Source organism: Eleutherodactylus coqui, chromosome 10 (genome assembly GCF_035609145.1).
Source record: "Eleutherodactylus coqui strain aEleCoq1 chromosome 10, aEleCoq1.hap1, whole genome shotgun sequence".
Classification (NCBI taxonomy): Eukaryota; Metazoa; Chordata; class Amphibia; order Anura; family Eleutherodactylidae; genus Eleutherodactylus; species Eleutherodactylus coqui.
The window spans coordinates 9,243,575-9,357,633 of record NC_089846.1 but is presented as its reverse complement, the minus strand read 5'-3'; the positions used below and the strand labels follow the sequence as shown (position 1 = coordinate 9,357,633).

At 46.6% G+C, this 114,059-nt stretch overlaps 3 protein-coding genes across 4 annotated transcripts; 2 read left to right on the top strand and 1 right to left on the bottom strand.

Moving 5' to 3' along the window:
• Positions 1-6,033: 6,033 nt before the first annotated feature.
• Positions 6,034-46,165, top strand: NUP214 (nucleoporin 214). Of its 2 annotated transcripts, none has more exons than XM_066580206.1 (37): positions 6,034-6,410; positions 6,746-6,941; positions 9,302-9,453; positions 9,546-9,744; positions 9,822-9,892; positions 18,616-18,676; positions 18,776-18,879; positions 18,968-19,074; positions 19,173-19,239; positions 20,989-21,115; positions 21,548-21,709; positions 22,356-23,118; positions 25,566-25,726; positions 25,871-25,965; positions 26,100-26,174; positions 26,259-26,408; positions 27,467-27,625; positions 27,703-27,806; positions 28,384-28,557; positions 28,665-28,750; positions 30,803-30,886; positions 32,238-32,519; positions 32,600-32,758; positions 32,846-32,945; positions 33,143-33,218; positions 33,872-33,956; positions 34,723-34,798; positions 35,768-35,832; positions 37,379-37,576; positions 37,657-39,198; positions 39,296-39,360; positions 40,831-40,987; positions 41,078-41,227; positions 42,184-42,355; positions 45,465-45,628; positions 45,726-45,750; positions 45,946-46,165. In XM_066580206.1, the coding sequence occupies exons 1-37, from the start codon at positions 6,369-6,371 to the stop codon at positions 45,980-45,982; spliced, it is 6,492 nt and encodes a 2,163-aa protein (XP_066436303.1). In that variant the 5' UTR covers positions 6,034-6,368; the 3' UTR covers positions 45,983-46,165. The 2 variants fall into 2 exon arrangements, with proteins under 2 accessions (XP_066436303.1, XP_066436302.1); XM_066580205.1 differs by having other exon boundaries at positions 6,036-6,410; positions 40,828-40,987.
• An 11,375-nt stretch (positions 46,166-57,540) lies between these two features.
• On the bottom strand, positions 57,541-69,908 carry FAM78A (family with sequence similarity 78 member A). The gene is made up of 3 exons (XM_066580203.1): positions 69,162-69,908; positions 67,037-67,533; positions 57,541-59,821 (listed from the first exon to the last, which is right to left on the bottom strand). The coding sequence occupies exons 2-3, from the start codon at positions 67,462-67,464 to the stop codon at positions 59,293-59,295; spliced, it is 957 nt and encodes a 318-aa protein (XP_066436300.1). The 5' UTR covers positions 67,465-67,533; positions 69,162-69,908; the 3' UTR covers positions 57,541-59,292.
• Positions 69,909-78,014: 8,106 nt separating this feature from the next.
• PLPP7 (phospholipid phosphatase 7 (inactive)) lies at positions 78,015-112,776 on the top strand. The gene is made up of 2 exons (XM_066579732.1): positions 78,015-78,611; positions 112,297-112,776. Exons 1-2 carry the CDS (start codon positions 78,164-78,166, stop codon positions 112,659-112,661), a joined length of 813 nt encoding a protein of 270 aa, XP_066435829.1. The 5' UTR covers positions 78,015-78,163; the 3' UTR covers positions 112,662-112,776.
• The last annotated feature ends 1,283 nt before the right edge of the window (positions 112,777-114,059 follow it).

The window sequence follows — 114,059 nt, the reverse complement described above, 5'->3', positions numbered from 1 at the left end:
GGTCCCCCATTAGTGGTCCAAGTAGTAATACTGACCCCCATTAGTAGCCGAAGTCTTAATAGTGACCCTCATAGTAACTCCAGCAGTAACAGTGTCCCCCATAGTGGTCACAGTCATAATAGTGCGCTGATTAGTGATCCCAGTAGTAATAGTGACCCCTATTAGTGGCCCAAGTAGTAATACCGACTAAATTAGTAGCCGGATAGTGACCCTTCTAGTAGCTCCAGTAGTAACAGCGTCCCCAATAGTGGTGGCAGGAATAACAGCGACCCAGTTATTGGCCCCAGTAAAGCAGCCCCCCCCACAGTGGCCCCAGTAGTAATAGCGGCCAGCAGCCCTAGTCTTAGTATTCCCCCCCCCCCCCCCCCCCCGGTGGCTGAGTCATGCCCCGCCCCCTCTATCGTTAGTGGCAGCGTCTATACATTAATCTTCTCCTTCGTCTCCTCGCGTTATTTACCTCGTGTGTCTTCACAATTAACGAGCTCCGATAACAATTAAGCTGCGTGTTAATTACCTTCAGCAGCGGCTCGCAACGATTACAGGCATATTTGTCAAATAGCGTTCCCACGCCCCCGCAAAAACCAATGAGCAGGAAATCGAACAATGACGCGGTAATACACAGCGGCCGCGCCAAAGGAGCTGTTCACACAAGTATAGGAGTCTCAGAAGGGGGCAACTATAATAGTGCCCCCCGTCCGCCCTGCCAACACGAGAAAACGTTACGGGACGCGCAACGGCCAATGTGGCCAGCATGACGGCGCTAAAGGGCACCCAGCCTTACTAGAACCCTCCTATATACAAGAAGGGGACGTTATTGTAAAGGGAAGAGGATTCACCATTCAGGACTCTAAAAAAGCTGGGTGGGAACAATGGCGGCCATATTGGATGGCACCCAGCTTTCCTGCCCAGTTGTGTCCAAAAACCAAACTTCTTTTTCTAGCTCCACTTCACGGCCTGCGCTGTCACTCCACTCTATTGGGTTCTGTAATTGTCCCATCGGCTCTTATACTCCAGTCACATCCAGAGCAGCACCCACAATTCTGTGGCACTCATCAGCACTGTGCACACCCAACACGTGGGAGACATGGAATATTGTGCCTAATGTAAACCCTACATCTCCTGCCATGATTAGGATGGCAGCGCTGTGTGGGCAGTGCAGCGGGACTCGCCACGGATGTATCACTTCTGTTCCATTACATGCCAGTTCCGAGCTGCAATACCTGGCACTGCCACTACACAATGCACAGCGCTGCGCTAGTATGGACTGAAGTCACAGTGGAGCTCAACTGAGTGCTGCTGTCACTTCAATGAGCGGATCATTGGGATCCTGAGCGGCAGACCTCCACCAATCAGCTATTGAGCACAGCTTATCAATACAGTGTAGTCCCCTTTAGGGCGCCCACCCACTGGCGATTTTTTTTTCTTTGCGTTTTGCGTTTTTTCTCAAGAGCAATTAGAATTGAATGTACTCCTGTCCACTGGCGGGTTTTTTTGCGTTGCGTTGCGATTTTTAACATAGGAACTGTCAGTTGCATATGTGTCCTTATTTTTCTCCTAATGCACCCATGAATGTCAATGGAAATTAATGGAAAAGGCGCGAAAAAGCCGCGAAAACGCCGCAAAAAACGCCGCGAAAAACGCACGGACGCACGAAAATCGCAAACGCCAGTGGGTGGGCGCCCTTAAAGGGGAAGTGTCCTCAGAGGACGTCCTCTTGTGGAGATCAAGTTGTAATGCAAAACACTGGGGCAGATTTACTATTCAGAACGCGCCAGAAAACTGTCTTACGCACTTTCCACATTTATGATGCATTTTGGACACTTTTTTCACGCCGTCTAACAGAAGAGGGCGGGGCCTAAATGAAACAATATTGAGCTTATTTACTAATACTGCCTAAAACTTAGACGGTCTTTAAATGCATCAGATGTATCACATTAGCCCCGGTGAGCGGTAAATCTGTCGAATTGTGAGACTGTCTAGTCTTATGTTTAGACGACCTATTAATTGGGTTCGTTTAGGCCAAAAATTACACAAAATTTTGGCACAATTTGCACCAATTTGGTACAATTTAAGTCACACCCCTTTTTCAGACTAGTTGAAAAAATTGTTTGAATGTCTAAAAACACGTAAATGCGGTGCGAGACGGTTCTCTGGCGTAGTCTGCCGCAGGATTGTGAATAAGCCCCCGGCGCCGGAACTCATCCCAACGATTTGGTGCGAATGCTGGTACAAATGAAGCCAGCTGAGGCCGCATGTCCGCGGGCGGATCCAATAATGATGCTATGGAAAGCGCAGCGTCGGCGCCCACAAGTGGAGAATCATAGCGATCTAAATCACGGCATACGGCGATTTGTCGCGTTTTTCCGTGGTGAGCCTGTTAGGCTCACCACTGAGACCTGTCAGCGCTCCTCCCTCGTCTCCCGTGGCGCAATATCGCTGGAGATATGCTGTCACCGCCGTGGACAGGGGGCCTAAGGCTGCCTGTCCACGGCCGTGACGAAATATCGCTAGCGTTATTCCACCGCCGTGGAGGAGAGGAGACCAATGACAGGTCACCATGGTTGTATGAAGTATTACAGTATAGTGACCGCTGCCCCCTGCTGGTTGTATGAAGTATTACAGTATAGTGACCGCTGCCCCCTGCTGGATGTATAAGGTATTACAGTATAGTGACCGCTGCCCCCTGCTGCATGTATGAGATATGGTGACCGCTGCTCCCTGCTGGATGTATGAGGTATCACAGTATAGTGACCACTGCCCCCTGCTGGTTGTATGAGGTATTACAGTATAGTGACCACTGCCCCCTGCTGGTTGTATGAGGTATCACAGTATATATTGACTGCTGCCTCCTGCTGCATGTATGAGGTATCACAGTATAGTGACCGCTACCTCCTGCTGGCTGTATGAGGTTTCAAAGTATAGTGACCGCTGCCCCCTGCTGCATGTATTAGGTATCACAGTATAGTGACCGCTACCTCCTGCTGAGTGTATGAGATATCACAGTATAATCACCGCTGCCCCCTGCTGAATGTATTAGGTATCACAGTATAGTGACCGCTGCCCCCTGCTGGATGTATTAGGTATCACAGTATAGTGACCGCTGCCCCCTGCTGGATGTATGAGGTATCCCAGTATAATCACCGCTGCCCCCTGCTGAATGTTTTAGGTATCAGAGCATAGTGACTGCTGCCTCTTGCTGGATGTATGAGGTATCACAGTATAGTGCCTGCTGCCACCTGCTGGATGTATAAAGTATCACAGTATAGTGACCGCTGCCCCCTGCTGCATTATGAGGTATCACAGTATAGTGACTGCTGCCCCCTGCTGGATGTATGAGGTATCACAGTATAGTGATCGCTGCCCTCTGCTGGATGTATGAAGAATCACAGTATAGAGACCGCTGCCCCCTGCTGGTTGTATGAGGTATCACAGTATAGTGACCTCTGCCCCCTGCTGGATGTATGAAGTATCACAGTATAGTGACCGCTGCCCCCTGCTGCATGTATGAGGTATCACAGTATATTGACCGCCGCCCCCTGCTGCATGTATGAGGCATCACAGTATAGTGACCGCTGCACCCTGCTGCATGTATGAGATATCACAGTATAGTGACCGCTGCCCCCTGCTGGATGTATGAGGTATCACAGTATAGTGACCGCTGCCCCCTGCTGCATGTATGAGATATCACAGTATAGTGACCGCTGCTCCCTGCTGGATGTATGAGGTATCACAGTATAGTGACCGCTGCCCCCTGCTGGTTGTATGAGGTATTACAGAACAGTGACCGCTGCCCCCTGCTGGTTGTATGAGGTATCACAGTATAGTGACTGCTGCCTCCTGCTGGATGTATGAGGTACAATGGTATAGTGACTGCTGCCTCCTGCTGGATGTATGAGGTACAACGGTATAGTGACCACTGCCCCCTGCTGGATGTATGAGATATCACAGTATAGTGACCGCTGCCCCCTGCTGGTTGTATGAGGTATTACAGTATAGTGACCGCTGCCCCCTGCTGGTTGTATGAGGTATCACAGTATAGTGACCGCTACCCCTCTGCTGCATCTATGAGATATCACAGTATAGTGACTGCTGCCACCTGCTGCATGTATGAGGTATTACAGTATAGTGACCGCTGCCCCCTGCTGGATTTATGAGGTACAACGGTACAGTGACCGCTGCCCCTTGCTGGATGTATGAGGTATCACAGTAAAGTGACTGCTGCCCCCTGCTGGATGTATGAAGTATCACAGTATAGTGACCACTGCCCCCTGCTGCATTATGAGGTATCACAGTATATTGACCGCTGCCCCCTGCTGGATGTACAAGGTATCACAGTATAGTGACCACTGCCCCCTGCTGGATGTATGAGGCATCACAGTATAGTGACCGCTGCTCCTTGCTGGATGTATGAGGTATCACAGTATAGTGACCGCTGCCCCCTGCTGGATGTATGAGGTATCACAGTATAGTGACCACTGCCCCCTGCTGGATGTATGAGGCATCACAGTATAGTGACCACTGCCCCCTGCTGCATGTATGAGATATCACAGTATAGTGACCGCTGCCACCTTCTGGATGTATGAGGTATCACAGTATAGTGACCTCTGCCCCCTGCTGCATGTATGAGATATCACAGTATACTGACCGCTACCCCCTGCTGCATGTATGAGATATCACAGTATACTGACCGCTGCCCCCTGCTGGTTATATGATGTATCACAGTATAGTGACTGCTGCCTCTTGCTGGATGTATAAGGTGTCACAGTATAGTGACCACTGCCCCCTGCTGGATGTATGAGGCATCACAGTATAGTGACCCCTGCCTCCTGCTGGATGTATGAGATATCACTGTATAATCACCGCTGCCCCCTGCTGGATGTATGAGGTATCCCAGTATAATCACCACTGCCCACTGCTTGAGATATCACAGTATAGTGACCACTGCCCCCTGCTGGATGTTTGAGATATCACAGTATAGTGACCGCTGCTTGTATGAGGTATCAGAGTATAGTGACTGCTGCCTCTTGCTGGATGTATGAGGTATCACAGTATAATCACCGCTGCCCCCTGCTGAATGTATTAGGTATCAGAGCATAGTGACCGCTGCCCCCTGCTGGATGTTTGAGATATCACAGTATAGTGACCGCTGCCCTCTGCTGGATGTTTGAGGTATCACAGTATAGTGACCGCTGCCCCCTGCTGGATGTATGAGATATCACAGTATAGTGACCACTGCTTGTATGAGGTATCAGAGCATAGTGACCGCTGCCCCCTGCTGGATGTTTGAGGTATCCCAGTATAATCACCACTGCCCACTGCTTGAGATATCACAGTATAGTGACCGCTGCCCCCTGCTGGATGTTTGAGGTATCACAGTATAATCACCGCTGCCCCCTGCTGAATGTATTAGGTATCAGAGCATAGTGACCGCTGCCCCCTGCTGGATGTTTGAGATATCACAGTATAGTGACCGCTGCCCTCTGCTGGATGTTTGAGGTATCACAGTATAGTGACCGCTGCCCCCTGCTGGATGTATGAGATATCACAGTATAGTGACCACTGCTTGTATGAGGTATCAGAGCATAGTGACCGCTGCCCCCTGCTGGATGTTTGAGGTATCCCAGTATAATCACCACTGCCCACTGCTTGAGATATCACAGTATAGTGACCACTGCCCCCTGCTGGATGTATGAGATATCACAGTATAGTGACCGCTGCTTGTATGAGGTATCACAGTATAGTGACTGCTGCCTCTTGCTGGATGTATGAGGTATCACAGTATAATCACCGCTGCCCCCTGCTGAATGTATTAGGTATCAGAGCATAGTGACCGCTGCCCCCTGCTGGATGTTTGAGATATCACAGTATAGTGACCGCTGCCCCCTGCTGGATGTATGAGATATCACAGTATAGTGACCACTGCTTGTATGAGGTATCAGAGCATAGTGACTGCTGCCCCCTGCTAGATGTATGAGATATCACAGTATAGTGACCGCTGCCCCCTGCTGGATGTTTGAGGTATTACAGTAGAGACTGCTGCCTCCTGCTGGATGTATGAGGCATCACAGTATATTGACTATTGTCCGCAGGTCTATGATGAACATTCCTGTATATCTCCCGCTGACCGGTGACATCTTTGCCAGCGCCGCTCTATCACAGCCGGTAATGAACCCGCTGCTTTCCGCCATTTTTCTGGAGTCCAGAGATCTGGATTGGACCGCCCCATAGTGGAAGTTGTGATCACGTGGTACATTAGCCACGCCCTGACAGGCGCACAGTGATGACTCGTAAGCTAGCCACGCCCCCGGTAATGGAGGTGTGAGCGCGTAGTGGTATTTCCGTCCGGCGCCGGTTGGAGCTGTAGACTTATGGAGGATGATACGGACGTCCCCCAGGAGAGGGAAACCAAGGTACCCAGGGGCCCCCGGTTCTTAGGGCCCGCACACGCGGATACGTTGTTGACGGCCACGTGGTTGCTTGAGGTCACGTGCCCAGCCGATATAACGTGTAATATGTGGGGTTCTGGTTCGGCAGTCACGTGACCTGTGATATCCTAAGTTATTACAGTTCACCCCTAGCTCTCTGTATATTACGGTTAGAGAGGGGCGCTTGCTGCTGGCCCAGCGGTGGTGACGGTTGTCCTTGTTTACATCCTGTCCGTCTCACAGCTGCGGCTTCGTCACAGTGTCGTCCAGTTGAGGCGGCTCTCCCGGCTGTTACAGTGTTTCTTTCTTGCTGATTTCAGGACTTTCAGTTCCGGCAGCTCCAGAAGTCTCAGATCTTCGCCTCGCCGCCGGATCTCCCCAAGGAGCGCGCCAGTCTCCTGGCTGTATCTAACAAGTATGGCGTCCTGTTCGCCGGCGGCACGAGCGGCCTGAAGATCTATCGCACTGATGATGTTCTCATCCCAATTAAACCCGGGAACGACCCCAATAACATCGGTAAGTCCGCGGACGAGCAGCGGCGCACAGAACCTTCTAGAAGAAGCTGCAGCCGCGACGGGGAGAGTCGCTGCCCTGCGCTGCCGCCGGCTGTTCAGTACTTACCCCCGTGGTGACATCCGCTGTACGCCGGGCGTCTGTGGGACTAGTATGTGCCGCTCCGTATACCGCGGGGGTCGGCTGTCTGACTCTGACCCCGTATGCCCGGGTATGTGGTGGGAGACGAAACCCACCAGCAGAGAGAAATCGAATTGTGGTTGTTAACCATTTAAGTGCTGTTAAGGCTTCTAAAGGGGTTTTGTGCCCTTTGTTTACCTGATGACCCCTCCCCCCGAGTAGCTGACGGACGGGGGTCTGCCGCTCAGGAGTGCGTCCATCAACTGATCGTCATCAGCGGACGGGGGAGAGCGTGCGGCCGTCTGATTCACTGCCATTGAGATCAGTGGGTGCGCCGCGCCGCTATGCCACTTCCTGCTGCTCTTATGGTCAGAACAGGATGTGACGCACCGACTAGCAGAGGAGCAGGAATAGCGGCGCTCCCAATGATCTCACTGGGGGTGAACCCGACACCCCCACTCTCCCCACTGACGGGGATACCAAGTGGCGGACACCTCTCTCCCACCCCCTCCCCCGTCCATCAACTACTAATGATGGGGACAGGTTGTCAGTTAAAGAGAGGGAAAAAAGCAGAAAACCAACGCGTCTCCTTGCCCCAAAAAGAGCTCACTGGGTGCAGTTTAGTTCACAGATTTAGGACTTCACCCCTTAAGGACCAGGCACGGTAAATGTATGACGCTCGGTCCTGGGCTTTAATTCCAGCCGATAGTAGATAAACGGCGCAGGATTAAAGCCTCTGCTGCTGCAATCAAGCAGGAGCAGGTCGGGTTTTCATCTGTCAGACACAGCCGAGGACCCGGAGGAGAAGCGGTTTTAACCACTTCTGCCTTCTCCTTTCAGGCTACATAACACTCAATGAGCGTTACGTACTAAAGAGTGACAGCGGAAGCTTTTGTTCCACTTTGCGACCCGGCGATTATGTGACCGCCAGGAGCCTGATCACGCTTATAGTGACTGAGGTCACTACAGGGGGATGTTTTCCCTCTAACCGGGGGTCCTATGGATGCCCCCGCTACAGGGGCAAAAGTGTGAAGTTGGAAAAAAAAAAAGTGAATGACCCCCAGACGTCTTAGATGATGATATGGTGGACATAGGTGTTAAACTTACTTTTGTAACTATTTTTTTAAGGAGAACTACAAAATAGAAATATATGCATAAACAGGAAAATGACCCCCAAACCGTCCCCATTTGGGCCCCTGTAATCAGAGACTACACAAATTATATATCAAAATGAAGCCGTTCCTCTTATTTTAGTGTAAATATACTAGTTTTAAAAGTAAACTATAAATTTTACCCCTGAAGCTGCGGTTATATCATATCTTTTGCTCTGGTCGCACCCAAAGCTGCAGTCACACCCGAAACATTCGCCATTGACCTAGGAAGACGCCGCTGTGTATAGAAGAACATGGCTGGTTTTGGCTAACTATGGTTGGCACCAGTTTCCCAGATACCCCTGAGCATGCTCATGTTATTGAGGTAGTATACACCTGATCTACTAGTTGTTTGCCCGTCTCACCTGTAGGGGGCGGGCTCCAAGACAGAAGGGGATTGGGGATGTTATATGCCATGTACTATTTAAGGGTCTGTATTTGTTAAGCTTGAAAAAGACCTTCTGAGGTTTTAATATTTATGAAAGAATAAAACCTTTGGGTTCTCTCGCCCCCCATGTGCTGCCCCCTGCTGTTATTAATAACCGACCCTCAGGATATCCAATCAGCTAATCAATGAGCTCGTTCATCGGCTGATCACATCTCCCCGTGTGAAGGCGGATGAGCTGGCAGCCGTGGTAATACTGTAAGGGCCTGCACACTGGCGATAGGACTTTCTAATGTTAACGCATCGCACAAAAATCACAAGTTTGGGCTTTGCGATTTTTGCGCGATGCGCTTTTAACATTAGAAAGTCCTGCTGACAATTGCGTAAAAAAAAACACGCTGCGATATTGCGATCGCCAGTGTGCAGGGGCCCAAAATGAGAGAACGATCCCATGCAAATTAGTCTTCATAAAGACCTTTTTAATGGATTGCTGATCTCACTGATTGGCGCTCGTTACACGTTTTACAGGACCCCTACTGTGTAGGACCATATTAAATATATTTTTCCACTTTCACCTAAAACAACGCTCTGCAGCCTGTCCAGAGGAACTACAACTCCCAGCATGTCCGGACACTTTTTTGCCCACTGTTAGAGTGACGTCCTATATTCTAGTTACTAGTTTTAATAAAGTCTTTCTTGTTGCGCAGAGGCGGCTCCTCCGGGGATCGAAGTACCGACAAGCCATCCTGTGCACCACGTGGCCCTGAGCTCTGACAACCTCACCCTGTCAGTCTGCACGGCGTCCAGCGACTACGGCTCCTCTGTCTCCTTCTATGACACACGGACTCTTGTCGGCGAGGTACGGTGATCGTCCCTTCATAAGACTCTGTGCTCGGTTTGCAGATCACTATCCACTGATCCGCCTGGTAATGTCCTTGCTCTCTCTTGCAGTCCCGGCAGCCTAAAGAAGCTTTCGCCTCCCAGCTGCTCTCCAGGGAAGCTGGCAGTTTTGTCACAGACCTAAAATGGAACCCTGTCGTGTCCAACATGGTGGCGGTGTGTCTCAGCGACGGCAGCATCTCTGTCTTCCAGGTCACAGACACCATCCAGTTGTATGCCAACTTGCCAACCTCGTTGGGTGTCACATGTGGTGAGTAATCATGAAGCCGCAACCCTTCTGATCCAGAGGTGTGAAAACTTCTAAACTTCTGTGTTCTCTCTCTACAGTGTGCTGGAGCCCCAAGGGGAAGCAACTGGCTGTAGGGAAACAGAACGGTACGGTGGTGCAGTATATCCCAGTAAGTCCTAAACAACATCCTGTATTATCCTCCAGAGCTGCACTCACTGTTCTGCTGGCAGTCACTGTGTACATACATTACGTATCCTGTACTGATCCTGAGTTACATCCTGTATTATACTTCAGAGCTGCACTCACTATTCTGCTGGTGGAGTCACTGTGTACATACATTACTTATCCTGTACTAATCCTGAGTTACATCCTGTATTATACCCCAGAGCTGCACTCACTATTCTGCTGGTGGAGTCACTGTGTACATACATTACTTATCCTGTACTGATCCGGAGTTACATCCTGTATTATACTGCAGAGCTGCACTCACTATTCTGCTGGTGGAGTCACTGTATACATACATTACTTATCCTGTACTGATCCTGAGTTACATCCTGTATTATACCCCAGAGCTGCACTCACTATTCTGCTGGTGGAGTCACTGTGTCCATACATTACTTATCCTGTACTGATCCTGAGTTACATCCTGTATTATACTCCAGAGCTGCACTCACTATTCTGCTGGTGGAGTCACTGTGTACATACATTAATTATCCTGTACTGATCCGGAGTTACATCCTGTATTATACCCCAGAGCTGTACTCACTATTCTGCTGGTGGAGTCACTGTGTACATACATTAATTATCCTGTACTGATCCGGAGTTACATCCTGTATTATACTGCAGAGCTGCACTCACTATTCTGCTGGTGGAGTCACTGTGTACATACATTACTTATCCTGTACTGATCCTGAGTTATATCCTGTAGATCTTTTTTATTATAAAATTAAAAAACATAACAGCAACAAAACAGACCGGCCTCACGGCTCACAGAGACAATAACCAAATACAAATTGTTAATACTAAATACAAAAGTCCGGCTCTCGGTCAACGAAACTTGTCCTTAAATTATAACGAAACGGTCCTTCTGGTCAGGCTAAAAATACCGCACACACACTACACACCATCCAAACCATCACAACCTATAGAATCTGCAACTGAAGAAACATGAAAAAACGGGATACTAAACTAAGGGTTTGGGGGAGGAGACAAAATAAAGCTATATTTACCAATCTAACTCAAGTGATCCAGTCTGACCTAATCCAGACCTGCTTCGGTCCAAATTATAATAAGCTAAGAACAAACCAAAATAAACAGCACATAAATGAGGGGGAAAAAACACATAATAAATCTTATCAATATAACTGCTTTTTTTTTTTTTTTTAAATATATAAATGCACACAAAACTAAAATGAATTCAATTATCCCAACTATTCCTTAGCTAATTCCCCGCCACCACACACCCAGCACTCCACCCATACAGTGCAGCCTGGGGGCCACGCCTGCATCCCAAGTCTGTGCCCAATGTTTCTGTCCAGGACGGGCCAAGCTGCACCGCATTACACGCCTTGCCCGCCGCAGCCTGAGGGCCACGCCCGCACCAACAGTCCGTGCCCAGTGTTCATTGTCCGGGACGTGTCAAGCTACGGCTGAGGCATAAATCGGCCCCCCTCCCCCCAATAAACCCCCACCCAACCTATCTAGAACCCCTAACCCTATATACAAAACAAAACATAACATATCTTATATTACATACCTACAAACCAACACTACATATTAATACCCGAAAGCCTAAGGTTCAGTTACCTGCAGCCGTACGTACTTCATCTTTGACCGAAAACAAAAACTCTACTAGTGTCACACACAGCCCTCCACAAGGACTGGATATGATAAGCCGGGCACCGACCAAAAAGAGAAAAACTATCCCTATAGTTAATCTGTCCCTACAATGTCCCTACTCCTTCCCTAAAACTTACTCCAGAGAAACTGTCCCTACCTCTCCCTATTCTGTCCCTACAAAGACCCTAACAATAAGAAGACTGTCCCTAACGAAATACAAACCCTCTCCATAGGAGAGAGGCCTTAGTCGTGCCCAACCTCTCATAATCCAAAGAGCGCACCTTCACCAGGTCACCCAGGATGTTTCTATTCACCTCATCCACGGGGAGGATTTTCTCTTCCGTCGAGACTAAACACCGTGCATTCCAAATGTGAAACCTGACCACTAGGCTGACTAAGAATAAAGTGCACCGGTCCCTGCCACCAAGGTCCCTGAATGCCCCATAGACCCATTCCGCATACGAGAGGCGTGCCAACCTGGGCCAACCAATGGAGGCTCCCACCCGATTGTATACCTCTGTATTAAAGGGACACTGAAGCAGGAAATGCTCCATGCTTTCCAGCACATCGCTGCACTCCTGGCGGGGACAGCCCCTATCCACCAGCGGCCTGCTCTTCAAGTTGCCCCTTACATACAGTCTCCCGTGGAAACAGCGCCAAGTCAAGTCCCAAAACTTCAAGGGGATCCTGTCAGAATTCAATAAACGTAACCCTCCCTCCAGGTCCCGACTTGGGCAGTCCTTGAGCGCCAGGGGCTTCTGGAAATGGGTCAACAGAACCCTCTTATCGAGGAGTTTCCTCGACAGAGTTCTGATCTCCCACATCCCCAGACCCCACCGACGTATCATCTTCAGAACCACGGTAGCGTAAGCCGGAAGATGCCCGTGCGGCGTGCGAAGATCCTTCACTCGCCCTCCAGTCTCCCATTCCTGGAAGAAAGGCCGAAGCCATCCCCAACAGGAGAATACCCACGGAGGAGCCCTCTCTTGCCAGAGGTTGCCTATATTGATCTTAACAAAGGTGTTTACGAGAAACACCACGGGGTTGACCATAGATAACCCCCCTAGTCTCCTCGTGCGGTACGTGACATCTCTCCTAATTAGGTTCAACCTGTTCCCCCACAACATTAGGAAGAACAGGTTGTAGACCCGGGTCCAGAGAGGCTCTGGCAAAATGCATACGCTGCCCAGGTAGATGAATAAAGGGAGCAGGTATGTTTTGATCAGGTTAACCCTTTCTCGAAGGGTCAAAGACCAACCCTTCCACTGGGCCACCTTCTGAGTGGCACCATCGAGCCTGACCACCCAATTTTGCATGGGGTAATCTCCCCGGCCAAATTTGATGCCGAGAACTTTAGCCGAGTCCTGGGGCACTGGAAGGGTGTCCGGGAGACCAAATGTAGGATCTCCCCTTCCTAACCAGAGACTTTCGCACTTATCCCAGTTGATGCCGGACCCGGATGCTTCCGAGTAGCGATCCACCTCTGACATCACGTACTCTGCCTCCCCCCTCGAGGACACAAAGACGGTGACGTCATCAGCGTACGCTGCCACCCTGAGGGTGGCTTCCGGCACCGTCCGATCCATCCCGACCCCTGCCATAGGCCCACCATCAATCCTCCTAAGGAAGGGATCAATGGCAAACACGTACAGCAAGGGGCTCAGAGGACAACCCTGACGGACGCCAGACCCAACCTCAAATGGGTGACCGACCCAACCGTTCACTAGCGGGAAAGTCTCAGCCCCCGCGTACAATGTCCTGAGCCAATTGACAAACCCCACTGGCAGGCCATATCTCAGAAGAACAGACCAGAGGTACTCGTGATTAACCCGATCAAACGCTTTGGCCTGATCCAAGGACAGCAGGTACCCCTCCCAGTGACCAGCCCTACCCTGCTCCACTGCCTCCCTGACACCTAGAACAGCACTAGAGGTGCTACGGCCTGGAACAGAGCAATGCTGGGCGCCCGAGAGGAGCCGGGGTGCAAACTTGACCAGCCGATTAAACAGCACTTTTGCCAGAACCTTCCTGTCCGTATTGAGAAGCGCTATGGGACGCCAGTTCTCAATACGGCTCGAGTCTTTACCCTTTGACAGAAGGATCAAAGCCGACCTCCTCATTGACTTTGGGAGAGTGTCCGAGGAAAGACACTCATTGAAAACCTCAGTCAAGAGGGGACTCAAGAGGTCCTTAAAGGTTTTATAATACTCGGATGTTAAGCCATCCGGTCCTGGCGATTTTTTGAGCGCAAGCCCATCAATCGCCAGTTTAACTTCCTCTATGTTGATCTCCTCTGTCAAAACATTAAGGGAGAGGTCATCCCCTGGCTCAGGAACAGCTTCAGCCAGGAAAGCCGACATCACATCTCGATCTAGATCCCTCTTTCTCAAAAGGTGCGAGTAGAAGGATCTGATGACTTCCAGAATCCCTGATCTGGACCTGTTCAGAGATCCCGTACCGTCGATCAGTCCAGTGACAACTTTACGATTCACTGACATCTTGCAGTTTCTGTAAGGGTCGGGCGAGTGGTACTTCCCGAAGTCCCTCTCAAAAACCAAAGATGCGTGCCTATTATACTGACACCCTTTGAGCAAAGACTTCACTCTGGAGATCTCCTCGCGGCTACCTCCAGTCGAGACGAGATGTTCGAGTTTCCTCCTCAGGCCCTGATAAAGACGGTACTTACTCAGGCTCCTGAGGCTAGAGAGCTGGCGGAAGAACCTTGCCGCCCTGATCTTGAGCATCTCCCACCACTCTGACTTACTGCTACAAAGATCCAGTAATGGTACCTGGCTCTGCAGAAAATCCTCAAAGGACTGTCTTATCTCTGCTTCCTCCAGGAGTGATGAATTCAGCCTCCATAAGCCTCTACCCATCCGGGGGGTCTCTGCAACATTCAGGGAAAACAAAATCAGACAGTGGTCGGAGAATTCAACCTCAACAGCAGAAACTGGTGAAGAGATGGCTTCCTCCTTCAAATAAAACCTATCTATTCTAGACCTGCACTCGCCTCTATAATAGGTGAAACCCGCGTGGCCTGGGGTGTGCCGGATGTGGACATCCACCAGGCGAGCTTCGCTAGCTATGCTATTAAGTGCGACGCTGTCATAAGTCAGCTTGCCTAGGGAGCCTCCCCTGTCATGGGTCCTTGTGACTGCGTTAAAGTCACCCCCAAAGATCACCTGCCGACTGGTAAAAAGGTACGGCTTGATCCTCATAAAGAGATCCTTGCGGTCCCGCTTGGTTTGGGGACCGTAGATGTTGATTAGCCGAAGCTCTTGTCCCTTCATGAGAACATCCAGGATCAGGCACCTCCCTATTTCTAACTCAATAACCCGTCGGCATTCAACCGCTGCGGTAAAAAGAACCGCCACTCCGCTATATGGCTCGGCCGCAAGAGACCAGTAGGATGGTCCGGACCTCCACTCCCTCTTTGCTTTATGTATAGCTGCTAAATTTGGCAGCCTGGTCTCTTGCAAAAACAAAATGTCGGCTTCAACACGGCCGAGAAAATCAAAGGCCGCAAATCTCGCCATATCTGACTTAATGCTGGCAACGTTAATTGATGCCAGAGTCAACGGAACGGGTGCCGCCATCTTTGATGATTGAGTTAAATGGCTTTCTTCTTCCCACCCCTTTTCACTTCAGGGTCTGAGGAAGACCCCTTGCCACGTTTTTTTGATACCGAAAGGTCCATGGCAAGGGGCTCCTCAACCTCGTCGTCCTTGTCACCGGGCCCCGGGCCAGCCCTCCCCTTGGAGGTTACTGTACGCTCACAAGAGGAAGACTCGGCGCCCCCTGTAGGCCGCACACTTGCTCCAGGATCCTCACCCTCCACCTCCTCCTCTGAAGAGGAGAGAGCTTGGAACCTGTTGGAGAGCTCAACAAGAGGCGAGTTTGGTTTACCTTCCTGCACCTGGGCCAGTATAGGGGAAGTTCTTCTTTCCCGCATTTTTTTCTTTTTTTCCCCGGTGCCCTGCTTTCGCTTTTTCTGTCGCCACTCCTTGCCATCCTCATCCACACTTTCATAGCGGGAGGAATCTGAAGAAGTGGCAGCCTCCTCCCTCTGGATCCTTCTGACCTCCTCATCCAACTCGCCCTCCCCTGGAGCCTCAGCCACACGAGTCGCATCCAGAACAGGTGCCAGCATTGACCCACCTGCCACCTGGGTCTCCACCAGTTCTCTGTTCTTTCTGCGCTTCTCTTGGCGCCTTAGTGCAGCAGCCCCAACATGTTTGTTCTTCACAGGCTCCTGGACTCCTCCGCCTCTGCTGGTCCCTTCCCCTGCAGAGGCAACCTCATGGCTCTCCTCCGTTGGGGCCATGACCGCATTGGCGAAAGAGCGTGGACAGCGGCTGAATGGGTGACCGAGGTCACCACACAGGTGACACCTAATCTCCGCACAAGATGCCGCAAGATGACCTACCTCGCCACACAGAGCGCACTTGATGACATTACAGGCGGCACTCAAATGTGTGGGGTCGCCGCACTTGTGACAGAGCTTCGGTTGCCCCTGGTAGAAGGCCAGAATGCGATCCCTACCGAGGAAAGCCGCGGATGGTATGTGGGCCACCGAGTTCCCTGAACGCTTTAGTTTTACCATGAATGTCCAGGCTCCGGACCAGATGCCGTGCTCATCTCTGTTTTTTTGCGGCATATCCACTACCTCACCGTAGCGACTGAGCCAAGTCATGATGTCATAACAAGAGAGGGACTCATTACGGGTCAGAACGGTCACTCTCTTCACTCCAGTTTGGCGGGTTACCACTTGCGCAGCAAAACCACGCCAGCCGGGCTCGTCCTTCATCAGCTCATAGTTCCCCCAGAAGAGCTCAAGGCCCTCTGGGCGAGCAAAGCTGATGTCGAACTCAGACGAGCCGTAGGGGTGGATAAGGGCATAGATGTCCTGCGCCCTAAAACCCATCCTCAGCAGAAGCTCAACCACTTTGCCCCTCGATGGGCATGCATCACTGCCTCTCCACTGAAGACGAGCCACGTTCCTACGGCCAATGTCCTGCCCGGTTGTCGGCAGGGACCATACGGTCTCCCCCCTTTGCTCTCGGAAGGCTCCAAGTCCATGTCTCTCTACCCAAAGAGACAAGTCCACAACTCTACCTCCTACAGTCATTGAGCTCTCCCCTCTCCTCAAAGCCTCCAGGAGACGCCGCTGTAAGACACCGTCCCCGGAGCCCGAAGACAAGGAGGACGCCTCTCCCCTCCCCCCAGCGGCGACACTGGCATAACTTCTGCCAGATGTTGTCGCCGCTGGAGGGCCAACTGGATCCTGTCCCACCCCCCGACCATCTACTGAAACTATACCTGCTTGATCAGCAGGCAATGAACCTGGGGGTTTGGGGACATTTGGAGGTACAGAAACAACAGCAGCAGTAGCGGGGGTAACAGGGCTACTCACATTCACACCCTTCTCCTGACCAGGACCTGTCTTCTGTTTAGTTAATTTTTCCCCAGAGGGCAGGTCCCCAACCTCAGCAGCCAACAGAGGCTGCAAAACCGTATTCGCCCTGCGCAATTTAGATGGATTTTTTGTTGTTAAAGCTCCGCCCACACCAGCGACTCCGGGATCTGCAGCGGGACATACGGGATGGGTGGGAGGATTGGCCGACCCGACCACCACCCACTGCGGCCCCTCAGCCCCCGACAGGCACTTCAGGGACACAGGGGGGACAGCCAAGCCGCCATCTTTACTTATGCCACCTGGCGCCAAATCGCCTCCCCCTCCCACTGGGTTGCGACTAACAGCGTCAGTGCCTCCGGTCTGGCCACGACCCTTTATTTTAACCTTTTCTGCCTCCTTAACTCCTCCAGTCCCACTACTGGCACAAGCGGGCTTGGAGTTTTGGGTCGCATTAACCCTCTCTTCCCTGGTCCCCTGCACCGGACTCACAACAGAGGCCGGGTCTAGGAGCCCAGGGCTAGCCCCCTGTCCTGACTTTGCAATCAGGCCAGGGTGCTTGGTTACGTAAACGAACCTCTCCTGGATGTAAGCTTGATTCTTCTTTTTCTTTGCCTTTGTCTTTTTACCTCCCGCTGCTGTTTCCGGTGGTAGTTCATCCCCAAAGTGCATAGCCTGCATCCTTGCAGGGGACTCCTGCAGCATGATCTGCTGCAACAACAGCGCCCCCTGTCCGCTGCTGCTGCTCCCGTACTCACTGCCATCCGAGTCATCTGATGATGAGGGCAGGCCGATCTGCTCCGCAGGGATGCTGGTGCCCGTTCCTGGTTGCAGCGAGGACTGCTGCTCAGCAGAGCATGCCGCCCGCCCCTCCAAAGCTTCAGATTCTTCTGTGCTGCTGGGTTGGTATTTACACACAGTTTTTCTGCTGCCAGGGCTCCTGGCTGCCATCTGGGAGAACCGCCTGTCATTAAGCAACTTTTCCCTGAAGGGACCGCTGGTCTCCAGGATCCTCTCCCTTTCCTCCTCATACATTTCAATAGCCTCCTCACAGATTTTAATTTTCTGGCTTATTGCGACCTTTTTACCACGGGAGGCTCGCTCCATGTCACAGCGGGCTGCTTGTAGCTCTCTGCGCTGTTTCACCAGCTCTTTCCCAGCCTCTTCATAATCCCGCATATGTGTGGCGATGCGGGATGCCAGCTCCTCCACAGACTCTCCCTTTTGGCGTTCGCCCCAACTGATAGGCTGTTTTTTAGCACTGACCTGCTTTTCTTTAGCTTGGGATCTTGTCCTCCTGGACTCTGTATCCAACCGGGGAGTCGGGGTGACATTGCTGCTACCCCGACTAGCTCGCTTTCCCTCCTGGGATTCAACCCTCCCTCCCCCCGACCGAAGCCGGAGGGAGGAGGCCAGGGGCTCCATTGTTGCTGGAAGCCCCAGAAACAGCACGCCTTGCTGGGCCAAAACTCTGGAGCTGTGCCTTAGACGACCACACCCTCTGGATCTCAGCAGAACTCACCAGCACACACCCTTCTCCAGAGATGCACTCACTATTCTGCTGGTGGTTTTCCATATGTGGCACTTCTGTCGCTGCCTGCTACTGGGTGGATGAGTAACACTGTGCTTGCATGTTGCAGACCCTGGAGGAGCGGAAGGTGATCCCCTGCCCCTCATTCTACGAATCTGACCCCGTGAAAGGTATGTAATACATCTCTCAGCTGAGGGTCTGTTACAGTTGTATCCAGCGCCCGGACTGATACATTTTGCCTTCACTGTTGCTCATTCGTGTGCTTACAGTGCTGGACATCCTGTGGGTCAGCACATACGTCTTCTCTGTGGTGTACGCAGCGGCTGATGGATCTCTGGAGACGTCCCCCCAACTGGTGATGGTCCTGCTTCCGGTGAGTCTGTGTGATGGGGGTCCTGGACTGGGCTATAGCGCCTCCTGGAGTCCTGATCTAGATATAACCTTATTCTTTTATATCACAGAAGAAGCAAGACAAGCGAGGAGAACGCTTCCTGAACTTCACCGAGACCTGCTACAGCAGCTGCAACGAGCGGCAACACAACTTCTTCATGAATTACATCGAGGACTGGTATGCTGCCCATGTTATACCCCAGAACCCATGCTGCTCAGCTGAGCATCACTCCGGCACAAGGAGTCCTCACAGATAACGCTCTTCTCTTCTCTCAGGGATGTTCTTCTTGGGGCGTCAGCAGCTTCCATAGAAGTCAGTGTCATCGCCAGGCCGCCTGATCAGGTACAGATGTGCAAATTACACACCTCCATAAAGTACTCACAACATGGGTTTGAGGGGTATTTGGCAGCCGATTACCGTAATGCTCCACACTATCCTCCATACAAGTCTAAGCAACTTTGCTAATAGTCCTGATTTAAAACAAAAACAAATCTGCTCTCGTTTTGTGTCTGCAGCTTCTCTACAGATTCAGGTGTTTCCATAGTTACAGACTACAAACCACTCTGTTCACTCTGCTCATGCGGTCACGGGCTGCTCCCCTCTTCCTGCTTACTTGCTGTAAAAGAGTGAAGCTGCCGCGTCTGCAGAGTTGGATTACATAAGTTTGTAGTCTGTTAGTACAGAAACGCATGCAATGTATTTGGAAAGTCTTCAGACCCGCTCACATCTGGCTGGGCCACGCGGAGACATTCACAGAGTTGTCCAAGCCCCTCCTGCATTGTTTTGGCTGGGGTCTTTGTCTTGTTGGAAGGTGACCCTTCTGCCCAGCCTGAGGTCCCTTGAGCTCTGGATCCGGTTGTCATGATCTCTGTACTTTGCTCCATTCAGCTTTCCATCCCCCCTGACTGGTCTCCCCTCCCCCAGCATGATGCTCCACCACCAGGCTTCTCTTTAGGGATGGTATTGGGCCGGTGATGAGCGGCGACTGGTTTCCTCCAGACAGAATGCTTAGAATTGAGACCAAACAGTTCCTTCCATCTTGGTGTCATCAGACCAGAGAATCTTGTTTCTCGCAGTCTGAGAACCTTTAGGGGATTTTTGGTAACTCCAGGCGGCTTCCATGTGTCTTACTGAGGAGGTTTCTCTTTGCCCGCTCTGCTATAAAGCCCAGATTGGTGGAGGCTGCAGGGATGGTTAACCTTCTGCACACAGTATCTTTGGGGCTCAGCCAGAGTGACCATTGGGTTCTTGGTCACCTCTCTTAAAAAGATCCTTCTCTTCCCTGATAACTTAGTGTGATGTCGACGGCTCTAGGAAGAGTGCTGGTTGTTCTTCCATGTAAGAATCATGGAGGCCGCTGGGCTCTTGAAAACTTTCAGTGCACTAGAGATGTTTTTGCAGCTTTCCAGATCTGCGCCTCCACACAATCCTGTCTGTGAGCTCTACAGGCAGTTCTTACCGACTCGTGGCTTGGCTTTGGCTCTGATATGCATTGACCTTATATAGACAGCAGGTGACTCCAATCAAATGTAGAAACATCTCAGAGAAGAGCAAGAGAAATGGGATTGGGGGGGGGGGGGGGGAGAAGAGACCGGGCTCACATGAGCGTATATTTACCACATATTACGTGGGCTCGGTACGCCTGGGTAATAAGCAGTAACTTGCAGGCAAACAATTACATTGCCTTACGCAGTTCCATTCACCGCGTGTTGGAATTGTAATACGAGAGCCCAAAATAGTTCTGTTTGTCACATAGTTATGCGTGATAGAGCCCATTGCTCTCTATGGGTGCATGTATGCCCATACGCAAAGACCCAAAAATACACCTGGTTATGTGCGTGCGCAGTCATGCGCAGTAAAAGTTATGCGGGGCTTCGGCAGCGTTTTACGCTTACGGCCATGTGAGCCCGGCCTAAATTTCAAATGTCATACCAAAGGGTGTGAATACTCATGTCAATGAAAAATGTTAGGTTTTCACTTAAAAAATTGCAAATATTTCTAATTGGTTGGCACAGCAGGTGGAGAGTGCTCCCCCTAGAGGGGCGGCACTGTACTTGCGGTGATGACTCAATGTACCTTTCTCTCTCACAGAGCCTCTGGGAGTTGTGGTTACTAGAAGACTCCAGTCGAGCAGAGCTGCCCGTGACTGATAACAGCGAGGACACGCTGCCCATGGGAGTTGTGATCTCGTATACCAGCCAGCTAAATGTGTTTATCAGTACGTGCCATCTGTCACATGCGGGTAGCCGTGGGGGGTATGATGACGTCTTAGTAGGAGGAGTTCAGTTCGAGGCTACGCTGCTTGCATTCTTAAAAATGCCGGGGTGACATTGGGGAAGGGGGCACCATCAACATGTTGGCCCAGTCACTTGGGGGGGCGCCGATCTAGTCTAGTTAAATAGCCGAGCATCACAGAGTGTTTCAGGAGAGGACTGTTCTGAGATTGCGGGAGGTCACAGTTGAGTTACATAGTGGGAGGAGGAGGGTATCCAGCAGCACAGAGTATTTCAGCAGAGGGGTGAAGGTTACCTGCTGGGCGGAGCGGGTCCTGAGCGGAGGGGCACTATTCTCCTTACCTGCAGTGCCAGGTGACGCCGGCTGCTTTCTTTCCTCTTGCCCCCATTGACTTCTGTCTGTTTTGCTTGTGCAGGTGAGGATAAGATTTTGCCCCCCACTCCGGTGCTCCTGCTGCTCTCCACGGACGGCGTCCTCTGTCCCTTTCACATAATCAACAATTACGCGAAATCTCTCATCGTGAAACCGGAGCAACTCCCCATGGAAGGAGAGCGCCAGATCAAGGCTGCGGGTAGCGGTGTGTTCTCTCTCGCCACTAATCACACACAATAGAGAGGGCCCTGTATGTAAATGTGGCCCCCGAGGGTCTCGCAGGCTGCACCCACAGGGATTGTGTTGTAGCACATGTATTAGTTCTCCATGAGCGGTTGTTACTAGTGATCGCTCTCTGCCCATAGTCAGTGCGGTATTCTATATCCTAGCACGTTAGACCCTGTGATCGCTGGTTTATAGGTGAAGTGGTCTAAGGCTTCTTTCACATATGAAGGATTTGCTGTGAATTTTCCTCAACAGAAAGAAAAGTCTGCATCAAAATTAGCACCATGTGGTGCAAATCTGCACCAGGGGTGACATCTGCAGAAAATCCGCACCAAACCAGCGACGTGCCAACACACCCTGATGCAGCCGCAGGCTATGACTTAGGACTTTGTCCAACACCTGCATCCGCTGAGGGGTTTCCACTTCTGATCTCTACATTTTAACACAATGGAAGCGTTGGATTAGATTGTTTTGCGTCATCGAGATGCGAGTATTAAGGTCCCTTAACTCTGGGGCGGCTGCCGGGTACTGATGCGCCCAACAGTCACCCTGTGTAAAGGGACCTTTTAGTTTCCTTCTGTTGGCACGTGGTAACATAATCATTTGTGTGCTTGTTGTGTTCGCAGCTCCCAGTTTCTCCGCCCCAGGACCTGCCACCGCTGTTGCTAGCCACCCTCAACCTGGCACACTTATGAGTGGTGTTATTAACATGCCCCCTACTGGGCTCCCTGGAAAATTGATTGCTCCAGCCCTCAGCCTCCCGACAAAGCCTCAGGCTCCTGCTTTTACCCTTCCTGCAGTTAGTGTACCTGCAAAACCTCCGACTACTCCAGCTTTCACCCTACCTGCGGCTAGTGGCTCTGCTAAACCTCCAGCCGCCACCGCTGGCCTATCTTTCACCCTGCCTACCGCTAGTGGCTCTGCAAAACCTCCCACGTCTGCGCAGACTTTCAGCTTTTCCTCGGCTAATCTGTCTGGTAAACCTCCGTCTGTTCCTGCTTTCAGCCTGTCTCCCGTTGGTGTCCCCAGTAACACTCCGGCTGCTTCCTTTGGTTTTGGCATGCCTACTTCTTCAAGTTTTTCTTTCACTCCTCAAGACAGTTCTTCATTTGCAGGCAAACTTCAGTCCTCTCCTTTCAGTGTCCCTTCCACTAGCCTTCCTCTGTCCGCACCAGCCAACTCTTCTTCTGCCTTATTTGGTACTTCAGTTGGGACTACAAGCTTTCCCAAGCCAGTTGGCATTCCAGTACCACCTTTCACCTTGGAACCGGCTGGAGGCGCTTTTGAGGCTGCAGTACCAAAGTCAGAAAGCATCAATAGTTCTATCCAAGCTGCAAATTCCAACGTCCAACCAGCGGCATCCTCGGTCAGAGTGAACCTAAAAGACAAGTATGTGCAAAGTACCTCAAAAGCTGTTTGTTGGGCACTGCCAGATGTTTGTAGTATGTGTGGCGGGTAAGGGTCTTGCTCTTGGTACACCGTTGGTGCCAAGAATGATCGAGTTGCCACGTTCAATTTGACTTGAAATGCACAAAGATTTTGCATTGACCCAAGTATTCGCACCCTTTGGTATGACATTTGGAATTTAGCTCTGGTGGCCTAAGATCAAGAGAAATGGGGGTCTCCCCTTTCTCTTGATCTTTGAGATCATTCTACCCCTTGATTAGAGTCATCTACAGTGAATTCAGTTGATCATTTTATAAGACCCCCCCCCCCCTGTCTATACAAGGTCTTACAGCTCACAATACATATCAGAGCCAAAACCAAGAGATGAGTAAAGAACTGCATGTAGAGCTCACAGACGGGATTGTGTGGAGGCGCAGATTTGGGGAAGCTGCAAAAATGTTTCTGCTGCCCTGAAAGTTCCCAAGAGCCCAGCGGCCTCCATAATACTTACATGGAAGAAGTCTGGAACAACCAGGACTCTTCATAGAGCCGCTAAACTAAGGGGGAGAAGAGGCTTGGTAAGAGGTGACTAAGAACCCAACGGTCACTCTTGCTGAGCTCCAAAGATCCAGTGTGCAGATGGGAGAAACTTCCAGAAGGTCATCCAGGACTGCAGCCTTCACCAATCTGGGCTTTAGGGCAGAGCGGCCAGAAAGAAGCCTCCTCAGTAAGACACATGAAAAGCTGCTTGGAGTTACCAAAAAAGAACCTTAAGGACCCTCAGACTGCGAGAAACAAGATTCTCTAGTTTAACGTTTGGGCCTCTAAGCATTCCTTCTGGAGGAAACGAGGCGCCGCTCATCACCTGCCCAATACCATCCCTACAGTGAAGCCTGGTGGTGGAGCATCATGTGGGGGAGGGGAGACCGGTCAGGGGGGATGGAAACCAGGCGCCACTCATCACCTGCCCAATACCATCCCTACAGTGAAGCCTGGTAGCGGTGCATCATGCTGGGGGAGGGGAGACCGGTCAGGGGGAGGGAAAGCTGAATGGAGGAAAGTACAGAGATAATGAAAACATGATCCAGAGCGCCAGAGACCTCAGACTGGGCAGACGGGTCACCTTCCAACAGGACAATGACCCTAAGACCCCGCCAAGACAACACAAGAGGGGCTTCGGGATCTTCAAAGAGTTGTCCCTAAGCGGCCCAGCCAGAGCCCTGACATGAACGTAATCGAAGATTTCTGCAGAGATTTAAAAATGGCGCTTTGTAAACGGCCCCCATCCAATCTGATGGTAGAAAATCCCTAAATCCAGGTGTGCAAACTTGGTGCATCACACCCAAGAAGACCGGAAGCTGTAATCGCTACCAAATGGCTTCAAGTACAGGGTGTGAATACTTATGTCAATGCACAATGTCTTCTGTTTTTAAAAAATGTACAAAGATTCCTCCCATTCTGTTGTCTTTGTCATTACGGGGTACGGAGTGCACAAGGCCACAACGTAATAAAATGTAAGGACGGCCGCACGCTGGCGCGTCCTACCTGCTTTTCTGAAATCTGTGTACTGCGGCTGGTCTGCACGGCAAGCCGTCAGACACGCACAGAATGGTTTTTATTTTTTTTTTTTCCTTTCTAAACCTCTGCTTTTCCTGCGTCCGTGCGGAATCCATGCAAAAATAGAACATGCTGCGTTTCCCCCCCCCCCCCCCCCCCCTTCTCAATAGCATGTTATGGGCGGTATTTGCTGCGGAATTCGGAGATTGACACCCGCTCTGGATTCCACAATGCAAATTCCCCTTTGTGCAGCTGGCCTAAAAAGGAAAAAAAAAAGTGAGGGGTCTGAAGACTCTCCAAATGCATTGTACTTCACTTGTGCAATACTAGGGAAATTTTGAGACTGACCTGTTGTAGGGGATTTGAGGAGTTTAGTGGGAAACCCCTTTAATGCCAACTCCACTGAAGACCTTGATCAGCTATCCACAGTATAAACGTCTGCTTGCTGCGACCTCCCGCACTCCCAAGAATGGCACCCCCAAATACCCTATGTTAATGAAGCAACCATGCGCGTGAGTGATCACTGCACCATTCACTTCCCTGGGATAGAGGGAGATTACGGAGTGCCTCGCTCTCCACCTGTCCCATAGAAGTGAATGGGGAGGTAATCTAGTATGCACATCGCCTCTTCATTTACTGGGATGCCTCATTTTCGGAATCAGTCAGACCTCCAGTATTCAGATGTTTACCCCGTACCCTGGGCATAGGAGATATATTTCTATGGTGGGAATATCTCTTAAACCCTGCACTATCCTAAATCACCTGGAAAGCTGCATTAACCCTTTCACTATCCTAGACCACCAGGGATTTTAATTTGCTGTGGGATTTTCTTCTGCATGTCCTGAATTGCGCAGTCTCTCCAAGTATAACTGGGCTGTTCTTTGTGTGCTCAGATTTGGCGCTGCAGACCCTGCTCAGCCTAAACCAAGCTTTGCCCCAAACGCTGCAGGCTTTTCCTTCACCCCTCCAGCCAAGACTACAACTCCAGCCGCTCCGAGCAGCATTGCCGTACCTGCGCCGTCCCCGGGGACTCCCAGCAGACCGTTTTCTGATGGTAACTATAGCTGCATTGTACCGATGTCTAGCCTGCTGGGATACAAATTACGTGATGTGCCATCTGTTCATACAAGTTATAGCCTATGATTAGTAGTAGTAATGATGGTGTTTTTTGCTCTGATACACTTTTTTGTTTTTTCAGTTGTGCACTCCTCACAAAGCGCTCTGCCAGCCCCAGCAGTAGCCCAGAAGACAGCCCGGGTCTTACCAGGGGTAGCCAAGCCAGGACCACCGCAGGTATCTCTGCTCCTATGTGACTGTCGTGGCTGATAACAGAGATTCATAAACTGTCTGTAGGACAGGTGGACTCTTTCTTCCTAACCTGATAAAAGGGAGCAATCTGGATTCTCATCGTTTTTTATTTCTTGCAGCCGGTACCAAGTGGATCCTTTGACAGACAAGTCGTAGACAGCAAAGATCCTATTCACAACGGGATAAAGGAGGAGGTACACATACGGAAAACCGCTGATTGGCAGCTGTTACTCGCCTCATACTTGCGAAACTAGAACTTTCTTTTTATTTTGGCACAGATCGCTCATTTTCAGAAGGAGTTGGATGACCTGAAGGCGCGGACGGCTAAGGCTTGCTTTACTGTGGGAACGGAAGATGAGATGAGGCAGCTGAGGACGGAGTCTGACAAACTCCATACTTTCCTTCTTCAAATCCAGGACACTACGAAGGTAGCGGCACATAAACGAGCGTCAGCTCTGACCGTGCGGTCTCTGCACATGTCCAGAATCCGGGTAGTGGGGTGTAAATGCCCCTGCAGGTTTCATCCCAATTGCCCCCACTTATATAAGGGTCCTTTTTACATGGGATAATCATTTAGAATGAGTGCTGGTTGGCGCTATCATGCAGCAGAGAATCGGAAGGATGAGGATGAGTGATCGTTAACAGCTGCTCATCCCCATACAGTTGGCGTTCCTCGGCAGCACAGCCCTCTGTTCACATTGGGAGGTGTGCTGCTGACAACCATTTTCATACCCATGTAGAAGATAAAATCAGCTGGCGGACAAGCGTTGGCTCATTTGTCGGCTATTTGGGCTTATTTATACATCCTGAGCAATTAAACGAACGTTCCTGTAAACCTTCGTGCGTGATCATCATCATCATCATCCGTGTAAAAGGCCCTTAAAGAGGCCAATTTACATAATATTTGTCAGACGCTCATGATGGATTTCCTTAGATGAGATAACTAATCATCGTCTCACCGTCAGGCCGCAGCTTTCATTGGGGGGTTCCAGAAGTCCAACCACCGCTGATAAAGTGCTGGTATAGTTAACCATTTAAAGGCGTTTACCAAAATGGACTCTTATCACCTATCTGTAAGATGAGCGATAAAAGTCTGATCCTGGGGGGGGGGGCTCTCGCAGTGTTGATGAGCAGGGAATACCGTCGCCTATCCTCTGTATAGGTGAATGGAGCTCGCATGCTCAGCCGTCGCTCTGTTCAGGCTCCTCCTCAATTCTGGGTGGTGTAATGAGGACTAAAGGTGGAAAGCAGGACCGATGTTACCTTGATCAGTGTGGGTCCCATCGGTGGTACTTCCAGCCATCACCAGTGGATAGGTGATACATGTTAATCCTGGTGCAGACGTCTTAGTAGTCACTAAGTTACGTTTCCAGGTCTCATCTGATCTTTAGCGTTGTGATATTTGCTTAGTCTCTAGGCCATTGCTTGGCTGCAGTGATCCGTCATGTAGCCCACTGACACTTTCTTTTTTTTTTTTTTGCTTTAGTCACTTCATGGAGATATTGGCTCCCTAAAAACCACCGTCCTGGAAGGCTTGGCCAACGCTGAGAATGCGAGAGAACAGAAGGAGCGCTTAAGTGACCCAGTATATCGTCGTCTTTTATATAAGAAGCCGCTGGACCCGAGGAGCGAGGCGCAGATGCAGGTAACGGGGATGTGACCGGGGACTGGTCACAGTAGTGCACCTTCCTACTCATGCACAAAGTTTTTCTCCTTCTGCAGGAGATCCGCAGGCTCCATCAGTACGTGAAGTTTGAAGTTCAAGGTGTGAGTGACGTGCTGGACGTGGAGTGGGACCGCTTTCTGGAGTCGAAGAAAAGGCAAAAGTATGTATTATGTAGCATGTTTATCATCACCAGGACAGATCTGGCAGGATTGTGGTGGCGCTGCAGGGAAATTACACACCTCCTGCTAGTTTCCCTCAGGGGTTTGTTCACACGGTGAGGATTTTGTGAAGTTTTAGGTGCAGGTTCTGCACCAAAATTCAGATACTAATTGCAGATGTCCCGCATCCCATGTGTGTAAATGGGTAAGTTTAGCTCCATTGAACATGGCTAATCCTCGCGTGGAACTGCAGCGCATCTAACTGCACTTCTGCACCAGAATTACAAGCTGTGGTCCTGGAGTAAATGCATGTCACACGTGTGAACGTACCCTTACAATTGAGGTCACCTCCCTTGTATTTCAAGGCTTGAATTCTGCAGCGCAATTCCACAGATTTGGAATCCGCAATGTTTTCCCCCTGTGAGAAGGCGGCCTAACGGCTGATCGCTGTGGGACCCAGCGGCGGGGACACCCTGGGATTATGATGTGGGGACCCTTCTAAGGAGCCCATGAATGGATGGAAGATCCTGACCTTTTGTGGCAACTTTATACAAAGTGCGCTCTGTGTTCTCTTTCCAGGGGATACGCCGTTTCAGACCGTGAGACGCTATTTAATACTCTTGCCAATAACCGGGAGATCATCAACCAACAATGGCAGCGTCTTAACCAGCTGATGGAAAGCCTGTACCAGCTGCGGCTTTACAATTGCACCTCTCAGTGGAGTGTGACCAACGAAGAGTCCATTTGCCACAGGTGAGAGGAGTAACGAGCTGCAGCAAAACCTCTAGCACTCAACCCCCATATCTTCACTAAGGCCAGGAAATCGTATTTGTGCTCATTATGTTTCTGCTACTTTACAGCAACGATGTAGAGGTTGAAAGCCTTCAGGAGACTTTGTCGAAGACTATGATTGATACTACCATCAAACCGGCGCCGAAGCTGCCACGTAAGTGCGAACCAACTCCTTGGCATTGTGTTAGATGGTATTGTCGGGATTGTTTGTTGGCAGGAGTGTTGCCTGTCAATAGAATGTCTTGCATCGTCTTATCCTTGTATATTCAATGATGGTGACTACCACTTAGCGACATGAGAGCTGATGAGCCGGACGCTTGGGTAACTGTATAACACGGAATGTAGAAAAGGCTTCCGGTGTCGCAAGGTCCTTTTTTAGACAAGGCGATTTCTCGGTGTACCGTAATCGTAATGAGCGCAGATCCACTGCTGGTAGGATCATTCATCCCTATAGGCCAACTGTGCATGACAAACGAGCATTCACTCTTGCTTTGATTGGTCTGTGTAAATGGACCTTTACAGTTATCTAAGCAATCAGACTGCCGTTCTCCAGTTGTCTCTTCTGGCAGGAGACATGGCTGCCATTATTATTGGAGCTACACTTTAACCACTTGCATATGCACGGAGGATGTCAGACGCTATTGCATGGAGTAAATTGAGGAGCCAAGCCCACTCCATACACTGCTGACCCCTGGCCACAGCAGCAAGGAACAGAGAAAGCTCTGATCCCGTGGATTTAACCACTTAGATGCTGCCGTCACTGCTGACTGTGGTCTTTAAATGCCTGGAATAGGGGAGGGCTCTCCTGATTGGACCTCTCGCAACGAGCTATTTCACGACAGTCTGCATCCTTGTGAGGACTCCAAAACCTGCCATGGTTCTCATCCTATGACGCCCTGCCTGTGGCTGACATTAAGTGTATTGTACATCTGCGCAATACTTCCACATGTATATACACGAGGTTCACTCCATAATACACGTGTCGGATGCTGGCAGTGGCTGGTGCATTTTAACATTGGCAACAGCAACATGAAAAACGATGCCCATTCCAGACAGCCATGCAGAGCTGTCACACAACGAGTTGCAGACCGTCTCGATCAGCTCACCTGCGGATCATCGTTTCCAAAGCATTACAGCTGATGTTCAGCCCCTTTACACAAGTCCCTGGTTGTGATGAGCTGATCGAGACGCTCCTCGTTTTGTACTGTGATAGCTGTGCCTGGTCGTCCGGAACGTCACTTGTCTTTCATGTTGTCGTTGCCGCTGTTAAATGCGCCACTCGCCACCTCGCCGTGCTAATCTAAGATGGGTGATGAGCCCGGTTGGGGGTCTCACCGATGAGATCTCCACTAATTCTGAGAATGGGGTCCCATGTCTCCCCATACTGCGGCCTTAGTACTCTTGCAGTGAGGAGATTGAATGGAGCGATGTCGAGCGCTCGTACTTCTGCCATCTCCAGCAGGCACACACAGTCAATTTCCATCAGTCCCATTGAAATTATTGGCGTAGTGGCTGTGCGTGCCTGGCCATCCCTCCATTCAATGAGACGTCGCTGTGGCTGGGAGAAGCTTCCCCACAGTGAGAAAAGGGGAAAACGGGACCCCTGTTCTCAGGATTGGTGGTGGTCTCAGCAGTGAGACTCCCCACCAATTGTAAAGTTATTCTCTACCCTGTGGATATGGGTTGCCTTTTAGATTTTGGGATAACCACTAAGGCTGGGATGACACGGGACTGAAATCTCACGGAATGACCGCACGGAAATGCCGTGAGATTTCCGCTGGAGAAATGCAGCTTCAAAACCCACTGCCTTTCGCCGCGGGTTTTGGAGCCGCTTAGTTGCCTGCGTTTCGCTGTGGCCATCTAGCCCCATAGAGCGGAGAGAGGCCGCTGCGGAAACGGGGAAAGAATTGACATGCCGTGTCTTTGAAATCCACGCGGCATGTCAAGTTCAGCGCGGCTTAGCCGCCATGGATCGGCCGCGACGTGTGGACTAGATTTTTGCAAATCTCATCCAATTTGCTGGCTAATCCCGGGATTAAAGTCACAGGCGGAATTTCTGCTCAGAAAGTCTGCACGGAAATTCCGCAGCAATTGCGCCCCGCATGACCCCAGCCTGAGGGGGGACATGTGGTATCTTGGCCACGTGGCTATCCATCAGTGACACACTGAACTCTACTAATGTTCTTCCTATTTTCCTATTTTACAGCCAAGTTGTCGCCTGCAAAGCAGAATCAGCTGAGAAACTTCCTTACTAAGCGGAAGACCCCGCCAGTTCGATCACTTGCTCCAGGTACGGATTTGCTCAGCAGTGGTTCCTTGGCCGGTCCTCTTTACTTTGTAGGTCACTTTTAAGACTGATTTACATGCAACGATTATTGCTAAAAATTCCGTCCAAATGACAGCTTTTGAGCAATAGCCATTGTGTGCAAATGCACGCCCATCCTTTACTTACCATGTGCTCATTGTTCATCGCTGACGGCATACTGTGTTCTCCGTGGGCAGCGCTGATAACATTGTATGCAGCCAGCAGTCCAAGGCAGAACAAAGCAGATTTATTTAGAGAACAGACCACCTGCTGTTCTCTAAATACATGCAAATGAAGCTAGTTAACTACTAATGGGCTAATTAGCCCTTTAATAGCTAATACAAAATGATCGCTCAAAACTGTCAGTTTCTGACTAATTTTGAGCGATCATCTTTGCGTGTAAATGGCGTTTTTGGACCCCTTCAGAAACTGTTATCTAATATTGATGCTGCCTAAAGAAAATTGTGATCAGGAGCTGTAGGATAACAAGCCACGTGTCCTCAATGCTAATAAGTCACCCAGAAACCCCTTAATGATACGGCCCCCCCCCCCCCCCCCCTTTTTTTTTTTTTTTATCTATTTTAAGTATCTCCTCCCCACTTTCAAAAAATCATAACTCTTATTATTTCCATAGACGTGGCAGTATCAGGGCTTGTTTTTTGTGGCTGACAAGTTGTATTCTTCAGGGCTTATTTAGACGATTGTATATCGGCTCGGTTTTCACGCCAAGCCGATATACGGTGTCCTTGTCTGCAGGAGGGGGGTGGAAGAGCCACGAGCAGGAACTGAGCTCCCGCCCCTCGCCACTATTTGCAATGGGAGGGGCGGGACGGGGGCGGCGCTAAGCATCGGGACTTAGATCCGTCCCGTCTCGCCCCCTCCTATTGCAAATAGTGGCAAGACGCAGAGAGGGGGCGGGAGCTCAGTTTCTGCTTTTCTTGGTGATAAAGTGACCAAAAAAGTGCAATTCTGTCTTTTTTAGATGTATTTTTTTTCTGATGATGCTCACCATGTGAGATAATGTGCTTTTTATTTATTTTTGATTCTTTCATTATAAATTTGGGAAGAGGGGGATTGAACGTTTAGTATCTTTTTTTTTTTTTACAATTCTTTTTTTCAACTTGCCTTTTGCGCCACAATCCGTGTTAACGCTGATCGTAAGTGTTGCAGGAGGGTGCCAGCTTTCGGAGACAGCAGGCACCCACCGTGTTTGGAGCAGGATTGGCCCCTGATCCTTCCCCACACAAACTTCGTGCACCCAGGGGATTTTACACCCTTTTAGGGTCAAGGGGTTACTATTGTTCCCACCAAGTAATCGGATTTCCTCTGTATTCAGCCAACCTCTCGCGCTCCTCCTTCCTGAATCCAAGTTACATAGAAGACCTGGACGACGTCAGTTCTTCATCTTCCCTGTCGGAAGCAGCGGATAATCAAGGAAGATTGTCGGAAGCGCAGCAAGGACTAGTTAGGCAGGAGACGCCACCGCCAGACCCATCCGCCGTCCGAGGCGTGCGTCATGCACCGGTAGCGCGCACCGTATCTGTTCAGCCAGGTTTTGGGACTCCAGCTGCTCCATTCGGAAAGGTTCAGCCAAGCTCTGAACTCCTCACCAGCACCCGTAAGTCTCTGTGTAATGCATACCAGCCTGTAACTACTGCAATCCGAGAATTTACTAAGTGCAACCTCCCCTTCCTTTAGCGGCCATTTCTGTGCCGTCGATGAGGGTAATTCCACCTGGAGCCGACAGCACAATGTTGGCCACTAAGACTGTCAAACACGGAGCTCCAACCATACCTGCAACACAAGCGGCTGCAGCCGCCGCCATGAGGAGGCAGCAGATAACCAGTCTAGCGCCAGGTAAGCTGAACCGCCACCATTAATGTTGACAAGTAGGTCTGGCTGTATCACTGATCGGTGTGGCTCTCGCTTTGCTTTCCCCTGCAGCCGCACTTACTGAATCTGCCTTGCAAACTGTACCCAAAGTAGTGAACGTAAAAGAGCTGAAAGGAAACGGGCCTGGACTAAACACGCAGTTAGTCATGGCGTAAGTAGCGATGACCATTTCCGGACAGTTGACCATTTTGGTTGCCATTAGACATCTTGTATAGGGGGTCCCTGCTGACATGCATGTACCTTATGAGATGAGACAACCCCTTTTAATACAATGCTGGAATATAAGTTTCAACCTTGCATGTATTTTTCAGTTGCTTCTTGCACTAATCTCCTGTTTAACCCTTTCAGGCCCACTGCGCTGCAATCAATGACCCCGACTAATAACCAGTCACTGAACAAACCTGCTCCAGCCCAGCCTAAACAGGTACCGGACTGTGAACCTCCCACAGTAAATTCTTTACAGTTGTGTTTCTTTGGTGCCGTAATGTTATCTCTGTGCAGCTAAAAGTGCCGCAGCGCAGGGAATATGTATAAGGTAAGGCAGCAGCACTTCAGCTACGCAGGTCCTTTATTCTCAGGAATGGTTGGGGTCCCAAAGGTTGGACCTTTGCCATTCGTAAAGTCTGGGTTGGTACCAGAACGCACTCAGCCTGAGGATGCACATTCTTTTTGCGAATTGTATCCACTACAATTGACTGACCGCAGGAAGCGGAGTGCTTTCAGTTCTGCCGCCCTGCAGCTTTTCCGTCACGCAGGTAGCGCAATGATGTCATTGCGCCACCTGTCTCATTCCACACAATCCTGGCCTGAAGAAGCCAAGGCAGAGTATGGAGGTGTGCGGGTTTTTTTTTTTGTTTTTGTTTTTTACATTGCATGGGCATGGTGGGGCCTAAATAATAGGTTGAGGAGCCTGTAAATGCCTGAGTGTGCTGTAGAGCCCTTAATTGTCCAAGGTGCGCTGTGGGGTCTTGAAATAGCTGGGGATGTCATGGAACCTTATGAATTGCTCTGGGGGCGCCGTGGGGCCTCTAAATGGCCATTGGTTTTCCTTTCATTACACTTTTATCTTCCACCCAGGTTCCTCCTGTCGGATTGAAAACTGCTCCTGCCCTTTCCAGTTCTCCCCAGCCAGGACCTGTGTTGGCAATCGGCAAAGGAACAGGTTAGTTTTTTCTTACCACCTGGGAAAGCTAATAAAGCTCATGGTGCTTTTGGTGCATTGCTATCTGTTTCTAAGGTGTGCAGCTCCTCTGCAGAGCTATGTGCTACAGACAACATACAGACCCTGCATAGTCTGATCCTGAACCCATCTGTTACTCCACTCCTCTTGTTAATATCCTACAGACAGAAGGTAAGGATGAGTGGAGTAACCATAGCAACATGACTCTTAACTTTGTAGTCATGGAGACTCATTGCTCTGCAGGGGAGCTGTATACATGAAACACCATTTACAAAGTTGCTTCATTTGTTGTTTTGGATGCTTTGGAGCATTAATCTTGCATTAGTACAGCGGGTCCAGAACGTTTCAGACCCCTTCACATTTTTACATTTTGTTATGTTGTGCAAGTTGAGAACCATTTCTAAGTTTTCCCCCTCATTCTGCACTCAGTACCCCGTAATGACAAAGTGACAACAGAATGGTAGAAATCTTTATAAATGTTTCAAAAACGAAAAATGGTAGTTCATGTTTTTTGAAAAAAAAAATATAATTTACGAAGATTTCTACCATTCTGCTGTCACTTTGTCATTCTGGGGTGCTGAGTGCAGAATGATGGCAAATTTTTTTTGTTATGTTGTGGCCTTGTGCAATGTAAAAAAAGGTTTTGGGGTCTGTAGACTTTCTGGACCCTCTGTATATGCACCCTTTAAGGAATTGTAATGCTCTGAAGAATGTCGCTCACTCACGAATCAACTTCTTGTTTTTATAGGACCCGGCGTCTCTCCACCTTCCAGTTTGGCAACCGGTGCCCCTGGCAACAAAGCATTTCCGTTTTCTTCTCCCAGGTGTGTGTATTTGGTTTTGTGCCCTCTGGTTGGGGAGATTGTATCCCTCAACCAATAAACTTTGGGGAAAATGGCTAGAAATAATTGCTGACCGTTGGCACTCAGTGATGGCCAGGGCCAGATCTAGGTTGTGGAGAGGATCCGTTACATATGGTTTTGCATGCAGCTCTGCTGCCGCTTTACTTTTATCTCCTCTTTAAAGGGGTACTCTGCTTTGGACTGGACCTTTTTATATTGCTGGTCACACAGCAGTTACAATTGTCTTTCTAATGGGCCATTTCCATGGGACGATGCAGTGTAAATACACATAAATATCGCTCACTTTTCGCTCACAGGTTTTTAGGCTGACTTTTCAGTCTGCATAAAAACCATGGCTGGCTTCTAGTCCTGTGTAAACGCTCCCCGCTCAGAGCTTCACATAGGCGGTGAAGCGCTGAGCGAGAAGCCAGCGATTCAGCAGGGAAATTTTTTTCTGCGTAAACGCACTGCGCGAGCGCTGACTACCGTGGTGCAGTCGTTTACCCAACTGTCAGCCTGTGTTAAAGGGCCATGACCCATGACTTAAATGCTTTGTCTGAGTTAAGCAAAGCCCCCTCTCCAGGTCCGCCATGCTGTAAGATAACAAGCCGATATTCAGTTCTCCCCGCTCCTCTCCTGCCAGCACTCTGGGTCTCTGGTGACAGGCTGCAGTCACTTACAAACAAGCTGCTGCAACCAATGGCAGCGCTCGGTTATCATCACTGAGCGCTGTCATTGGCTGCAGCAGAAGGTTTACAGGACGTCACTGAGAGCCTGTAAATAAGCACAGCAGAGACCCGGAGCCAGCGGTAGGGGACAAGCATGGAATACGGGAGTATCTGCTTATTTGTTGTACACCACAGGGAACCAGGTGAGAGGGCTTTTCTTTAACTCTGAGAACCCCTTTAATTACATCATATTATAATTGCCTGTGGTCTGTTTGCTTTCTAGTGTTTTCTCTACTGCCACTGCTACCCCGTCAGCTCCTACAGCAACATTTGGAAGCCTCCCACCAGGTAAACTTTGCCAGCACCAATAAAACTTTAAAGGGAGTTTCCTGTTCATGACGTTTATCCCTTATCCACGGTATAGGGGATAAATGTGTGATTGCTGTGGTTCCAACGATTCCTACACCATCACACCAAAATGCTTCACGTGAATGGAGCAATAATGCGCATGCATGACCACTGCTCTATTCACTTCTATGGCATGGAAGAAGATTGCAGAGTGCATCAATCTTTTGCCTGTGTTATGGAAATGAATGCATCTGCGGTCAAGCATGCATGCTGCCACTCCATTTGCATGCTGCCACTCGGGGATGACATTCTTGGGATTGCTGGGGTCCCAGCAGTTGGTCCCCCAACAATCAGATATTTATTTCTTATCCTATGTATAGGAAATAAATATCTCTTGATAAGAAAAGCTCTTTGTACAAAGGTCTGCAGCTGTCCAATAGATTTTTTTTTTTTGTTTGTTTCAATTCCTCATTATTTTCAGCCTCTGCTTACTGTGGGATAATGGAAACATTCATTGATTACATTCAAAGACTAAAAGCTCATTAACATGCAAAGACAATCTTTCGAAAGATTGACAGTTCTAGCGATCATTTTGCATAAAGTACTAATGGGCACTAATGCCCATTAGCACTTTATCAGCTTCATTTGCATGTAAATGAGCCTCCAGCAGCTGTTTGCAAATCCCCAGCATGTTGTCTGGACTTTGCACTCAGCTGCATTGTCTTTGCACAGGCTTCCTCGGGCTGTCAGCTGAATGCTATGCCATCAGCTGCTGCCCTCGAGAGCACAGACCACATGCTGTGTTATTTCTCTCCGGCTGAAGGAAATCCTTTTTCAGCTGAAGAGTGACAGATAGAAGCGTTTACACACAACTATTATTGCTCAAAAGCCATAGTTTGAACGAATTTTGAGTGATAATCGTTGCGTGTAAATGGGGGCTTAACAAACACAGCTTACTCACAAAACTGAAGGTTTGTCAAAATGTATCAGTTTATACACTGCAGCACAAGTCTTGGACTTCAGGACAACAGATAGTACAGCACTGATACATTGTAGCAAACGTTTACTTGAATACGCATAACCATTTGCATGGATCGTTTAAGGCCGCTATTTCTGCATTCGTAGACCTCAGGGTTAATACATTGCTTTTATATCCAAGCCCTCTAAATGCCAACAATGTCCTGTCGGTGGGTTTCTTGCTGCCCTTAACTAACACCGTGGCAGTAATGCTACAAAAGCACTATGCCACGTCGTCTCCTGTCGGCGCTGCTTTTCTTGCGGGGCCACATGGTCAGCCCGTTAATCAGAGATTGACCATTTTTCTATACAGGGAAAGCCAAACAGCATGTGGGGGTTTCCAGCCATCAGACCTGCCAGGCATTGGTGACCTATCTTGCATCTGTCCCTCCTGCCTGTCATTGCTGACTGTGATATATGTAGAATATACAGACATGCATTGTCTCCTGCACTCAGATGGGAAGGTAGTGCATGGAGTTGTTCAGCATCTGTCTGCGCAGTTTATGAAGCTTCTTGCCTTTGATTTCAGGAAAGGATTCAATTCAGCTTTCAAGTCTTATGGCCGGCCCTGGTAACAAGGCCCCTTTTGCCTCTGGATCGGACATTTCCACCCCTTTCTTGTCTTTTATGCCACCGCCTTCATCATCCTCTGTGGACCCCAGCAGTACTGTTAAACCAACCAATTCTCCGGCGCAGGTCGCCCCGTCACCGGCCCCTCTCCTACTCCGTAAGTCTTCCTGTCTGGAGAATCGCACAGTCCTGTATATGATCACTGGTATATTCATTGCTTCTCTTTTGATATTTCAGCCAAGGATACTACCCAGCCAGCAAACTTTATGAGCGGAGGAGGAATTAAGCAGCAATTTGTCTCTCCGCCCAACATGCCAGCTTCCTTCGTGTCTGTTATGCCTCCATCTTTTTCCCCAGCTGATAACTCCCCTAGTGCCAAACCAGCTTCAGCGCCGATACCCGTTGCCACATCCGCACCCTCTGGTACTTCCCCTGCAGGTGAGACTCTTGGAAGCTTCTCTGGACTAAGAGTTGGTCAAGTCGAGGATGCATCCAAGGCCGCCCCATTGGCACCTCAAGTTAAAGTGCAGGGTGTTGGCTCCTTAGTCAGTTCTTCAAAGCCTGGAGATTCAGCTTCAACGACGGGCACATCTTCACCCATACTGTTTAATGCCCCAGCATTGGCTGGGATATTTAACCCAGGTGCCAAGTCAAGCTTCACTTCGCCGGCACCAGCTGGCGCTCCATCTTCGTCCATTCAGCCACCAGCAGCATTTGGTTTCTTTCCTCCTATAACTTCAGCCCCGACAACTGCAGCTTCTCTCCCCGTGACTTCCTCTGCAGTCGCTCCTGGATTGTTTGCTTCAGATGCTAAACAGCTGGCAGTACCAGAAAAATCCGATCCTGACTCAACTTCTTCACAGTTGCAAGCACTTTTGGCTCATCCGAGTGATGGGAGTAAAGAACCAGCACCTAGCCCAGTAGTCAGCGGTACTGTGTCCGCACTCCCGGTTGCTCCCTCTACCATTGCTACATCTCCACCGGCTGCAGAAACTAAGACTTTGACTGCCCCAATAACCACACTTTCAGCCACCATAAACTTGGGTCAGAATGCAGCCACCACTTCAACACCCGCAGTGGTTAGCCCTCTAGCATCTCCTGCAAACACAAGTTTATCTTCTCAGACTCCAGTATTGGTCAGTACAACGACGTCAGGACCCCCCAGCACACAAGTCTCCTCAGGTGGAGGACCCACCGCTCCAGGTTCCGCTTTTGTCCAGCCGCCAGCAGCTGCTTCTGCAGCACCAGCCGCTGCCTCAGTGTTTGGTCAGACTCCAGGCGCTAGCTCAGGTCCTCTTCTGTTTGGTCAGCAGAGTAGCGGCTCCACCAGCACTTCTGGGTCTACCGCCCCGACCTCTGCTTTTGGCTCATCAGGATTTGCGGTGACGGAACAGAGTGGAGGCTTTGGACAGCCGGCATTTGGTCAGACGGGGTCTTTCTGGAAAGCATCTCCGGGTTCTGCCAACAACTTTTCCTTCAAACCATCGAGCTTTGGGTCACCGCCGGTCTTCGGCCAGACTCCTGCCTCTACTGCTGACGCTAGTAGCGGTGGCGGAGGGCTGTTTGGGAGCTTGGTGAACACTAGCAGCGCAGGCACATTCTCCTTCGGACAGCAGTCCAGCAGTACGTCCACGGCCGAAGGAGGCCTCTTTGGTCAGAGCACTGCTCCGGTCTTTGGACAGAGCTCCTCCACCTTCGGTCCTCCAGCCTTTGGCAGTGCAAGCTCCTCGGCTACGACCACAACGTCACCTTCAGTGTTTGGCTTTGGGCAGTCTGCAGGTAAATGCTTACTACACACATTTGCTCTACCTTGTCTACTTAGGGGGACATTAATTGTGCTTTCCTGTTTTGTTTTGTTTTGTTTTCTGCTTGGCAGGATTTTCATCTGGCAACTCTGGATCTGTATTTGGCCAGTCGCAGAACGCCGGTGTCTTTGGGCAGGTACAGATGACTATACATACTGTATGATATCTGGGTGACATTTCAGTCTGACTGTGGAATTGCTTGTCCAGCAATAGCACTTCCACAGTCAGACTGATGAAGAGGACTCTGGTGAACAGCACCGAGCGACTAAACCCCTTATTAACCAGTCCAGGACCGCTGAACGAAAATTTGAATAAAAAAGTGATCAAAAAGATCCACAACAAAATGGTGGTAATCTACAGCTCATTTCCCAAAAATGGTCAAACCCTCAAAAAACTAAACCCACCAAGAATGCAATTGCAGTTTGTTTGTTTTTTCAATTTTCCCCATTTAAACCTCTTTAAATTCCCCCTCCCCATGTCGGTGGAAAAATTAAAACGTTATGGCTCTTGGAAGGCAGGGACAAAAAAGAGCCGGCCTCTAATAGGTGATGCAAACAAGTTAGAGTCGGAAAGTATGTCCGGCCAACTGCATGCAGAGCCAGCTACAGGAACCAGGAGTCAGGTGAATACAAGGCCCGTGCCGGTCAGATACAGGTAGGGCGCTATTAGACGAATGCCGTTAACGCTAGTGATTTGCAGTCAATTGCTGGACTGAACCGAGACTTGCAGGTTCAGCCCAGCAACTATCAGCAAGAATACAAGTGCTAGCGGCAACCATTAACGCTCGTATAATAGCGCCCGTCTAAATCACAAGAGGATATCAAACAAGCACGGGATTACAGAACGCACACCACAGTAACAGGCCATGGGTGCAGTGCGGAGCTGGTACATGTAGCGTGCCCTGCACTCCCATTGGGCACACTTGCCCCTCCTCTTGCTTGGTTCACTTGACCCAGTCTTGTCATTGGCCAATCAGCCAGGCTTCTGGATTTGCTGAAGGGTCAGGTGGCCATGTGTTACCAGATTTTAACTTGCCAGGGAACCTCGCCAATGTCGCCATGCGCCTCCAAGAGCGGTGGGCAACAACATACCCCACTGTATCGCAGGCGGGTAGGAGTGTTACAGTGGCTGTATTCCTGGAGGCATTGAAATGTGCCCGCAAGGGCCGAATCTGCCAGTTTGCAATGGTTCTGCTCAGGTTAAAGAGGGGGGGGGGACCCCAGTGCGGAGCTCCCCTCTATGACCTCCATATACCTCCCGTGATTTCAGTGGGACCAGTGGCCACCCCACAAGGCACGGAGCGATGTAATGTCTGGTACAAGGCAGGCTGCACGCTATATTGGCCTTCCTCCCCAGTAGAGAGGGTCTGGTATACTTGTGTCGTCTGCTGGAAATATCCTTGCCCAAAGAACCTGTCGGTCCCTGTCAATCAGTCCGTTGGTGGTGGTTCATCCGTAAATGTATCCCTTATGGATGGATGTCATGACGGTGGTGTGAACGGAGCCCGATTCTCACCCATCTTTGGATATACCAGCTCCAGATACGTAACTGATTCCATGATGAGCGTTCTTGAAAGTGACTAACGTGCTTGTGTTGCATCCAGCAGTCCCCGGCGGCCTCTGGTAGCCTGTTTGGCGCAAGCAGCGGTGGTAGCGGCAGCGGAGGCTTCTTCAGTGGCCTTGGAGGGAAACCTAGTCAAGAAGCTGCTAACAAGAATCCCTTTAGTTCAGCTGGTGCAGCGTTTGGCGCCGCAGGCCCCACCAGTAAGTTCCTGTCCCAATCTCCGCACCCCACCGCTGTGGACGGACGAGGTCTTTTGGGCGCTGTTCTGACTTTTCCGTTTTATCCCGCAGCCACCAGCAGCCTCTTCGGTAACAGTGGGGCAAAGTCATTTGGCTTTGGCAGCAACGGGACGTTTGGTGAGCAGAAGTCTAGCGGAACGTTCAGCGCTGGTGGAAGCGTGGCCGCCCAGGGATTCAGCTTTAGCAGTCCCAACAAAACAGGTAATGGAAGCAGCAATTCTGGCATCGGGAATGTGTATATATTATAATGACCCTCACCGGGCGGGATAAATATTGTCACTTTGGGAGATCGGACATTACGGATGCAGCGATACCAAATATGTACCGTACCTGCGGTGTTGGAACCTCCACTTCTATCCTGGTTCTGACCCGGATTACATGGTATGGACTTTGTGCTCATGATGTCGTCTCAGGGGGCGGCTGTTGAGCCCATCTTGATAACTATGCCAGCCTCCTGAGATGTCACAAGTGCAGTGAAGGTTCATACCGCATGACCCCCGAGTCAGAACCAGGACCGAGGTCAAGTTTCCAACACTGCTAGACCTGGGAAGGATTTCCTCTCCCTAGATGGATAACCCCTTTAATTTGCTCTTCAGGCTCCTCCCCTCAGTCTGTGGTTTATTGTATCATCCTACTAGTCTCCACCCCTTTACTCAGGCTCCTCCCCTTAGTCTATGTGGGTTCGTTCAGCTCACTGCAGTTCTCCGGGCTGCTCACTTATAGTCTCTGTCGTTTAGGCTTGTTCACATCAGTGTCAGAGGATCCCTTTGATGAGAGCGCGCTGAACGTAACGCATTCTAGTCAATGGGTTGCATTTGGGTCCAACATACGTTGGATGCGCCACTTTCGCTTTTCTCATTGGTCGGAGTATAAACCACAGGGGGTGTCATGTAAGTGCGAACAAAGCCTTATTTCAGCTTAATGCAGGGCTCGAGGCTCCTCCCTGTTACTCGGGTATATCCGGGTCTGATAGCGCCTGCGCTCGCTGCATTCAGGTCCCGGGTCAGTATAATGTGTGTATACGGTACCCCGCACTCTGTATCACCCGTGTTCTGCTGCTGATGTTCTTTGCCTGCCATGACCTGCATGTGATGTTATTCCCTTGTCTCTCCCCTCTCTTTTTTTTGTTTTTCTCTTCTTGCCCCTGTTTTGCTCAGGTGGGTTCGGCGCTGCTCCGGTGTTCGGCAGCCCTCCAACCTTTGGGGGATCCCCTGGTTTTGGAGGGTCGCCAACATTCGGCACAGCCCCAGCCTTTTCAGGCCCTCTGGGCTCGACTAGTGGCAAAGTGTTCGGGGAAGGTACGGCGGCCGCGAACACTGGAGGCTTCGGGTAAGAACAATTTATTTATTTTAATTCACTTTTATTAAAGCTACATAACTAAGTGCGCCGCCATACAGCGTTCCGCAGCGAGGAAAACCATAGTGATGCCAGCCATAGAGAGGGCACAGCGTGGGGTCACAATTCTGTTGCCAGTTGTTTTGGTATAGTATTAGTGTTCCCTGCAGTCCTATGTAACACATGGTGTACACTATCCTCACGTGGTACCACTTCTACCTGCAGTCCCATGTAACGGCACGAATGACACATACAGGGAATTCATAAACAGGTTTGCGACAGAATTCTGGCGTTAAAAAAAAAAAAAAAAGAGAGAAAAAAAAAATCACAAGTCTCACTTGTGCAAACATTTCTGAATTTTCAGCTTTTTACACCGCCCTCACCACTTGTGTAACGGCAGCCCCAAGGATTGTGTCTTCTATTATCTTTGGCGCATCTTACTCTCTAGTAACTCGTCTAAGACTGGCATGTAACGCCACAGATGGCACTTGGTATATGTTCACCTCACGTGGTACCACTTCTACCTGCAGTCCTATGTAACACCACAGATGACACTTGGTCTTGGTTCTCACGTGGTACCACTTCTACCTGCAGTCCTATGTAACACCACAGATGACACTTGGTCTAGGTTCTCACGTGGTACCAATTCTACCTGCAGTCCTATGTAATATTACAGGTAATGCAGTGATATCATCTCAGCTTCTGCCCAATGACCTACTTGGCTCTGCTACATGTTATCAGCCTCACTTTGTGGGTGTTGTCCGAATAATAAAGCTGGCGGCCGGGATCTGAGATGACTTTAATCCTAGCCGATGAACCCCTTAGGCCTCCTTCCCACGAGCGTGACGGGCTCCGCAGCGTAATATTCCGCTGTGAAGCCCGTCACGGCGCCCCCCAGAGCCCCTATACTTACCTGCGGGAGATAGCGTGAAATCGCTTCCCCGCCCACCACCGCCGCGTCACCGCTCGTCACCGCTCGTCACCGCCCACCGCTCTCGCGTCACCAGCCGTGTCACGTGACGCGGCCGGACCGCGTCATTTGGCGTCATATGACGCTCGGCGGTGGGCGGGAAAGCGTTTTTTCACGCTATCTCCCGCTGGTTACAGCGGGAGATAGCGTGAACGGACGGCTTCCATTGACTGCAATGGAAGCCGTCAGTGCGTACAGCCCGTCCTCACCCGCAGAAAATAGAGCATGCTGCGGGTGAGGACGGGAGAAATCGCGGTGCGTAATTCCGCGGTGGAATTACGCATCGTGAGCATGGAGCTATTAGGTTCAATAGAACCTAATAGCTGCGTGCAACGCAGCGGATTTTCGCCGCGAATTACGCGGCGGAAATCCGTTCGTGGGAAGGAGGCCTTAGATGCAGGCAGTGCTGACCACGGCATCTAAGTAGATGGGCAGGGGACGCCCTCCGTCGCCCCATCAGCATCCCTGTGATGCATTTGTTGGGCTTCTAAGTTGTCCTGCCACCAACCAGCCTTCCCGCGGCGCCGCGGACCGAACAACTAAAACTGTTCAGGTCTGGGAATGCAGCGACACAAAACAAGTCCTTATCGAGTGAAAGGCGGCGATGTAATAAGGAAAAACCTGACTCACTCCTTAATGGGAAGCTGTCGTCTGTGTATTTTTACTAATTACAGCCAGATTGGGAAACCTCGTCCACTTTCCTAATCAGTTTTTACTTTGATTGTAGCTTTTTATTATTTTCTTATTGTTCTGTACATGACTATGGGGGGGAGGGGGGGGCGGCCATCTTGCCTAAACTGCAGTTAACAGCTGACTTCTGGACCATAGATATAATGGACAGAAGGGGACCCATTAACTACTATGGGGGATGTTGTGGGCATGCTCTGTGACCTTTGCAGAGAGGGGGAGGAGGTGAGCTTGTAACTATCACTTACAGACTCATATGGTGGAATGTGGGCATGCTGTGTAATCTGTGTAGGGAAGGGGAGGAGATGAGCTGTAACATCCCCTACAGACTTCTATGGGAGTGTATTGTGAGCATATTCAGTTACCTGTGCAGGGAGGGGAAGAGGTGGGCCGTGACATCACCCATTTTGAACCATGGACCCTGTGTTATCTATATACAAGTGTCCTCTCTGTGATGATAATGAGTTGAGTGGTGAGAAGTTTCCTCTACAGAACAGGAAATGTCAGACTATTAAGCTTTGTGGTCAGTGTGCAGGGAAGAGGTGAGCTGTGATCATCACCTATACACATCTGTAGTAGTGTTGTGGGTATACTGTGACCTGTGCAGGGAGGGGAGGAGGGAAGCTGTGACTATCCCCTATTGTGAACAGTGGAGCCTGTGTTACCTGTATATAGGTTGCACACTGCATGTAATGATGATGAAATGACTGCTGAGAAGTTTTCTCTACAGAACAGGAAGTGTCAGACTAGTATTAGACCTAGTGGTCAGTGCGAGTACTGCAGGACTTTAGGGGAGTGAATTTTTTTTTTTAAACTGTAGATGATAACATTGAAACAAAAACCACTAACAATTAATGTAATGATTTCTACAAGATACTTTTCTGATGACACTTTCCCTTTAAATACCAAGCTAGACTGCATCCTCATGGAGTTAAAGGGAACCTGTCAGCACCTTTGAGCCCCATAAACTACCTCGTGGAGTTTAAAGGTGAGGGGACGGGAGGTCCGGTGAGCTGCTGTATATCGTCACCCGCTCCCCTGTTCCAGTGCTGTGCGTGCGCTCTCCCGTCGACCTCTATGAAGCGTCACACTGTGCGCACGTGCTGACTTCACAGCGCTGGAACGGAGGACCAGGTGAGTATGGAACTCGGCTCCATGTGCCCCCTGTTCACGCATCTTTTATTTGAGCCCCCTAACACAGTTTTTGGGGCTCAAAGGTGCTGACAGGTTCCATTGACATAGTCTGGCGCCTGTCTTTATAGTCTTCCATTATATATTTATTTCTTCCATGTATCAGGGCAGACGGGCCTCACTCCACATAGAGCTCCCTCTGCTGGTCACCTGGAAGCCGCGGTGCCGATAGTTGATGACACGGCTGCCGACTGCTGTAATATGGTTGAATTGGTCACCATTTATTCTCTTGTCTAACTCTCCTCCCATTTCCAGCTTTGGCAGCGGCGGTGGCGGCGCCTCCACATTTGGCAGTTTGGTCAACCAGAGCGCTCCCTCCTTCGGTTCCCTATCCCAGCAGGGTCCTGGCTTTGGCGGCCAGAATAGCGGCTTTGTATTTGGTTCTGGCAACAGTGGAGCCCCATCAGGAAGCAGCGGCGGTACGTCCTCCATCATGCTGGCATAGGACCTGCGGTCTGTACCTCTTATCACTGGCTGATGGTAACCGCTGACCCTTTTTCTTTTTTTGCCTTGCAGGTTTCGCATTTGGAGGTACAAACCAGTAAGTATTCCCAGATGTCGGCATATATACGTTTCTGACCAGCGTTTGCTCGGACTGCGGCAGTCGCACCGGTTATACCAGTCTTGGGGTGTGGAGGGCTTCGTTACGGAGCAGTGTGTTCGGCCGGAGACGCTTTTTTATGTTTACAGGCTGTCGCGCCTGCTTTTTTTCACCCCCGTGTTTGCTTTTTCGCAGGTCTTCGTCAGCGTTCGGGGGAGGCTGGAGGGGCTGAGAGAAGGAAAGACGCACAAGAGGAAGATGACTCATTTCCTTTGCCTTCTGCTTTTACTTGCAATTTCAACAGCGCTCTACCTCCTATAGGATGTTACGTTCCACCTATAGTGAGCAACTCCACCCCTCTTTTTACTGATACGTTCACAGTGTCCATCAATAAATGTTTTTTTCCCTTTTGGAATTGTCTTGTTCAAGTTTTACTTCTTGTCACTGCCACACCTTCATAATAAAGGGGCTGTACCATCTCACCCTTGAAGAACCCTTTAAGACTGATACACCCCCCCTGCTCCCCCCAATATGGCATTTTCTAAGGTTTATCCTGACTTAGAGTGAGAGATACTCGGGTCAGTATATAACCGTACACAGATCACCACCTAGTGGTGGCCGCAGGAAGCGGAGAATAAAGGCCCCTTTACACGCAACACTTACAGTTTAGTTCCTTGTTGGATCTTGCGAAACGGAATGATGATCGTTCCGTGTAAACCCCGCCAGCGACTGAGTGACGAATGATTATTTGTTCAACTTATCATTCTTCACTAAGTTTCTACAGGCATAAAAATCAAACAATCTGCTTGTGTGAACAGATGAATGACCGCCTGCCTACTGTGAATGGAGGTGGGCAGCCGGAAGTGATCTCTGGGCCACTGAACGATCATCGCTGGAACAACTGTTGGGCACTTAAAGGGGTTGTCCCGCGCCGAAATGGGTTTTTTTTTTTTTTTTTTAACCACCCCCCCCCCCCCCACCCCACCCCCCCGTTCGGCGCGAGACAACCCCGATGCAGGGGTTAAAAAAACAAACCGCTCGGCGCTTACCTGAATCCCGGCGGTCCGGCGTCTTCATACTTACCTGCTGAAGATGGCCGCCGGGGTCTGCTCCCTCTGTGGACCGCAGCTCTTCTGTGCGGTCCATTGCCGATTCCAGCCTCCTGATTGGCTGGAATCGGCACGTGACGGGGCGGAGCTACATGGAGCCGGCATTCTGCACGAGCGGCTCCATTGAAGAGAGCAGAAGACCCGGACTGCGCAAGCGCGGCTAATTTGGCCATCGGAGGGTGAAAATTAGTCGGCTCCATGGGAACGAGGACGCCAGCAACGGAGCAGGTAAGTAAAAAACTTTTTATAACTTCTGTATGGCTCATAATTAATGCACGATGTGCATTAATATGGCCATACAGAAGTGTATAGACCCACTTGCTGCCGCGGGACAACCCCTTTAACTACCTGACAATCATCCCATCTAAAGGACCCCTTGATGAACCCTTTGGAATTACCCTAATAGCTGCATTGGTGACTGATGCATTGTGGTCTGATTGTATCTAAGTCACAGTAAGGGCTCATGCCAATTACCGTATGTTCACCACATATTACGCGTACATCGCACGGACGCATGATATGCGGTCAATGAACTTTCGTTGATACATATAAACACTGCATATTGATCTGCATGAGAGATGGATTGCAGCATGCTCTATTTCTCTGCGTACCACACAGCATCAACATTTGTACAGGCTGCGTATGAAACGCTGTCCATATGCAATACATCGTGTATTGGCAGCATTTTCATATGCATTCCTGCTCTGAAACAGTGGAGAAATAAAAAATAAAAAAATTTGCACTGCGCATGTCCATGTGATACGCTGGCATGCACCGTGCATACGCGGCCTCTGCTGACAGTCCCGGTGTTCACTGACGCTTTCGTGGGCATGAGCCCTTTTAGGCTGCATTCCCACGAACGTATATTGGCTCGGTTTTCACGCCGAGCCAATATACGTCCTCCTCATCTGCGGGGGGGGGGGGGGGGGGGGATGGAAGAGCCAGGAGCAGGAACTAGTGCAGAGGGGGCGGGAGCTCAGTTCCTGCTCCTGGCTCTTTCATTTTGTTTTGGAATGACCAAGTGAGAGACTGGACCTTAACCATACAGAGATGCTGGAGAGGGCTGTGCATGCAAGGCATCCCAGAAATACTGATGAACATTTGCAGAGAGGAATGGGCAAGAATTCATTCTCAACGTTGGGCAAATCTTAATTGCAGCTACAGGAAATGTTTGGTGGAGGGAAGTGCTAATAAAAAGGGATCTACAGCTTATGAAAAGCAAGAGCTGACGTCTTCTCGCTGCACTGGAGATGATTACTTAATAAAGGACCAACAGTACAGCTGTGTGTGTAACTGTGACTTGGATACAATCGTACCACATTAGTCATCAGTGCAGGTAGCCCGGGAGTCCCAAAGGGTTCACTTCCTTTTTTTTTTTTTCAATGACGATTACCCCTATGGACAGGAATAGAGCGACTATATATACTACCGCCCCTATATACTACAACACTGCGCATTGCTGAATTAACAGAAGATGCCAGCCTAGACTGGTATTTTGAGCCCACTGGGTGCTGCTACAGAATCCTCATGTTTCAGCTGGCAGGTGCTTTATGACCTTCTAGCAGCACACTGTACAGTATAGAACATGCAGACGGCACATTATAGGATCTGTTATTCCGCTAGTTACACATCGCCTACTTCTACGTCATCTCCCGGCCGCTGTGTGACTGCAGGGGTGATTTATCTTTAACCCTTTCAGCAACATAAAGTTCTTTTTTTTTTTTTTTTTTATGCCCCAAACTACCCCCTTTTTTACCTAGCTGCAGTCATGCCCTGTCATCTGAGGCCTAGATCACTGTCCACCAGCAACTGGGGCTAGCTACTATCAGCATTGGTGTGTGTTGCCTAATTGTATCGGCCTTGGCTGCACATTGTCATTTTTGCTCTAGTCTGTATATCACAAGGCCATTTGCTTTGCAGTTGACTGCACTCTACTATTCCCTGTTGGACTAAGGGAAAACAGATTAATCAACGCTTCCCTTCCATCCTGCAGCAGCACAACCATGGGGATTTAGCAAGAAGTCGCCCTTTAGGGTACATGGCAGAACTAGGAACTGACTGCCCAAGAGCCGATCGCAACATCCTTGTGCGTCTCTCATAGTGAATTTAGAAAAGTAGCCATAAACAACCACCTACCTCGTCCACAGAGGACAGCAAAAATACTGGGGGACGGGCTTTACATCCTTCTTACAGGGTTAGGGGACTCTAGGTAATCGATTTAATTGGATTCATTAAAAACTCCATCTGTCCAAAATGTATATGAAGGCAGAATTAACCCCATGGTTGTGCTGCTGCAGGATGTAAGGGAAGGTGCAGGTTTGTTTTTTTTGTTTTTTTCAGAAAACCATGTTTTCCTAATCCTGAACAACCCCTGAGAATGTTATACTCCACCCCCTTGTGTGAAGCTGTACTACCGTATTGATCTATTCTCACGACTAATACTTGATCAGCAGGGGGCACCGCTTAGATCCCCATTAATTAGCTGCTCACTATGCCTGCTGTGATTGGTGAGGTCTCTGTCCATGTTGCAGTGGCCCGGGTTAGTAGTGCAGGTGCCGTTCCCATTGACTTCAGCGCATTACACCTGTCCACAGGTACTACAATCTCAAAGCTACTACCAGTAGCTACAATAAGGCCTTTTTACATGAGCGTTTTTATTGTGGCCATTTTGCCGCAAATCGCGACCATCTGAAGCTTTAGATTCCAATGCATCCACTCAGATGGGCGATTTTTCTAGCGCATAAAATCGTCTAGACGGAAAAAATAGCGCATACGATATGCATTGCGGCCGGCAGCTTTTATGCGTGGCCGGAAAAGATAGGACTTGTTCTATCTTTTGGCGGAATACGTAGCTAGTTCCTATAGCCTCCCATGGGAGCCTATGAGAGCAGTCAGAAAAGGGGAGGGGGAGGGAGTTTAGCAGTGGGTCACATTGCTAAAGTCCCTCCTGCCCTTGCCGGCAGCTCCCATAGGCTAGGAAGAGAGTGGAGGGAAATTATCATGGAAAGTGCTGCTAAAGTCCCTCCCCCTCCCTTTGCCAACAGCTCCCATAGGCTTCTATGGGAGCTTCTATTGCCGCGATCATCCTGCAAAGGGAGCATTGCTAGAGTCTATCCCCCCGGCTGATGGAATTCCAGGCTGTGGTGTATATACACTGCACCCTAGCTGTCTGAATGGGCGAGAAAACAGGAGATTTAGCCGCGATTTGGTCTGCTGTCTCCCGTTTGCGTGATTTTTTTCAGCCGTGATGCGGGTGGACGAAAGTCGCAATTCCCATGTGAAAGAGCCCTAAAACAACTGCAATACCAGACAGAACCCACAGACAGGTGTGGCGCTGTTTCTGGAAGAAAGCAGCCATGTTTTTCTAATTCAGTACAATCCCTGCCGTGCTGTACCCCCTCGTCATCCACACTGTATCTGGTTTGCCTGGAGTGTGCCTTTTAACCGCACCATGACCGCCGAACGGCTATAACCCTCCTGTGGCCCTGATGTGTGTATGGAGCGGGCGTAGGAGCGGAGTCCACTTCATACCCGGCGACTATCGGCTGCTGCTTATAGCTGACTGCCGAGATTAGAGCGAACAGTTTAGGTGCCGCGGTCAAAGCTGGCCACATGTCTAACCAGTCAGTGGAGGGTAGGGATCCGGTTCCGCACCCCATACAATGGGATCAGAGGGTGCCCGGGGTAGACATGATGGGCTACATCGAAAATCATTATACAAATTCCAATAAAAGTGTACAAAAATGAAATAATGAAAAATAAAAATATTATTAGTTAGGAATAGGGATGAGCGAGTATACTCGCTCGAGTAATGTGCCTTAGCCGAGTATCTCCCCGCTCGTCCCTGAAGATTCGGGGGCCGCCGCGGCTGACAGGTGAGTCGCGGGGGGAAGCGGGCGGGAGATAGGGAGAGAGAGATCTCCCCTCCGTTCCTCCCCGCTCTCCCCCGCAGCTCCCCGCCCCGTGCCGCCCCCGAATCTTTAAGGACGAGCGGGGAGATACTTGGCTAAGGCACATTACTCGAGCGAGTATACTCGCTCATCCCTAGTTAGGAAGAATGGAAAAAATTTTTAATTAAAACTAAGCAATTAAAAAAACCACGTATTTGGTGTCGCCGTGCACGTAAACGTTGGAACGATTTATCACAATATTGATCCTGCACAGGGAAAGCTGTGAAAAAAATTAGGATGGAACGTCAGAAGTGTGTTTTTTTTTTTTCCATTTTGAATCCTGCCTCCCAAAAAAATTTGAATAAACAGTAATCAAAAAGAGGCCAAAATGGTAGTAATAAAAACTACAGCTTACCCTGTAAAAAAACAAGGCCTCGCTCAGCGACGAAAAAAATAACCGTTAGAGGACTCAGAGTATGGTGATGGAACAAAAAATGTACTTTTTAAAAATAGAAAAACAACCTGAAACAGATGGAGGAGTTATACGCCAAAGATGAGATGAGGTATTCTACATTCTATAACACCTGGGCAGTATGGATACAGTCCCGGGCATCACCCGGACTGGAGGCATGGCTGCGTGATGGCTGTGCGGCACTTTAATCAGAAGGGATAGTCTCACTGTGAGAGTCAAGATAACGAGAAAAGTCGGCACAACTGAAACGAACAACGGGGTGATTTCGGAATCACGGGACACGGACAAGACAGACCACTACAACTCCCTGCTCCTTCCCATCTTCATCTACCTGTCCTATCCTCCTCCACCTTCCTCCTCTTATCACCCCCCCAAAACCGTCAGGAGACAGTGACAGTGACTCGTCCCTGACAGACATGTAAACAGTATTGTTGTTGAACTGTACTTTACATTGCGGGTAATAAAATACCTTTGAACCATAAAAATAGAAAAACATTGAAAAAAAACCCATAAAATTTGGTCATTTTTACTGCACTGTGAACGCTGTAAAGACTAAACCCACCAAAAATCGCGCAACTGTATTTTTCTTTTCTCCTCACTTAAAAATGTTTGTAAGTTTTTCTGTATATTATGCGGTAGGTTAAATGGTTCCATTAAAAAATACAATTCATCGCGCAGAGAAAAGCCCTCCGGGCGCGGCCAATGCAAAAATGAAAAAATTTTTAAATCTATGGCCTTTGGAAGGCGGGGATGAAAAAACAAAAATAAAAGCGTTATAAACCTCTGGTACAAAAGCGGTTAATAAAACACCTAAGCGCCTACTGCTTGGCATGGAAGGAGTTAATACCCAGCGACGCCTCCGCTGCCATGGAAATGTGTGTCATCGCGGCCCGCTGATGAGAAGTTGCGAGCCTCCCGCTCGATATCTCTTTATTAGCGCTGTCCTCGGATTACTTATCGGCTTTAATCAGTGCGGACTGTGCTGCAGGACAAGGACGGGTACAATGCCCTTGCAGCGGCATCTGGGCTGCGCCGTTATTATCATGCAGGGGGGGACGCTCTGTGTCTGCACGGCTCTCGGCAGCTGCGTAATTCCCTGCACTGGCACTACAGTATGAGCCGTCCGTGCGGCCCGCGAGCTCAAAATCTGCACCCAAGGTATTTACGGGACCATTAAAATCAACCCGATCCGTCGCAGAAATGTTAAATCAGTTTGCGATATTCAGCACGCCATCCTAGATCGCGGCATTTTCTGACGGTGACGGCCGCACAAATTTCTTTAGCGTGATGGCGAAAGTTGGAAGTTTTTTCCATAATGCTTATTCGCACAGGCTTATGTCATTTCAGTCCGTGAAAAACAAACCGACTTCACTGCGTGTTGCACGCGTTTTTGTCGCGTATGCACATTATTTTTTTACATCCGTGTACCATCACTTTTTCACGTGTGCAAAAAAAATGCAAGAAGGCTTAAATGATGTCACTTTTTTGGTTTCACGGTCTCCTGGCAACATGCGTAAAAAATACTGCGCCCATGCATGTAGCATTCGTGTTTGCTGTGGTTTTTTCACACTCCCATAGACTTTCATGGGCTATTTTGCTCCGCGAATATGGACCAAGTAGGACATCCCGTGTTTTGCTTTTTTAGCGCAAACCATCGGTCCGCATAAATGATGCACGTCTGAATACGCCAATTTATATTAATAGGTTCATGTGCGAACGGGCCCATAAGCACGAGTCGTACATGAAGCGCAAATCTTGAATGCAGGACGCCATCTTCCAGCTCTACCCCATGCGCTATAAAACTTGCCCTCCTACTAAAGTCGTGTTTTCCCGTCCGCGGCTGATAATGAGGTTGTGATACCAGCATCTGCACAACACGAAACCGCTCCATCTGCCAGGGACTCGCTTCCTTATTTTTGGTCACGTGATTCTACTGACGTTCATTTAACTATTTTTTTTTTTCATTTCTTGCGCAAGTTCTCAGCCGCAGGTGCGGAAAAATGCAAAGACAGGGAAAAATCTCATCGCTGGGGTCATCGGAGTGGCCATGGACTTCTTAAAGGGGCAGAGCAGCATTTCTTTGATAGGCGAATGCCAAATCCCTTTCACTAGAGGCATCGATGAGGCACAAGGCTCCAAGGGCCTCACTGTAGTGTAATGCCCTACCCGGCTTATAAATGCCTCCTTGTGCAGGTAACATAATGGGTCAGAAGTGTACGCATCCCCCCGGCCCCCCAGTGTGACCAACTCTGAAGCCGGGCGCTGGTATCTGTGACATCGGGCGAGCAGTGCCAGGCTGCCACCCCGAATATAAATAGTCTTTCTAATTTTGTGGTTGGTTGGTAACAGAAGTATCTGCACCCAGGGGGCCGCGCCGCCAACACCGGACCGCACAATGTCCTTGAATCTTCAACATAGGAGAACCCATAGCACTATGAGGACGATTAGATACAGCATCTGAGCAGGCAGTATCACACATAATAGGATTAGATACACAGCTCAGCAGACTATCACACATAGTAGGATTAGATACAGCATCTCAGCAGACAGTATCACACATGGTAGCATTAGATACAGCAGCTCAGCAGACAGTATCACACGAGAGGCTTAGATACAGCAGCTCAGCAGACAGTATCACATGATAGGATTAGATACACGGATCAGCAGACAGTATCACACATGATAGGATTAGATTCAGCAGCTAGTATCACACAAGATAGGATTAGATACACGGCTCAGCAGACAGTATCACACCTGATAGGTTTAGATACAGCAGCTCAGCAGGCAGTATCACACAGGATAGGATTAGATACAGCAGCTCATCAGGCGGTATCACACATCATAGGATTAGATACATGCCTCAGCAGACTATCACACATGGTAGGATTAGATACACAGCTCAGCAGACAGTATCACACATGATAGGATTAGATGCAGCAGCTCATCAGGCGGTATCACACATCATAGGGTTAGATACATGCCTCAGCAGACTATCACACATGGTAGGATTAGATACACAGCTCAGCAGACAGTATCACACATGATAGGATTAGATACAGCAGCTCAGCAGACAGTATCACACATGGTAGGATTAGATACAGCAGCTCAGCAGGCAGTATCACACATGGTAGGATTAGATACAGCAGCTCAGCAGACAGTATCACACATGATAGGCTTAGATTCAGCAGACAGTATCACACATGATAGAATTAGATACATGGCTCAGCAGACAGTATCACACATGTTAGGATTAGATACAGCACCTCAGCAGACAGCATCACACATGGTAGGATTGGATGCTCAGCAGACAGTATCACACATGATAGGATTAGATACACAGCTCAGCAGACAGTATCACACATGATAGGATTAGATACAGAAGCTCAGCAGGCAGTCTCACAGATGATAGGATTAGCTACATCATCAGGCAGTATCTAATCCTGTCATGTATGATACTGTCTGCTGAGTTGATGTATCTAATCCTATTATGTATGATACTGTCTGCTGATGTATCTAATTCCGTCATGTGTGATACATCAGCAGACAATATCACACATGAAAGGCTTAGATTCAGTAACTTTCCATGAGGATGGTTTAGAGGCGAGAGGGCTACATGTATAAAAGTGCAGACATGTAATGTTGATTTTACCCAAATCAACCAATCAGATCGCTCCTTGCATTTCTAAGAAGAGCCGGAAAAATCCTAACTGGAATCTGATTGGTTGCTACGGTAGGAGCCTTCAGAGCTGCAATCTTATTCAGCCAACCTTTTAATTCACAGCAACCAATCAGAGCTCTTCTTATATATTCCAATGGTAGATTAGTAAATGAAAGCTGACGTTTGATTGGTTGCTACGTGCGGTATGGCCTTCATTGGTTACCAGAGAAATGCTGCACCGATGGAGTGTCCGCTTGTGCTGGAAAAGTGGCAGATTACAGTTACGGCCGCAGGGGTAAGATTGCAACAAATCTCATCCAAGTTTTCTTGCAGATTTTCCCCGTTGAGGTCACTAGCAAAGTCAAAATCTGCAAGAAAACCGAATTCTTGCAGATTCTACTGCGGATTAACTGCAGAGGCGCAGCAGAACGCGAACGTGTGGGTTTCCAAACCGTTGCTGGGGTTTTTGCCTTTGTAGCATAAATCTACATGAAGATTCGCAGTGACAATTCTGCACTATTCGGTGTGGATTCGCTTTTGGCGTAAGGGGATACGTTATTTTATGAGAGTCTGATTCTCCATTGTAGACTACAAGCTGCCTTAAAGGGACAGTAATCCCCTGAAGCATCCAACTTGTCTCCCCTCCTCTCCTTAAGGTCGCCTGCAGTCGGGCAGATTTCAATATCAGATTCCGCAGCAAGTACCGCCCATAGCATGCCATGCAAAAGTGATTCTTCATGCACACAAGCGGAAACCAATTGCGGTTTCCGCTCCTGGATGATAAATCGCAGCATGCTCTATTTTCCCGCGGTGTCCGCATGGATGGCTTCCATTGAAGTCAACGGAAACCGTCCGACCCGCGACCTGTCTGCAATTGACATTGTGGACGGGCCGCGGATTCTGCGAGAAAAGCAGGAGTTTTAAAAAAATCTGTACTGTGCATGTCCGACGGCGAGCCGTGCGGGCCATCCGCAGCACAGAAAGAAGAAAAAGCAGGTACGTGCGGACGCCGCTGCTGCCAGGGCCGGATTCAGCTGCAGGATCCTATGCCTAATATCAGACCAATCTCTTACTGGGAGGTCGGCATCTGGCATAAGTCTTACTGACGGACGCTTCCACCTCTCAACAACGAACTGAACCCATTACGTCGGAAATATCTGCGCAGATCAGCGGCCGCACCCCCAAAAGTCAACAATTACCCAATTGTATTCAATTGGGTGCAATTGCCAATATGCCATTTCCACTCTGAAGCCCTTAGAGCAGAGGGCCGCATCCTGTGGCTTTGCAGCTATTAGGATACTACTGTCAGGGCATGCTGGGAGTTGTAGTACCCCAACACGTGGGGAGCCGTAGGCCTGCCTTACGCTATGTGCACATGGCAGATTTTTCAGGGGATCCACATGTGGATATAACCGTTTTCAATGGAACAAATCGGCATGGAAGGTTCCCGAGCCGGAATCCCCAGCAAGCAGTGCCGTCACCTCTTTAGTTTCTGCACGCGGAATTTCTGTTACAGTCAATGGCAAATTTTTAGGATGCAGAATTGGCGCAGATTTGGCTTCAAATCAGCGGCAAAATCCACTGTGTGAACAAGGCCTTAGAGTCAAGAAGGCAAACCCAGCAAGTGCAGTCCATTCCATAGAGATCATCCGCAGACTACAAACTGTCATTTAAAGGGACAGTACACGTAGAAATAAAAACCTGGCAGTAAGGCACACACACGTATTTGGGTCCGCGTTCTGTCCATGGAATTCACGGACTCATTATGGCCTATGGAGCTATAGACACTGCCGTTTTTTCATGCAGGCCCCAAAAAACTCATCATGTCTAATTCTTGGACTAGAAATAAGATATGCAAATGCAGGTGAATGTGTGGGCCGTCCGTGTATCAGAAAGCCCATGGACAGGTGTCCGCGTGGGACCCAAACCTCTCACACACAGCAAGCGTGCGCCCGGCCCAAAGCAGTGATTCATCCATTTCTCAACGGTCCTGTTTTCATAGGGTTTGTGTGGCGAAATAGACCACAAATGGGAGTGGCTTATGCAAATATAACCCAAAGTGGGGCATTGTGGGTTGTTTTTGTGGGTGTTCCTGAGCAGACTAGAAAGGGGATAAAACTTTCCAGCCTCTGTTGTGGTCTGACTGGGAGGGGGCAGGGCTTATGTAAAGGGGTGGAGTTTTAGTTAACATATCTCTGTACAAGGTGAATTAGGGGAGGAGCCTGTTGCAGATACCTACCTAGATTGGTTTGGTATTAGACATAAGGAGAGGTGGGGAGACAAGCTGCAGGCTTCAGTGGATTACTGGTGGCTGGGTATATTTGACGCTTACTGTCCCTTTAAGGTGGCCTGCAATGGAGAATCAGATTCTGATCATTTAATGTTTCTGGGAAAGCTGGGTGACAACCGAGATGACTGCTAATATATCCCCTGTATGGTTGTCATTAAACTTCTCCTGGTTATTAGGCTGATTGGACGTTCATGGGTGTGGGAGAGATGTGTGACAGTCCCTATACAAGCTACATGTTGGTTTGACCCAGCTTTCCCAGAAGCAGATATGAGTAACATCTTGACAAAAGACTGTAGGATTGTTGCGGTTGTCCATTTTGTGTGGTGACACTTTCCTACACACCGTATAATAATCGGGAGACCTCCTCCGGGTGACGTCTCGTCTGTTTCTTAACATGTTTTTATTTGTACCATAGTTCTCATTTTTTAAGAAAAGAAAAAGCAGCTGCATTGATGAAGGGACATGGAGGCAAAGCCCTGCAATGCTCCCCGTCCCCCTACTATCTACAGACTAGATTACCCCTGAGTTTTGCCTATTAAGAACATTCCTGCATCAACAAAGCCCGACTAATACCGCAGCTTCACTAAAGCCCAGCTTAGAGCCCCGGTTCAGTAAACAGCACCTCATACCATAGCTTCACTAAAGCCAGCCTCATATCTCTGCTTCAGTAAAAGCCCACCTAATACTGCAACTACAATAAAGCCCACCTCATACCATGGATTCACTAAGCCCGCCTCATACCGCAGCATCAATAATGCCTACCTCATACCTCAACTTCACTAAAGCCCACCGCATACAGTGGCTTCAGTAAAGCTTGCCTCAGATATCAACTTCAGTAAAGCTCACCTCATACTGTGGTTTCAAAAAAGCCCATCTCATACAGTGGGTTCAGTAAAGCTTGCCTCATACCACAGCTTCAATAAAGCCCACCTCATACTTCAACTTCACTAAAACCCACCATATACAGTGGCTTTAGTAAATCCCACCTCAGTCAGTGGCTTCAGTAAAGCCTGCCTCATACTGTGACTTCAATAAAGCCCACCTCATACCGTGACTTCAATAAAGCCCACCTCATACCGTGGCTTCAATAAAGTCCACTTCATACCGTGGCTTCAATAAAGCCCACCTCATACCGTGGCTTCAATAAAGCCCACTTCATACCGTGGCTTCAATAAAGCCCACCTCATACCGTGGCTTCAATAAAGCCCACTTCATACCGTGGCTTCAATAAAGCCCACCTCATACCGTGGCTTCAATAAAGCCCACTTCATACCGTGGCTTCAATAAAGCCCACCTCATACCGTGGCTTCAATAAAGCCCACTTCATACCGTGGCTTCAATAAAGCCCACCTCATACCGTGGCTTCAATAAAGCCCACCTCATACCGTGGCTTCAATAAAGCCCACCTCATACCGTGGCTTCAATAAAGCCCACCTCATACCGTGGCTTCAATAAAGCCCACCTCATACCGTGGCTTCAGTAGAGTCTACCCCAAAGCATCAGCTTTAAAAAATTCTATCTTCACTAACGTTCACCTCATACTGCTGCTACAATAAGATCTAAAGCTTCAATAACGTCTACTTCATACCTTAGCTACACTAAAGCCTACTCCAATACCTGAGGTTCAAAGTCTACTCCCCTACCTCAGCTTCCATAAAGTCTACTCCAAAGTCCTCCATTTTTATCAAAGGCAACAAACAAACATAGTGCCTCTTTAGGGGTATAGGGGTGTTGAGGATCTTTTGGCAACTTTTTGACAATGAGAAGAACATTCGTGGAGATCAAAGTGAAGAAAAAGTCATAAATAACACACAATGAAAAGTACGAATCTCCAGCGAACGTCTCGAACTTCATGCGTCATGGACATGAGATAGGAGCAGCGCAGCGGGCAGACCGGGACGATCAAAGCTGGTTGAGGGTCTACAGAAGTCACCCATAAAAACCACTTTCAATGTCTACATCGGTGGTGTGGTAACATCATTCTGTCCCATACAAAGATCTGTCAGCATAAAATGACACAGTGACGCCCCAAGATCTGACCGAAATGACAGCAGGACCTCCGACGATGTTTTTGGTTGTTACATTATTGTCTTTATTAGCAGCAGTAGCCTGGTTTGCTGGGTTCACCGGCGTTTTGGGGGGATCACGACCACGGCTGGTTTGTTCTTGGGCCTCCACATCAGCACCTGTGCATCATTGGCATTCGGCTTCACAAGCGCACTCGGAGGAATTGGCTCGTTTTTGTCGAGGACTTGTGGCTGTTCCTGTGCAAAAGGTTCCTGTAGTTTGGCGCGTTGTCCCAACGGTAAGGTCGGCTTGATCTCAATCTCCAGTTTCATCCTCCACTTGATGGTGTGCAGAATAACAAGGTCATCGCTGGCCATGTTGATGGCCACCAGCCAAGTGGTAAAGCTTTGGTCCCTATGGATGCCAGTCAACATAGGCACATTGGAATCGCTAACAGGCACTGCCCACGTCACACTTGGGTAGAAGTTATCATTCATACTGACAGTAAACTTGGTGTCCCGCTTGGTGGGGCCAGTAACAGTGCAGGTCTCGGTGGTATTGCCGTACCAGGGATAGTTGACACCGTCTGAATCACTGATGGCAGGGATTTTACCATTCACGAGGTCCGGAAGTTCCCAACTAGACCTGAAGACGAGAACAGAAAACAGATTTGCATATGAGGAGACGTGAATCGGAGAGGGTCTTATATCTATATTGATACATTTTGCAATGTTCTAATGCACTTTGGGGGGAGGAAACATCAAGGGTTTAGTGACATAAAAAAGTCTCAAATTTTTGCTTTCTTATCCAAAAACAGAAGTGGGGCCTAAAAGGGAGGCGAAGCAAAAAGGAAAATCTGCTACTTCTCAATTTTGGCTAAAAAAAAAGTACAAAAACCCCTGTCAAAAATAGTTCACATTAAAGAAAAACTGCAACAGAAAGATAAAAACCGACCCGATATGGTCTTATGGCACAACTACACGGGATGACTGCCGGGGGCGCAAGTGCTCAGCTGTCCAACAACTGTCGCTCCTGTGCTTTCAGTGAATGGAGGTGCAGTGCGCCGATCTCTTCCGGCAACCCATTCAAAGATGAACAGCTACCTATTTACACGAAGCCAGAACTCGCTCATTAGTCGCTGCGTTGTCAGTGAGTTAAAAGAAATCAACGAGCGACTAATGAGCGATTTCTCACTCTCTCAGGTCCCGCGTTTACACGAAACAACTACTGCTTATAACTGCCCGGTGGGGGGGATTTTTCAGCTGACAGTTCGCCCGTGTAAAAGTACCCATAGTCACGCACTTGTGGGGGGCACAAAGGAAGAATGGCTGTAGTCATTGCTAGACATCGATAATTTGATAATTAACCCCTTAATGACACGGCCTATTTTGGCCTTGAGGACCAAACGATTTTTGGTATTTTTTCATCTCCATTTTTCAAAAGCCATAACTTTTTTAATTTTCCATCGTCGCGCCGTGTAAGGGCTTGTTTTTTGCATCGCGAACTGTAGTTTCTATTGGTACCATTTTTGGTTAAATTTTTTTTTTAAAAGCGTTAATTACACAGCATAAATGACACAATACATTTTTTTCTGCGGGTCGGTACGGTTACAACGATACCAAAATTCTTATATTTTTTTTAGGTTTTTCCACAATAAAAACCCTTTTTTTGAAAATAATTTTTTTTTCTAAACTCACTGCATTCATAGTGCTATAACTTTTTTTATTTTTCCATGGACGGAGCTCTTTGAGGGCTTATTTTTTGCGAGACGAGCTGTAGTTTTTATTGATACCTTTTTGGGGTACACACATTTTTTTAATCACTTTTATTGCGTTTTTTTCACTTTTATTGTACACGTCGTTATGGATGCGTCGATGCCAAATATGTGGGATTTTTAATTTTTTTAATGCTAATATGAGAAAAAGTATTAAAAAAAGTTTTTTTTAACATTTTTTTTTACATTTTTATTTTGGGTACTTTATTTTTCTCTTTTTTTTACACAGTCTGTGTCCCTCTGAGGGACTTTTACTGCAGCACTGCAGATCGCTACGATAAGGCATGGCAGGACTTCTCTCCTGCCATGCCTTATCGCTTACTATAGCGATCACAGGCTATGGCAATACAGGACGCCGGTATCTGGCGTCCTGTTGCCATAGCAACCAGCCAGGCTCTCGCGATGTTATCACGAGAGCAGGCTGGAGTCACAGAGGGAGCGCGCTCCCTCTGCGAACCCTTTCCCTGCCGTGATCTACTTAGATTGCGGCAAGGAAGGGGTTAACATCCCCTAACAGCCGCTGTCAGCTCTGCCGCACGTCTTCTCTTCAGCTCTGGCAGACTTGCTTGTAGTTTTCAGCAAGCGTTTCGTGGCTTGGAGGTTCAAAATCCAGGAAACTCTGGCTGTGATTGGTTCTCGGATGCCGCAGCTCAGCAAATCAGAGCCAGCGCTTGATGAACCAATCACAGCCATTGCATTGAAATGAATAGGAGCTCAGCTGCAATACCAGACACAACACACTGACAAGGATGGCGCTGTGTTTGGAAGAAAGCAGCCATGTTTTTCTAACCCTAGACAACCTTTTATATAGATGCAGAAAGTACAGGATGTGACTTTGGGAGTAACACAGACAAGAGTGACATGGAAAGAGAAGATGGAGAAGAGTAAAATGTGCCTATTTGTATGGATGTGAGTGACTAGGTGACCAAACGCAGCGCTCCACCGACTCCGACATGGCTGAGCATTATTGCTACTTCCTGTTACAGTAAGAAAGGCAGCTCTGGGGCACAAACTGCAGCTCTAAGTGGAATACTATGCAGACTAACGGAACAGGACCATCTGTGCCACGCTTCAATTGTCACACCATGCCTTCCATTACATTAGCCCTGCATTACATTGCCGGTGGGCTCATTAAGCGGGTGCAGTACTGGTCTGACGCATCAAGGCCCTCTTCATCAGATCGCTCTCATGTGTGCGGTTTATGCACTGCTTGCCTATCAGAAGCGAATCCTGTGCAGGGTATTGTATTCTGCTCTTTTTGGCTCGCCCCCGGACGGCCTTCCTGTGTTCGGCTGCATCTAGGACACTTCCGCAGACAAACACATCTTCCTCTTCTAAGAAAAATAACTTGAGGAAACACAACATTATCTTTGGTTGGAGGATTCGGCAGCTGTGGTACATAGAGAAGGGGTGCGGAGCTCATCAATGGGGTCAGTAAGGAGTGCGATCAGGCAATCAGGAGAATAGGGTGGACGGGCTCCAACCTTCCAGCAGGATGAGGACAACGTCCTACTGGGGCAGAAGTCCACACAAGTAGATGTTTGAACTTGGTGTATTTCATGATTTCTCACGAGGCTGCACTACTGAGAGATTAGAATTAACAAAAGTAAGACCAAATAACCTGCGGCTGAGTATTTTTCTAGCCACGGACACAACATAGAACATATGGAAGTTACTATATTAAAAGGCAACTTCAAATCTCAACATCATAGAAAAGTTTTGTTGTACAAGTTTATATCCATCTTTGACGCTCTCAACACAGGCATCAACATTTCAAAAGGTTTCATGGTAGAGTGGAGAATATGAGAAATCCGGAGCAGAGATACCACGCTGGCCCGGTGACCCCCAACACCAAAAAACGGTGAACTAATTAAATATTTACTTCTCTACTCATCCTGTTCTGTTATTGTTTTAGGTGCGAATTAATCCCACCAAGCACATATATATGCTTCTTAGGGTCTATCCTATTAGCCCGAGGAAGAACCCTAAGGAGGCTTGAAAGCTCGCTATAACATCTTCTCTTTTTGATGGCCATTAAAAGGTGTCATATCTACAAGATTACTTGGTTTCTCTTACTGAAGACAGTCACATTCTGATGACGACACATAGGCTGCCTGAAGAAGGCCGGGTCGGATCCGGCAGCGAGAATTCTCGCTGCGGGACCCGACCCGAGCTCCTGCAGAGAGCAGCGCGTACTCACCCGCGCCCCGCAGCTCCGGATCTTTCATGTGCCAGCTGCCGGGAAGCCGGCGCATGCGCAGACCGGAGCCGGTGGTGGGTGAGTGACGTTTCTTTGCGGGGCTCTGCGAGCCCTGCACAGAAACAGAACATGCCGCGGTTTGTTTGCTGCGCGAGATTTCGGGCGGCCAAACCGCGTCCGTCTGCATAGGATTGCGCTTGTTAACGCAATCCTATGCAGGCTTCCAGCGGCGGAAATCCCGCCCATCTGCAGGCGGCCATACAAATCTACAATTACATTGCTGTCACCTATATGCCACTAGTCATGCCAGGCAGGATGTAGATATTGATGTGGACGACAATCTGGACCGACACGTGGTCTCCATAGACCAGAAGGATGTCATCAAAGTCTCAGTAGAACAACCACAGTCTTGAGGTAACTTCAGACAATCCTATCTCAGTATGGAGGTGAGATATTAGAAAGCTGATTTGACATTTCTAGAGGATCTTATTTCTTCTGGCTTGTATCTGTGGATCAGCGGCACAAAGCCTCATGTCCTTCCCAACCACTCAACCCTTGACACAGACAAAACAGAGATAGTGCCGGATGCGCAGCTCAGAACGGGACTCCGAGCATAAAGAAAACACAGAACCTCCACATCCTGGAAGTTCAGAAATAGACATCATGTGTACAATGGCAGGGAAGTGCAGCGGACCCTGAAATCTGGAGTCATCACTGCAGGAAAGGAAGCCGCTACAATGGCATTTCCACCAGGAAACCAGATCTGCAGGTATCTAGTGCCGGGCCTGACACAACGGCCTGACTCCAGATCAAGAGTAACTTAGAAGATGCAGGAGACGCACACAAGGGGTAGAACTATTAGCCATGATTGTTGTATGTGTCCTACGTGTAACTGTATAACCCACTTCATGTCACAGACCCAGTCGTCAGGGAAACGGTGCATGTTGTCTCAATCCCAGTTCAGCGGCCATTTTTAGGGTTTGTATAACCAGCCACCGTACTGGGCGGGGCATGAATGGTAGGGCACGCCGACCCCATAGGGATGTGCCTGTTGGTGGTATAAATGGTGGTGGGTGGAAGGCAATGGTAGCGGTCAGTAGTGAAGTGAGTTAAGATGAAGTAGAAAAAGGCTACCAGTGTGGTGAAGTTAGTTGCTGCAGTCGAATAAGCACTGCAAAATATGAGCCGATGAGTCAAGTGCGCCTCCGTGCCGAGTCAGCCGCTGATACGGAGTGAACCACTGTTGTGGAGTGCGGAGGGAAGGGACAGAGGTCTACAAGAGGTTGGATGCAGCTAGCGAGCATAAGGCCGAAATCAGATTTGTGTATGTGAGTAACTCGCAGCAGATAGCATATAGACATAGACAGGGTTAATGAGAAGAACAGGGTGGCACCAGAATTACTGGGTTACACCAAGAGTTCTTATGGTGAATACGGAGTCACTTGTGGGGTGAGCACATTGGCTGGGGTCACTACAGAGCTCTAGTGGGGTGATAGAGTTACTCAGGGTCAAGATAAATTTACTAAGGCAAGAATTACAGGGGTGTACAAAGAATTACTGGAGTGTGAAGAGTTACTGGGGTGTACAAGGTGTTCCTGGGGAAAGATGGGGTGACAATTGAGGTACTAAATGAAAGAGGTTGAGAGAAGGTTATTGGGGCGACCTTATAATTAGTAGGGTGTACGCAGCATTATCTAATAAAAACAGGACTACTAAGGTGACATCACATCCGCTAAGGTGTACATAGAGCTGCTGGGCTGAATGCGGGGCCCATTGCAGTGCCCTTTTATTCTTCCCTGTCTGGATTGCTCCTTCTCTGCCTTGTCTTACACAGACTCATCCCATGACCTTGCTCCTTCAGGCTGAGCTCACATCTACATTCAGGCGTTCAGTTTTCCCTATTCCGTTATGACAACGGCGGCTGGATCCTATAACGGAAAAGAACGCCATATAATAGGCCCCATTGACTATAATGGGCGTCCGTCAGGCCACCTGGCATTTTCCTATACAAAGTAGTGCAGCATTCTGTGCTATTTGGTCCGGGATGTTATGTTGAATCTGCGCCGGAGGCTCTAAATGGAGTTGTGAACATAATCTTACATAGCGAAGACAACAGTCATTTTTAATATCCCCGTAGATAGCACCAGACGCCATGAAATATTACACCGCGTCTCGTACAAGGAGGAATTAAAGTGTCATTGAAAATGCCGACTGCTGAAGATTGAAGATAAATATTTTACAACATCTTGGAAGGTCGAGAGAAAAAAAAAGACAATTCCCAGAATAAGCAGCTGATGCGGATGGCAGAGAAAGTGAGAACCTGATCCTGAGGATTCAATTCCAGCGCTCGCTCACATCATGCTATTTTACAGCTCACATATCCATTGCTTATAATAACTTTACTGTGTTTCACGGCTGGAGCTGTGAACACGATAGAAACTTTCAATATGACTTTTATAACCCAGGGCAGTTCAGGAAGGGTAGAACCACAAGAGACAATAAGCTCTGGCAGCCACAGGTCCCATTCTCCATATGAGATCTTGCCGGGGCTACCATTGGGGTTGGTAAGACATCGCCTATTCTGAAAAATAATATAAGTTGTCACCTCCTGCCCCTATTCCTCATAATACGCTGTGGAGGAATTAAAGGGTAACTCCACCCAAATGACAAGGGTTTGCTCTGAGCCACCAACTGCACCCCCTCATGTTTTGGGTGGAGTTATCATTATCGATAGCAGGCTCTACAGTTCCACTCAGGGAGCCTGTAAACCACATCCTGCGTAAGCCTACAAACAGGAAGCAGTTGTAGGTCACTTCCTGGATAGGAGATTGTATCGGCAAAACTCCATCCGTTTGTGAAATTCAGACTGCACAGTCTGCACCATCCAGAAATACCCAGCTGAGTCACACAGCTTTCCAAGGCACCCGAGTGATACATTTGCATACATATGCAGCTTCCCCACTCCCTTATTGCTTCAGAACTAATCAGATTTGTCAAGACTGCAGGAAAGTTTTGAGACAGCCTGTAATGGCGACTATATATGTAGTCACCAGTGTTCCCTCTAAGCTGTGCTCCTGCTCTCCCCCCACACTCATTGTGGCCGTTTGCTCACCGGAGGCCCCGCCACACTTCTGCTATTCACTTTTAGTAAATGCACTTAAGAACAGAAGCAGTTGTCGGGTTATGTCATGCACGCTGCTGTATAGCTGAACGGAAAGTAACCAGGGTAGTAATGTGTATACTGCATCAATGTCCAGTGGGAGCCCAGCGATGGCCCAAGGGGGAGTCACAGGGGGAGCACTATTAGTTAGAGAAGTACTGAGGAATTCCATTAATTTAGTGGGAACATAAAGGTGGCAATACTACTTTGGGTGGGCACAAAAAGGGGGTTTTTAATAGTAGGAACTAAGAGGAGCATTGGGGGCAGCTACAGAATGGAAGGAATGTGGAGAGATGAAATATATTTGGTAGAAGTCATCATGGTGGTTTGGGCCCACATATAGGAGGGAAAGTGAACTATTCCAATCAGAGAAGATGTCACCTGTGATGAACAATTTTTGCAGCTGCAGGATGTAAAAAGTGTGCAGAGACAATTTGTGGCTGGAAGAAGTTATCATGGTGGTCAGGGCAAGATGGCAAAGAGAAGGGAAAGTGACAGACTCCAATCATGAACTGCAACATTGGGAATAAGTTTTGATTTTTATGTAAGTATGAAGTTCCCCACTACTATAATACAGTACAATTCTCTTAATGCAGCACATGATAGTCTGGAAATTCAGCATATTTGCAAGTGTCAAGAATGCAGCATTATGGGAATTTTACTGTAGTAAGTGGCCTTGGAAAACCAATATGGTAGATTGAAGTTAGGAGTGGAGCACACACTTACATTCCCAGGTCTCCATAGTGATTGTAGAACTTCATGTGGTTACAGGCCTGGATCCAGCCCACTCTCCACGAGTCCTTCCCAGCAATCGGAGGCACTAGTACTTGGGCGCTGGCTCGGAAATGTGGGGTCCTGTATCTGAGGACCACGCTGGACGACTCATCGATGCTGGTGAGGGTGGAGTCAATGGAGGCTTTGACATCCAGCACAGCAATAGACTCTCTGAAGACTTTGGGTTTGCAGCTTAAGCTATGGATGCACCCCATAGTATTTAACACCAGGGCAATTTCAAGCAGGCTCAGGCAGTCCTGGGGGCGGCGACGCATGAAGACCTGAGCGTTTCTCCTGCCGGGTCTCTGCAGGGCACGGCCAGGTGACACCTCGTCCCGATGGCTGTAGTTCAGATGGTAGATTTCTTTTGCTATATCCATAGAGATGGACTGACGAGCATCTCACTGCTGCAAATTTTGGAGCAGTCCCCGGCTCTGCCTGCTCGGCACCTGCAATGAAGGATATTTCATTAATCTAGACCTGACAATACAATCCATTCACTGACGGGAAGCAGAGATACTGGAAATGCTGCAGAATTAAAGTACAAAGTATGTTAGAAGTTATAGAACTTTTCATCTCTCTCCTCCCTATAAGCAGATGTGAACCAGAAACATCAGACTTGAGTCGTCGCCTTGTCTTTTTGTAGGTCTGGTGGCCATAGGGGCGGTCACCCTGCTTTCAATAGACCCTGAAAGTTACATGCCCTTGCTCTTTCTGCTGCCTTGTCCATGCTAGTGTCAGTGTTTACCGTAGCTTTGGTATTCCATTCAGGTGTATTTTTCACCTGTCAGATCTGTCTCCTCCATGCTGGCATTACAGAAGAGACAGTGGCAGAAATTCCAAGGTGCGGAAAGAATTGCTGGCAGGTTTGGCATCAAAGCAGAGTCAGAATCAGCGCCAGGTAGTCCTGACACGCGGCGCGATCACACGGAATTCTAAATGAAAGAACATCCCTCTCTCCCCCCGGGTCGTCATGTCACTGACAACAAGCAGAGGAACGCAAATGTTCATCTCTGATATTAAAGTGACAGCGTGCACATTATCCCAAAAATTAATGAGTGCTCCTTTTGCTGGGAAAGCTGGGTGACTACTAACAGTCTGCCATTATTACAGCTACCACTCAGGTGGTCACCCAGCTTTTCCAGGCCTGGGACAGTGTGTAGTTACACAACAATACTGGGGCAAGCGATATATACTGTGGCTATTCATGAGTCAAGGAAAGCTGGGTGACAACCAACATGTCTGCCATTAGAGCTACCACACAGGGCGTCACCCAGCTTTTCCACATTCCTGTAAGTGCATTTAGTTATGCAGAAAAACTGACGTTGACAATGTATATTGGGGCCACTCAGGAATCTGGGAAAGCTGGGTGACAACCAATATGTCTGCCATTACAACTACAGCAAAGCTTTTCTAGGCCACTCGATTTGTGCTTAATGCTGGAGTGGGCAATGTATAACTGACTATTCAGGAGTCTAGGAAAGCTAAGCAACGGGAATAGTTGGCACCCAGCTTTCCCAGAATCTTCAGTGCTAACTAAATGTGATGCCACACCAAGCACAATGCTGAATTCCCTCCTGATAAGCCTCTAGGCACCTGCACTGCCCCATACCCTACCCTGGGATTGGCATCACATATACAGTGCACGGTATTAACCCCTCGGTTACTGCACCGGCAGGCTTAAATGATAGGGAGGGGGTAGCAAATAACCCTTTCAGTGCCCTGCCGTCCCTTGAACACTACATTGGTCTGTAATGGAATCTGACGGCGTCTTTCTCACCGTTTGCATTAGTATGTGACCCCTTCATCGGCGGCTGGTGGCACAGAGCATTTCAGTGCAATACTCTGCTGTAGCATAATGCACCAAGACGGAGAGAGAACACAGTAACATTTCAGGAAGCATCTGCAATACTGGGGGGGGGGGGAGGCTACAAGGGGTTAATCTATAGGGGGCATTGCTCACTATACAGATGGCCCTTAGCCACAGATGAAATGTAAAGCTGCTGGAGGGTAAACAGAGACGAGAGGCTTCACCGCTGACCCGGGAGCCATAAATAAAATATTGAATATTAAGTACCTGTGCGTGATGGCAGCAGCAGCAGCGGCACGTCTGGAGGGGAATGCGTCCGTCTTCCTGGGGTGGCAGCTTTTGGGGTGGCTGGCACTTTCTCTGGAGCCTGGCATGCTCCCCTGTTGCAGTCAGCAGGCTCTTGTGTTGCAACAGCATTGAGAGTTAACCGCAGGGTACAGCAGGGATTCCCAGCTCTGCCATGCAGGGGTCATTCGGGATCCCCCAGCCATGCCTGTGCCTCCCCAGCAGTCAGGATGAGGCTGGCACTGGAGTGTCCTTGTCACTGCATCTCATTGTCACTACTGTTCTGTAAATGTAAGCAAACTCCCCGCCTTCAGAGGGACTCCCCACCCTGCAAGAAGCACAGGAAACTTTACAAGAAGCACCCTGCTCACAGGGGAGGGACTCTGCGGTGTGGAGGGGAATGCACAGTCCAGGGGGCAGCAGGGGCTCCCCATACACTGCAGCACAGGGAGCAAGAAGCCTCTACCCACAGAGGGGCCACATCATGTAGTGTAGGGTGTCATTTACCCAGCAGGCTCTTCTCTGGACTGGCAAGGGTGCAACAGTCTGCAGCAGTCACCTTCCAGGGTCCATATATAGCTCTCATGTAACTGCCCTCTACTTGCTGGGAGGAACTCTGCAGTGCAGCCTAGCAGTCACCCAGCAGCAAAGGGTGCTGGAGTAGTCATCATCCAGGGTCTCAGCTACAAGAGGCTGGGGTAGTCATCATCCAAGTATTCAGCTGCAAGAGGCTAGAGTAGTCATCATCCAGGTATTCAGCTGCAAGAGGCTGGAGTAGTCATCATCCAGGGTCTTCGCTACAAGAGGCTGGAGTAGTCATCACCCAGGGTCTTAGCTACAAGAGGCTGGAGTAGTCATCACCCAGGGTCTTAGCTACAAGAGGCTGGAATAGTCATCATCCAGGTTCTTATCTAGAAGAGGCTGGAGTAGTCATCACTCAGACTCTCAGCTGCAAGGGGCTGTAATAGTCATTATGCAGGGTCTTAGCTGCCAGAGCATGGAGTAGTCATCATCCAGAAGAGGCTGGATCCAAAATCTCTCCTGCAAGAGGTTGGAGTAGTCAGTATCCAGGGACTCAGCTGCAGTTTTTCTGAGTAGTCCTCATCTGCAGTCTTGCCTGTAGAAATTTGAGGCAGTCATCATCCAGACTCTTAGCTGCAGGAGGTTGGAGTAGTCATCATCCACAGTCTTGCCTGTAGGAGGTTGGCATAGTCATCATCCAGATTCTCATTGCATGAGGCTGGAGCAGGTTCTAGCACAGTGGATCAGGAGATCACTGTTTCCACCTTGTCCTCCCCTGGAGGGACTCCGCAGTGCAAGTTACTACTGCACCCATCAGTGTTAGAGCACAGGCGCTGGGTGGCACAGTAGTTCAGATTCTCCTCCTTCAGAATCAATCTGCTCAGACATAACTCCCATCATGTAACTGCCCCTCCTTTGGTTGGGAGATGCTCTGCAGTGCAGGTTATTACTTATCAGCCTGCAGACAGGAGCAGGCCCACTGCAGGTGAAAGTTTGTAGTCCTCCTCCGGATGACAATCCCCATCCTCCACACTCCGCCGCATCTCATTGCTGCCCCCTTTGTTTTGCTGCTGCACTAATTCCCTGTACAGCTGCTGCTGGATGATGCATGCCAGGCGCTGTGTGGAGTCCTGGGTAATGTAGTTTTCTCTGCGCCTGGCCTCATGCACTCTCATCTGTGTCGGTGGCAGAAAATAGCGGCTGTATTCCACAACATTCTCTGGTGCTTCATAAAATTAATTGTCACCCGGCTTTTTCAAACTCCTGAATGGCAAATCTGTCTAGATATACAGTGGTACATCATCCTCCCCCATATGCAGAGCCTAGAAAATCTGGTGGATACAATTAGGCACTGTAATGGGGGCCATATGGGTTGTCACACAACTTTACCAGACTCCTGAACGGCAAATCTGTCTAGTTATACAGTGATACATCCACTTTTCTCGTATCTAAATTTTAAGAAACCGAGACAACAGGAAAAGAAGTTATATAAATTGTCATCCAGCTTCTCCAGACTCCTGAATGGCAAATCTGTCTAGATATACTGTGATGCATCCCATATCTAGAGCCTGGAAAGTCTGGGGGATACAATTAGGAGCTGTAATAGAGGCTGTATGGGTTGTCACCCAACTTAACCAAACTCCTGAGTGGTAAATCTGTCGCAGGATGTAGTGATACATGACCAACTCTAGACCAGCTGAGCGACACAACTGGGAACTGTAATAAAGGTCATATGAGTTGTCGTCCCAGCTTTTCCAGATTACTGAATGGCAAAACCATCTGGTTTTGCAGTGATACGGCCTCATCTTCTGCATCGAGAGCCAAGAAAATGTGGAAGACACAATCAGGTGCTGTAATGGAGACCAAAAGGTTGTCACCCAGCTTTTCCGAACTACTGAATGCTAAATCTTACTAATTCTTTAGTGATACATCCCCCCTCTTTGGTATCTACAGCCTAAAAAGACTGGGAGACACAACCAAGACTTGTAGTAGTGGCTATATGGGTTGCATCCAGCTTTTCCAGAATCCTGAAAGGTAAAACTGTCTGGTCATGCAGTGAAAAAATCCACGTCTCTTGTATCAAGTGGCAAAAAAAGCTTGGAGACACAATTATGAGCTGTAATCGACACCCTATGGGTTGCTCACCCAGCTTTTCCAGACTCCTGAACAGCAAACCTGTCCAGTTGTGCAGTCATACATCACCCTCTTTGGTGTCTAGAGCCCAGAACAACTGTGGAACACAACTAGAGGCTGTAATGGAGCCTATATGGACTGTCACCCAACTTTTTCAGACTTCTGAATGGCACATCTGTCTTCTTACGAAGTGATACAACCCCTCTTTCCGGTGTCTAGAGTCTAGAAGAGCTGCGGCACACAATTAGGAGCGGTCATAGACTTTGCATGGGCTGTCACCCAGCTTTCCCAGGAGCAGATATAACTACAGAAGGTGCACAGTTGTGTTAAAAGAATCTTCAGTGTTACATCTGCAAAACATGGGTAGTGTTCCATATGTGTGCGATTCCTTGTGTCATCCGTGTGCCAAACTGGGATGTCAGATGTTTACTTCCGTGTGCCATACGTGTTTCACATCTGCAGAAAAAAAAAATGAAACACGCCCAATTCATGTTTTTGCATTTCTCAAGAAAAACGGACAGCACACGGCTGGCGTCTAAGGCGGTCCTGTTATTTCAGTCCCCTTTGACTATGATGGGCAAGTCTCGTCTGTAAAAAGGATCAGAATGGCACACGATGGGTTTTTCACGCCATCCGTGCTGCCATATTTGGTCTCTTTCACATGTTCTGGGTGGAGACGTTAATTTAGGGGAGGTTACTGGGTGGCAGCGCCCTCCACGTCAGGTGACTTATTGATCAGAAAATCGGTTGCATCCTGCCGCCGCAGTGAAATGTTCAGTGGAAGCTGCCATCACGGTGACAGGAATGACATTAGATGCCCATACCAGGCACTGCCATCTTCATCCACTGCTTCTGTAATGCACCCGGTGAGATTCGCTGGCAGGACGCAGTTTGCGATTTGATGAATGGCGCCCGTGGGGCCGGGACTGACTGATGGAAGGAGACTTGTTCTGTAAGCGGCCACCTTGAGAAAAGGCAGCTTCTTTGAGTAAGAATTTATCACTCGAACAGCGAATGTCACAGGGCGATAAAACATGGCGCGCCGTGCGGCGATACATTACAAGTGAACGCTCCTTCGTCTCATGTCTTCCTATTAAAGTGATGGATTGTGACATGATGATGTCAGGCGAGCAGACGTCTAGATTAGGCCGTATTCACACAGCCGTTATTCTCGCGCAAGTTTTCAGAAGCACAAAACCCGCACAGAAGTACAACCCATTATTTACATTGGGTCTGTTTACATCAGCGATTCTCTCCCGCAGTGACGCTGTGATATAGAGAGATCGCAGTATGTTCTATTTTTTGGACAGGGGAGGAAAAAAAATTGCATGTAGATGTGGTTTTTCATGCGACTGTGATGCAATGTTTTATTTTTCCTATTGAAATAGCATGCGATTTTTTACACGTGTGCAAGACGCATGTGATAGTCGCATGTACCACAATGCGCTTTTCTCAGAAAACACATCGTACTCTCATAGAAAATCAGGTTTACTGGCGCAATATTGGTCTGAGTTTCTCGGACTGATATTGCGCTTGACTGTATAAATGCTGTAAACCCGCAAGTGCGAGAAGAATACATTGTATCATGCGAGTTTACACGTGTGTGAAAAAAACTGCACGTTCCTCCAGTAATGTTAATAGTAAAATCGCATCATACTTGTCAGACTTTCTGGATGAATGGAGGCTGACTTAAAGGGATTTCCCTGTTTTTCTTCGGTTGCGCCACACTAAAGGATCCATAGGACTGAGTCCGGTGGCTCCAACTATTTCAGCGCTGGAGGTCGCACTGGTAGTCTCCAGGATGCATGTGGGCTATCATGTTGCACTTAAAGGCGTATTCCCATCTTAGAAATGAATGGTATACGCTAGCTATATGCCATTACTTTATGGTTTTTGGGGTCCAACAAAAGGGCTATAACAGCAGACGACTGCTGGCAGCACCACTAACAGAAATGTTAGACTCCAGTAGGCAAAAGAACGCAAAAATTGGATAACTGAATGGTGGGAAACCATCTCCTGGTCGGATGGATCCAGATCTGTTACCCCGCGCTGATGGGAGGTTAGAATTTGGCGCAAGCAGCAGGAATCGACTCCTTCCCGTCAGCTGGTCAGAACATGTCAGCACCTCCATCTAATCTGCGACAACTACAAGAAGCTTCTCGTCCGCAGGGGCCGGTATTCCTGCAGAACAGTTTCATCACCGAGTGGGATCTACACCGCGACGAACTGCTGCGGTTCTGAAGACCAAAGGAGGTCCAACGCGCTAGTAGATGGGGGTCTCTAATAAAGAGGCCATTCGGTGTATATGTGACATGTCAGGATAGATTCTGTGAAGCCCCCACACACCTATATATCCAGGAAAAGGCTATGAGGGACTCACAGAGAGTTTCCTGTCTATCGCCCTTTCTTACCCACAGAGGAAGCCAGAATACACAGTATAGATCTATATGCTGAATATGAATGGCGCGATGGCTCATTTAGAAGACACATACATACTAGATACAGACAGACAGGAAGTGCTGTGCGGAGGAAAATACTGTCCTCCAAAGTTATAATTTTATCTAAGTTATCATTTTAACTTAAAGCAGTTGTCCCCCCTCTAGAAGTTCTCCTCTATGCACTGGACAGGGCACAACCTGCAGATCAGTAGGGGTCTGAATGACGGGACCCCCACTAATCCTGAAAATGAGGGATGCATGCTGCCGCTCCATTCACCTCAGTGGTACCGCTGGAGTTAGCTGAGTGCTTGAACTTGGCTGTCTCCGGCAGTCCCACTGATATGAGCGGCAGCGTGCGTGTGCAATCACTGCTCCCTTCAACTCTGGATGGACTGGACCCCCATTCTCAGAATCAGTGGGGGTCCTACCAGTTACAGCCCCACCAATCTGTGAGGCCTAATTCAGATGAACGTTTTTTCGCAGCTAATAGCTGCGAGAAAACATCCCCTGAAAATCGCTACCATGTAAAGCATTGGATTCCGATGCATTCATTTACAACGGCGATTTTTTTCTTGCAGCGTCAAAATTGCGACTGATAATTGCTGGCGATTTACAGCTGTAATTTTTCCTCGCAGCGTCAAAAACAGCGCCATGTCCTGTCTTTTGACGAAAATCACAGGGGGGGGGGGGAGGAAGCTTACCCGACACTTGTTAACCCTTTCTAATCCAATTTCTATTCTGTTTTTTCTAGGGGGCTTACTCTTTTTCTGCCGTTACACAACGGCACTATCTGCTGGCTAAAGCCAGTACTGCATGAGGTGACACGTTGGATAGGCTCCGACAGCAGAGAGGCTGGCAATATACAGTAAGAGAACCCCGACAGAGGTCTTCCAACATCGGAGCTGTACAGCCTTAAATCATAATGTTTTCAGAGGTCAGACAGTGGATTGGAAAGGGTTAATGCTAAATAGAAGCCATTCTGCCGACCGCCGCTGCAGAGTCGTTCGCGCGATACGCTCATGTAAATGGATGAGAAAACGCTAATTCTGAAAGGAATTAGATTGCTGCGTTGCCGCAATTTTTTTACACGACGCTCGTGTGAAGGAGGCCTAAGGGCTAACTTCTATTGGTGGGACGAACCCTTATGACATGAAGTCCTTAGATCTTGTGTATGCATATATAGGGCCCTTTTATCGTTCTTGAGCTTTTACACAGCACTGAGCGTCACGTAGTGAATTGAGGCGGATCCCGCTGAGGATCATTTCGTTCACGACTGCCTGCATGCAGAAACTGAACGATGAACCGGAAGTGAATACATTCTCATTCGCCGTTCAGTCGGGCGGCATTTGAACATAACGATAATTGTTCAGACTCCTGCTGGATGCCAGAATCTGAACGATTTATCAGCCCGTGTAAAGGGGTCTACAGGCTCTCACACCGGTCACTTTTAACAGCGATTAGTGCGGCGTTCAGAACACTGCGTTAATCGCGGTATAATGCTCTTATTGATTTCAATAGGGCCTTGCAGACCTGCGCTCAAACACGAGCGCTGCTTGTGCTATTTGCCAGCGTTTTCGCATTTTGTAATGCACCCCATCACCAATCACAATGATGGGGTGGTTAAAAAGCCCTGTACCATGCATATTAAAACGCCGCTCAAAGTCGCAGTAAAATGCTGTGGTTTCGAGGGGCGTTTAAATGAGCACGTGTGAGTGTCCCTAGTGTTAGGTAAGAGTGGATTAGCTAGGACCAGATGTTGCATGCATAGACAATGATCTTTCTATTCACTGACAACAAGCATATCAAGTCATCAGAACAGGAGAGGGATTTGTGCTGCTGATGTGTTTATATCACAGAAAATAGTCTAGACTGGATACAGTTGGAAAAAACCCTCCATCCTGGCAGCCAATCAGAAGTCGTGAAAATGATAAGAAATTGAAACACAAAGTGAAGTTGCAGAACTTTCCTTCATACAATGATCGGAATTTAGTTACACACACCGGACCTCATGGCTGCTGCTCTAGGCGTGCGGCGCAACGCTGCAACCCTTTCATGGTGCTCATAAAGGCCAGTGGTCAGGCAAGCGTTGTGTAATAGGCTCAGATTGTAATAACCTGCAGATAATTACCGGTAAGTATTTCGGGGGCAATCCCTTCCAGTAAAAGATGGGTTCATTGTAGCCTTGTGTGCGGCAGACTGCAAGTCCCAAATGTTACCACATTATAAAAACATTCAGAATGTATTTAATCGCGATGGATTAAAGCGATGTGATTAAAATAAACAGAAGATGCTGAGCTGTAAAAATATCTCTGCCAACAATGACTGTGGGTGCAGGAGAACCTGTACTGATCCCGAGTTACATCCTATATTATACCCCAGAGCTGCACTCACTATTCTGCTGGTGGAGTCACTGTGTACATACATTACTTATCCTGTACCGATCCCGAGTTACATCCTGTATTATACCCCAGAGCTGCACTCACTATTCTGCTGGTAGAGTCACTGTGTACATACATTACTTATCCTGTACCGATCCCGAGTTACATCCTATATTATACCCCAAAGCGGCACTCACTATTCTGCTGGTGGAGTCGCTGTGTACATACATTACTTATCCTGTACTGCTCCTGAGTTACATCCTGTATTATACTCCAGAGCTGCACTCACTATTCTGCTGGTGGAGTCACTGTGTACATACATTACTTATCCTGTACTGCTCCTGAGTTACATCCTATATTATACTGCAGAGCGGCACTCACTATTCTGCTGGTGGAGTCACTGTGTACATACATTACTTATCCTGTACTGATCCCGAGTTACATCCTGTATTATACTCCAGAGCTGCACTCACTATTCTGCTGGTGGAGTTACTGTGTACATACATTGCTTATCCTGTACTGCTCCCGAGTTACATCCTGTATTATACTGCAGAGCTGCACTCACTATTCTGCTGGTGGAGTCACTGTATACATACATTACTTATCCTGTACTGATCCTGAGTAACATACTGTATTATACTCCAGAGCTGCACTCACTCTTCTGCTGGTCATCCACATGTTTTTGGACAGAAACACCTGATATACAGTATCAGCTGAGCTTCTATGCTAAAGGGGGCACTTAGTTTTCCTACATCAGGTAAATGTACACTGCTTAGTATAACGCTTCCCAGAATGTAAATCACCATAGCAAGCTCCAAACAGACACTGAACAAGCAGGGAATGCTGGGAGATTTCAGCACTAAAGCTTCAACCAATACAGCTGCCATCCCAGCTCCCGCTGGCTTCTGAATGGCACATATGCTGAGTTCTGTGGGTGCAGAGGATGCATAGATGCCACTGGGTGCAACCAGTATGGACGCCATGACCACTATGAAGCAGAGCTGTAATACTGATGTAGTGGCAGAGAATAAGTAAGCAGATTTATCTTTTAGGACTTTGAGATAGTGGAGTACCCAAAATACGATGCACATAAATCCCTAAACCGAAGTGACCTCGCTGTGAGATGGGCAGCTGCTTTTATTTATCAGGCCGTCATATGAGCTGCAGAGTTGGCACCATGCAGTGACTTCAAATCCCAGAATCCTTTCTGCCCGAGGGTTTAAATAGCCCAGGGGGCCATGTCAGGCCTCAAGTTACTCTCCAAGTGGCTACGTTCCCTATTGGACAGCTTGGCTGCCGGGGGCCCCTCTGATAGGCAGAAGTGTTGGGGCCGTGAGAACTATGGATCAACACACGGGGCATTCTGCCGTGACTAAATATAACTCAGAACATGTGGCAGGGTGCAGCCAGACCGCCCTCATCAAAGCTGCCCCTGGCTGTGCACATACAATAACGCTTCCCTCGTGCCCACCCGTCGCTTTAAGAAAGCTGTGCCCACAGCTTTGGGGGTACTATGAAGATGCCAGCCCCCCAGAGACGAATCAGACCTCGAGACCGAAACAATGTGCTGGCCAGACCAGAGTTCCTGTCCCTGAACCAGCCGTCGACTTCACCCCAGGAGAGCAGAAGCTTCAACAGGAAGCAAAGTGGACAATATGGTAACTCCAGCGAGAGCGCCCGCGAGAGGCGGCAGAGCCAGCAGCTGCCAGAGGAGGACTGCATGCAGCTCAACCCATCCTTCAAAGGCATCGCCTGGAATTCGTTCATGGCCATCGATATAGCCATGTCCAAGAGCCTCGGTGTCTGTGCCCACAGCACGTCTTCGTGGGGTAGTGCCCGCTCTATGGTCAAGCTCATTGGGATAACCAGTCATGGCTTCCCTTGGATCGTGGGAACGATTATCTGTCTGTGCAACTGCAACACGTTGGCCGGCCAAGAAGTCCTGGTGAACCTGCTGCTGGGTAAGACCTTCCATGTAACTCTGCTTGCTGTCAGCGAAACGCAATCATTGTACAATGAAAGGTTCTGCAACTTTCTAATAGATTTGGGGCAAAGTTACTTCTATGCCGGTGTAAACTATGAGCCCGCGGCCTGGAAGGCGATATCTATTCAATAGATGGCTGATTGACCGCCATCTCTTTCCCAGTGCAGAACATACCTGATGATGCTCCTGTGTGTGAGGGTCTTGTGTACAAATATCGGGGCTGCCCAGATAAATTTGCTCAGGTCTGGGGGGCACGTTATTCATCCCCTTATCCCTTTTTGATGTCCATGGGTTTTAAAGTCTGCTGACCAAGATGTCTACTGCTACTATTGAGAGCAGAGGTGCACAACCTGTGGCCCTGGGGCCACATATGGCTCACACAGCCATCCTGTGCAGCCCAAAAAACACCCGGTCACAGACATGCTTTCCATGTCAGATAGAAGAGGAATGGAGTATAGTGTGGAAACAGGGACGGGTAAAGTATAACTACACTTTTTAAAAACTTTTGACATGTCAAATAGGGAGGAGTCAAAGTTTTGATCACTGGAGTTCCAGCTGCTGACAACCCCAACGATTGCTGGAATGAGCAAGCTGCAGCGCTGTCTCTGCTCACTAGCTGAAGACGGACCCATAGACTTTCTACAGAGTCCATCTTCAGCTAACGAGCTGCTGCAGCACTTCAGCAAGCTGATTCTAGCTACCAGTGGGTGTCAACTTTTGACATCCATATGACATATCAAATGTTTTCAGAAAGCGCAATTAGACTTTAAAGGGGTTGTACCAAGTTAAAACATTATTCCCCCCCACAGAATAGGGAACAATTCCATGATTGGTGGGGGTCTGACAGCATTCTCTTCCTCGTAACAGGGCTTTGAATGCTCCATCTCCAGCAAGTGAGTGAGGTGATTGGATCACAAGCGCCACTAGCTCAGCCAGTCAGAGCCGGCGCTTGATCATTTACAGCCATTCAGTGAATGACATCACTGAATGGCTGTGATTGGTTCATCAAGTGCTGGCTCTGATTGGCTGAACCAGTGGCGCTCATGATCCAATCATAGCACTCGCTTGCTGGAGGCAGGGTATTCAAAGCCTTATGTTGTCAGCGCGGAGGACCCGGCATCCTACCGCAGCATCGGAGACCAGCGTGAGGCACCGGGACGCTGTTGGCTAGGTAAGTATAAGACACCCCCAAAAACAAGACTCTGTGCCTCATTTAGAGCAAAAATAAATATAAGACAGTGTCTTATTTTCAGGGAAACACAGTAGTACCCTTTTAAAGGGACTGTGCCAAGTCATAAAGTTATCCTCTATCCACAGGATATGGGATAACTTTATGATTGTTGGGACCCCCAACCATCCCAAGAAGGGTTGTCCAGTTGGTCTCCAAGTGAATGGAGCAGAGGACATACCACTGCTCCATTCACTTCAATGACAGCGCCACAGATTGCTGAAACGCTTGAACTTGGTCATCTTAGCACTATAATTGAAATGAATAGATCGGTGGGCACTTGTGCGACCTCTGCTCCATTCAGTCGGGCACTGAATTCTCAGGATATGTGGGGGTCCCAGTGGTCAGACCCCCACCGATCATAAGGTTATCCCCTATCCTGCTGATAAGGGACAACTTTATAACTTGGCCCAACCCCTTTAAGTTTCAGTGCGGCCCTTCGGTTTTGTTAGATCTGACAATGTGGCCCTCCGATCAGAAAAGGTTGTGCATCCCTAAGGTCCCTTATAGATGAGCTGAGTTCTCGGCCCGTTGTAACAAGCGCCGATCAACATGTTACTCAGCACGCATTTCATTTACTTTTACATGGGTCAAGAATTGGCTTATGAGGACGAACGCTCTCTTGTACAATCATTCGTCCTAGTTGACCGGCTGTATATCTCTCTCTTTACATGGGGAGACGCTGAAACTGAACGATCATCCGATGGACAAGTGTTCACTGGTTTGTCAGCAGATCATTGGTGTCTTTAGACATCCCCAATTGCCGGGCGAACGAATGTTTGGAGAAACAGTCAGCCTTGATAATTGGCCCATGTAAAAGGCTCTAAGGTCTTATATACTCAGGCTAGGAAACTATGAGCCGGCATCGGTGCAACAAGTGCAGTAAAAGACGCATGCCTCTTAATACATTTGTCATATCCGGGGGCACTTCCGCGTGCCAGACTTAAGCCTATACCAGCTATGAGCTGGCGCAGGTTTCAGCTATAATATATGCCAGTTTCTGGCATATATCTTGTAAATTCAACGGGCTGCATGCGGCCTCACCAACGTATAGAAGAGGTGAAATCGTAAAAATGTGATTGTTCTCAGCAAGAGAAACCAAGTAATCTTGTAGATATGATACCTTTTAATGGCTAACAAAAATACATGATGTTAATGTGAGCTTTCCAACCTAATCAGGGCTCTGCTGCAGGCTTAAATCAAATAGATCCCAAGAGGCATATATATATATATACACTCACACATACTTATGATAAGGCACAGACATGGATGTCAATAATTTGCACTTAAAGGGGTTGTCCCGCGCCGAAACGTTTTTGTTTTTTTTCAATAGCCCCCCCGTTCGGCGCGAGACAAACCCGATGCAGGGATTTAAAATAAAAACCGGATAGTACTTACCCGAATCCCCGCGCTCCAGTGACTTCTTACTTACCTTGCGAAGATGGCCGCCGGGATCTTCACCCTCGGTGGACCGCAGGTCTTCTGTGCGGTCCATTGCCGATTCCAGCCTCCTGATTGGCTGGAATCGGCACACGTGATGGGGCGGAGCTACGAGGAGCGCTCTCCAGCACGAGCAGCCCCATTCAACACGGAGAAGACCGGACTGCGCAAGCGCGTCTATGAAATTAGACGGCACCATGGAGACGAGGACGCTAGCAACGGAACAGGTAAGTGAATAACTTCTGTATGGCTCATAATTAATGCACAATGTACATTACAAAGTGCATTAATATGGCCATACAGAAGTGTATACCCCAACTTTGTTTCGTGGGACAACCCCTTTAAAGGAATACTACAACAGAAATACAAACATCTCTAAATAGTCGCTGATAAGGGAGTGGAAAAAGGGGAATACTTGCAAATTATCACATATGTCATACTTTGCAACTTTTGTATGGCAGAAAACTGGTATGTAACCAATAAGACCAGATTTAGGCGGACGAGCGTGATATGGGTCTAAGAGACTTGGATCGATATCGCGATTGCAAATATTTGATTTTACTTGTGATTGTGATGTGTTTTGCCAGAAAAACGCATCTCTGCAAATGCGATTTTAACATGCGTGAAAATTGTATGTTGTTTCAATGGGAAAAAGAAAAAAACCTGCACCCACATGAGGCCAGCTTCACACAGGTGAGGAAATCACGTGAGATATGTGCGTTGTGAGAAGCACAAATATGGACCCCATTCCTTTGGATGGAGTTATACACATGAGCGTTTTTTCCCACATCCCAGAAAAAATGGCGGCATATCCTACCTCTGAGCGTTCCCTTGGAACACATTGCCCATTGTCTTCAATGGGGCTGGCACATCATCGCACGGCGTGCACGCAAGTGGGATATGCTGTGAGGTCTCCCCACTGATCGCTACTTCCCTGAAGTGATGCAAGGCATTTTTAACACAAAAACACCTCGCATCCACGGGGACATCGCACGTTTGCGAGCGCAATTTGGGGCTGAGTTTCATGGCCTGATATCGCACTTACCCAAGTGAAATTAGCCTGAGAGTGTGATTTTTCTTTTTTGCGTCTATGGAAAATAATGGGCGATATCACCCAAATAATCGGACATGCTGTGACTCTTCTATCTTTCGGCATCGCTGTGAGAGACACATCACCCTTGTAAAAAAGCCCATTGTAAATAATGGGTTATTACAGCACGCAGCTTTTCACAATCACGCAGAACCCGCACGTTTTTCTCGCCTCTGCAGATGCGCCATAATAGACGTCCCTCACTAAGATCTCGCTGTATAAGAACAGGACATTTTAGTTTCCATCTAGAACTACGGTAGTACTGCTCACAACTGAGGATTTGTTACAGTTGTATCCTCTCTGGACAATCCTCTGTGAGCTAAACACAGCAGCACAAATCTCTCTCATGTCTTGATAGTTTGTTACAATGTATCAGTCTGGAGTTCACAGAGAAATGTCTAGTCTGGATACAATTGTAACAAACCCTCAGCTGTGGGAAGTATTAGGCCAAGGTTTTCAGCCCTTACTATCCCTTTACAGCAAACAAACATCTTAAAAGTAAGGAGGAACTGAAACTAGAGATGAGAGAACTTACTCGTTTAGGGCGTTTTTGCACTCGAGCACCGCTTTTTCCGAGTAACCGACTACTCGGACTAAAAGATTCAGGGGGCGCCGGGGGCGGGGGGAGGTGTGGTGGAGCGGGGGGTAGCAGTGGGGAACAGGGGGAGCTCTCTCTCTCCCCCCCAATTCCCCTCTGCAACTCCCTGCTCACCCCCGGCGCCCCCCGAATCTTTTTGCCCGAGTAGTTGGTTACTCGGAAAAAGCGGTGCTCGAGTGCAAAAACGCCCTAAACTAGTAAGTTCGCTCATCTCTAACTGAAACACAAAGACTAGACTACATGTGATCCATAAATCCTCCGTATACTGAAGCCTTGGAGTTGGCTTTATCTGTCAGTCATCTCTAAATTATATGTGTTTTTGGGAAAGCTGGGTAACAACCAACATGGCCGCCACAGCCGCGGTCACCCTACACTTGGGCACGTTTGCCTACTTAATCAGTCAGAGACTTCACCTTTGACTCCCAGTTTACAAGTTTCCACTTTCTAAGAAGTTTGCTTCACTTCTGCACCTGATGTTTTCTTCTCCGGTCACATGCAAATCTGCATTCAGAGCAGTGCATTGTGGGAGGTCTATTAGAGGATTGGGGCTAGGATAAAGAGAAAGACTTCGATAACAGGTCTTGGTGTGAACGGAGAAGACGTGAAATTATGACAGCAGTGAAGCAGAGTGGAGACATAAGCGGTGATGCAGGGTAACTGCTGGACTTATACTTACACTGATGACAGACATAAGACAACCCTCAGCTGTGTGTCTCATATTCAGAAGTAGAGGAGATAAGCGTCAGCCAGACAGTGTCGCCCCCACTTATCTCCAAGGGAAACAGATGCATCAGACTGATATCTATCATCTGCATCCAGTGACCTGAAGCCTCAGTAAACACTAAATCCGCTCCTGCCTCTTTAAATGTCCGTCATTGTTACATGTGATCCAGTCCAGGGGGGTCCACATTAGGGGGATAGTGTCTGGGCCCTGATGCAGAATCTGAACCTCCTCAAGAGCAAAAGGGACTCTGGGCTCCCTCAGGCAACAGGGCCGGGTGCAACTGCAACTCTGCACCCCGTATATCCATATCACTGCCTGCAACTGAGAACAAGACCCTGTGGAGTAAGGGAATCGCAGATGATGCTTCCCGAACCGCCAGGCATATAAGTGTCTGGAAAGCATCTTTGTCTCACATACATTACCCACATAACAGTATCATATACTGTCCACATAGTCCAATATAGTAACCATATAACAGTGCTATATAATACCCACATAACAATGCCATATACTACCCAAATAGTGCTATACTGTCCATATAACAATGCCATATACTGCCTATATCTATATATAAAGGTGAAAGCCCTCACGGATTTACTGACTGACTTGCCACTAATTCTCTAACTTCCCGGTGTCGTACAAACCTGAAATTTAGCACAACTATTCTTTAGGTCCTAAATAGGAAAACCAAAGGGGTCACAACTTGATTATACAATTCTAAGTGCAAAGGTAAGTGATGGGACGTAACTTAAAGGGGTTGTCCCACGCCGAAACGGGTTTTTTTTTTTTTTCAATAGCCCCCCCGTTCGGCGCGAGACAAACCCGATGCAGGGGTTAAAAAAAAAACCCGGATAGTACTTACCTGAATCCCCATGCTCCGGTGACTTCTTACTTACCTTGCGAAGATGGCCGCCGGGATCTTCACCCACGGTGGACCGCAGGTCTTCTCCCATGGTGCACCGTGGGCTCTGTGCGTTCCATTGCCGATTCCAGCCTCCTGATTGGCTGGAATCGGCACACGTGACGGGGCGGAGCTACGAGGAGCAGCTCTCCAGCACGAGCGGCCCCATTCAGAAGGGAGAAGACCGGACTGCGCAAGCGCGTCTAATCGGGAGATTAGACGCTGAAATTAGACGGCACCATGGAGACGGGGACGCTAGCAACGGAACAGGTAAGTGAATAACTTCTGTATGGCTCATATTTAATGCACGATGTATATTACAAAGTGCATTAATATGGCCATACAGAAGAGTATACCCCCACTTGCTTTTGCGGGACAGCCCCTTTAAGGGGATGCAGAGGATGCGCTTGCACCTGGGGCCAAGAGCCTTAGAGGGCCCATAAGGCCACTCTTCACCATATTGGGAGCCCAGTAGAAGAAAGCATTATAGTTGGGGGCCCGTTTTTTGCATTCGGCTCAGAAGCTTCAGGTTATGCCTCTGAGTGACCTCTTATGTTATGTAACTTCCCGGTGTTGTACAAGCGTGAAATTTGGCACAACCATTCTTTAGGTCCTACACAGGAATAGTAAAGGGGTCACAACTCGATTATTCAATGCTAAGTGCAAAAGTAAGTGCACCCTTATGTAATGTACCTAATCTGATTCTCTAACTTCCCGGTGTCATACAAACTTGAAATTTGGCACAACTATTGTATAGGTGCTAAAAAGGAAATGTAAAGGGTTCACAACTCAATTATTCAATGCTAAGTGCAAAAGTAAATGAACTCTTATGTTATGTACCTTATCCAATTCTCTGACTTCCTGGTGTCGTACAAACTTGAAATTTGGCAATACCATTCTATAGGTGATAATCGTTGTGTCTCAACGCGTGGCTATTGTGCACTGTTTGTGCACTATTCATTCATCGCTGATTTCTAGCAAGCTAGAAATCATTGATGACTGTTATCAGCGCTGCACGCTGGTTTTCTCAGTGGGCGGCGATGATAGCATTATTTCAGCTGGTATCCCGCTGGCAGTGCTCAGTGGGACACCAGCTGAAAGTTCCGAGAACAAAGCAGCTGTTTGCATATACAAAACAGCTGCTGTTCTTAGAGCTATCAGCGGTGTCCCGCTCCGCCTGCATTTAACTCTTTAGGTCCATTCTTTAGGTCCTAAATAGGAAAAGTAAAGGGGTCGCAACTTGATTATTTAATTCTAAATGCAAAAGTAAGTGACACCCCCCCCCCCCCATGTTATGTAACTTCCCGGTGTTGAACAAGTGTGAAATTCGGCACGACCATTCTTTAAGTGCTAAATATGTGTATATACTGGGGATAAAATAACTGACCTCTATGTGTATATAATGCAAGGCTGTAAAGTACATAAGGAAGTGGCCACGGACTGCAGGGATGGAGCATGCCTTTAAGACTAAGAATGGGCTGTAACCTCCAGTATGGAATTAAATTTGAATAAAAAGGGGTGTTACCTTTAAGGGTAAAAAGTGAGGATAGAGGGAGGGGTGGCAGATTCTGCAGAGGGACATTGGTACATGCAGTCTGAGGAGAATCTAACGCTCCTCTTTGTGTATACATATTTTATTCCTCAGTTCCTCTTAAGTAACCACAGCTTCATAAAATTTTCTGTGCGAAAAACAGGTAAACACCTGTACCAAATTAACTCGGGTGAGGCCGGGTATATCAGCTAGTAGTCCTATATAGTATTCATATAACAGCCATGTACAGTGCCCACATAATAATGCCATATACTGCCCACATAGTGCTATAGTGTCTATATTACTGCACTGTACAGTGCCCACATAGCAATGCCATATACTGCCCACATAGTTCTATAGTGTCCATATAACAGTGCCATATACTGCCAATATAGGGATATAGTGTCCATATAACAGTGTACAGTGCCCACATAACAGTGTCATATATTGCCCACATAGTCCTATATAGTGTCCATATAACAGCACTGTGCAGTGCCCTCATAACAATGCCATATACTGCCCACATAGTGCTATAGTGACCATATAACAGTGTACAGTGCCCACATAACAGTGCCATATACTGCTAACATAGTGCTATAGTATCCATATAACTGTGCCGTACAGTACTCATATAACAATGTCATATACTTCCCACATAGTCCTAAAGAGTGTCCATATAACAGCACTGTACAGTGCCACATAAGTGTCATATATTGCCCACGTAGTCCTATATAGTGTCCATATAACAGCTCTGTACAGTGCCACATAAGTGTCATATACTGCCCACGTAGTCCTATATAGTGTCCATATAACAGCTCTGTACAGTGCCACATAAGTGTCATATACTGCCCACATAGTCCTATATAGTGTCCATATAACAGCACTGTACAGTGCCACATAAGTGTCATATACTGCCCACGTAGTCCTATATAGTGTCCATATAACAGCACTGTACAGTGCCACATAAGTGTCATATACTGCCCACATAGTCCTATATAGTGTCCATATAACAGCTCTGTACAGTGCCACATAACAGTGTCATATAGTGAACACTAGAGATGAGCGAGTACCCAAATGCTCGGGTCCCCGTTATTTGAGTCGAGGTTTTCGTAAAATTCGAAAACTCTATTTGAGTAACGAACCCCATTGACTTCAATGGGAAACTCGAGCATTTTTGTATGGAACCCGCCGGTTGCCAAGCTTTTTTTTCTTCTCTCTCTCTCTCTCTCCTCCGTCCAGCCAGCCACAAACTGCCGTTGACGTGCGCAGCGGCGCAGCGGGGAGGGGTCAAAACCGGGCTCGAGTATTGAGCACCATCGAGTATGCTAATACTCGAACGAGCATCAAGCTGGACGGAGTACGTTCGCTCAACTCAAGTGAACACATAACGGTGCTTTATAGTATCTACATGACAGCGCATCCTGGCTCACACAATGGTGCCATATATTGCCCACAAAACTGTGCTGCATAGCATCTACATAACAGTACCCTATAGTGTCATATAGTGCTGACATAACCAGTATATAGTGCCTATATATCTGCACCATATACATTATAGTATAACAGTGCCATATAGTGCCTACCTGCACCACTGATCTTTAATTTCAATACACCACCCAATTCCTCGATTTTTCAGAAATGAAGAACAGCAGCTCCTGGATGTGATGATGTGGATGTGTTCCTCGTACACGCGGTTTACTAATGTACTCAGCCTAGATTTCCTTACATCTCTCATTAGACTACCCTCATGATCAGCAATCACAGCAGAGCAAACGCCGAGCATTCTGTCAGTCAAGTCGTCTAAAGTTTCAGCTCCGATTGCAGCAGCTTCTCTTGAAGCGACTCCTAAAACTGATTATTGGCTCCTAACTTGTACATCTCAAACCTGCCCATCCAGATGATGGCAGAGGAGTTGTATAGACGGCAGTTGGGACTGCGGGTGGCCGAGCCACGTTCTTTAGTGCCCGTTGTCCTGCTTTTGACTTTTTGCACAAACAGGTCATGATCTTAATAACCTAGTGTGTGCGGCCACCCACACACATCTGTCCATCTACTTCAGCCTATGTTAACCCCAATGTTGATCCAGAGGAAGACAAAAAAAAAAACAATAAGGTAAAAGCAAATTTTCCCCATTTAAGGGGAAAAATTCATTCCTAAGTCCAATTTTGCAATCAGAATAATCCCTGGATCACCGATCCTTCTGAAGTTTTAAGTGATATAACATGTATCACCTAAGAAAGGCGCCCAGACCCCGTAACTGTTTTATCGAGTTCGCCATCACTGCGTCCTCAGGCAGAGAGCTCCATAGTCTCACTGCTCTTACAGTAAAGAACTCCCTTTTATGTAGGTGTAGAAACTTTCTTTTCCTCTAGACATAGAGAGCGCCCCCTTGTTACAGTCCTGGGTATAAATAGATGATGGGAGAGACCTCTGTACTGACCTCTGATATATCTATACGTAGTTATTAGAGCGCCCCCTTGTTACAGTCCTGGGTATAATAGATGATGGGTGAGACCTCTGTACTGACCTCTGATATATCTATACGTAGTTATTAGAGCGCCCCCTTGTTACAGTCCTGGATATAATAGATGATAGAAGAGATCTCTGTACTGACCTCTGATATACCTATACATAGTTATTAGAGCGCCCCCTTGTTACAGTCCTGGATATAAATAGATGATGGGAGAGATCTCTGTACTTCCCCGCTGATATATCTATACATAGTTATTAGAGCGCGCCCTTGTTACAGTCCTCCGTATAATAGATGATGGGAGAGATCTCTGTACTGTCCCCTGATATATCTATACATAGTTATTAGAGCGCGCCCTTGTTACAATCCTGGGTATAATAGATGATAGAAGAGATCTCTGTATTTTCCCCTAATATATTCATACATAGTTATTAGAGCGCCCCCTTGTTACAGTCCTCCGTATAATAGATGATGGGAGAGATCTCTGTACCGACACCTGATATATTTATACATAGTTATTAGAGCGCCCCCTTGTTACAGTCCTGGGTATAATTAGATAATGGGCAAGATCTCTGTACTGACCCCTGATATATCTATACATAGTTATTAGGTCGCCCCTTGGCTGTCTTTTTTCTAAACTAAATAACCCCAATTTTGATGACCTCTCTGGGTATTGTAGTCCGCCCATTCCATTTATTACTTTAGTTGCCACCTTTGTACCTGTTCAAGCTTTGATATGTCCTTCTTGAGTATCGGTGCCCCAAACTGTCCACAATATGCCATGTGTGGTCTGATCAGTGACTTGTAAAGAGGAAGAACAATCTTCTCATCATGCGCCCCTAGACCTCTTTTGATGCACCCCATGATCCTATTTGCCTTGGCAGCAGCTGCCTGACACTGGTTGCTTCAGTTAGGCTTACAGTTAACTAAAACCCCCAGGTCCTTTTCCATGTCAGTGTCCCCAGTTGTTACCCATTTAGTGTGTAATGATGACAGGTATTTCCTGCCCGTGTGCAGAGCCGCACATTTATCAGTGTTATGCTGCAGTGTGCAATCACGACCAATAAAGGGCTGTTCACATCCTGTTTTAACCCCTTAACGTTACAGGACATACAGGTACATCCTGCAGGTTCGGGGTGTGTATGGAGGAGGATTGCGAGTCGATCTCACTCCATATAATGTGGGTGCCAGCTGTTTCTTACAGCCAACACCCGCCTGCAACAGCTCCGATAAGCTGCGCTGCTCATTGGAGCTGTTAATCCTTTACATGTCGCAGTTAATTCTGATGCCCCGACCAATGTTCAGGAGTCCCGTGCGGCCCCTCGCGATGAGATCGTGAGTTGTTGTGTGGTTGTCATGGCAGCCGGGGCCTTCTGGAATGCAACAGGTCTGCCATTGCAGAGTGCTTATCAAGCCATGCCCGTGAAGTGGCTTGATAGAATGCCTGTCAGATTGCAATATGAAGTAATTCTATGACATTACATTATACTACAGGAGCGATCAAAGCATCGCAGGTTTTTGTCCCCTCTGGGTAAAGTAAAAATACGTTTTAAAACATTTTACTAAAAATTTAAAAAATAAAAGGTAAGAAAAGTTAAAAAAAAACTTTTACCATATTTATAGTAAAAGAATCTAAATAATAAAACAAAAATACATATCAGTGCGTCTGTAAAAGTCCGATCTATCAAAGTCCCGCATTATTGACCCTGTGCGGTGAATGACATCAGAAAAAAAATAAAGAACGCTATAATTGCGCTATTTTGGCCACCCCATCTCCAAGAAAAAGCGATCAAAAAGTCATATGTATTCAAAAATTGTACCAAAGGAAACGACAGAATGTCCCACAAAGCGTGAGCCCTCGCACAACTATGTCGATGGAAAGATAATAAAGTTATGGCTGTCAGGAGACGGCGGCAGAAAATAATTAAAAAAAATTAAATATCTTTGAAAAAAAAAGCAGTACAGCAAAAATAAAACTCTATAAGTTTGGTATGGTAGTAATCGTACTGACCCACAGAATACAGTTATCATGTCATTAGTGTTGCCGTATATATGCCGTAAAAACAAGACGCACCCAAAGATGGCGGAATTTAGTTTTTTTTCTATGTCACTTCACTTATAATTTTTCAGTACATTATATGGTGCATTAAATAATACCATTGAAACATACAACTCGTCCCGCAAAAAACAACGAGCCCTCCGATATCTACGCTGATGGATCAATAAAAGAGTTACGATTTTTTAAAAAGGGGAAGGAAAAAACGAAAATGGAAAAAAAAGGGCCGCGTCCTTCAGGGGTTAATGTAAATTTAACGTATATGTTAAGCATGCATTACAAAAATGTATACAGACGTATGTCGTTGTAAACACGCCAAATGGATAGCGTACGTCTCTACCTGTTCGTGTCCAGTTTTACATTTAAATAAGAATGCGCTTTTTATGATAAAATCCTTTTTTTTCTTAATAAAGCTTTGTAGTTCAACACGGTTTTGGCTTTTTTCAGTCATTTGAGAACAAAAATGTATATATATGTTTAACATATGAAAGCGTAAAGCCTTCCTATACGATCCCTATATAAATGTAGCATACGCTTCTTGTGCGACACAAAACCCAGTATTAATGCTTTTCTATCCCACAAAAAAAAACGTACACAAACGTAAGGGAGGTCAGACGAAGCCACGAGAATACATTTCTGAACTACATTTGAGCGGTTCTAACCCAGCGGTACGTCAAGCTATACGTTTTTGTATTTTTTATTACAACCTGTACTCCGCCTGATAACATGCTCCCTGACCTACTGACTGCAATCCCTTCTAGCCATCATAAACCCCCCCTGCAGTCACACCGTTTCTGTCGTCACACGGCTAAATGTCTGACCATTGTCTATGTGTATAACATCGCTCACACCTCGCCATACCGTGCCCATCTCCAGCCCCTTTACCCTCTGTATCCCCCCATTACTTGTAGTATGTAAGTCCGTTGGAGCAGGACCCTCACCCCTATTGTTTCCATCAACTGATTACTATATGTACCTGTGGTTCTGTAATGTTTGTACTTTTGTCTTTCTGTATCCCCTGTCTATGTAAGCGCTGCGGAATATGTTGGCGCTATACAAATAAAGATTATTATTATTATATGGTTCAAGCAGGGGCGTAACTATAGAGGGTGCAGGGGATGCGGTTGCACCCGGGCCCAGGAGCCTTAGGGGGCCCATAAGGCCTCTCTTCTCCATATAGGGAGCCCAGTACTATGAATAAAGCATTATAGTTGGGGGCCCCATTCCAGGTTTGGGGCCCAGGAGCTTCAAATTACGCCTCTGGGTTCAAGGATGGTAGAATCGTGATGTGAACCTCCAATTAGGTGCTTTAAGGGACAGCATGGCGCACCGGGATGTTGTAGTAGCCCCTGGAGTCCATGACTCCTTCGATGTTTAGTAAGTCACCACCCCCAAAACATCCCCGTCCATAATGGAGCCTCCTCCATGCCTGACTGCAGGTTGAATGCAAGCAGCAAGTATACGCTTACCTGTCGCACAACAAACTAACTTTCGCCTCGTGGGCACAAACACCTCAGACCTCGATTCGCCTGTGAGGAGACCCTCCTTCCGCTGACTAGCGGTTCGGCTACTGCGCTTTTTACCTCACAACAGCGACTTTATGGCAAATGTCTTATGAATTCATGACTCTTTCTTGGGATCCATTTATGAGAGCACTTAGGACATTGTCACAAGTCTCCGCTCCGTCATGGTGTACAGCAGGGATTTGGAAACCTGTGTGACACAGACACTGTCTGGGCTGTCCCTAGCAACCAATCACAGCACAGCTTTCATTTCATAGGCAGCTCAGGTAAAATGAAACCTGCGCTGTGATTGGTTGCTGTGGGTTACGAAGGCTTCAGACACGTTTCATCACAAACTGCAGTTTTTGCAGATATTTCTATAAATGATGTAAAAAAGTGATGCCTGCGAACCATGAAAGGGTTTATAACAGCAGAAAGACCCATTTCTGTGTAGCACACACGTATCACAGCCAACGGTTACGGGGGAATCAACGAGCCAGAAAGGTGTATTGCAATCAATGAACAGTAGTGTAACAGTGCTATATAGTGTCTACATATGGTGTATACTGTCCCCACATAACAGTGCTGTATAGTGTCTACATATGGTGTATACTGTCCCCACATAACAGTGCTATATAGTGTTTACATACGGTGTATACTGTCCCCACATAACAGTGCTGTATAGTGTCTACATATGGTGTATACTGTCCCCACATAACAGTGCTATATAGTGTTTACATACGGTGTATACTGTCCCCACATAACAGTGCTATATAGTGTCTACATACAGTGTATACTGTCCCCACATAACAGTGCTATATAGTGTCTACATACGGTGTATATGGTCCCCACATAACAGTGCTATATAGTGTATACTTTCCGCACATAACAGTGCTTTATAGTGTCTACATACGGTGTATACTGTCCCCACATAACAGTGCTATATACTGTCTACATACCATTTATACTGTCCACACATAACAGTGCTATATAGTGTCTACATTCGGTGTATACTGTCCCCACATAACAGTGCTATATAGTGTCTACATATGGTGTATACTGTCCTCACACAACAGTGCTATATAGTGTCTACATTCGGTGTATACTGTCCCCACATAACAGTGCTTTATAGCATCTACATATGGTGTATACTGTCCCCACATAACAGTGCTTTAAAGTGTCTACATATGGTGTATACAGTCCCCACATAACAGTGCTTTATAGTGTCTAGATACAGTGTATACTGTCCCCACATAACAGTGCTTTATAGTGTCTACATATGGTGTATACAGTCCCCACATAACAGTGCTTTATAGTGTCTAGATACAGTGTATACTGTCACCACATAACAGTGCTATATAGTATCTACATACGGTGTATACGGTCCCCACATAACAGTGCTATATAGTGTATACTTTCCGCACATAACAGTGCTTTATAGTGTCTACATACGGTGTATACTGTCCCCACATAACAGTGCTATATAGTGTGTACATACCATTTATACTGTCCACACATAACAGTGCTATATAGTGTCTACATTCGGTGTATACTGTCCCCACATAACAGTGCTTTATCGTTTCTACATATGGTGTATACTGTCCACACATAACAGTGCTTTATAGTGTCTACATACGGTTTATACTGTCCCCACATAACAGTGCTATATAGTGTCTACATAAGGTGTATACTGTCCACACATAACAGTGCTTTAGAGTGTCTACATACGGTTTATACTGTCCCCACATAACAGTGCTATATAGTGTCTACATACGGTGTATACTGTCCACACATAACAGTGCTTTATAGTGTCTACATACGGTTTATACTGTCCCCACATAACAGTGATATATAGTGTCTACATATGGTGTATACTGTCCCCACATAACAGTGCTACAGTGTATACTGTCCCCACATAACAGTGCTATATAGTGTCTACATACGGTGTATACTGTCCCCACATAACAGTGGTATATAGTGTCTACATACGGTGTATTCCTTCCCCACATAACAGTGCTATATAGTGCCTACATACAGTGTATACTGTCCCCACATAACAGTGCTATATAGTGTCTACATACGGTGTATACTGTCCCCACATAACAGTGCTATATAGTGTCTACATACCGTTTATGCTGTCCACACATAACAGTGCTATATAGTGTCTACATTCGGTGTATGCTGTCCCCACATAACAGTGCTATATACTGTCTACATACGGTGTATACTGTCCCCACATAACAGTGCTATATAGTGTCTACATACCATGTATACTGTCCCCACATAACAGTGCTATATACTGTCTACATACGGTGTATACTTTCCGCACATAACAGTGCTTTATAGTGTCAATATACAGTGTATACTGTCCCCACATAACAGTGCTTTATAGTGTCTACATATGGTGTATACTGTCCCCACATAACAGTGCTATATAGAGTCTACATACGGTGTATACTGTCCCCACATAACAGTGCTTTATAGTGTCTACATACAGTGTATACTGTCCCCACATAACAGTGTTATATAGTGTCTACATACGGTGTATACGGTCCCCACATAACAGTGCTATATAGTGTATACTGTCCACACATAATAGTGCTATATAGTGTCTACATTCGGTGTATGCTGTCCCCACATAACAGTGCTATATACTGTCTACATATGGTGTATACTGTCCACACATAACAGTGCTTTATAGTGTCTACATAAGGTGTATACGGCCCCCACATAACAGTGCTATATAGTGTATACTGTCCCCACATAACAGTGCTATATAGTGTCTACATATGGTGTATACGGTCCCCACATAACAGTGCTGTATAGTGTCTACATATGGTGTATATGGTCCCCACATAACAGTGCTATATAGTGTATACTGTCCCCACATAACAGTGCTATATAGTGTCTACATACGGTTTATACGGTCCCCACATAACAGTGCTATATAATGTCTACATATGGTGTATACTGTCCCCACATAACATTGCTATATAGTGTCTACTTACGGTGTATACTGTCCCCACATAACAGTGCTTTATAGTGTCTGCATACGGTTTATACTGTCCCCATATAACAGTGCTATATAGTGTCTACATATGGTGTATACTGTCCCCACATAACAGTGCTACAGTGTATACTGTCCCCACATAACAGTGCTATATAGTGTCTACATACGGTGTATACTGTCCCCACATAACAGTGCTATATAGTGTCTACATATGGTGTATACTGTCCCCACATAACAGTGCTATATAGTGCCTACATACAGTGTATACTGTCCCCACATGACAGTGCTATATAGTGTCTACATACGGTGTATACTGTCCCCACATAACAGTGCTATATAGTGTCTACATACGGTGTATACTGTCCCCACATAACAGTGCTATATAGAGTCTATATACAGTGTATACTGTCCCCACATAACAGTGCTTTATAGTGTCTACATACGGTGTATACTGTCCGCACATAACAGGGCTATATAGTGTCTACATACAGTGTATACTGTCCCCACATAACAGGGGTATATAATGTCTACATAAGGTGTATACTGTCCCCACATAACAGTGTTTTATAGTGTCTACATATGGTGTATACTGTCCCCACATAACAGTTCTATATAGTGTCTACATATGGTGTATACTGTCCCCACATAACAGTGCTATATAGTGTCTACATACGGTTTATACTGTCCACACATAACCGTGCTATATAGTGTCTACATTCGGTGTATACGGTCCCTACATAACAGTGGTATATATTGTCTACATACGGTGTATACTGTCCGCACATAACAGTGCTATATAGTGTCTACATACGATGTATACTGTCCCCACATAACAGTGCTATATAGTGTCTACATACAGTGTATACGGTCCCCATATATCAGTGCTATATACTGTCTACATACAGTGTATACTGTCCCCACATAACAGTGCTATATAGTGTCTACATACAGTCTATACGGTCCCCATATATCAGTGCTATATAGTGTCTACATACACTGTATACTGTCCCCACATAACAGTACTATATAGTGTCTACATACAGTGTATACTGTCCCCACATTTCAGTGCTATATAGTGTCTACATACACTGTATACTGTCCCCACATAACAGTGCTATATAGTGTCTACATATGGTGTATACTGTCCCCACATGACAGTGCTATATAGTGTCTACATACACTGTATACTGTCCCCACATAACAGTACTATATAGTGTCTACATACAGTGTATACTGTCCCCACATTTCAGTGCTATATAGTGTCTACATACACTGTATACTGTCCCCACATAACAGTGCTTTATAGTGTCTACATATGGTGTATACAGTCCCCACATAACAGTGCTTTATAGTGTCTAGATACAGTGTATACTGTCACCACATAACAGTGCTATATAGTATCTACATACGGTGTATACGGTCCCCACATAACAGTGCTATATAGTGTATACTTTCCGCACATAACAGTGCTTTATAGTGTCTACATACGGTGTATACTGTCCCCACATAACAGTGCTATATAGTGTGTACATACCATTTATACTGTCCACACATAACAGTGCTATATAGTGTCTACATTCGGTGTATACTGTCCCCACATAACAGTGCTTTATCGTTTCTACATATGGTGTATACTGTCCACACATAACAGTGCTTTATAGTGTCTACATACGGTTTATACTGTCCCCACATAACAGTGCTATATAGTGTCTACATAAGGTGTATACTGTCCACACATAACAGTGCTTTAGAGTGTCTACATACGGTTTATACTGTCCCCACATAACAGTGCTATATAGTGTCTACATACGGTGTATACTGTCCACACATAACAGTGCTTTATAGTGTCTACATACGGTTTATACTGTCCCCACATAACAGTGATATATAGTGTCTACATATGGTGTATACTGTCCCCACATAACAGTGCTACAGTGTATACTGTCCCCACATAACAGTGCTATATAGTGTCTACATACGGTGTATACTGTCCCCACATAACAGTGGTATATAGTGTCTACATACGGTGTATTCCTTCCCCACATAACAGTGCTATATAGTGCCTACATACAGTGTATACTGTCCCCACATAACAGTGCTATATAGTGTCTACATACGGTGTATACTGTCCCCACATAACAGTGCTATATAGTGTCTACATACCGTTTATGCTGTCCACACATAACAGTGCTATATAGTGTCTACATTCGGTGTATGCTGTCCCCACATAACAGTGCTATATACTGTCTACATACGGTGTATACTGTCCCCACATAACAGTGCTATATAGTGTCTACATACCATGTATACTGTCCCCACATAACAGTGCTATATACTGTCTACATACGGTGTATACTTTCCGCACATAACAGTGCTTTATAGTGTCAATATACAGTGTATACTGTCCCCACATAACAGTGCTTTATAGTGTCTACATATGGTGTATACTGTCCCCACATAACAGTGCTATATAGAGTCTACATACGGTGTATACTGTCCCCACATAACAGTGCTTTATAGTGTCTACATACAGTGTATACTGTCCCCACATAACAGTGTTATATAGTGTCTACATACGGTGTATACGGTCCCCACATAACAGTGCTATATAGTGTATACTGTCCACACATAATAGTGCTATATAGTGTCTACATTCGGTGTATGCTGTCCCCACATAACAGTGCTATATACTGTCTACATATGGTGTATACTGTCCACACATAACAGTGCTTTATAGTGTCTACATAAGGTGTATACGGCCCCCACATAACAGTGCTATATAGTGTATACTGTCCCCACATAACAGTGCTATATAGTGTCTACATATGGTGTATACGGTCCCCACATAACAGTGCTGTATAGTGTCTACATATGGTGTATATGGTCCCCACATAACAGTGCTATATAGTGTATACTGTCCCCACATAACAGTGCTATATAGTGTCTACATACGGTTTATACGGTCCCCACATAACAGTGCTATATAATGTCTACATATGGTGTATACTGTCCCCACATAACATTGCTATATAGTGTCTACTTACGGTGTATACTGTCCCCACATAACAGTGCTTTATAGTGTCTGCATACGGTTTATACTGTCCCCATATAACAGTGCTATATAGTGTCTACATATGGTGTATACTGTCCCCACATAACAGTGCTACAGTGTATACTGTCCCCACATAACAGTGCTATATAGTGTCTACATACGGTGTATACTGTCCCCACATAACAGTGCTATATAGTGTCTACATATGGTGTATACTGTCCCCACATAACAGTGCTATATAGTGCCTACATACAGTGTATACTGTCCCCACATGACAGTGCTATATAGTGTCTACATACGGTGTATACTGTCCCCACATAACAGTGCTATATAGTGTCTACATACGGTGTATACTGTCCCCACATAACAGTGCTATATAGAGTCTATATACAGTGTATACTGTCCCCACATAACAGTGCTTTATAGTGTCTACATACGGTGTATACTGTCCGCACATAACAGGGCTATATAGTGTCTACATACAGTGTATACTGTCCCCACATAACAGGGGTATATAATGTCTACATAAGGTGTATACTGTCCCCACATAACAGTGTTTTATAGTGTCTACATATGGTGTATACTGTCCCCACATAACAGTTCTATATAGTGTCTACATATGGTGTATACTGTCCCCACATAACAGTGCTATATAGTGTCTACATACGGTTTATACTGTCCACACATAACCGTGCTATATAGTGTCTACATTCGGTGTATACGGTCCCTACATAACAGTGGTATATATTGTCTACATACGGTGTATACTGTCCGCACATAACAGTGCTATATAGTGTCTACATACGATGTATACTGTCCCCACATAACAGTGCTATATAGTGTCTACATACAGTGTATACGGTCCCCATATATCAGTGCTATATACTGTCTACATACAGTGTATACTGTCCCCACATAACAGTGCTATATAGTGTCTACATACAGTCTATACGGTCCCCATATATCAGTGCTATATAGTGTCTACATACACTGTATACTGTCCCCACATAACAGTACTATATAGTGTCTACATACAGTGTATACTGTCCCCACATTTCAGTGCTATATAGTGTCTACATACACTGTATACTGTCCCCACATAACAGTGCTATATAGTGTCTACATATGGTGTATACTGTCCCCACATGACAGTGCTATATAGTGTCTACATATGGTGTATACTGTCCCCACATGACAGTGCTATATAGTGTCTACATACGGTGTATACTGTCCACACATAACAGTGCTATATAGTGTCTACATAAGGTGTATACTGTCCACACATAACAGTGCCAAATAGTGTCTACATACGGTGTATACTGTCCCCACATAACAGTGCTATATAGTGTCTACATACGGTGTATACTGTCCCCACGTAACAGTGCTCTATAGAATATATATATACTGTATACTGTCCCCACATAACAGTGCTATATAGTGTCTACATACGGTGTATACTGTCCCCACATAACAGTGCTATATAGTGTCTGCATACACTGTATACTGTCCCCACATTACAGTGCAATATAGTGTCCACATACACTGTATACTGTCCACATATAACAGTGCTGAATAGTGTCTATATACAGTGTATGCTATCCCCACATAACAGTGCTATATAGAATCTATTTACAGTGTATACTGTCCCTACATAACAGTGCTACATAGTGTCTACATATGGTGTATACTGTCCCCACATATGACTGCTATATAGTGTGTATATACCGTCTATACTGTCCCCACATAACAGTGCTATATAGTGTCTATATACAGTGTATACTGTCCCCACATAACAGTGCTATATAGAATCTATATACAGTGTATACTGTCCCCACAAAACAGTGCTACATAGTGTGTACATACGGTGTATACTGTCCCCACATAACAGTGCTATATGGTATCTATATACAGTCTATACTGTCCCCACATAACAGTGCTATATAGAATCTATATACAGTGTATACTGTCCCCAAATAACAGTGCTATATAGTGTTTACATATGGTGTATACTGTCCCCACATAACAGTGCTATATAGTGTCTACATTCGGTGTATGCTGTCCCCACATAACAGTGCTATATAGTGTCTACATACGGTGTATACTGTCCACACATAACAGTGCTATATAGTGTCTACATACATTGTATACTGTCCCCACATAACAGTGCTATATAGTGTCTACATACACTGTATACTGTCCCCACATAACAGTGCTATAAAGTGTCTACATACACTGTATACTGTCCCCACATAACAGTGCTATATAGTGTCTACATACGGTGTATACTGCCCCCACATAACAGTGCTATATAGTGTCTACATACAGTGTATACTGTCCCCACATAACAGTGCTATATAGTGTCTACATACCGTTTATACTGTCCCCACATATCAGTGCTATATAGTGTCTACATACGGTGTATACTGTCCCCACATAACAGTGCTATATAGTGTCTACATACGGTGTATACTGTCCCCACATAACAGTGCTATATAGTGTCTACATACGGTGTATACTGTCCCCACATAACAGTGCTATATAGTGTATACTTTCCCCACATAACAGTGCTATATAGTGTCTACATATGGTGTATACTGTCCACACATAACAGTGCTATATAGTGTCTACATTCGGTGTATGCTGTCCCCACATAACAGTGCTATATACTGTCTACATACCATTTATACTGTCCACACATAACAGTGCTATATAGTGTCTACATTCGGTGTATACTGTCCCCACATAACAGTGCTTTATCGTTTCTACATATGGTGTATACTGTCCTCACATAACAGTGCTTTATAGTGTCTACATATGGTGTATACTGTCCCCACATAACAGTGCTATATAGTGTCTACATATGGTGTATACTGTCCCCACATAACAGTGCTGTATAGTGTCTACATATGGTGTATACTGTCCCCACATAACAGTGCTTTATAGTGTCTACATATGGTGTATACTGTCCCCACATAACAGTGCTTTATAGTGTCTACATACAGTGTATACTGTCCCCACATAACAGTGCTATATAGTGTATACTTTCCGCACATAACAGTACTTTATAGTGTCTACATACGGTGTATACTGTCCCCACATAACAGTGCTTTATAGTGTCTACATATGGTGTATACTGTCCCCACATAACAGTGCTATATAGTGTCTACATATGGTGTATACTATCCCCACATAACAGTGCTTTATAGTGTCTACATATGGTGTATACTGTCCCCACATAACAGTGCTATATAGTGTCTACATACAGTGTATACTGTCCCCACATAACAGTGCTATATAGTGTCTACATACGGTGTATATGGTCCCCACATAACAGTGCTATATAGTGTATACTTTCCGCACATAACAGTGCTTTATAGTGTCTACATACGGTGTATACTGTCCCCACATAACAGTGCTATATACTGTCTACATACCATTTATACTGTCCACACATAACAGTGCTATATAGTGTCTACATTCGGTGTATACTGTCCCCACATAACAGTGCTATATAGTGTCTACATATGGTGTATACTGTCCTCACACAACAGTGCTATATAGTGTCTACATTCGGTGTATACTGTCCCCACATAACAGTGCTTTATCGTTTCTACATATGGTGTATACTGTCCCCACATAACAGTGCTTTATAGTGTCTACATATGGTGTATACTGTCCCCACATAACAGTGCTTTATAGTGTCTACATATGGTGTATACAGTCCCCACATAACAGTGCTTTATAGTGTCTAGATACAGTGTATACTGTCACCACATAACAGTGCTATATAGTATCTACATACGGTGTATACGGTCCCCACATAACAGTGCTATATAGTGTATACTTTCCGCACATAACAGTGCTTTATAGTGTCTACATACGGTGTATACTGTCCCCACATAACAGTGCTATATAGTGTGTACATACCATTTATACTGTCCACACATAACAGTGCTATATAGTGTCTACATTCGGTGTATACTGTCCCCACATAACAGTGCTTTATCGTTTCTACATATGGTGTATACTGTCCACACATAACAGTGCTTTATAGTGTCTACATACGGTTTATACTGTCCCCACATAACAGTGCTATATAGTGTCTACATATGGTGTATACTGTCCACACATAACAGTGCTTTATAGTGTCTACATACGGTTTATACTGTCCCCACATAACAGTGATATATAGTGTCTACATATGGTGTATACTGTCCCCACATAACAGTGCTACAGTGTATACTGTCCCCACATAACAGTGCTATATAGTGTCTACATACGGTGTATACTGTCCCCACATAACAGTGGTATATAGTGTCTACATACGGTGTATTCCTTCCCCACATAACAGTGCTATATAGTGCCTACATACAGTGTATACTGTCCCCACATAACAGTGCTATATAGTGTCTACATACGGTGTATACTGTCCCCACATAACAGTGCTATATAGTGTCTACATACCGTTTATGCTGTCCACACATAACAGTGCTATATAGTGTCTACATTCGGTGTATGCTGTCCCCACATAACAGTGCTATATACTGTCTACATACGGTGTATACTGTCCCCACATAACAGTGCTATATAGTGTCTACATACCATGTATACTGTCCCCACATAACAGTGCTATATACTGTCTACATACGGTGTATACTGTCCCCACATAACAGTGCTATATAGTGTCTACATTCGGTGTATACTGTCCACACATAACAGTGCTTTATAGTGTCTACATATGGTGTATACTGTCCCCACATAACAGTTCTATATAGTGTCTACATATGGTGTATACTGTCCCCACATAACAGTGCTGTATAGTGTCTACATATGGTGTATACTGTCCCCACATAACAGTGCTTTATAGTGTCTACATATGGTGTATACTGTCCCCACATAACAGTGCTATATAGTGTTTACATGCAGTGTATACTGTCCCCACATAACAGTGCTATATAGTGTCTACATACGGTGTATACGGTCCCCACATAACAGTGCTATATAGTGTATACTTTCCGCACATAACAGTGCTTTATAGTGTCAATATACAGTGTATACTGTCCCCACATAACAGTGCTTTATAGTGTCTACATATGGTGTATACTGTCCCCACATAACAGTGCTATATAGAGTCTACATATGGTGTATACTGTCCCCACATAACAGTGCTTTATAGTGTCTACATACAGTGTATACTGTCCCCACATAACAGTGTTATATAGTGTCTACATACGGTGTATACGGTCCCCACATAACAGTGCTATATAGTGTATACTGTCCACACATAATAGTGCTATATAGTGTCTACATTCGGTGTATGCTGTCCCCACATAACAGTGCTATATACTGTCTACATATGGTGTATACTGTCCACACATAACAGTGCTTTATAGTGTCTACATAAGGTGTATACGGCCCCCACATAACAGTGCTATATAGTGTATGCTGTCCCCACATAACAGTGCTATATAGTGTCTACATACGGTGTATACTGTCCACACATAACAGTGCTATATAGTGTCTACATACATTGTATACTGTCCCCACATAACAGTGCTATATAGTGTCTACATACACTGTATACTGTCCCCACATAACAGTGCTATAAAGTGTCTACATACACTGTATACTGTCCCCACATAACAGTGCTATATAGTGTCTACATACGGTGTATACTGCCCCCACATAACAGTGCTATATAGTGTCTACATACAGTGTATACTGTCCCCACATAACAGTGCTATATAGTGTCTACATACCGTTTATACTGTCCCCACATATCAGTGCTATATAGTGTCTACATACGGTGTATACTGTCCCCACATAACAGTGCTATATAGTGTCTACATACGGTGTATACTGTCCCCACATAACAGTGCTATATAGTGTCTACATACGGTGTATACTGTCCCCACATAACAGTGCTATATAGTGTATACTTTCCCCACATAACAGTGCTATATAGTGTCTACATATGGTGTATACTGTCCACACATAACAGTGCTATATAGTGTCTACATTCGGTGTATGCTGTCCCCACATAACAGTGCTATATACTGTCTACATACCATTTATACTGTCCACACATAACAGTGCTATATAGTGTCTACATTCGGTGTATACTGTCCCCACATAACAGTGCTTTATCGTTTCTACATATGGTGTATACTGTCCTCACATAACAGTGCTTTATAGTGTCTACATATGGTGTATACTGTCCCCACATAACAGTGCTATATAGTGTCTACATATGGTGTATACTGTCCCCACATAACAGTGCTTTATAGTGTCTACATATGGTGTATACTGTCCCCACATAACAGTGCTTTATAGTGTCTACATATGGTGTATACTGTCCCCACATAACAGTGCTTTATAGTGTCTACATACAGTGTATACTGTCCCCACATAACAGTGCTATATAGTGTATACTTTCCGCACATAACAGTGCTTTATAGTGTCTACATACGGTGTATACTGTCCCCACATAACAGTGCTTTATAGTGTCTACATATGGTGTATACTATCCCCACATAACAGTGCTTTATAGTGTCTACATATGGTGTATACTGTCCCCACATAACAGTGCTATATAGTGTCTACATACAGTGTATACTGTCCCCACATAACAGTGCTATATAGTGTCTACATACGGTGTATATGGTCCCCACATAACAGTGCTATATAGTGTATACTTTCCGCACATAACAGTGCTTTATAGTGTCTACATACGGTGTATACTGTCCCCACATAACAGTGCTATATACTGTCTACATACCATTTATACTGTCCACACATAACAGTGCTATATAGTGTCTACATTCGGTGTATACTGTCCCCACATAACAGTGCTATATAGTGTCTACATATGGTGTATACTGTCCTCACACAACAGTGCTATATAGTGTCTACATTCGGTGTATACTGTCCCCACATAACAGTGCTTTATCGTTTCTACATATGGTGTATACTGTCCCCACATAACAGTGCTTTATAGTGTCTACATATGGTGTATACAGTCCCCACATAACAGTGCTTTATAGTGTCTAGATACAGTGTATACTGTCACCACATAACAGTGCTATATAGTATCTACATACGGTGTATACGGTCCCCACATAACAGTGCTATATAGTGTATACTTTCCGCACATAACAGTGCTTTATAGTGTCTACATACGGTGTATACTGTCCCCACATAACAGTGCTATATAGTGTGTACATACCATTTATACTGTCCACACATAACAGTGCTATATAGTGTCTACATTCGGTGTATACTGTCCCCACATAACAGTGCTTTATCGTTTCTACATATGGTGTATACTGTCCACACATAACAGTGCTTTATAGTGTCTACATACGGTTTATACTGTCCCCACATAACAGTGCTATATAGTGTCTACATATGGTGTATACTGTCCACACATAACAGTGCTTTATAGTGTCTACATACGGTTTATACTGTCCCCACATAACAGTGATATATAGTGTCTACATATGGTGTATACTGTCCCCACATAACAGTGCTACAGTGTATACTGTCCCCACATAACAGTGCTATATAGTGTCTACATACGGTGTATACTGTCCCCACATAACAGTGGTATATAGTGTCTACATACGGTGTATTCCTTCCCCACATAACAGTGCTATATAGTGCCTACATACAGTGTATACTGTCCCCACATAACAGTGCTATATAGTGTCTACATACGGTGTATACTGTCCCCACATAACAGTGCTATATAGTGTCTACATACCGTTTATGCTGTCCACACATAACAGTGCTATATAGTGTCTACATTCGGTGTATGCTGTCCCCACATAACAGTGCTATATACTGTCTACATACGGTGTATACTGTCCCCACATAACAGTGCTATATAGTGTCTACATACCATGTATACTGTCCCCACATAACAGTGCTATATACTGTCTACATACGGTGTATACTGTCCCCACATAACAGTGCTATATAGTGTCTACATTCGGTGTATACTGTCCACACATAACAGTGCTTTATAGTGTCTACATATGGTGTATACTGTCCCCACATAACAGTTCTATATAGTGTCTACATATGGTGTATACTGTCCCCACATAACAGTGCTGTATAGTGTCTACATATGGTGTATACTGTCCCCACATAACAGTGCTTTATAGTGTCTACATATGGTGTATACTGTCCCCACATAACAGTGCTATATAGTGTTTACATGCAGTGTATACTGTCCCCACATAACAGTGCTATATAGTGTCTACATACGGTGTATACGGTCCCCACATAACAGTGCTATATAGTGTATACTTTCCGCACATAACAGTGCTTTATAGTGTCAATATACAGTGTATACTGTCCCCACATAACAGTGCTTTATAGTGTCTACATATGGTGTATACTGTCCCCACATAACAGTGCTATATAGAGTCTACATATGGTGTATACTGTCCCCACATAACAGTGCTTTATAGTGTCTACATACAGTGTATACTGTCCCCACATAACAGTGTTATATAGTGTCTACATACGGTGTATACGGTCCCCACATAACAGTGCTATATAGTGTATACTGTCCACACATAATAGTGCTATATAGTGTCTACATTCGGTGTATGCTGTCCCCACATAACAGTGCTATATACTGTCTACATATGGTGTATACTGTCCACACATAACAGTGCTTTATAGTGTCTACATAAGGTGTATACGGCCCCCACATAACAGTGCTATATAGTGTATACTGTCCCCACATAACAGTGCTATATAGTGTCTACATACGGTGTATACTGTCCCACATAACAGTGCTATATAGTGTCTACATATGGTGTATACTGTCCCCACATAACAGTGCTATATAGTGCCTACATACAGTGTATACTGTCCCCACATGACAGTGCTATATAGTGTCTACATACGGTGTATACTGTCCCCACATAACAGTGCTATATAGTGTCTACATACGGTGTATACTGTCCCCACATAACAGTGCTATATAGTGTCTATATACAGTGTATACTGTCCCCACATAACAGTGCTTTATAGTGTCTACATACGGTGTATACTGTCCGCACATAACAGGGCTATATAGTGTCTACATACAGTGTATACTGTCCCCACATAACAGGGGTATATAATGTCTACATAAGGTGTATACTGTCCCCACATAACAGTGTTTTATAGTGTCTACATATGGTGTATACTGTCCCCACATAACAGTTCTATATAGTGTCTACATATGGTGTATACTGTCCCCACATAACAGTGCTATATAGTGTCTACATACGGTTTATACTGTCCACACATAACCGTGCTATATAGTGTCTACATTCTGTGTATACGGTCCCTACATAACAGTGGTATATATTGTCTACATACGGTGTATACTGTCCGCACATAACAGTGCTATATAGTGTCTACATACGATGTATACTGTCCCCACATAACAGTGCTATATAGTGTCTACATACAGTGTATACGGTCCCCATATATCAGTGCTATATAGTGTCTACATACAGTGTATACTGTCCCCACATAACAGTGCTATATAGTGTCTACATACAGTCTATACGGTCCCCATATATCAGTGCTATATAGTGTCTACATACACTGTATACTGTCCCCACATAACAGTACTATATAGTGTCTACATACAGTGTATACTGTCCCCACATTTCAGTGCTATATAGTGTCTACATACACTGTATACTGTCCCCACATAACAGTGCTATATAGTGTCCACATATGGTGTATACTGTCCCCACATGACAGTGCTATATAGTGTCTACATATGGTGTATACTGTCCCCACATGACAGTGCTATATAGTGTCTACATATGGTGTATACTGTCCCCACATGACAGTGCTATATAGTGTCTACATACGGTGTATACTGTCCACACATAACAGTGCTATATAGTGTCTACATAAGGTGTATACTGTCCCCACATAACAGTGCCAAATAGTGTCTACATACGGTGTATACTGTCCCCACATAACAGTGCTATATAGTGTCTACATACGGTGTATACTGTCCCCACGTAACAGTGCTCTATAGAATATATATATACTGTATACTGTCCCCACATAACAGTGCTATATAGTGTCTACATACGGTGTATACTGTTCCCACATAACAGTGCTATATAGTGTCTGCATACACTGTATACTGTCCCCACATTACAGTGCAATATAGTGTCCACATACACTGTATACTGTCCACATATAACAGTGCTGAATAGTGTCTATATACAGTGTATACTGTCCCCACGTAACAGTGCTATATAGAATCTATATACAGTGTATACTGTCCCCACATAACAGTGCTATATAGTGTCTACATACGGTGTATACTGTCCCCACATATGAGTGCTATATAGTGTCTATATACAGTGTATGCTGTCCCCACATAACAGTGCTATATAGAATCTATTTACAGTGTATACTGTCCCTACATAACAGTGCTACATAGTGTCTACATATGGTGTATACTGTCCCCACATATGACTGCTATATAGTGTGTATATACCGTCTATATTGTCCCCACATAACAGTGCTATATAGTGTCTATATACAGTGTATACTGTCCCCACATAACAGTGCTATATAGTATCTATATACAGTCTATACTGTCCCCACATAACAGTGCTATATAGTGTATACTGTCCCCACATAACAGTGCTATATAGAATCTATATACAGTGTATACTGTCCCCACATAACAGTGCTATATAGTGTCTACATATGGTGTATACTGTCCCCACATAACAGTGCTATATAGTGTCTATATACAGTCTATACTGTCCCCACATAACAGTGCTATATAGAATCTATATACAGTGTATACTGTCCCCACAAAACAGTGCTACATAGTGTGTACATACGGTGTATACTGTCCCCACATAACAGTGCTATATGGTATCTATATACAGTCTATACTGTCCCCACATAACAGTGCTATATAGTGTATACTGTCCCCACATAACAGTGCTATATAGAATCTATATACAGTGTATACTGTCCCCAAATAACAGTGCTATATAGTGTTTACATATGGTGTATACTGTCCCCACATAACAGTGCTATATTGTGTCTACATACGGTGTATACTGTCCCCACATAACAGTGCTATATAGTGTCTACATACATTGTATACTGTCCCCACATAACAGTGCTATATAGTGTCTACATACACTGTATACTGTCCCCACATAACAGTGCTATAAAGTGTCTACATACATTGTATACTGTCCCCACATAACAGTGCTATATAGTGTCTACATACGGTGTATACTGTCCCCACATAACAGTGCTATATAGTGTCTACATACGGTGTATACTGTCCCCACATAACAGTGCTATATAGTGTCTACATACACTGTATACTGTCCCCACATAACAGTGCTATATAGTGTCTACATACGGTGTATACTGCCCCCACATAACAGTGCTGTATAGTGTCTACATACACTGTATACTGTCCCCACATAACAGTGCTATATAGTGTCTACATACGGTGTATACTGCCCCCACATAACAGTGCTATATAGTGTCTACATACAGTGTATACTGTCCCCACATAACAGTGCTATATAGTGTCTACATACGGTGTATACTGTCCCCACATAACAGTGCTATATAGTGTCTACATACGGTGTATACTGTCCCCACATAACAGTGCTATATAGTGTCTACATACACTGTATACTGTCCCCACATAACAGTGCTATATAGTGTCTACATACGGTGTATACTGCCCCCACATAACAGTGCTATATAGTGTCTACATACACTGTATACTGTCCCCACATAACAGTGCTATATAGTGTCTACATACGGTGTATACTGCCCCCACATAACAGTGCTATATAGTGTCTACATACGGTGTATACTGCCCCCACATAACAGTACTATATAGTGTCTACATACAGTGTATACTGTCCCTACATAACAGTGATATATAGTGTCAACATACATTGTATACTGTCACCTACATAACGGTGCAATATAGGGTTCACATATACCATATACTGTCCCTCCCAGCAAGCCCCACCCACTTTTTGGAAAAGCCATGTGTCAAAAATTTGCAACTTTTTCACACCAGAAAGTGGCATAAAACTCTTAATAAATGCGCCCCTTTGTGTTTCACTTTTTTACATTTTTCAAGATCTCTGCTTGCTGTGAACAATTGGAACATATCTTCAGAGTCAAGGCCCATCCCGATTACACGATACATTGTAACGTGACCTGTATCTCTGTCAGCTGGATATCAGTATAGATTTTCAGCATCTGGGTGTAGACAACAATGTTCCCATTTAATGACAGCAAGCAGATTTATTGCAATTGATCAAGAGTTAAAAGACAAAATATATAAGACTGGATGAACCCTTAAAACATGTCCTTACTGTAGTTGATATACCCCACAGGTGACCCCTATACAGAGATATAGGTTCCTGCCGGCTTCCACCATTTTAAACAGTCCTATTAAGCTCTTGTTTTCTAGAACATTCCGTCCCGAGGCGGCGAGATCCAAGAGTGTGACAGTGAGCAGGCTCGCCGTCAGCGTGTCAGGACGTTTACATGATCACATCCAGCAGCAGTTCATATTCACTGCACAGGTTCGGGCTCCGGTGACGAGCCGCCAGCTCGATGATCCCCCCAACAACCTGCCTGATCCCGGTTATTTGGGTCACAAATGATCAGGCGCTGGATTAGGTGATCTGTGAGTGACGGCACCACTTGCAGCTATTTCTGGGGGGGGGTCGACCGTCCAAAGTGCTGACACCCTCAAATTGCAAAATGGTCTGCTGCTGAATCACAGGAGCGCAGGACTCCCTGACTACAAAAGTGACAGCAATGATATCCTGAGACTAAACAAGCAAAAGCAGAGAGAAGCAGCAAATCACCCGCAAATAACCAAAACCAGTGACGTCATCACAAGAAGAGGGAGACAGAACAATGACGTCACTGAGTATAGGTCACACAAATGACTAAATACACTACTGCCATATAACTGCTCTCCATTCTATTACCCCATCTGTTTATCTATAGGGGGCAGTAGTATAGGTTTATAGTCTTGTATATAGGAGCAGTATTATAGTAGTTACATTCTTGTACATAGGAGCAGTATTATAGTAGTTATATTCTTGTACATAGGAGGCAGTATTATAGTAGTTATATTCTTGTACATAGGGGGCAGTATTATAGTAGTTATATTCTTGTACATAGGGGGCAGTATTATAGTAGTTATATTCTTGTACATAGGAGGCAGTATTATAGTAGTTATATTCTTGTACATAGGAGGCAGTATTATAGTAGTTATATTCTTGTACATAGGGGGCAGTATTATAGTAGTTATATTCTTGTACATAGGGGGCAGTATTATAGTAGTTATATTCTTGTACGTAGAGGGCAGTATTATAGTAGTTATATTCTTGTACATAGGGGGCAGTATTATAGTAGTTATATTCTTGTACATAGGGGACAGTATTATAGTAGTTATATTCTTGTACATAGGGGGCAGTATTATAGTAGTTATATTCTTGTACATAGGGGCAGTATTATAGTAGTTATATTCTTGTACATAGGGGGCAGTATTATAGTAGTTATATTCTTGTACATTGGGGGCAGTATTAAAGTAGTTATATTCGTGTACATAGGGAGCAGTATTATAGTAGTTATATTCTTGTACATAGGGGGCAGTATTATAGTAGTTATATTCTTGTACATAGGAGCAGTATTATAGTAGTTATATTCTTGTACATAGGGAGCAGTATTATAGTAGTTATATTCTTGTACATAGGAGGCAGTATTATAGTAGTTATATTCTTGTACATAGGGAGCAGTATTATAGTAGTTATATTCTTGTACATACGGAGCAGTATTATAGTAGTTATATTCTTGTACATACGGACCAGTATTATAGTAGTTATATTCCTGTACATACGGAGCAGCATTATAGGTGTAATATTTCTGTACAATGACTGAATAGTTTAGTGACTACTGCTGAGGCGGCTATACAGATAGCATGTTTCACTATATTCTTCTTTTTTCTCTGGCAGCGCTACTTCTGGACATACTTACAGTGGCTGGACTACAGAGGTTGATGAAACGCCGTGGTCCATATGAGGTGACTCCTAGTATCCTGGATCACCTGGTTCTTGATGTCTACGCCTTCCCAGCAGGACATGCCAGTCGAGCCACTATGGTGTCCAAGTTCTTCCTGAACCACCTAGTGCTCGCCATCCCTTTGCGAATTCTACTGGTCCTGTGGGCCTTCACTGTTGGATTGTCTCGTATTATGATCGGCCGACACCATATCAGCGATGTCATGGGAGGATTTGTGATTGGCCTCTTACAGTTTAACTTTGTGGAGATACTTTGGCTCTCATCGAGTACATGTCAGATGTTGTTCTTGTTATGGTGAACATCTCCATGGAGACTCAGGACTTCATGACTAACAGAGCTACGAGGATTTTGATTGACATTATTTTTTTCTGTCCTGGAATGGAAACTATTAAATATCTGGTTGTCTTACTTCATCTGTGGATTTCCAGTTGTGGTGATTTTGACCCAGTGTAAGCACAATATCACAGTCCAGGATGGATCCATGTTCTTGGAGCATGTAGGAATACAATGTATGGTGTCTTAAGCCCCGTCCCTGCTACAAGCTACACCTCTTGTACAGAGACATCATGTAGTATTATTTTTTCATAAAGGTTACATAATGTACTACAACCCTCATCATCCAAAATGCCACTTGATTGGATAAAAAAGACAAAGGGAATAAACTGAAATATTATTAGCTAAATATTTATCCTATTTTGAGAAATTCTCTTTCTCTCTCCCTTTATCTCTATGTATTTTTATGTATCTTTAGCTGCAATCAAAGTGATTCACATCCCCACTGCAGATTAGGTTTATCTGATAGATTTTGCAAACTTTCAGCTGTTTGCAAAAACCCAAATCAATCAAGAACGATTTAAATAGCTCAATACAACTAATATAAGGGGGAAGGGGAAGGGACTCGTTACTTGTATAGTGCCAACTTATTTCACAGCACTTTCAGGTAATTTTTTTATTACCCCTCAGCAAACTGGGTGCTCATTTTACCGGCCTCGAAAGGATGGAAGGCTTGAGCCGTCTACCTGAACCATGCGGGGATTGAACTCACAACCTTTAAGTTTTGAGCGAGAGCTTAGGACTGCATTGTTCAACACTTGAATAAAATTTCTCATAAGGGCACACATTTGCAAATCAAGTGTTGTCTTAAATGCACCCGATGCAACTAATCAAGGGCTTCATTAGTTGTATCAGGTGTGCTTGAGATAAAACACATCAAATACCTGAACTGGTGAGGGTTTTAATTGGCTGTGATGTTTGATTGCACGTTAGAAATATGGTTAAGTAAAGAGAGCAGCACAAAAAATTAAGAGATAATTGCCCTATACTCACAACCAGCAGGGTTGTTGATCCGGGTCTTGGAGTTAGGTAGGAACTTTCAAACATTGATGCAAGGATTATTCTGACTGCCATTATGGAGGTGGGAAATATTTTTTTCCCCCAAATGGGCTAAATTGGCTTCTGCCTCATTGTTTTTTTTTGCCTTCCTCTGGATCAACAAGGTGGAAGGGGTGGACACTGGCTGAACTAGATGGATATTGTCTTCTTTCAGCCTAACATACTATGGAAAACAAAGAGATAGACACAAAATGCTATAAAGGCCCTGAATGTTACTAGCAATACAACTGGAAGCATTTCGCAAATAAGGAACTATGGCTGCACAACTGAATGCGGCATAAAAAGGAAGCTATTACCATCTGTC

Excerpts from the sequence above, each read along its gene's own strand:
- NUP214 (XM_066580205.1), top strand. The coding sequence starts at position 6,369 with ATGGAGGATGATACGGACGTCCCCCAGGAGAGGGAAACCAAG. Across the intron at positions 28,558-28,664 it reads GAAGAGTCCATTTGCCACAG|CAACGATGTAGAGGTTGAAA; the intron begins GTGAGAGGAGTA and ends GCTACTTTACAG. Across the intron at positions 45,629-45,725 it reads CCCATCAGGAAGCAGCGGCG|GTTTCGCATTTGGAGGTACA; the intron begins GTACGTCCTCCA and ends TTTGCCTTGCAG.
- FAM78A (XM_066580203.1), bottom strand. The coding sequence starts at position 67,464 with ATGGATATAGCAAAAGAAATCTACCATCTGAACTACAGCCATCGGGAC. Across the intron at positions 59,822-67,036 it reads CACTATGGAGACCTGGGAAT|GTCTAGTTGGGAACTTCCGG; the intron begins GTAAGTGTGTGC and ends TCTCGTCTTCAG.
- PLPP7 (XM_066579732.1), top strand. The coding sequence starts at position 78,164 with ATGAAGATGCCAGCCCCCCAGAGACGAATCAGACCTCGAGACCGAAAC. Across the intron at positions 78,612-112,296 it reads CCTGGTGAACCTGCTGCTGG|CGCTACTTCTGGACATACTT; the intron begins GTAAGACCTTCC and ends TTTCTCTGGCAG.